At 39.5% G+C, this 144,179-nt stretch overlaps 1 protein-coding gene across 4 annotated transcripts; it reads right to left on the reverse strand.

The window, feature by feature from the left end:
* Positions 1 to 881: 881 nt before the first annotated feature.
* PKIA (cAMP-dependent protein kinase inhibitor alpha) lies at positions 882 to 79,152 on the reverse strand. 4 transcript variants are annotated; one of them, XM_066378847.1, is made up of 5 exons: positions 78,938 to 79,152; positions 24,771 to 24,900; positions 24,504 to 24,563; positions 6,357 to 6,535; positions 882 to 4,397 (listed from the first exon to the last, which is right to left on the reverse strand). In XM_066378847.1, exons 4-5 carry the CDS (start codon positions 6,505 to 6,507, stop codon positions 4,318 to 4,320), a joined length of 231 nt encoding a protein of 76 aa, XP_066234944.1. In that variant the 5' UTR covers positions 6,508 to 6,535; positions 24,504 to 24,563; positions 24,771 to 24,900; positions 78,938 to 79,152; the 3' UTR covers positions 882 to 4,317. The 4 variants fall into 4 exon arrangements, with proteins under 4 accessions (XP_066234944.1, XP_066234943.1, XP_066234946.1 ...); XM_066378846.1 differs by lacking the exon at positions 24,504 to 24,563 and having other exon boundaries at positions 78,938 to 79,132; XM_066378849.1 differs by lacking the exons at positions 24,504 to 24,563; positions 24,771 to 24,900; positions 78,938 to 79,152 and adding an exon at positions 12,085 to 12,140.
* Between the last annotated feature and the right edge of the window lie 65,027 nt (positions 79,153 to 144,179).

Here is a 144,179-nt window from a genome sequence, read left to right on the forward strand (position 1 = left end):
GTCACTAGAGGTCATGGAAACTTGCAGCACTGGCTAGCAGTTTGTCCCACATCCCTCTATAGTGCTTTATCCTGTGACTCCAGTAAGATATACAATTCTCTTCTGCCCCTTTGGCTTCAGACCTCCCTGGATTTAGGCTGAGTGCTTACTGTGTGATGCTTACTTTCTTCAGAGTCCTGCATTAGTCTCTGCTTGGTCTTTATTGCCTGTATGTAGTAAAAATATTTATAATATGATGAAAAGAGAACAACAGTACAATAAAAGAAGTTAAATTCTCTTTACTCCTCTACGCCAAAATGTTATTCCTAATATAGTAAGATCCTGGGTGTCTGTGGGCATGGCATTTTGCTATTGACTCATTTCAAAGCTTTTTGGTGGAATGAACAGGGCAGGTGCATCTGGAAAGCTTGCACTTCCAGATCTCTGGCTCTTGCATTGGTGAGAGTGACAGTAGGAGGAAATAGATCAAACTTGCCCAGGAGTGCTTTCAAGGGAAGATCATGTTTGTGAGTGAATGTATATGTGTGAGCTGGTGGAGAAGGGATGCTATAAAAACTTCTAGAAGATTCTGATAAACACCTGCCTTTCTTCTGATATTAAAACACTGTTCTGCAGATGACGTAAGGACCACAGGGGTGATTTGGGGGCTTACGATGTAAAAGCTGGACTGGGAGATGATAAAGTCCAGGACATGGACTGCCATGGTGGAATGGAGGAGGAAATAATGAAAGTACAGGCCAGGAAAAGGTGAGGCTGGAGTGCTGGGTTTGTCCACCATGGGATGGCGAGGCCTTGCTTTTTTCCTTTATCACCCACGGCACTTTCTCAAGCATCAAGTATGTAGCGTGTGTTCAAGAAATACTCTTAATAGACTGTGTGCATTTCAGAAAAAAATGTATTACTTTTAATATCAATTATGTGAGCATGCAACATCACTAAATACAATAGTCATACAAGCTCACAAATGACTTCAGACACTGCCACTCTTTTAATTCCGGAACAAGTGAGGCCTGTTGAGATACCATAAATCATAGATCCCCTCCTGTTTCCACGCAGTGATGATACATGTTCTCCCTATCACTACAGGCTGCACAGAGCATTGCTTCCTGCAGGCGGTTCCATGGCTCTACCCTTAATTGCTTCTTGGAAGAGAAACGGCAATTATCATTCATCTTCTAAACTGGTGCACTTCCACTGGGTCTGATTAGTAAGACTCCAGGGTTGGGCACTGCAGTGCACAGCTCTCAGGGCACCGCCTAAAATTGAAGACTGCCTGCTACCTATTGGGAAAAAAATTTTTCGATGAATTTGCGATAGCAATATGGTGGCATAGGAGGCTTGCAGTCGATAAAAGGTAAATTTGATAAGTTCACACTTGTTTCAAATGAGTCAAAAAACTGAAACTGTCTTATTTCTAATTAAAATGGGTAGCATGGGACATTTAAAAAAAACAACAAAACCCTGAACCATGCTAAATTTATAGACTACATGCTAGGAAAAGAACTTTTAGGAAGTTTAACACACACACAAAAAATGCTAATTGAATTTCTTTTTTAAATGAGTACACTTTCTATGATTTAGACACATCTGTGTCATTACTCACATAGGCAACCTTGAGAAAGACATACCTCCTCCCAGGAGTCAATTTCCTTTTCTAAAATATGGAGGCTGAACCCGCCCATCACTAAATGTTCCCTTCCAGAGAACATTCTCTGCTGTTGATTTTAGTTTTATGGCCTGTGCTGTAGAAAGCTCCTTGGAGACAGACAAGATAGGTTCAAACCTAATTTTGTCATTTATTAATTTTTTAAGCTTGGAAGCATTATACCTTATTCAGTCTTACTCTTCTAGCCTGTGAAATGGGATAGCATTATATCTTTAATTGAATTATTTGAGGATTAAATGGGAAACTATATGCCGAGTAATTAACATGTTGGGTTAGTTAATGGGCATTCGATGTGTATTCTCAAAGCAATGCCTTAGCTTTCTACTCTCTTTCTCCTTAAAAATTCAGTTCCTTGTATATTATTGACCTGCAAGTAAAAGGTATTACAGTAGAATTTGGAAGATACTATGAATTTTTGCTGAGCAACATTTGCAAAGTAGATGTTTTGGAAGGTAGATTTTTATCTTTTAGTTTGGGAATGTCTCTGGGTTTGAATACAGCAGACAGAGTAGCAGTAAGAGGTGAAAATAATTCAAAAACTCCATATGACTTTGCAGTTTAGCACTATTATATATTCATAGGAAAGCATGACACCACATGCATCAATTATAGTATAACACATAGAGATATCAACCCTCCACGTATACTCAGCATTGGTCCTAAACTTTACAAAACCACACGAAACCAGTGTGGAATTCCACAACTTCAAGGGTGAAGAGAACTTAACCTAGAGTCACAAGAAAGCTATGAGGATAGTGAAGATATTGACAACATGATTTTAGGGGTGGGATGTTTTTAATGGACTTCCAGGGATTGTCTAAAGTTGCCACAGCAACTTCTTTTCCCAATTGAAAATCAATTAACAGGTAGATGTGTTTGAATTTTAAGTGGACCATTTGGATGCTAACAGTTTAGATAGAAAGAAGTATTCTAAAAGTTAATTTTTCTTTTTTCTATTTTCTGATTGACTCACACTATTAACATTTTTTTCCCCTAGTAATATATGATTGAAGACCAAGTGATATCCATGCCCTTATCCCTCTCACATGAAAAGTACTGTAGTTATCATGCGAGATGAGGGCAGACTTATCTATTTGCATGTACAAAGGAGGGAAGAGGTCTTGGTATGTCTATACAGTTACCTGCTGACATGCTGCTTAGCCTGCTTCCCGTGGGCCTACACTAAGACCTCGAGGACAGTTAAGTGGGCTCTGTACTGTAAAGCATCTCCCTGGTGTCCCGTAATTCATGAGCCAATGGTATATTACTGGTTCCTTATTTATTACCACTGATAAATGAGTTCATAATACTGACCAGAGGAATTACACAGCTCACAGAAACTTTCCAAATAAGAACCACGATGTCAAAACACAGCTGAGGCCATCAACAGTACTCATGAGGATTTTGTTAGTTTCTAATGATGATGATTATTATCATATATCAGAGTGCAGTTCACACTAATTATTAGTAAAAGTTTACAAACATTAAAAAGTGCATAATAACCTTTGGAGCTGATAGGGCTGGAAAAAAAAGAGAAGAAAATCACAACATGAGGGCTTTACTTCTGTGATTGGTGTCCACGTGATTGCAAGAAGATTGCTTTCTCCATCTTTTCCACTCCCCTGGAGATAAACTTACTTCCAAATTTAAACAGTAGCATACAGCATTGTGAGAGATTTGATTCCATAAGAAGAACAGAACATTTCCAGTTTTTAGTATTCTCCTGTCTTCTCTTTCCTACCCTCCTAATTCTCCAAAAGCCTCATAATTAAATCTAAAAAATATGAGTTGGGGATAATTCTCCCCTTGGGAATAAAACAACATTTGCAGATTGAATTCTAGGTCTGTGCAGACACCAAACAAACTGAAGTCAGGCAATATTCACATTAATGGATATTTCCAAATGCCTGCATCATAAAAGGAAAGGAGTCTTGATGAACCCGACTCCCATCAGCTCATCAGCAGTGTATCAAGGGGAGAGATTAAGTTTAAAAAGTGTGTTCTATCCTGTGTACACCACTACACTATGGAGAAGAAAAGAAAAAAAAAGAAAGCCCTTTTAAAAATGAGTGGTATAAAAATTCACAGTAACATACATTATTTTTGTTTTTCATGAGCAATCAAAGGGGGCAGTGCCGAGCATCTATATATTGTACAATATACAAAAATTGTGTGAAGAACGCAGCAGGAACACATGGACACATGATGCTAAAAACAGTGCTTTCTGGATGGTTCTCTTAGTGGGTGAATACTTTCACCAGAGATACTTAAACTCTGGGGTTCAACCAACCCTTTGCACTTAGACACAATTAAATCCTCTGACATTGTGAAGGGCCAGATGCTACAGGGAGAATCATCACGTTGCTGCTACCGTCTACAAGCATTGCGTCATGTGGTCAAGTGCAAGGATCCATACAAAATGACGTCCAGACACAAGCCACATGACTTCAGCCATTGCTAATGACAGAGGTCGAGAAAAGTCTGCGTGCGGCCAGAGCCTCTGCCCCCATCTTTAACGTGACAGCGAGCAGGCTCCTGCCGTGCAGCACAGCCATTTTCCTCCTCCCCTGGTCACTCCTGGACACAAATGCATTCCAGCCGGGCCTGGAGATCGGAGGCATCGTCAGGTCAAGAAAATTCAGAGCGGGGCATTAGCTCTCAGACTTGGCCGCTTCCCCCTCAGCCTCCCCGCTCTGTTCTGTCGAGGTTCGCTGTGCATCCTCTTCGCCTTCTGTAAGAGACAACGGACAGAAGGAGAAAGCAAAATAAGAACCATGCTTCCGTGTACCCACTCTGGATATACCCATTGGAAATTTGAGAACTATGCCAGAAGCCTGAAATCCTCACGGAGGAAGTGTATTTTCTTGTTAATTACCCATCAAGAAAATAGCTTAAGTGGGCTAGCTAATTCTGGTTCTGTGAACTTGGGACAGCATGGCTTAAACACAAAATAACTATGACCGAATTTTCACAGTGTTTCACAATCATTGGTGCTTTTGATAAGTAACTGGGAAATCTCCTGCCCGGGTCATGGCACCCATTCTTAAAAGGTGGACAGGTTGAAGGAGTCTCAGGTGTCTTTAGGCCGAAATCGAAGGTGGGGAGCATGTTTCCCTTTTGATTCCTGACTTTCTTGTTTTAGGAGTTAAAAAGAAAGGCATTTTACATGATTGCTAGCATGTAACCTAGCTGATTCCTCATAAGGTTAGTTAGTTTAAATTGAAAGCAACAGTGGAAGAAGAAAGGCTGTTGTGCCAGCTATCAGGCCCTTGTCACATAGTGATGGTTTCTGGCCTGCCCTTTAAGACCATACACCTAACTCCAATAACACCACCCTCCTAACTGCACCTTGAGGAGCATTTTCAGCTGGTGACTTGGCAAACACTGACAATAAACAGCGCTTTCTGTTCAGATGAGGATACGTCACCTGAGTGCCACTGTAGGCAATCGCTGATTCACAGATTCACATATTTGCTGATGTCAGTTCATTGCTAAGCAACCAATATGGCTTCGTGGACAAAATATTTGAAGCTGTTGCAATCATGTAAATATAACAATGTGTGTTAAGAGTTTGTCACCATAATTCAAATGGTTAGAGGTAAGTAGGCTGGTCCATTCTTTAGATGGAAATGTTGAAAAGCAATTTCTCCTTTACTCTTAACAGGTACATACAGACCATCTCACCATATACCATACTTTAGGGAAATTAAAAGTAGTTCTTCTGCATTAAAAAAATTATATGTCATTTTCTTGCACTACTTTCATTATTAGAGCAATAATTAAGATTCCAAATTTTGCAGACGTCCTGAAACTAAGATGTGTAGATCAGCATGCAACAAGAACTTGACAAGTAGGAGAAACTCTCATTAACCAAATGAATGAAGTCGGATTAGGGCAGATGCAAGAGAGTATAATACTTTTTAAAAACTTATTTTTCTTTGGAAATTGAATTTAATGGGGTGACATTGATTAATTAAGAGTACATAGGTTTCAGGGGACATCTCCATAGCGTTTTAACAGTTGATTGCATTGTGTGCCTATCAGACAAAGTAAAAGCATTTTACATTACCATATATTTGTCCCTCTTTATGCCCTTGCCCGGGTGATCATTTCACTTATCTCTATATTCATGAGTCTCAGTTTTATATCCCACCTAGGTGGGATATATATATCCCTCTTTATGAAACTGCTGCATAAATACAAGAAGAAAAATTTGAATTCCATGGTTCTTGGGACTTTGTAGGTGACTCTTCTAGGGACTTTCTTGGGGGTACTTCTCAGGGTTCAGCATAATACTACGAACAGAGCTGTGGCTAACTAGGTGATTGTTAACAAGTCAAGGTAAACATGGGATAGCAATATTGTTGCATATAAACTTATAAAGAATCTGAAACACTCAGGAATTATGAAGGAAGTCCTTCACAGTCCTCATCTAGTGGTATAAATATTTTGTCTGTTATTCTATAGTTGTCATTATTGTACAGGGTTTGAGTGGGAAACCCTGTAAGTAGAAGTCACTGAAAATGGAGTGGGAGTGATTACGAGGTTAGTCCTTGACTTTTATTCTGCCTCGGACCATTGATAACTCTATAGGCTACTTGCAAAGATGGTTTGCTGTGCCTTAATTCTACTTAGTGAAATGCTGCACATTGTTCTCTGCTCATGGACAGATGTGTGTCAAACAACTCACCTGTCTTGTTGATATCAAGACCTGCTAATTTCAAGGCTAATTCATTGCTGTTGCCACTTGCAGAAGAAACCAGGATATCATGTATTGCATTTCTTCTACCTGTTCTTCCTGAAGCAATAAAATCTGCATATGTAGTTTCCACATCAGTCATTGCTAACAAAATATCCACATAGCAGGGACTGAAAGCAAAACAACAAAACAAAAATTAACAGGTAAATATAATGTTGGTCAATGGTAAAAAATTAACTAAGACACTTTTTAAAGTATTGACTTACAATACAAATGTGAATTAATTGTCTTGCTGACATGTCCACAGAGCAAGCAACACTTTGATTTTGGATTAAGGGTCAAGGAATGTTTTATGTAAAGGGCCTGACAGTAAATACTGTAGGCCTTGAGGAACATATGAGTCTCTCTTTCAACTACCCAACTCTGTGGTTGTAGTGCAAAAGCAGTCAAAGATAATATATCAAACAAATATAATAAGCAAACTGTGTTTACAAAAATAGGCAGAGGGCCAGATCAGGTCTGCAAGCCATAGTCTGTGGTTACGTAGTTTAGATCATACATTTTCCTTCTCTAACACTGATACATTCAGTTTTCGACTCCAGAGAGAATGTGAGCTCAGTTGCATACTGAGGTCGGGGCTTGGTCTATCCTAGAAGTAGGAAGTAAGCAAGTGTTTTGTCTGCAGGAAGTCTGAGAACAGTAATGAAACTGACCAAATTGAGTTTGTTTTTATCATCATCATGCACCAGCAGTTCTAAACAATGTCAGGGTTGTTAAATACTGCTCCCAGTCCAGGAGGGGAGCTCCATGTGGCCCCAGTGGTAAGCCATTGCTTGAGAGGAATAACAGTCATTCTTGATTGAATCTTTGAAATAAAATTTCAGTTTACAAAGGAGTCAAAGTGTATTTTCCCAAGCAAACTTGGTGACACACATCCTTAATTAAAGACAGAAGGAAGAAAAATATTTTCAAGGTAAAATATGAGACATATGTATTAACAAAAAGAACATCAAATGCAAATCTTTAAACTTTAAAAAAAAATTTTTTTTATTATTCATTTTTAGAGAGGAGAGAGAGAGAGAGGGAGAGAGAGAGACAGAGAGGGAGAGAGAAGAGAGAAAGACAGAGAGAGAGAAGGGGGGAGGAGCTGGAAGCATCAACTCCCATATGTGCCTTGACCAGGCAAGCCCAGGATTTCAAACCGGCGACCTCAGCATTTCCAGGTTAATGCTTTATCCACTGCGCCACCACAGGTCAGGCCAAATGCAAATCTTTATTTTCTGTTTCTATGTTTAAATTTATACCCTTCCCTGGAAGTCAAAAGTGGATGGATACCAAGTGGAATAATTCATTTCTGTTGGGTTAATTTGTTTAAACAGAGCTTTATTTTTATTTTTTTTTTTATTTTTTTTTTTATTTATTTTTTATAGGAGGAGGGGGAGCTAGAAGTAACAACTCCCATATGTGCCTTGACCAGACAAGTGCAGGGTTTTGAACTGGCTAAACAGAGCTTTAAAATAATACAATTTTCCTCCTATTTTTAAGCATTCTAGTTACATGTTACTATAGTTTAAGATTAAAAGTTTGTATATCACTAATCAAGAGCAAGGAATCTTTTTAGAACATAAGAAGTATGGAGGAAGCTAAAATAATAGAACCCATTCATCATCAGGGCACTTAAATAACTCGATGCCAGTAACAGTGTGCTTGAGTATGGCGGCTGGGAGCACACTGCCTAGGCTGAGTTTTTCTCCCAGTGTATATTGAGGAAGCTGCTGATTCAACCTGCAGAAAATGGTTTCTATTCTCTGTTTTGTAAGAGGAAGCTGAAATAGGCAAGAGGGAGGAATAGTATAGCACTAGGTATGAAACAGGTAATGTGTGTATACTGTATGCTCTACCATTACAGTACATAGATAACATCAGTTTCTATTCCTTTGCCTATTGCTACCATTCTTTTTTTTTATGGAAATATGATTTAATGATTATTATAATTTTATTTAAATTTCAAGGTGCTTCTCCGAAGATTCTTGGTTTCGTCCTCGTTTTGCCACTGAGTCATGGGGTGTCTTTTGGAAAATCACTTGACCTCCTGGTCTTCCATTTTCTAACAAGTAAAGTGGGACAGCTGGATGACATGACCCTGAATGGCACTTCACATGAAGGTGTAATAGCAACAATCATTCAAAACAATCTCATTTCTAAAATTGTGAACTTGGAAATACCCTTCTGTGGCCATAACCATCTGTTCTTTTTCTTTTCCTCTTACTCTTAATGAATCTGGTCCTATCTTTAATTCTTTTATCCATTTTTATTTTAGTTTCTTCTAGGTCCAGTGTGGATAAACAGCCCACCATTTCATGTAGCTTCTAATTAGCATCAGGAAGTCCCCCTGATCTACTGTGACCTCGACCTCCCTAAGCCTCACCTGGGAACAGAGCACAGTGCACTTTCTCTGATCTCATTACTGGATGGCTAGTGTTACCAGAAAAAGCTACAAAATTGTGCCAATTGGCTCAACTAGACATTTTTGACACTATTATTAGTATACACTCTGAGTTGTTGGGAAATTCTTTTGTTCACCTCTAGTTGACTCTTCCTTATGCTTTTTCTCTGTGGGAAGGATTCCAAACCCTTCTCTGTCTGCACAGCAAGACACTACCTGCCGTAAGAGATGACTTAAATCTTCCTTTTCTGAGAAGATATGGACATCTGTGGCAAGTCCTCTTCTTCTCTCCTACACATTTCTCTGTAAATCACTATTCTTTCTTTTCTGGATGAACTCCTCTTTCTTCGGGAAGCATGCTGCTGATTCTATTTCCTGCTAGTCCCTGTAGGACCTTACTTTGTCCAATATTTTGTTTCCTCAGTAATCTGAGTCTTTTTTTCTCCTCTGGATTGCTCCCTTCAGTTTATAAGCATGTTCAAGTCTTCTTTTACTAAAAAAATTGAACTAACCATTTAAACAAATACCCTTTCCTTAACCTGCACTCACTTTTGCACTGACTGATCCCTTTCCTTCTTTAAACTTCTCAGAAGGTTTCAACTATTCTGATTTTCACTTCATTTGAAAAAAATCTTTAGAATTTTTGTATTTCATTGGCTTTTATACAGTATATTTTGTGGTAACTACTTCCTTATAAATTCTTACTTATACATTATAACAGGGGTTGAGAACCTATGGCTTGCGAGCCAGATGTGGTTCTTTTGATGTCTTCATCTGGCTCGCAGACAAATCTTTAATAAAAAAATTATAACCTTAAAAGTATAAAACATTCTCATGTATCACAATCCATTCATTTCCTACTGCTCATGTTCATGGTTGCGGGTGGCTGGAGCCAATCACAGCTGTCCTCCGCGACAACACCAAATTTTTATTGGATAATGCATAAGGTACACAGTTGTTGTATGGCTCTCATAGAATTACATTTTAAAATATGTGGTGTTCATGGCTCTCTCAGCCAAAAAGATTCCCAACCCCTGAATTATAAGATTCCTTATTTATACATTAAGTAACAGCTTCATGTTAAAGTTTCTTATGAGTGCCCATCCTGTGTGAGCTCTCTACAATTCATGACACCACTAGCTCTATTCTCCTTGAAATGCTCCCCTAGCACCTATGGCAAGGTATAGAGGCATGTTTATTTTTATAGGAACCAGACCTATCTGTATTTGAATGTAGACTTTCCATTGACTTGTCATGTTATGTATAATCTCTTTGTATGCGGCTCATCATCTATAAATAGTGGTAAATACACTTAGTAGTCAAGGTGGCTTTGATAATTTATTTGGACAATGTATCTGAAGAGGCTAGCATGATGTTAGGCACATGGTGGTGAGCTGTTGATAAAAACAAACAAATAAACAAACAAACACAAACAAACAGAAAACCTAGCTTTCTTAGCTTCCATGATATCTTACTATCCTGGGTCCATCCTATTTGACTTTTGTGTTCTTCACAGAAACTCTTCCTAGGGTTACCTGTTGATGTAGGGGCACATTTTGTAGGAATTAAGGACCAATCCTTGACCTTCTTTATTTCCTGACTTAAATAACTCATTTAATCCCAAGGCTCTAACTCTTCACCATGGCTATTGCAGCAGCGTGCCTCTCCTGTTCAGACTGTGCTCCCAACCAAACTTCTCACACGTGAGGCAACTGCTGCTAACTAGGTATTTCTATTTGTTTTTTCACAAGTATTTCAAATTCAAAAAACAAAACACACAAGTGGAGAAAGCTGGCCTCAGGAACACATTATGCTGGAGCATAATTTTACTCATTTCTTTCACTCGATATCCATGTCTAATCACTTACCCAGCCCATATTGGTTTTTATTTAATGTTACTTATGTCTATATCTTGTGAAAGATAGGAAAAGCCCTTACCAGGATTATTGCTATCCAGAAAGAATCCACTTTTGCTTCTTTAACTTTAATTACTCAATTGGATAGAGTAAAAGATAATCATGGTGATCGTGAGAAAACATCTTCTTCCTTTAAGCATTTATGGAATATATTTGCTAGACAGATGTGCACCCCATTTTAAACCTTTAAGGGAACGTAAGTACCTTAAAGGGTCTTCATGGGCAATCAGTTATGATAGCTATTATAATAATTATTATAATAAAAGTTATTATTGTAGAAGTAGTATTTCATTTTTTATTACATTTCTTTTCTTCAGGCAATAGTTATTTTTTTTTAGTAAAAAGAACAATAAGTGACAAATAGCACATATAGAAATATGTGAATGAAGGATACAATTACATTTTTAAAACATAAATATAGATGCTGTGAACTCTCTATATTTTTTTCTCTCTCCATGATTATAGTTCTAGTGAATGCCAATATTATGTTCAAAAATAGTTGTTTTTACACACATGGCAGCTATGTTTTTTTTTTCTTCCAGTTAAACATATAAACATAGCTCTTAAATCACACCACTGTCTAATGACTTGGAGTTTTGCTTAGAAATTCTGGTGAATCTGTTCCAAACAGATGTTTTCTGACAGATATTCACCAAAAAATGACAAAAGTCACAAAAACTCTAATAAATGCCAGCAGCTGGTAGAGGTTTAATAGAGTGGTAATTAGCATACAATCTGGTTTTATAAAAATAAATGAATCAGAATAAAATATGGAAAATTTACTAAAAGTGGGCTTTAATTCTTCACTAGAGTTTCCCTGTTTATGTTGCTATAATTAGAATTTTCTAGACATGACAAAATGGTAGTATTCAATATAAACAAAATAACATGGGCTGTTATTTTTTTTGTATCCAGTTTTACAAAAGAGACAGTTAATACTAGTATTCAAAGTTTGATTAGAGAGGAGGAAAGACACTTTATTATTTAAGTACTGAATTATTTAAAGGTAGATTAAATTTTAAATCATAAATCTCAAATTATTGATATATAAAAATGCAATCAAAATTCATGACTGAGAAATAAGCTTGCTCTTTCACTTTCCCCCTTCTCAAAAATGCTACCCTTTCTTACTTACCCTTTGAGAAAAGAACCTGTATATTGGAATTCTAAAGAGTCTTCCTTTGTATAACGGCTTTCTTAAACTGAAGTTCATGATTTGTGCTGGTCTTTTCCTTGTCTTTATCTTTTAAAATACCATATACATAAATTATTTGAGAAAATAAACCATAAGATTTTGCTCTAGTAGAATTTAGAGATTTCTATAGATTGCAAGAGGTTAGAAAAAGCACATACTCACGTCTCCTATATTAAGTAAACTGGAGCGTTCCACATCGATGTATCCTAGAAGTTGGGCCTATGAATCTGCTAAAATGATTTTTATAGTGACATTGAGTCATGAGCCAAATGGTGACTGGATAACATGCTAATTTTACTCCTGTAAATGGGGACACATGAAATGAGACTCACAGGCCTGGAAGAAAGAATGGAGGGAATGCCACCAGCATGCTGAAGACTTCTTTCTAATATGAATGACATGGATTACGCTTCTTAATAGAGAAGGGAAATTCTTCCTGTCCCCATTATTACAAAAACAATTCTATAATTTCTTAACTGTTACTTTATGAAATCATGGGAAGTGTTAAAAGCCCTAGAGTAAATTACTACACACTTAGAGTTTGGGCTGCATTAGTGTTCCTGAAGTATTTTGGTTTTAGATTTTCATTACTTTTTCAAAAACTATTAAAAATGACAGTGAGCTTTTTTTTTTATGTGGTTATATCTTCCAATATTTAACATATGAGAAATTTAAACTAAAAAATATTCATTAATAGCTTAAAATATAGATAACAACCATTAAATGCTTCCATAAATGTTTTTAATGAGATGAAATATATTTTGCAAAACAGACAAACAAAAAAAGTGACAAGGGTGGCATTGTGTTACATTTTGCAATTCTCTGGCTTACATTTGCAAATGTCTGGCTTAATAAAAGACATCTGGTTTCTCATATCTGCTTCCACAAGCCATCTGTCTCAATATGTTGTTTTAGTTGAAGTATATGAAGGAAATCTGGCTTTACACAGATATTTTAGTTGGAAAAGGGAGGAGAATTTCTATAGTGTTTTGGGCTAAGTGTGGATTTAAAAAAATTTTTTGCTATGTTGAATCTAAAATCATATTAATATGCTTTACAAATTCTGTTTTATTAAAATCTTTTGCCCACCTAGCACTTTAAATGAATCTTTAGCCCATGTGGATTTTTTTTTTTTGAGTATCAGGCATTGGTCATTTAGTAAATATTGGTTTCCTGGGGTGATATGCAATGTCCAAATTCTATCATATTTCATTACACAACATCATATTTGTTAGTATAGCCACCTACCTCAATAGAACAGTCTTTACAAGTTCACATGAACAGATAATAAGTTATGAAAGTTGTGATTTTTATTTGGAGGCTCAGATTTTATCCTTGGCAACAGATATGGCTGGATTTTGCATTCCTTGAATTGACAAGTTCATTTTGTTCATTTTAAAGAAAATTTGCCAAGATTCCAAGTTTGGGAAACTGTGGTTTGCCTTTCAGTTGTTCTTTCAAGTAAAAATGGTGATTCATGAAAAAGGCTGCTCGTGCTGCGTCAGCCCAAGCCATCCCAAGTGCTTTCCTCGTGACAACTGTGCACTTTGGTACCTGACACAGGGGCCTCATGACTTCCCATTTCATCACACTGAATATAAAAAAAAACAACAACCCTGTACCCAATGGCTGAGATTTTACAAAATAATAATTTTTGTTTTTAGTGCTTCATCAAGTACATTTTAGGTAAATCTTGAATTAAAATATGTTGACTGTGGCTCTGGCTGTTGGCTCAGCGGTAGAGCGTCAGCTGATGTATGGAAATCTTGGGTTTGATTTCCAGTCAGGGCATACAGAAGAAGTGACCATCTGCTTCTCCACTCTTCCTCCCCCTTTTCCTCCCTCAGCCATGGCTTGAATGGTTTGAGCAAGTTGGCCCCAGGTGCTGAGGATGGCTCCATGGCCTCCACCTTAGGTGCTAAAATAGCTTGGATGCTGAGCAACGAAGCAGTGGCCCCAGGTGGGCAGAGCATCGTCTGGTAGGGGGCTTGCCAGGTGGATCCTTGTCAGGGTACATGCAGGAGTCTATCTCTCTGCCTCCCTGTCTCACTTAATAATAGTAATAGAGTTCCTGCTATCACAATTGCAGGGGCTTCCCTGATTCCTTGCCCTTCATGGGAAGAGCTGGCTTTCTGCTTTTCCCTTGTCTTCTTTTGTGGTTTGCCTGTCTTGGTGAGACACCAATAAATAGGATGGCCCCCCGTCAAAAAAAAAAAATAGCCTGACCAGGCGGTGGCACAGTGGATAGAGCATCAGACTGGGATGCGGAAGACCCAGGTTCAAGACCCCGAGGTTGCCAGTTTGAGCACGGGCTCATCTGGCTTGAGCAAAAAGCTTGCCAGCTTGGACCCAAGGTCGCTGGCTCGAGCAAGGGGTTATTCGGTCTGCTGAAGGCCCACGGTCAAGGTACATAAGAGAAAGCAATCAATGAACAACTAAGGTATCGCAATGCGCAACGAAAAACTAATGATTGATGCTTCTCATCTCTCCATTCCTGTCTGTCTGTCCCTGTCTATCCCTCACTCTGACTCTCTCTCTGTCTCTGTGAAAAAAATAAAAAAAAATTAATTAAAAAAATAATAGTAATAAAAAATGTTAACTGTGAGTCTGGGGTGGTGAAGAATACCAGAGTTACTAATACCATCTGGTGCCATTAAATGACCACTGTTGAGGTGCCAGCATATCCCTACCATGCTTTTGTACCATTGGTGTGAATACCAGGCAAGTAAACAAGGTATTAGGAGTATTATAAAAATTATTTTTGAACTTTTGAATCTACTGAAAGTGTCTCAGGGAATGAATGAAAGGGCTTGGGGGACATACAGGAATCTGGGGACCAACTTTGAGAACCATTGATGCACACAGTAAAAAGAAACAATCTGATAAACACTATAGATCAGAGAAGGAAGCCCTTTTCTAAAGAATTTAAGCAAATAATTAATTCCTAGAATATTCTGGAAGCATCAGCTGATACATTTCCATGCTGAGTGTTATCTATTTGTCTAATTCTATCTTAAAAACAACATTATAGCTTATTTCCAAAAACAGCCTCTTACTCTCAAAACTCAGAGGGCTGCAGAAAAAAATCAAGAACTGCAACCTTACTAATAGTAACAAGTTAATTAGAAAATCTCCACAGAAGTATCCTCTGTTAAGGAATAATTATGATTCCTATACCAGATCATGGCCTGCTCTAGAGTACTGTTTGGTACAATGGGTCATATTACCTTTCAGAAGAGTTTGGATAATGTCCTATCAAGACTGCACTTAAAAATGTTGATCTCACATAGTGAGTTGTATCACAGAGTTATGCCAGCATCTATTAACTAGCTCAAACCAAATCATTCTCTTAAAAAATTCTAAACCCAAGTCATTGACCTTTTTATCATAAAACATAAATCAGAAAAAAACAAGAACTACATGATTCAATACATTGGTGGAACATAAAAACGAGACTAAGAGACATGGACAAGAGTGTGGTGGTTACCAGGGGTGGGGGGAGGGAGGATGCAGGAGGGAGGGAGGGAGAGAGTTAGGGGGAGGGGGAGGGGCACAGAGAAAACTAGATAGAGGGTGACGGAGGACAATCTGACTCTGGGCGAGGGGTATGCAACATAATTTAATGACAAGATAACCTAGACATGTTTTCTTTGAATATATGTACCCTGATTTATTAATGTCATCCCATTAACATTAATAAAAATTTATAAAAAAATAAAATAAAATAAAAAAAATAAAGAACAAGTAAATTTAAATAAAAAAAAAAAACATTGCTAGAATAACAGTTGCCTAATATGAGAAAAACAGTAGACTGTCTTTTAATGGTTTTCACAATAAGTTTTTGACTAATACTCTTTGAGATAATATCCTATCTCCTTAGTTGGGGAAAGTTCTTCACCTCTTCCATGATTGTGACTATGTAATAAAAATTATATATATTAACTTTTGACCTGGGCACATTTTCATATAGTTTTGTAACTTCATAACCTAATCAATTGTAGCATTACTTAATTGCTTCTCAGAAACTTTCTTTAGCCAAGATTCAAATCCTGATAATGAGAAATCTAAGCCTACATGTTTTATGAGGTCAGAAGCACAAGCTGTCTGCCTTGAGGAAGTATTTTCACTGTCTACTTAGGCAACAAGTGACTGTAAAGCTACTCATAAATTTCTTTGCTCATTTCTAGCTGACCTCTTTTGTCATAGATAACAATAGCAATTTCTTTATTTTTCTGTGCTTCATCAGTATTTTTTTTCTTTCTAATTTTCAATTAGTTTACTTTCAGCATATTCTTTATCAGTTTCAGGGGTACAGCACAGTGGTTAGACAATCATATACTTTACAGAGTGGTTCCCCTGTATTTTACGTACATACCTGGCCCCATACATAGCTATCATAATATTGACTACATTCCTTATGCAGTACTTTACATCCCTATGAATATTCTGTAATTACCAATCTGTACTTCTCAATCTTTTCACCCTCTTCTGTTTTATTTATATTTTATTTTCTTACTCTTCATAGAAAATCTTGCTTACTGATTTATGAAGAAGATTAAGGTCATCCTATATGAATTTCATCAGTTCCCTTCATCATCACATCAAAAGTTGTCCTTCTCTTTGTTCAAGAGTGCTTTGCCTTGCCTGACCTGTGGTGGCGCAGTGGATAAAGCGTCGACCTGGAATGCTGAGGTCGCCGATTCAAAACCCTGGGATTACTTGGTCAAGGCACATATGGGAGTTGATGCTTCCTGCTCCTCCCCTCTTCTCTCTCTCTCTCTCTCTCTTCTCCTTCTCTCCTCTCTAAAATGAATAAATAAAGTCTTAAAAAAAAAGAAGCTCAACTCTTAGTTGCAGCATCTTTAAAAAAAAAAAAAAAAAGAGTGCTTTGACTTGAATCCTGGGTTCCACCTTCTCTCCCATTATTGGTCTTTAGTTCTGCCTTGTGCTTTTGCAGTCTCTTGTTTTCCTTACTTCTTTCTCCAATGCCTATATAATTGCTTACATCTTTTGTGTTATAAAGTACTAAGTCCTTTTTTTTTTTTTTTTTTAGCTCTGTATGGTCTTTAATATACTTACCTGTTTTATTTTCATTTACTCTCAGACTTACAGGGATAGAAGTGGATACTAATTTTTCCTGCTTCCTCTATATTCCTTTACTTTTAATTCTTTTGCCTTACATAGCTATCAATCTACTGTTACTGTTTTCTTGAAGGAAGATTGTTACAGATTAATCACAAAATTCAATAGGCTTTTCACAATAATCATTTATATCAAATTGTACATGGCATTTTATATTGTTATTCCTCTCTTCTTTAAATATCTTTCTCCCTCGGCTGCCACAAAGATGGTACCTTTGCTTCCCCCCATCATCTTCTCATAGTTCTTCTTGCTCTTTCCTCCACTGGCCTCTTAAAGAATCTTTATTCACTTTTTTTGTTCTGTATGTTCTGTTGGGCAATTACACTTACCCCAATATCCTTGAATGCTACCTGTATATATGTGACTCTCAAATCTATAAATTTGGGGCCTGATGTTTTGAGAATTTTTACTGCCTGTTGGCTATTCCACCATCAATGTTGTCTGAATACTCAAATTTATTAAGTTCAAAATGGATTTTTTGCTCCATCTTTACCTTCACCCTCAAAACTATTCTTACTCTTCATGTTGTAATGTATATTGCCACTATTTTCTCAGGAGCCTACAATAGAAATCTTAGAACTGTCTTCAGTTACTCCCTTTCACTAATTTGTCACATTCAATCATTTCATCAGCCTTGTTGTATCAATTCTATCCACTCAATGTCGCTTTATTGTTCCTCACTTCCATTCTCTTTCTGTCCATTACCTTTATCATCTCTTTCTTGACTACTGCCATTGTGGGCTAGCTACTCACTTTTCTAAATGTGTTCTTCTCCAACTTACCCTGATAATAATAATAACTTTATTACAATGTTTATTTAATTCAATACAATGCATTAATTATTTTATGTTAATTTAACAGGATATGGTTTATTTTCTTTGAAATCTTGCTCTTTGATTTTTGAGCCCCCCACAATGTTTGGCACAGGATTTTGTATGTTGTTCTTACATCTACAAAAAGCATTTTATAGATCTGTTTCTAATTATTGTACTCCATATCCTTATTAGTCAAGTACATCTGACAAGGTTATACCATTGTCAATAGTAAAAGTAGCCTGAGAAATCATGTTTCCTTATTCCTGCTCAGTTCATTTTATTGTCTCATAAGACTTTTAATTTAAGGGGATGACCTGTAATCATTTCCATGAATACACGTTTTCTTCTGTATATTCTTAGTTATAACAGAATATTTAAAAAAAATTACAGCAACTGAAAACACTCTAGAATTCCTAGTTATATATCCTATTTTCACTTTAGTGAGGGCTACCTTTTTTTAGTTTTTTACAAAACATATATGGCTAAAATAGCAAATACATGGATGGAATGATTTGTTCTGTCCTTCTCTTAGGGTTTTTTTTTACATCATTAGTTTAATATTTCAAAGGGTTTATAAATCATTTATCAGCTACTCTTTGCAGCATCCCTGCTGAGAGTCAATTAGCTGAAGAAGTAGTGAATGTTGGCGAGTGACAAGTAATACTACTTGCACATCACAGATGGAGAGACTGAAGAGAGAGAGGTTAATCGACTGAACTGTGTCTTACACAGTCAGTGGTAGGACAGATGTCAGGCCAGGGACCCGCAATTATTCACATCAAAATCGGAAAGGCACTGAGAGCCTGGGGCTGGCACTGTTCTTTGTTATAGAACACAGTGTTTCCTGGTCTTAAATTATTTTCTGGTTCCATGTGAGGAAAGACACTGTTAAAATGTATACCCTTTCATTAAATGAAGACTATTTTTTTCTACTTCAAATAAATGTTTACCTTTTCAAAGGATGTTAGATCATTGACACATTTCTTCTCGAAGTAACTCATTAGTAACATTTCTATATTTAAAATTAGAATAAAAGGTCACATCAAGCTTAGTAGACTTTTTTATTTTTATTTTTGGTTTGTTCTAAGTTGTAACAATGACCATAAGAATCACAAAAGACCTTTATCAGTAATACCAAAAATATCACATATTTGCCAGATATGATGCTAAGAAGCTTTTGTGACTAATATAAATTTCTCAACAATTCTATCAAATAGGTATTCTTATTAGCTCAGTTTTAAAGGTGAAGTAACAAAAGTGTAGAAACAGTCACGATGCTGGGAGCTGATTGAACCACTTACTAAACCAGCTGCCATTTTCAATGTTTGTTTTGCAACCTGTTCAACTTTATTTTCTGCTGATGGTTGGCCACTGATATTTCTCTCAAAATAAGTTAGCAGCTCACGTGCTGTTTTTGAGATATTACTCTGTAAGGTGATACTTTATTAACATCCCTGTAGAATCTGGCTTTTAAATGCTACCATCTAATACACATAATATTAACTGACACCACCATCTCCTCCTTAATTTCTATCTTTGTTATACAGATGCTTTACATTGCACTTCCCACATATGGTCTATTCATCCAGGTGATGGTCCTCACCTTCAGACACCTGGTGGCTAGGCTGCCTGTGGCAATGAAGGCAACCTCGCCAGGGACTGTGAGTTTCAGAAGGAGTTACAAAATTGTTTGACACCTGGAAAAATAATTCTAAAATGTGAAAAAAGAAATCTGCAAAACTGAGATAAAGACCTGTTTAAATAATATTTTATCGCTAATATTGGTACATCTGATAACTTCAATGTCACTCAGTTTTCATATAGTTAGTGATAGTTTATTGGATTTTGATTTGGGTGCATTTTAAATACATTTAATAAAACGTAGTGTGAAGCTTCCAAAAGTGCCATTGCCTAGGACTGAGGCAGGTTTAAGGATGGCCCTCCTTACAATGACTAACACGATGTCAGTGGGAGGCTGCGGCCAGAGAGTGAGGGCACAGGTGTGCACTGGAGAGAGTGGTCTGGTCAGGAGAGCCAGTGCTTGGCTACTTACTGAGAGAGCGTGAAGGTAGGGAACCTCATGATGGGAATCCTGGGATTGCTCCTAATTTCTAAACTGGGCGAATGACAGGATGGTACTCTGGTGAATGTCAGAGGAACAGCAACAGCAGCAAAGGTCTACGAATGGCACACTAACGTATCACAATGCCACGCTGAAAGTTAATATGGCCTTCATTTCCTTTTCGAATGAGTGAAAATACGTTTAATCAAATATACACATTCCCACACATGCTAACATCTGCTCTGCTGCAATCAAATGTTTTCTGCATAGTGTCTAAATATCCATTCCAACTGAAATAGTGCATAAACACTCCAATATGCCCCTTTTCAGCCAGAAAGAAAAAGCAGTTGCTATTTGAACATATTTTAAATATATGTATAATCATTGCCAATTTATCTGCTTTGCAGATACTAGTTTCTTACATAGTGTTTAATATCTCCCTTTATATTGAAAATGTCATCCCTCAGTATTATAATTAATGTTTTTCATCCTTATATCTGAGTATTAGTGTTGTTGATTAATCTCTTTATTAATGTAACAATCTTAAGCCCAAAGTTTAATAGATTCTCTGTCATCATAATACATTATTTTATATCTGAGTGTTAGAGTTGTTGATTAATCTCTTTATTAATGTAATAATCTTAAGCCCAAAGTTTAATAGATTCTCTGCCATCATAATATATTATTTAAAGCATTTCCTATACATTCAGTTTAAATGGGACTTTCAGACTTCTCAAGTATTTGAAGTCAGTAGGGTGGAGAAAAAAGGCAATGCTGAACTATACCAATATGAATTAAACAAATTAGGTAATTAAGAAAGTATTAATCCAGCCATTAAGAAATACATATTAATACATAATATATAATGGATATATTAATACATTGTTTTAAAATAAGATAATCCATTAAACAAAGTATCTTAAAATATGAATTAAAAGATGTGGCAAAATTACTCTATTAATAACGTTTAAAAATTTTTGTCAAGTGAGAGAGAGACTAAAATTAAGTACATTTTGGTCCAGGAGACAAGTTATCTGGAAACCATCATGACATTTGGTAGATTATCAAAATCACTTTACTATCAATATAGATAATCTACTACCAACTTTATTATCAGTATTGGGAATTATCATTATGACTGTATTTTATTATCAGAAACATTCCAGATACTAAAGTGCTGTACACTAGTTTTAAAAAAATACAAAAACAACTTATCTGATAAAGAAGTTACAGTGAACTCAGAAATTAAAGTATCTCCAAATAGAAACTCTTCATTGGCTGCAGTAAAAACTACTTGAGTATGAAGAGTTTTTGTTTTTCTAGTTCACGTTCCAAATTCCAGGAAAGGGTTTTATGCACATTGCAGGGTTCTATTTAACAAATAAATATTTAACAAGTCAGAGCTCCTGAATTCATTACCTTGTGATACCAATTATGATTTCTCTTATATGAACATGACTAGAAGATTTTATTTCAGCACTATGAATTATTGTCTTTATCTAATTCTCATAACATTCATATCAACCAAACTTATTTGAGTGCTAATTAGAAGATCTCATGCACTCCAGTTATCTAGACTAATTTTTGCATACCACTTCATCAATGCATGCCAACTCTGGGCATTGCTTTAGCCCAACCAAGGAGTAAAAACACACAGAACAAGCATTTGCCTGATAATAAATAAAACTGATTTCAGACATGAAATTAGGGCCATGCCTAGTTACACATGCATCTAAGCACTTCAGCTGAGAGTCCTCAGCCCTGACGCATGTATAAATCTCCCAGGGTAGCTTTTACCCATGGCTGGTCCCGCTATCATATCTTATTTTTGTCCAAGTTATAATAATAATGTTTTGATTGAGAATTTTATTTCATTGATTGCAAAGACAGTTGCACTTGATAGCAAAATGTGTGTGTGTCCCAGTATTTTATAAATTGTGAGACAGGGTTAATCAAAACTATCAAGTTGAAATGCAATTTACTTAGTTACTAAAGTTCAAGCAAGGAAGGAAAATAAAGACAGGTTTTTTTTTCATTTATTAAAAATAGTCTTGAAGAAATCTTTAGGAAATCAATATGAAATGGAAGAACACAAAAATGTTGTTTTGTTTACTCCCTGGTCTGTGGCATCGCAAACAACAAAAATCAACCTGGAATTTAAATTAAGGAAGGCTATATTCTATTAAGTATAGTCCAACATTATCTAAGCTGCTATTAATTTTTTCAAACAAAGCAAATTTGTGTCCTCTCCCCTCTCCCCTTCTTCCTTTATGTCAACTCTATTTCCCACCTTGCTGTCCCCAACACTGTCTCTTCTAGAATGCATTTCTGTGCTCATCATTATACAACAGTGCCACAGTGAAAGATCATAAATGCAGGCACAGGCATCTCAGGATGGAAGGAGAGTGCCTCTACATATTTTAAATATAGAGATAAGCATTTCAGAATGAGTTACAAAAAGCAAATTTTAAAAATTCTGATTAAAACTAAAGTTTGCAAATAATGTTATCACCCGTCATAAAGAAGTAAGAGGGATGTGCACCGTGGGGAGGTGGTGCTGTGGACAATGGAAGTCAGCAGGTACTGCAGTCTATTACATGCTACGTTCAAGGGATTCAGAAGACAGAGGATTGAGTGCCAGAATTATTCATTGTTTTTCATTTGTTGCTGGGAAAAAGAATTAACTTCATTGGGCTTTCAGTTTTCATGCCCCCAAAATGTGGGTTCCCAGAGTAAGGAAAATATTTTAAATCTTTTCAAGATCTAGGTAGTCGCTGAGCTTAGTGTTTTTATGCCCCTTTTAAAGGCCAAGTTTTCCACAAAAGATAGCATTCTTCTAAAAGCCTTTAGAGAGAGAAAAGCTATATATAGAGAGTCAGTCAGTGTCCAGGGGTGTTCTCAAGTCTGACTGCTATTTATAACCAGGTGGAGGCCAGTAGGACAGCACATTTGCTTTAACCAATAACTGCCCAGGTTTCTCGGAGTGGAAGATAAGATTTTCATTTTGCTAAGTGTTGATTTAAGAAACTGATGTAAATGAGAATTATCTTAATTTACTTATTGGACTATCCAGTTGTTATATGGCCTGGCACGGGATGTAATTTGAAAGTTTGTATTTCTGTTTGGACATGCGTGGAGTCTTCACCCTGCTGTTTGATCTTAGATTGCTTATAGGACAAACATGTGCAACCATTTTGAGCTCCGACTGAGAATTTCTCATAGATTTGTTTCTCTTATGAATTTCATGCCAATTTGTTCAAATTTCAATTCATGTAGGAATTTATAAATTTCTCTGGGAAATTATTTTCATTTCTCTGTCTCCCTTTTATTTTACTACAGAGGACGTCACCAAGTTCACAGATATTTGATAGAATAATAAGTGCAAGAAAATAAAATCATCATTAGGAAAAAACTCAAAACCTCAAATACAAAAAGAGAAAGAGAGAGAGAAAGAAAATGTGCACGTATGTTGGTTTTGTGGAAGCAGCAAATCTTACATTCCTTTCTTTAATAAGATGGATTTTGTTCCTTTTGGGAATACAGAAGCTAGCAACAGCAGATTACAGAGACAGCAGCAGTACTATGGTGCCCTACCCAACTATGGAAAAATGTAAATAATTTTAGCAGCTAATGATTTTGAAATTGCCCTTAACTTTATCATTATAAAAATGCTTTAAAATCATGTTTTGCAAATAATATATCACAAAAGGTTATCAGTGGATATTCTTTCTGTATTCAAGTCATTTCATAGTATATTTAATGTAGGTACTATGCCTAAATGTAACAGGATGAGATGTATGTGGTTAAAACTAGATGAATTCTGTCAGTGGTATCCGTAGTCTGAGATCCAGGCTTGCATCTTATGGATGCTTCTGCCCTTTGGCCAACATGGATTCTGTGTTTTATAATTATCCTGAGAATCATGGGGACTCCTCTATTCTCTCAACAAATTTTATCGCTTACCTGCCATGTGTCCGTGACAGTGCTTGGTCCTCAGAAGTAAACACATGAGGAAATACAAGGACAATGACCTTTTCTACCATTTTAACCTTTTTTCATTGTTTATCCATCTGTCGTCCAACATGTCTTCACACTGAGTACCAACTAGGGGTCAGGTGCTACCCCCAAGGATAGGACTGGGGACGAGGTGGACAGGCCCTGATTGCCATGTCACTAGTGTCTCTGGTCTTGCCACATATTGGGTTAGCTTCATTATCCCCTTTATCCCTTTCTGTTTGTTTGTTTTTTATCTCAAAACATTGCTAGAGAAGATAAAATTGTTAGTGAGGTTTTGACACACAGATAAATAAAAACAGACCCCTCTTTCCCAAGCCTGTTCTGCTCCTCTCTATGCTCCTTTTGTGCCAAGACAAACAGCAGATGTGCTCCAACAGGGACCAAGCCAGTTTCCTCACACTACTGACAGGGCTGTCCCCCGCTTAGGAGACTGGGTGCACCCATGGCCCTGAATTATGATAAGCAGCTAGACCGTGAGTGCAAGCTGTGAAAATGATTTGTCTTAGGAGAAAATACCAAAAGGGTTAATCTGCTGCTCCACATACCTAACTCCTGGGATTAAGCCGCAGGCTCCGAGATCTCTAAGTGTGCTTGGCAACAATGAGCTAAAAATGGAAAAAAGCATCATGCTGTTATTGTATCCCTTTTCCTCCAAGGTATTCTCTGGTAAACACTGCAGCCTCGCAGGGAATGAGAACAGCTTCCTCGTAGATTAGGTTATCCATCCAACTTTTCCCAAGCGGACACATCATGTCCAGCCATCAGCAGGCTGTATTTAGGGTGGTGGGATGTATGAGATCACGGGCTCCTACCTGAGTGGAAACCTTCTTGTCCTTAATTCATGGGCTCTGCTGGAGCTTTTCTTTTCTTGGCTCAGACCTTCAGACTTCCACCAGAAATCTCTCCTTTGGGGCAACCAGGCCTTCCCAGAAACTCAGGAGACTGAAATGGAGACAGCAGGAGAAAAGGAAATTAACGATACATAGAGATCTCAATTGTTTACAGTCTTAAGTAAAGCTTCAAGCACAAGTCTTCTAAACAGTTTAGTAATAACTCAAGGGCAAGCCACAGTTAGTCAGTCTGAAGACTGATCGAGTAGACACAGGACGGAAGTCCAGGTGGCAGGAGGGTCTTCTAGCTGAGTGAAGACTTCAGGAAAAGCCCAGTTCTCCTTTGTTCATTAAGACACACAGGGAGGGCAAATAAGGCAAGTTTTCCAAGTCTTTTTATTTCTTTTTAATTTATTTGTTTTAGCCTAGATTTTAGGAAATGATTAAGTTGACTACACTTAATTATTTGCCAAAATAAACAGAAATTTGCAGAAGGATATTTTACAGAGACCTTTAGTTTACACTATCCATTGCCTTTTCAAGCACTGTCGCACACAAAAGTGAGAGTGTGTGCATGCGTGTGTGTGCATGTACGTGCTTGTGTGGCTCTTTCTGCGGTGATGTGACAGGGAGATAGTGGATCTGTGACTGCTGATCAGTGCCTTAGGAAGGTAGATATCAGGGGAAAGGGAAAGGCTCGAGCAAGTGAAGCAATCAAGTCCTGTAGTTGTGCTTCCAAGATGATAATCATAGTCTTCTGAGTAACTAAAGCAGCGAGCAGTCTCCTCAGATGATACTCACACCTGCTCCAGACCATCTGCCCATAAATTTCACACATACCATCATCAATTGAAAACAAGTGGCATTATCTCCCTTTCCATTTTTCTTCTCTTCACAGTTATGCTCTTTCTTACCTGGGTAAATGCATTAGGATCTAGGAGCAGCAGCACGTAGTGTACTCTGTCTTGGCACTTGGACCAGTTGATGGCTCCTTAAGGAGCACTAGATCGTTAGGGGGCCATAAATTGTTTGGGATTACGTGCTTGTATCTTAATGAATATATAACTACTCTTTACCTTTATTAATATTGATTCTGAAGAAAAAACTAAGTAACTGAAAGGACTGTTATTTCAATAACCAATAATTCTTGGTACCACCTTTTTGGAAGAGCCCACTGAATAAATCATAGCGAGTTGTCTTTAAATGCTGAATTTATTTTCCATGACTACTCTTTTACATGACAAATGTGTACCACGGGCATGACTCCATTTTAGAGGGTAGAGATGATCATAAACATTGGAGACAATGTCTAAAGTACAGAAAAACATTATGCAGGAGTAACAACTTTGGTTAATGAGTTTTCTGTTATAAAAATGATGTATTGTTATTCTGGCCTATAAAGGCTTTATTTTCATATATTTTCTATGTGCCTTTTCCCAAAACCTCACAAGGAAATAATACTATCATTTCATTATGTTCATCTATCTATCTATCTATCTATCTATCTATCTATCTATCTATCTATCTATCTATCTATCTATGAGGAGGGGAGATAAAGAGACAGACTCCACACTTGCCTCAACCAGGATCCACTCGGCAACCCCCATCTGGGGCTGATGCTCGCAACTGAGCTGTTTTTAGTGCCTGAGGTGGAGGCTGCCCCTAAGTACAGAGAGCACGTTTGTCACCCTCACTCACAGTCTTCTCTGCCTTGAGTGTGTCTTATAGCCTCAGGCCTTCTTAAGCAGATAGTTTATGCCAGGCAGTTTTTTTCTCTTTGCATTCCCAGTCTCAGCTCAGTTCCTTCACATCCTAGTTTTTTAGCAAATATTTACAGGACTGAACTAGTTCTGAAATTTCAGCAATCTGTCCGCAGCTGTTTAGTCACTCCCTCGTCCATCACTTCTCCCACAGAAAGGGAGAATAGACAGAGGAACCCACCTATCACATTAACCCTTTTATCCTGCCCCCAGTAATAAAATAATATTCCTGAACCTCAACAGGTTTGAGAATTTTTCAAATCAGTAATTGGAAATGGTTGGGTGTCCCAAATCTAGTATGTTCCAGGACCCCAAGGTCACCAAGCACATATTCATACAGTCTAGTTGAGATTGATGAGATAACTAGTGAACCAACTATTTATGAGCTCACTGAGCTTTTGAAAAGTCATTATCCACACTTCATAGAGGCACACCTACTTTGTTTTTACAGGAGACTAAACTGTCAAGATAATCTTTACAAAGCACAGATCAGATAATATGCTTGGCCAACTTCTAACCTTCAAAGGCAATCATTCTAGTGTGAAGGCAATCAACTGTAATCCACCGAACAAGGTTTACGGGCACCAGGTGCTCTGACCACTTCCTCTGTCTTTCCCTGATTTTCATCTGGTTTTGGGTACATGAGCCTTTTCTGAGCCTTCAGATGCAGCAGGCTTGGATTGTTGCTGTCTCACAGCTTTGTATTTGCTGACCCTTAACCTACTCTGATTTATCTTTGATCATTAAGGTCTCAGTTAAAATGCCATCACAACTATCTTGATCAGAGACCTGCTCCTCAGTGCCTCTGGATCCCTTTATCCAATTGCATTCTAGTCACTCTATGAAATATGTTTACCTGTTTACACCGCCTCCCCATACCTCTGGGGCATTTGCATAAGCATAAGGACCTTGTGCTTTCTTGTTCACCACCGAAGCTTCCAGGGCTTTAAGCAGACTGCTCAGGAAATGTGTGTTGCATAAATAAGTAAATATGTGAATGGGGGAAAATGAAAAACATTAAAGCAAGATGATTTCTCTTTCAGAAGAACAGAGTAGTAAGAAATCATTCCATTTAATAGGAACTAATTATATTAGCCATTGACATGTGACTTAATTGTTCCCATTAAAAACAAAATGTTCCAGTGCTTTCTGGTACTTCACAAGGCATTAATTAAATTTTGCTAACTTAAAGCCATTAGTAAGTCATTATATAACTTGCCTGCTCTATACCAGCATTCACTCATCTGGGGCATCACCGACGACTGATACTGCAACCTTGAGGAAGTGATACTTAACCTCTCAGTGCCTCTATTTCCTCGATTGCACTATGGAATATAAGGTTTATCTCATAGGTTCATGAGGAGGATAAACTTATATTCATAAAATAGTGTCCTAGATCCGCACCTGGCATATGATAAAGAGGCACTGACTTCTGTGACAAACATTGTTATTATGAGACTGAAGTGCTGAGAATGACCCCTCATGTAGCTCTGTACACCACTGAGGATAAATGAAACCAACAGAACATTTAGAAGTCAGATTAGAGAAAGAGAACCAGTAAAACTCACTCAGGTAGATGGTTATGAGAGTGTTAAAGTATAGGTGTATGAAATAAAGTGTTTGGTTGCTCTTTTTGTTTTTTGTTTGTTTTTAAGATTTTATTTATTCATTTTAGAGAGGGGGAGGGGAGAGAGAGAGAGAAGGGAGAGAAAAGGGTGGAGGAGCAGGAAGCATCAACTCCCATATGTGCGTTGACCAGGCAAGCCCAGGGTTTCGAACCGGCAACCTCAGCGATCCAGGTTGTTGCTTTATTCACTGTGCCACCACAGGTCAGGCACACTTTTTTTTTTTAAGAAGGGAAGAGCCTGGAGGGGGGCAAGATGGCGATGGAGTAGGTGCACGTACCAATTTTCACCTCCCAGAACCAAAGTGGATTACAACTTAATTTTAAGAACCATGACATGGAAAAACCAACTTTGGACTAAACTAAGAGGACTCTTTAACCAAAGAACACTGAAAAAGCCACATTGAGACTGGTAGGAAAAGCAGAAATGCGGAGAGAGCTGCCCAGCTCCTGGGAGCTAACAGCAACCTGGAGGGACTTGTGTGGCAGAAAGTGAGTTTAGCAGAGAGGGGAGGGTCCTGGGCCTCAGGAACAAAGCCCCAGCCTGAAGCCCCAGAGCCTAAAAGAGGTGTATGTACAGTATTTAGCTGTGAAACAAGCCAGGATACTGTTTGTGAGAAAGAGACAGATTTCTCAGACCCAGGATTCCTCTTAAAGGGACTGCACAGAAAACCTCTTTCACAACCACTCACCTGGGACTCTAGGGAACAAGGAGAGCTGAGAGGACCAGAGAAGCATGAAGAGAGTGTAATTAGGAGGCACAGGGAGAAACACTTTGAGGGATGGCCACCCTAACCTCTGAGCTGAGTGACTCCCCAAATCTAAAGTGTATATTTCCCCTGGAACCTGCAATACCAGCAAAGGGAAGCAGGACACCAGCCAAACAGAAGCTCTCCTGCTGCACTCAGAGCAGAGTTGCTTAGAAGGGGGAGCCATCAAAGACACAGTATTGAGTGCTACGGTCTGAGCTGCATCACCCCACCCACACTGCTGAAGGCTTGCCAGAGGGCGAGTGGCAGCAGGACATGAAAGCATGGTACTGTCAATGGAGGTGGAAGCTGGGTCAGTTACAACTGAAGCCTGATATGAGCTCAGTCCCGCCCAGTGGGAGCAGAGGATGAGGGCGGCGTGGGGGCAGAAGGGGCACACAAATGCAGTCCGACCTGCAGATGTGGGCTGGGTGAGCAAGAGCGGTCCAGCAGTCCAGCCTTCAGTACTACCCTCAGGGGCAAGGAGAAAGCCGGGAAACTGGTGGATACCCGCAGCTGAGTAAAGGTGGCAGCCCTGCCTGCCATGCCGAGGCTTGTGCCCCAGTGAGGCACACAGGTGCAGCCCCGCCCATGAGGGTGGGGCAAAGGCCAAGCCTGGCCAGGGCTTGTAGCCTGGGCATGTAAACACAGCCCAGCTTGCAGAGGAGAGGTGGAAACCACAATGACTGCCTCAGCAGGCTGGTGCCGGTAACGTCCATACACAAATGCCTGAGGCATTGGAAGAGGGGGTGGCAGGACTGCAGACAGACCACACCTAGGAGACAGAGGCCACACCCATTGAACTCCTGTTGCCACACCTTTCTTATACACAGACAAAATGGGAAAGCAGAGAAATGCAATCCCAATGAATCAAGAGAAATCCCCAGAAAATGACTTGAATAAATCAGATATAACCAAATTAACAGGTGCAGAGTTTAAAATAATTATTGTTAGGATGCTCAAAGATATTAGAACAACAATGGATGGACATAATGAGCACCTAAATAAAGAGATAGCAAGTATAAAAAAGGACATTGAAATAACAAAAAAGAATCAGTCAAAGATGACAACTACAATATCAGAAATAAAGACCACAATGGAAGGAATTAATAGCAGGATGGATGAAGCTGAGGATCGAATCAGCAAGTTAGAGGACAAGAAAAATGAAAGCATAGAAGCAGAGCAGCAAAAAGACAAAAGACTCAATAAGTCTGATGAAACTCTAAGAGAGCTCTGTAACAACATGAAGAGAAATAGCATCCACATCATAGGGGTTCCTGAAGAAGAAGAGAAAGAACAAGGGATAAAGACCTTGCTCAATCAAATCATAGATGAAAACTTCCCTAAACTGATGCAGGAAAAAGTTACACAGGTTCAAGAATCACAGAGAATTCCATTAAAGAGAAACCCAAAGAAATCTACACCAAGACATATCATAATTAAAATACCAAAGATAAGAAATAAAGAAAGAATACTAAAAGCTGTAAGAGAAAAGTAGTCTATTACCTACAGTGGATCCCATAAGGATGACATCTGACTTCTCAAAAGACACACTTGAGGCCAGAAGGGAATGGCAAGAAATATTCAAAGTAATGCAGAACAAGAGCCTACAACCAAGATATCTTTATCCAGCAAGGCTATCGTTTAAAATTGAAGGAGAGCCCTGGCCAGTTGCCTCAGCGGTAGAGCATTGGCCTAGCGTGCGGAGGACCTGGGTTCGATTCCCGGCCAGGGCACACAGGAGAAGCGCCCATTTGCTTCTCCACCCCTCCGCCGCGCTTTCCTCTCTGTCTCTCTCTTCCCCTCCCGCAGCCAAGGCTCCATTGGAGCAAAGATGGCCCGGGTGCTGGGGATGGCTCTGTGGCCTCTGCCTCAGGCGCTAGAGTGGCTCTGGTTGCAACATGGCGATACCCAGGATGGGCAGAGCATCGCCCCCTGGTGGGCAGAGCATCGCCCCTGGTGGGCGTGCCGGGTGGATCCCGGTCGGGTGCATGCGGGAGTCTGTCTGACTGTCTCTCCCTGTTTCCAGCTTCATAAAAATGAAATAAAATAAAATAAAATAAAATTGAAGGAGAAACATAAAGCTTCCAAGACAAAAAAAGAACTCAAGGAATTCATTACAACTAAACCAATGCTGCAAGAAATTTTAAGGGGCCTGTTGTAAACAGAACAAAGGAGGAAAGGAATATAGTAAAAGAGAAACATAGCTTTAAAGAATAAAATGGCAATAAACAACTACATATCAATAATAACCTTAAATGTAAATGGATTAAATGATCCAATCAAAAGACATAAGGCAGCTGCGTGGATAAGAAAACAGGACCCATACATATGCTGTCTACAAGAGACGTACCTCAAAACAAAAGATACACATAGACTGAAAGTAAAAGACTAGAAAAAAATATTTCATGCAAATGAAAATGAAAAAAAAACCTGATGTACCAATACTTATATCTGACAAAATAGAATTTAAAACAAAGGCTATAGTAAGAGATAAAGAAGGTCACTACATAATGATAAAGGGAGCAATCCAACAGGAAGATATAACCATTATAAATATCTATGCACCTAATATAGGAGCACCTAATATATAAAGCAGACTAAGATGGATATAAAGGGTGAGATCAACAGCAATATTATAATAGTAGGAGATTTCAATACCCCACTAACATCACTAGATAGATCTTCAAGAAAGAAAATTAACAAAGAAACAGCAGACTTAAAGGACACACTAGATCAACTGGATTTAATGGGTATCTTTCGAACCTTTCACACTAAAGCAGCAGAATATACATTCTTTTCAAGTGCTCATGGTACATTCTCTTGAATAGACCACATGTTAGGGCACAAAAGGGGTCTCAACAAATTTAAGAATATTGAAATTATATCAGGCATCTTCTCTGATCACAATGGCATGAAACTAGAAATCAACCACAATAAAAAAATTGAAAAATATTCAAACACTTGAAAACTAAATAGCATGTTATTAAATAATGAATGGGTTAACAATAAGATCAAAAAAGAAATTTAAAAATTCCTAGAAATAAATGATGAGCATACATCAACTCAAAACTTATGGGACACAGCAAAAGCAGTACTGACAGGGAAGTTCATAGCAATACAGGCATACCTTAAGAAGCTAGAAAAAGCTAAAATAAACAACCTTGCATCTAAAAGAACTAGAAAAAGAACAGCAAGAAAAGCCTAGAGGTAGTAGAAGAAAGGAAATAATAAAGATCAGAGTTGAAATAAATGACATAGAGGCTAAAAAAACAATACAGAGGATCAATGAAACCTAGAGCTGGTTCTTTGAAAAGATAAACAAGATTAATGAACCTTTAACCAGACTAACCAGGAAAAAAGAGAGAGGACTCAAATAAATAAAATTAGAAATGAGAGTGGAGAAATAACAACGGACACAACAGATCTACAAAATATTGTAAGAAAATACTATGAAGAACTGTATGCCAAAAAAACTAGACAACCTAGGTGAAATGGACAAATTCCTTGAAACATATCTTTTAAAAATCAATCTGGGAGAATCAGAAAACCTAAAGAGATTGATTACAACAAATGAGATCGAAACAGTTATCAAAAAACTCCCAGCAAAGAAAAGCCCGGGGCCAGATGGCTTCACAGGTGAATTCTACCAAATATTCAAAGAAGAACTAACTCCTATCCTTCACAAGATATTTCTAAAAATTCAAGAGGAAGGAAGACTTTCAATCTCCTTTTATGAGCAAGCATAATTCTGATTCCAAAACCAGGCAAAGACAACACAAAGAAAGAAAATTATAGGCCAATATTCCTGATGAATTTAGATGCTAAAATCCTCAACAAAATATTAGCCAACTGGATCCTGCAATATATGAAAAAAAATCATACATCATGATCAAGTGGGATTTATTCTGGGGAGGCAAGGATGGTACAATATTGGCAAATCAATCAATGTGATTCATCACATAAACAAAAGGAAGGAGAAAAACTACATGATAATTTAAATAAATGCAGAAAAAGCATTTGATAAAATCCATCACCCATTTATGATCAAAACTCTCAGCAAGGTGGGAATAGAGGAAATGTACCTCAACATGATAAAGGCCATCTATAACAAACCCACAGCCAACATCATAATTAATGGGCAAAAATTAAAAGCAATTCCCTTAAGATCATGAACAAGGCAGGCGTGCCCCCTTTCACAACTCTTATTCAACATAGTTTTGGAAGTCCTAGTTGCAGCAATCAGACAAGAAGAAGAAATAAAAGGCATCCAAATTGGAAAAGAAGAAGTAAAACTATCATTATTTACAGATGATATGATACTGTATATAAAAAACCCTATAGACTCAGTCAAAAAACTACTGGACCTGATAAATGAATTCAGCAGGTGGCAGGATATAAAATCAATACTCAGAAATCAGAGGCATTAATATACAACAACAATGAACTGTCAGAAAAGGAAATTAAGGAAACAATCCCCTTCACTATTGCAACCAAAAAAAATAAAGTACCTAGGAATAAATTTAACCAAAGAGATTAAAGATTTCTACTTGGAAAACTATACAGCATTGATAAAAGAAATCAAGGAAGATACAAACAAGTGGAAGCATATACTGTGTTCATGGATAGGAGGAATAAACTTCATTAAAATGTCTTTATTACCCAAAGGAATTTATAAATTCAATGCAATATGAATTAAAATACCAATGACATACTTCAAAGATATAAAACACAGATTCCATAAATTTATATGGAACTAAAAAAGAACATGAATAGCCTCACTAATCTTGAAAATGAAGAATAAAATGGGAGGTATCACACTTCCTGATAGCACGTTATGCTACAAGGCTATTGTACTCAAAACAGCTTGGTACTGGCATAAGAACAGGCATATACAATAGATCAATGGAACAGAACAGAGAACCCAGAAATAAACCCACACCGTTATGAACAATTGATTTTTTGCAAAGGAGGTAAGAGCATACAATGGAGTAAAGATAGCCTCTTCAACAAATGGTGTTGAGAAAATTGGACAGTTACCTGCAAAAAAATAAAACTGGACCACCAACTTACACCAGTCAGAAAAATAAATTAAAAATGGATAAAAGACTTAAATGTAAGTCGTGAAACCAGAAGCATCTTAGAAGAAAACATAGACAGTAAGTTCTCCGACATCTCTTGCAGCAATATATTTGCTGATTTATCTCCAAGGGCAAGTGAAATAAAAGACAGGATAAACAATGGCACTATATCAAACTAAAAAGGTTTTGCACAGCTAAAGACAATATGAACAGAATAAAAAGGCAAACTACAAAATGGGAGAACATATTCAACAATACCTCTGATAAGGGGTTAATAACCAAAATTTATATAAAGAACTTGTAAAACTCAACACCAGGAAGATAAACAATCCAATCAAAAATGAGCAAAAGAAATGAATAGACACTTCTCTAAAGTGGACATACAGATGGCCAATAGACAGATGAAAAAATGCACTAACCATTAGAGAAATGCAAATTAAAACTACAATGCAATACCACCTCACACAAGTCAGAATGGTGCACATTAACAAAACAACACATAATAAGTGCTGGTGAAGATGTGGAGAAAAGGGAACCCTCCTGAACTGCTGGTGGGAATGCAGACTGGTGCAGCCACTCTGGAAAAAAGGTATGGAGATTCCTCAAAAAATTAGAAATGGAACTGCCTGTTGACCCAGCTATCCCACTTTTAGGAATATATCCCAAGAACACCATATCACTGATTCAAAAGGAGAAATGCACCCCCATATTTATGGCAGCACTGTTCACAATAGCGAAGATCTGGAAACAGCCCAAGTGTCCGTCAGTGGATGAGTGGATTAAAAAGCTATGGTACGCCTGACCTGTGGTGGCGCAGTGGATAAAGCGTCGACCTGGAAATGCTGAGGTCGCCGGTTTGAAACCCTGGGATTGCCTGGTCAAAGCACATATGGGAGTTGATGCTTCCAGCTCCTCCCCTTTCTCTCTATCTGTCTCTCTCTCCTCTCTCTCTCTCTCTGTCTCTCTCTCTCTCTCCTCTCTAAAAGTGAATAAATAAAATAAAAATTTTTAAAAAATGAAAAAATAGTTAAAAAAAAAAAAGCATTTTATCAAAAGCCTTTTCTGCATCTATTGATAAGATCATGTGGTTTTTGTTCTTTGTTTTGTTGATATGGTGTATTACGTTAACCGTTTTGCGTATGTTGAACCATCCTTGAGATTCTGGGATGAATCCCACTTGATCATGATGTATTATTTTTTTAATATGTTGTTGTATTCGGTTTGCCAGTATTTTGTTTAGAATTTTAGCATCTGTATTCATTAGAGATATTGGTCTGTAGTTTTCTTTCTTTGTGCCATCCTTGCCAGGTTTTGGTATGAGGGTTATGTAGGCCCATCAAAATTCCTATGAGATTTTTTAAAGAAATGGAACAAAAAATCATCAGATTTATATGGAACTATAAAAAACCCCGAATAGCCAAAACAATCCTAAGGAAAAAGAATGAAGCTGGGGGCATTACAATACCTGACTTTAAACTATATTATAGGGCCACAATAATCAAAACAGCATGGTATTGGCAGAAAAATAGACACTCAGACCAATGGAACAGAATAGAAAGCCCAGAAATAAAACCACATATATATGGTCAAATTATCTTTGATAAAGGGGCCAACAACACACAATGGAGAAAAGAAAGCCTCTTCAACAAATGGTGTTGGGAAAACTGGAAAGCCACATGCAAAAGAATGAAATTCGACTACAGCCTGTCCCCGTGTACTAAAATTAATTCAAAATGGATCAAAGACCTAAATATAAGACCTGAAACAATAAAGTACATAGAAGAAGACATAGGTACTAAACTCATGGACCTAGGTTTTAAAGAACATTTTATGAACTTGACTCCAATGGCAAGAGAAGTGAAGGCAAAGATAAATGAATGGGACTACATCAGAATAAAAAGTTTTTGCTCAGCAAGAGAAACTGATATAAAAATAAACAGACAACCAACTAAATGGGAAATGATATTTTCAAACAACAGCTCAGATAAGGGCCTAATTTCCAAAATTTACAAAGAACTCATAAAACTCAACAACAAACAAACAAACAATCCAATAAAAAAATGGGAAGAAGACATGAATAGACACTTCTCACAGGAAGAGATACAAATGGCCAACAGATATATGAAAAAATGCTCAGCTTCATTAGTTATTAGGGAAATGCAAATCAAAACTACAATGAGATACCACCTCACACCTGTTAGATTAGCTATGATCAACAAGACGGGTAATAGCAAATGTTGGAGAGGCTGTGGAGAAAAAGGAACCCTCATTCACTGTTGGTGGGACTGTAAGGTAGTACAACCATTATGGAGGAAAGTATGGTGGTTCCTCAAAAAACTGCAAATAGAACTACCTTATGACCCAGCAATCCCTCTACTGGGTATATACCCCCAAAACTCAGAAACATTGATACGTGAAGACACATGTAGCCCCATGTTCATTGCAGCACTGTTCACAGTGGCCAAGACATGGAAACAACCAAAAAGCCCTTCAATAGAAGACTGGATAAAGAAGATGTGGCACATATACACTATGGAATACTACTCAGCCATAAGAAACGATGACATCAGATCATTTACAGCAAAATGGTGGGATCTTGATAACATTATAAGGAGTGAAATAAGTAAATCAGAAAAAAACAAGAACTACATGATTCCATACATTGGTGGAACATAAAAATGAGACTAAGAGACATGGACAAGAGTGTGGTGGTTACCAGGGGTGGGGGGAGGGAGGACAGGGGGAGAGTTAGGGGGAGGGGGAGGGGCACAGAGAACTAGATAGAGGGTGGCGAAGGACAATCTGACTTTGGGCGAGGGGTATGCAACATAATTTAATGACAAAATAACCTAGACATGTTTTCTTTGAATATATGTACCCTGATTTATTAATGTCATCCCATTACCATTAATAAAAATTTATTAAAAAAAAAAAAAAAAAAAAAAAAAAAAAAAAAAAAAGCAATGGTACTTATATACAATGGAATACTATGGGGCCAGAAAAAGAAGGAAATCTTATCTTTTGCGACAACCTCAATGGACCTGGAAACTATTATGTTAAGTGAAATAAGCCAGGCAGAAAAATAAACATGTCATATGACCTCACTCATTTGAGAAATGCAATGAACAATGTGATCTGAGGAAGGGAATTGAGACAGAGGAGAGATCAAAGGGACCAGAGGAAAAGAGGACAGAGGGAAAGGGGATGATAGGATGGGATAAACCTGAAGGGAGGGGGGGGGTAGGGCGTGATGGGGCGGGGGTCAAGGGAGATGTTGAGGGGAATACAGGGGAGTAGGGGATGCATTCGGGGTGACAATAGAATCTATGTAAACACAATAAATTAAAATCAATAAATAAATTTTTAAAAAAAGAAGAGAAGAGCCTAGCTATTGGGACAAAAACCATCCACTGGCTGTGCTGACATGGAGAAGCTGGGGACCTTCATCAGGAAAATTCAGGGCAGTGGGCAAGGAGGCTGGGGCGAGAGAAGCCAGAGGGAAGTAAATTACAGACTGAACAGGACTTGACGTGGACAGGATGTATGAAGACACTTGAAAAGCTCAGCCAGGAAGTGGATGGAGATGTTCTGTAGAAGTCAAGGGAGAGTTTCATGTTGCATGTGCACTTTTACAGTGGGAGTTACTATTCCACGATGTTTGAATTCTGGTGGGAAATAATTCCTAAGGAATAGACAGGTTATAGAAAATGCAGTGCTGTGAGGTACTTGAGATGAGAGAAAATGGAATGCCTACCATATGCAATGCAAATGGCCTTTTAACTTAACTCTTGTAATAAAAGGGCATACAAAGATCAGCGCGAGTGCTTATGAGCTAAAGGGTTGGGCAGTGGGTTGTGTACTGACTTCTATTTCCCTGGTGTTCAGTGTGGAAGCGAAGTAGAGAGGACGGAGGAAAAATTGAGTAGAGTGAGAAATGCTTTTTTAAAAATAGTCATTAAGGAGAAGTAGAAGGAACTTACTGGTAAGACAGAACAGTATTTTCAGTCTTGGAAACTCATTTGAAGTTGGTAATTATTAATTTATTAGAATATCAATTTGGCCTGCCACAAGCTAGAGAGAGATGAACAGGAGAAATACAACTATATAGATATAGTATATAATGCCTTTAGCATATTTCATTTTATTATATATATATATAATATGTATGTTTGACTTCAATAGTTATAAAAATTCAAAGAAATGGAACCTAAAGTTTCAGTTTATGAACTTAGCAAAATCAAAAATGATACATATTATTTTATATCTAGAAAATTATTATATAAATAAGTGTTCAATGGCATGTCATTGCTAATAACAAAAAATTGAAAAACAAAACAAAAAAAAAGACTCTCTGATCATTACATTGTTATATTTCATACTTTCAAATAAAGTCAACAATTTCTTTATCAGAGAAAATTAGACTTATTTGACTTCCAAGTGACTTGGTTACTTGGTAGGAAGAGACCATATCAATATGTCAATATGATATTGACTTTTAATAGTCAATATCATATCCGCTTAGTAGAAAACCCATTATTCTATAAGACTATACAGCAAAATAAAATAATTCTGAATATAAAAGCTATTTTAAAATACTGTTTACCTTCTGACAACAACTACATAAATGTGTTTATTTTTTAAAAATTAAAAGAAAAATTTTAAAGTTCTGTAATAGTATAGGAATTTTCTTTTTGTTTTAAAGTGCCTTTAGCATATTTCATTTTATAATTTTTCTTTTTAAGATGATTAGCAAAAGAGTTGTTTTCTACCCTTTTTCTTAAGACTCTCTGATCAGGCCCTGGCCGGTTGGCTCAGCGGTAGAGTGTTGGCCTGGCATGCAGGAGTCCCGGGTTCGATTCCCAGCCAGGCACACAGGAGAAGCGCCCATCTGCTTCTCCACCCCTCCCCCTCTCCTTCCTCTCTGTCTCTCTCTTCCCCTCCTGCAGCCGAAGCTCCATTGGAGCAAAGATGGCCCGGGCGCTGGGGATGGCTCTGTGGCCTCTGCCTCAGGCGCTAGAATGGCTCTGGTTGCAACAGAGCGATGCCCCAGAAGGGAAGAACATCGCCCCCTGGTGGGCGTGCCGGGTGGATCCCGGTCGGGCGCATGCGGGAGTCTGTCTGACTGTCTCTCCCCGTTTCCAGCTTCGGAAAAATGAAAAAACAAACAAACAAAAAAAAGACTCTCTGATCATTACATTGTTATATTTCATACTTTCAAATAAAGTCAACAATTTCTTTATCAGAGAAAATTAGACTTATTTGACTTCCAAGTAACTTGGTTACTTGGTAGGAAGAGACCATATCCACTTGTAAGTGGTTTAAAAATAATATTTCAAGATTTTTTTTTTTTTTTTGCTTAGTCTTTCCTAGCATGAAGATTAAGCAAACTACCAAAACTGCTAGCCATCGACCTCCATTTTCTCATTTTCATTCATTTCATTTCCTTTCACAGAAAGGAAAACAAATGAATCTGTGGGTGCATCTGCCAACTTCTTCCATTCCCTAATATCCACATTACAGAATCGTGCTGGTGTGAATGCTTCCGGTATTTCAGAACTCTTGAGTTGTTGAATTCATCTCTGGCCCTCTATAATAAGTATATCATGTAAGTGTAAAATTTGGACTCAGCTTCTGGAAGCCTTTTAGCTTTCTTAGTTCAAAAGTGAAATGTCCTTAGTTCAGTTTTGTGATTAATAAACTCTCTCTCTCTCTCTCTCTCTCTCTCCTCTCTCTCTCTCCCTCTCTCTTTCTCTCTCACATACACACACACACGCGCACACACATACACGCACACACATACACACATGCACACAGAAAGAGAGAGAGAGATACACACACACTGTGCATTGTAAAGTCTAAGGTGCTAATTTTTGGGCCATTTTACTTTTGGCAAGTAACCTCATATCTTTGAGCCCGGTTATTTTCATCTGTAAAGAGGAGATGCCAGTTATATCAAACAATCTTAAAACATCACTAATGATTTTAGAGATTTTTTTTTTTACCGAGTCAGGTATAAAGCAGGCTCTCAGTATATGGCTAGTAGTTTTATTGTTTAAGTTGTGCTTTTCCCTGAGTCTGAGAGTTCCCATAATACAATGCAATTTCCATCAAATTGAGTACCTGCTGTTATCAGGAAAGATTTTAACTGACTTCATCACTTCCTATGCAACCCAGATTAGTTTTCTGCCTTTCCTGTTCGCCTTATGTGATTGTTTAATATTGATTTTGTAAATAATGAATAAATAAGTGCATGAGTGAGTGATTTAATGAACAAGCGTGAGTCAGTGGAATGGATGATGAAAGAATGCAAGGGAGAAAAATGGCCAACTCCTGTGAGTCCAGCGTCGGCCTAGGAGGAATTGCTCCGTTTAAAAAAACACGAAGGGAAATGTATTGAATAAATTATTGTAATTATTTTTAAAAGTTAAGCATAACATTCCTGGATGACTTCTATAACTGGCACCAATAAAAAATAATGTAGGATTAGAGCCATATTACAGACAGAATCTTGAATTATAATCACATTAAATAACATTGCATAGTCTAAATTCATGGAACATTTCTGGGTTGACTGATAAAAAGGAAGATGGTGAGTGACCTTTGAATAGTGAGGACAGAGAGAATGGCCTTTTTGACACTCTATTGTGCCTCTTACTGAACTGCTTGGTGATCCAGCTACAATGCTCTGTGTCACATGGCATTCAGGCCCCTCCTGTCGTAGATTTCCCCTGAGAAGATCAGATTTTGCCATGAAAAATCTTGCAAATATAACACACATGCCAGTGTCATTGGCAATCACCAATGGCAAAAAATTCCGCTTTATATGGATAAACATGGCCCTGGCCAATTGGTTCAGTGGTAGAGTGTCAACCTGGAGAGTGGAAGTCCCAGATTCAATTCCCATTCAGGGCAGACACAAGAGGCGACCATCTGCTTCTCCTCTCCTCCCCCTCCTTTCTCTCTCTCTCTCTTTCTTCTCGTCCCACAGCCATGGCTAGATTGATTTGAGTACATTGGCCCTGGGTGCTGAGAAAGAATTAGCCTGGGGCAGTGGGGATAGGCTACCAGCAAGATGTTCAGGATCAGCATTATCTTTTCTTCTTTATACTTATTAAATGATGTCTACTTTGCAATCTCAGGACGAAGTCATAGTATAATGGACAGTTTGTGGACACAGCTTGAACCCTGGCAGATGTCGAGTATACGCAGGACAACTCTGACATCTAGTTGTACTTAAATCAACTTTCATATTTTTTTTAGACTTAACGCAAAAATGGTTTTAAGGTCTGAATAATTTTAAAAAGTCCTCAGAGAAAATATTTAAAGCACACAATCTCAGAGGAAAGCAATTTCACAAAGACCTTACCAGGAGAAGCAAGTCCAGTCACACCAGTTGTTTGGTGAGATTTCTGCTTATGTATCACCGCTCATGATACTGTTTTTTGTTTTTTTTTTAAAGCATTGTTTTATAAGAAGGCTCTTTGAGTTAATCAGTTCTCAAAGACAGAAAGACTCTTAATAGTGCAGCAGAAAGAGCTTCGTTCTAGAATTAGATCAGTTTAGATTTTGCTACTTACCAGAATTTGGTAGCATTCTTAAGCTTTTTGAGCCTGTTTCTTGTGCGCAAATAGGGATAACACTATACAGAAGGACAGGGTTAAATTGAATGACACGTATAAATGCTATACCCTTCCCACAGAAATAACACGCCTAGGAAATGTTAAGTGATCTGCAAATACTGTGGAGGACAGGAAGCCTGTTCTTCTGTCCTTCACACAATTTCTTAGGCAATGGTCTACCTATCAAGGCAATATTTACTTAAAAATTATTCTTGTCCTTTCATGGTCCATTTGCATTTGCAGTATATTGTCCTTGATGAATCAAGTGTCAATATTAATAATACTTATCACTTAAGCCATTACTGTTCATATGTTTAAGATATTTCAATGTGAGATCAATCATAGACAGGGATGGTTCTGCTACTCCATCAGAGTTCAATGAGATATAAAGTACGTTCTAGTTAGAATTAACTTTCAGAAAAGAGGACAGCAATGGCTTCAGATGTCAACAAGAAGACCTTTGCTTTTGTACAGAATGTTATTTTAATTTGCTCTGGTGGGAAAAAAAAGACGGCTTATAATCAGTCTAATTTATGTCTTATGATTAATTTAAAAGGCAGTGTCACATCGATTTAGAAAGATAAATAAATCCATTTTCTTTAATCACTAATGCATATTTACAAACATCCTCTTCCGAAAGTGCCCAAGGGAAGGACTGTTTTGCTTGCGGATCCCCAGACTCTGCTCTCACTGTAAAGGCTGATAAGTGAGTCAGCGCTACACATGTGGTGACCATGAAATGATTTGTGTCCCAGCCATTTCTACTACAGGCTTGCAAACACAGTGCACAAGTGGTGAGGGTCAAGATGGTCTCAAGTGCAAGGCAAGCAGAGCATACAGAAGTGCAGAGGATCTTTGGGGGAGAATTATAATATCCCTGCAGAGAGACCGGTGTGACTTCTTTAAATAAATAGAGAACATAGGTGATCAAGGTTATTATTCTGATACCAGAATCCTACCAAAGACCTTCGTGTGATAATTCTGTGGTAGGAATGAATGCAATTGTACAGGAAGAACAAATGAAATGAATTAAGATTTCATTTATACTTTGGCATAACTATGATATATCAAGTTGGGTTTTCTTGACTATAATACTAATAACTAGAGATAAAAGGAAATAAGTTTTTGGTGTTGCTGCTGTTGTTTGTTTTTCCAGAGTGTAAAACACAAGAAAAGGGGGAACATTATCTATGAATGTGGGACAGCTGCTCCATGGACTCAGTCGTGTGATAGACATTTATTCCAGGTCTGAAAGAGAACTTGGATCAATCATTTCCACACATCTGCTAAAGAGTTATGTTCAAATATGATAATGTGAATAAATTCCAGTTTTGGGTTTTTTTTTCCCCACAAACTGCAAGAAGAAACCTCCCTTCAGTTTTCATGAGAACCTCAGTTTTTGCGTGATCACCATGCAGAGTTCTTCACCAAGCAGTACCTGCTTACGGGAGGGTGTTCTCCTACCATGAATAGTTTTCCATCTCCCCACAGAGCCCGTCCCTTCTCTCCTCAGTATCCTGGTCAGAAGTCAACCATTAGTCCAGGAAACTTACCCAGTTTCATTGCTGGCACCTGTCCATGTTATTTATCCCTTTACACATTTAAATCATCTATATCCTAGGGTAGGTTTATATATGTGGGATTGAAGCAAAAGAACGAACACCTGTAAAGTACTTCTGACTCAGCTCCCAGCACAATATGAATGTTCAGTAGCTGCCGACTAGCATTATTAGTTTTTCATTTATATTAAAACTAATCTGTACTAGTTCAGGTATTGCTTTATGAATCTACATTTCTATCACACACACTGTTCTTTGTCCCCAACTGTGGTAAAGGAATTAAAACGATGATGCATTGATTATCAGCAGTGAGAGGATGTGCAGTGTTGGAATGAGTGTGGTTCAAGGCTGAAACTGACCTGGATTTGAATTCTGTCCCTGTCACTTAGACTTGCCTCAGTTTCCTTACTGTTAATTGGACATAATAGATATTTCAGGGTCGTTGTAAGGATGGAAAATAATTATAATAGTGTTTGGATCTGGAAGAGGCATTCATTGCCTCATTTAATGTAAACTGTTAGGTAATGTGATTGAGATTTGAGGGTCTGATGACATCTAAAAATAAACAAATAAATTGTTCACAGCACTTTGCATGTAATTTCAGGCCTTGGTACTATAAAAACCAATCAAAACCTTTCATTGGCACAAACAACTCTAAAAAGTTGTTACAGAAGGAAGAATTATAGTTCTTGAAACACAGACTATCATCCTGGAGAGAAGGATAAGCAACATTGGTAAAAATTTGGGTCATAGCTGTGTTTCTGTAATGGTGTCTCCAGTAGGTCTTGATTTGACTGGGGTCGGAATTCCGGACACAACTATTCCCATCACAGTCTTGAAAACCTGGCAGATAGGAAGAGCAGCCTGTAGTTGAAGAGCCTTAGTTGCTTGTCTGTAAAATGGGTATGTTAATGCCATGTGACAGGACCATTCTGAAGACTGAGTAAGAGCACAGACAGGCTCTCCTGGCACCTGATTGTCGAGTGATTCATCTTTCAACTCTTTCATTTCTCTTTCCCCTTCTTTCTTGACTCATTTCCTTCCTTGCCCTGACTTCTTATCATTCCACATTCCACAATGAAGTCATAATGCTTTCACTAAGATAATCTCATATAACTTCTAACACATTCAACAGGGAAAGGCTAAGAAATAACTGAGGTACACAGTGCCATTATTGGTTCATTTTAATAAACTGATTTGTCCAGAAACATCACTATTGATTCTTCTTAGTTATTTATTTATTTTTTTTGTGTGACAAAGACAGAGAAAGACAGAGAGAGAGACAGATAGGGACAGACAGGCAGGAAGAGAGAGAGATGAGAAGCATCAATTCTTCGCTGCAGAACCTTAGTTGTTCTTTGATTGCTTTCCCATATTTGCCTTGACCAGAGGCCTACAGCAGACCCAGTGACCCCTTGATAAAGCCAGCAATCTTGGGCTCAAGCTGGTGAGCCTTGCTCAAACCAGATGAGACTGTGCTCAAGCCAGGAACCTCGGGGTTTCGAACATGGGTCCTCTGCGTCCCAGTCTGATGCTCTATCCACTGTGCCACCGCCTGGTCAGGCTGAGTCTTCTTAACTGCAAGTTGCTTGTTATCCATGGGCATGCATTGGGTGTGAATCAAATATATTAAATCCCTGGGAAATGATCTCTGGTGCCATTTTGGGTTCTATTTATATACTATCCCTTTCCTAAAACTAAACTATTATTATTTCTACCCTTCTTCTGTTTTAGTACCCTCAAAACTTCTAATTCATAGTTATACTAATTGACATTACATTCATTCTTCCTTGCTTTATCTCTGATTAGAACAAGTATCATTTACTCTTAAGTTAAAGAAATGGGCTTTCTGAATATGAGGAAGGTCAAGGAGGAAGACAGGGTAAGGTAGAATGAATGGAAGCTTTAGCAGTAATAAAATTAGTGACATTAGGACTCATGAAGTAGTAGCCAGGAAATTTTTGTCATGTGTTGCCATTAATTGTCCAACTTAGAATAATTAGACTCACACACAATAAAAAAGCAAAGAGCAGAAAATCTATTGTTCCTGTCAGCTTCTTCTGCTTGTTATCAGAACAATTTGCTCATTTATAAAATAATAAAAATTTAGTGGTTGAATTTAAATGTCACTGATGTAAGATATATGAAGCCTACTTACTCTTTCTTCCTAATTTTAGTGTTATAGTGTTATAAATTCCACAGTAAAAATGATTTTGGTTAAGTGTAAAATTCATGCAAAGTACAATAACTGTTTTAAACTCTGAAAAATTAGAGCAGATTGCTAACTGAATGTCGGCACACCTCTGTGGATATGCTAGAGCCAGCTTTCTTTTGATTAAGAGCTACTGTGCTACAGAGAAACCCTCTATTCATAATCAGGATCATCAAGCAAAGCAAGACGCTGACTTGCTCTGAATTAATGCCTTTTTCTTCATGTCTTAGCAAAGAACAGAACATCTATGAAAAAAATAAACCCTACTTTTGTTAAAAAAAATAGTAAATTATGGCATGTTAGAAAATTAACTGTTGACTGACTGTGAAAAATGATCAATAACTACTAAATACTGGTCCATGTATGAAATGGAATCTTGTTTTGCATTCATATTCAGGAATTATTTCAGAGCAAAAGTTTTGGTAATTGAATAACTAATGAGTAGTAAGCTCAGTTTGTCTTAATATATAACTTCTAAATATAAAATAATATTTAGATTTTTTTTTTACTTTTTCATTTTAACTTTACATGTGACACAAATAAAGTGGTACTTTCTGTCATATGTTAGTTAATTACTCAACTACTACTGTCCATATTCTTGACAGACACAGTACTTCCTGTTTATGTCTTTTTCAGAACAAATGCCTCTCAGTGCCACACAAGGAATCAGTAGCCATACGAGACCTTTCAAGGAAGTCTTACAATTGATTCATTCCTTAAATATGACCCAATGTAGCAATAAAATGACATTGAAGTTTATAGTTTTTTCTTAGTGCATTAATAACTTTGGTGGGTTTAAATGTCGTTTTTGAGATGACAGAAGTGGCTGCTATAAAAACACTCACGAACACACACATACACATACACATCTTCTCGATATCTACTTTCCATCTGAATTTTCCATGCCATTCGCCAACACTAAGTACACTTTATCCAACTCCTTTTCCTTGCTAGCTGGTTTGGGTTCAGGAAACTGGAGCAATTTTCATGTCCTCTTTAGTAAACCTATATCCAATTTAGGAACCAAGAAGAAATTATTTTAAATTCTTTTTTTCTGTTGTCTTGAGCCTTTCCTATGATGACTTCTCTCCAACTACATGGCTCGCAGGACTAGTGTTATGACTGGAGATGAAGAACAGTTCTGATGTCTAAAAATGTCTTCCCATCCTACTCACTGATGCTTGACAGTCAACTCTAATCCCTTTATCTCTGAACCTCATCCCTTTGGCTTACTTAAATCCTCCTTCCCCATTCAAATCCAAATACCATCCTACTTTAAGATCTTAGTCATTTTTCCTCAGCCTGAATGATCCCAAAGCCAGTTTTGATGATGTATAGGACAGAAGTGTGCTTGGGGCCATGAGGCCTCTGCAGAGGGTCTTAGGTAAGACAGGACAGAGGATTAAATAAGATTCACAGGGGAAAGAAGCTGAACGTGGAGGTCAGAGAAACAAGCAAACATCAGAGTTTTGCCTAAGGGCTATTCTAGTTAGAAAGGAAAGTTCTGAAGATGAGTGCTATCCCTGTGTAAAAGTTTGCATGAGAAGTGTAACTTAGGAGTGCTTAGTGCCTCCTGTCAATCACAGAATGTGTGAGGAGTCACAGCGCAGGACACACAGACCTCCACGCTTCAGCTAGGCACTGCTGCAAAGCCTGCCCACTCTGAGCATCAGAAACTGGACTGGAGAAACCTGGTTTGTCTGATTTTAAAACTCATTTCTCAAATTAGAAACAAACTTTTTAAAAACTAGGCTCTTTGAAAAGACCACAATGAGACTGTAAAATTATTCATTGCCAAGAACCTAACATTTACTATTATCGTATACTGTATGCAATTTACTGACTGTTTCTCCTAAGTAAACATTTATGTATTTCATAATCTAAAATATTTATATGACTCTGGTGTCAACCATAAAATCCTCCCTTACAAATTCAGTGAAATTCTTGGCTACAAAACTATGTTTCTGCCTTAAATCATTTTTTCCATATTAGTGGCATCCACATTCTCCAGCTCAATCATCATGCTGGCATACTGCCAGTAGGCCACTTCCTTGATTCATGGATAAAATGTACAGAGTTCAGAGAATTCTCCATTTCTGTTCATAATTTAAAAAAATTTTCACTGAGAGTGCAAAGGCTTTGTCAATGATTTCTGTAGCTTGCTCACTTCCTAAACCAACTTACTTCTATTGTCAATATTAAGTTTCTGGATTTAAATATCTGTGATTCTCCTCTCATGTGTTTTCTGTTAAAGACTTTCTCTTCCTTTAGAATTGCTAGCAGAAGTGGTTTTTCCATGGGAAGAAAAGAGCATCGTCTCTGCTCCTTCGCTGCCAGCACTTGAGGACAACATCCTCAGTTGCATAATCAAAAACCTGGCCTGATGTCAACTAGTGGGATGAAAAGCCACTATTCACTTTGTCATGATTAAAAAACATTTACATCCATTTCTCTTTGTTTAGAGATGGCATATGGAACCCTGTGTGGGCATAGCCCAAGATGCTACCTCTCTACCTTCTTTCTAAATGCACCCTCTACCCGTTCCTAGGGCCAGATGTCTGTGCTGCTGTTGGTTCTCAACAACTCACTGTTATGAAGCATGAAATTCTTTCTTTGCTATGTCTGTAATTTATTTTTCTCCCCTCTCCTCAACCCACTCTTGTATTCTGCTGCCTATTTAAATTAACATCTGTAAATAGTCCATTGGGGTTTGTTTTGTTGGCGGACTGGCTGCTGTCCAAGATTTTGTTGTTGATCTTGTCTGTTTAAGGATGACCTTTTGGTGATGCTAAAAAACTGCTCAAGAAAAGGAAAACAGATGTGCTCATGTAACCCTCTTCTAAAGATGGTGGAAAAAAAGATAGTTGTTTTAAAAACAGAGTGGGCCACAGCATATGACATCTACACCTGCATGTTTTCAGCTTCCAGAAATAAAAATCAGCTCTGCAGCATCTAATCAGACTCAAAGAAAACCAAAAAGAAGCCAGTAATGACATTTTTCTGCCAGGCTTTGAACAGTTAGTGGAAAGACCTACTACTTCTAATAATCACATAAAAGATAGTGGCCAACTAACCAATTCAACAAAACAAACAATTCTTCCATGAGAAAAAAAGAACAATGCTACTGAGAGTTGATGGACATGAACGTGGAGTATCAGACGTGGAAAGAATAATTGGAAGTCTCCTTTGAAAAAGGAGGGCTATGAGGTCTGCCCTGGTTAAGTGACTTATGAAAGCCAGAAACAGGCCTAGGATCAGAGCAGGGTTTTGGCCTCCCCATCCAGGACCTGAGCCTGTCCAGTGAATTTGTTGATTAGATATTATACTGAGAGACCACATGTACTGAACTTGTTTCCATTGTTACTCACAGGAGCAATCTAGTGCTTTAACCAGTATACAATCAGTCCACTCAGTCAAGCTAGTCAAAGATGTAGTATTCCCAAAGAGACTGAGCTTTGAAGGATTTTTTTAAAGCCTTGAAATGGGAATTAGATAGATAATGCATATATTTAAAATTCAAACATTAAGAATACAATTTTGACTTTCGAGTTTTTATTGTCTAGTTATATATGATGACATTAATGGAGAACACTTGTAGTCAGTCAGATATATTTGTAGTATTTACCTATTTTTGTAAGTATCTTTCTTTATATATCTCTAGGGTTTTAAGGATAAGTGGGCATAGAAATATGCATTTTCAAGCCAACCCTAATAAGTAATCCTTTTCAAGTGCCCTAAATTACATAAAGGCTAAAAATACCATCCCCTATCTATTGTATGGAAAGTGGTTCGTGTTTAGCAGTGAATTAGTGGCACACCATCTTCAGATACAATCCTTAGATGACGACCTCACTCTCCCATGACGTATTTATTGTCTTTTCACAAAGATTTCTCTCAGATCACTTGTTTTTTTAAGGGTTTGCTCACATTTCCCCATGGTTCCCATGCATGTCCACGTTCAGGGTGCCTGATTCTGTTGCCAGGCAACCCTGTAGTCTTGTTGGAGCATGATGATGAGCTAATGATTATTTTCAATGTGCCTGTTTGTATGTGGTCCTTTTAAAAATATCCGTGTACTTTTGTCTAAGAGACTGTATGACACGGTTCTTCGTTTCAGTTTTCAGATCTATAGGAATAAGTGGCAGAGCTGTACGTTCTGAAAGAGCTGGGAGAAAGGCAGCAGTGCACTAGGAAAGCACACGTCTGACTTCCTCCTACTATGTTTTTTTTTCTGGGAAAGGGTAAGATGTGTCAGAGGACAAGTCAAGGAATTCACCAGAGGGTTGCATAGAAATGTATAGAACATTCTTTACATAGATATTCCTTTTCTTGTCCAGGGTAATGTTTTTATTCTCACCCCAAATTCTTAAGAAAAACTGTCAGGCCATATTATTTTGAAAATAAATTTCATATAAGCTTAACAGGGGTATTTGAATTGTATCAGGCTTTCCAATAAACTAAATTGTTAAATTGATTCTCTCCACCCTGCTTGCTGGTGTTCAGACAGCCCTCCCCAGATCAGGAATGTCCTTCCTCTTTAACCAGATGCTTTCAGGGGAAGGGGCTGATGCCAGTGGTCTTCCTATCGTCTGCCCTGACCTACAGGGAAAATGAGGGTTACCAGCACATCTCTAGCACATAGAGTTAATAAATAGCATTCCCAGACTGTGTCTGATAAAACAAAAGGTTTTTGTTTTTTTTTTTGTATCAATATTTTTCTGAAGCTGGAAACGGGGAGAGACAGTCAGACAGACTCCCGCATGCGCCCGACCGGGATCCACCCGGCACGCCCTCCAGGGGCGACGCTCTGCCCACCAGGGGGCGATGCTCTGCCCCTCCGGGGCATCGCTCTTTTGCGACCAGAGTCACTCTAGCGCCTGGGGCAGAGGCCAAGGAGCCATCCCCAGCGCCCGGGCCATCTTTGCTCCAATGGAGCCTTGGCTGCGGGAGGGGAAGAGAGAGACAGAGAGGAAGGAGGGGGGTGGGTGGAGAAGCAATGGGCGCTTCTCCTATGTGCCCTGGCCGGGAATCGAACCCGGGTCCCCCGCACGCCAGGCCGACGCTCTACCGCTGAGCCAACCGGCCAGGGCCAACAAAAGGTTTTGAAGAAAACTTTTCCAGTGATAACAGAATCAAATAAATATATTCCATTACTTAAGCATCACAGAAAATGTCCTAAGTTCAGGACAAGAGCCCCGCTAATGTCATCTCAGTGTCCTCCCAGTGCATCGCTCATGGTGCTGCCAAGAGAGAGTGTCTTTGTGGTGATACCACTGCCCAAAGTTTGGGAAGGTGCCTCCAAACTTCACCTGCCTGCTTTGTAACTTTTCTTGTTTCTAGCATGGAAAGGTACATCTAATATTGGATCGATTCTATTTATATATGTTTTGAAGGTGGTCCCTTGTTAGGGGTATCATCTAATATGCAAAGTTAAAAGCTTTGATTATTTCCCCTTCCTCTAAAACTATGACAATTTAAGTTTAATGCAGCCAAGTTTAATGGCTTTATAACTGTGGACCATAAGGTGAGGGCTGAAATCCTGGCTCACTGTTTTATAGCCCTGTGGCCCCTGGGGGTGTCAGTATTCTTACTTACAGAGTAGAGCTTACAAAGCCTTCCTCACAGGTAGAGGATTCAATCTGACACACTAACGTGGTTTCTACAACATAGTGCACATTAAATGTGAGCCCCCTTCCCTGTCTTCATTGGCTGTGCCCCACTTCTAGTTTTCTAGGATTTACTAGAAAAGTTTGCACCTTCTAGGAATACTTGGCCTCACATCATATTCCCTTACAACCTTCATTTTACCCTTCAAATTAAAGGCTCTTAATCCTTTTATAATTCCCACATTCTTATTTTCCATGTCAGCTACCTTTCTCTGAGTTTTTTAGAATTCAGTTTATTTTAGCAGGCATTGATTGAGGTACTATGAGGTCAGGGGCATTGCAGTAGGACCCGAAGTTAAAAATGTAAACAAGATGGTTGTCCTCATGAAGCTTACTTACAGTCTAGAGTCAAAAAATTGCAATTTGACCTGATAAGTTCTGTAATATCGGCAAGCCTGTGCCACTGTGAAAATATGCAAATGAAATATCTAAATCAGATTTAGGAGGCTGGGAGATTGGGGGGACACTTCATGTTCTCGTAGGCTTCTCTCTAGAGTTGTCAAACATCTGTATCTGTATTCTAGGTTTGGGTTGACCAAGATGGCCTTAAACTTCAGACAAGTTTCTTCCTGACTCTAAGTCCTATACCTCCCCTTACTTAAAACATTTGCTTTAGAGAAACTTGCAAATGTAAATTCTTTCTCTGCTCCTTTGACATGTAAATCTTCTTTCTGCCTCTTGCCAGTTTTACAACCAAAGAATGTCTTTCTTAAGGACCAGGGAGCCATCTTTTTGCAATGCAATCATCAGGAAAGATAGGACCCCATTATCTGTGGGAGGGTGAGAGCCCAACATTAAGTGCCAGAGACCCTGATCACATTGACCAGTCCCCACTCCAGGACAATTCCACTAGCTCACTCTGTGCTGAAACACTCCTCCGACTTTTGTTCCAGCAGAATAGAGCCCAGGCTCTCTCTCCTGTTGTAATAGTCTTGAATAAGCTGTATCTTGCCTGCTTGTGTCTCCTCTTTGACAAGATGCCTCCAGGTTTTCTACTGTGGGGGGCTGATTTTGCCCAATGTTTTACTCATTGAGGCTTAGCACTTGGCCAATCTTTGTAATTGCTGGTTAAAATAGGCCCGTTATGTCTATGCCTAGAGGGAAATGTTTTCAATGGCTCTAAGCTTTCACCAGCAATAAATGAAACATCAGTGGTCATCTGGTGTCTTGTAATTGCAACTAGAATTATGTTTTCAAAAAATATTTCTTTACACTTATGCACTAAATGTGCCTTTCCCTCAAAGAGACTATAAGCTAAAGTGTTCACTCTTCGTAGTAACTGTAAACTCATTCTTTTGGTAACTCAGTGATTCAGGTGTTCAAAATCATGAGCGAACTTGGGAGCTGTTTATTATACCCACCATCTATAGATGACTCCAGCAGTGTGCTCCCTGCTGTAGTCCGTGAAGCTCACTCCAGTGGACTCAGGCACCCTCCTCAGAGGTGGTTTTACTAAAGAGAAGACTTAAGCTAACTGATGGTGTTAGCCAAAGTTCTGAATCCTGAAAGTGGATGAAAATTTCTAAAATAAGATTATAAGCAGGCCCTGGCCAGTTTGCTCAGTGGTAGAGCATCGGCCTGGCGTGCAGAAGTCCCGGGTTCGATTCCCGGCCAGGGCACACAGGAGAAGCACCCATCTGCTTCTCCACCCCTCCCCCTCTCCTTCCACTCTGTCTCTCTCTTCCCCTCCTGCAGCGAGGCTCCATTGAAGCAAAGATGGCCCGGTCGCTGGGGATGGCTCCTTGGCCTCTGCCCCAGGCGCTAGAGTGGCTCTGGTCACGACAGAGCGACGCCCCGGAGGGGCAAAGCATCGCCCCCTGGTGGGCAGAGCGTTGCCCCTGGTGGGCGTGCCGGGTGGATCCCGGTCGGGCGCACGCGGGAGTCTGTCTGACTGTCTCTCCCCGTTTCCAGCTTCAGAAAAATACAAAAAAAAAAAAAAAGAAAGAAAATAAGTTATAAATTACCTCCAAGAAAGATTGCAAAATAAAACTTTCTAAAGATTGCTGTAGAATTTAAGCTTAAATTCAAATTTAATGTCTAAGGTAAAAAAATAATGTTTACTTCATTTTGATGGCTTTTTTTTTTTCATTATTAAATTTATAAAACCAGAGTTTTTCTTCTAATGTGCACATCTGCTATACTGGCTTTTTTTTTTCTTTTAAAAAAAAAAAAGTTGTACTAATATAAGGACATATTATACAACATATGGCTCCTTATTTTAAAGAAATATAAAAGAGTGATTTTGATTAACTCCTCATGCAACATGGAAATTCACTACTTCAAGCTTTCCTGGATGGTTTTTAAAAGGATGTGAGTCATCTAACTCACACTGACATCCATGTACAGATATCTTTCTTCTTGGGGAGCAGACATATATTGGTGAATATAAGTGGTAAATAAAGTTAGTGTCTTAATTTTGTATAGTTATAATTTAAGATATAGTAGAAATGTGGTTTTAATATAAAAATATGTACCTTTTCCGATATACTGGTGACTCACAACCACTTCACAGTGCATATATTTGCACACTTTATGAGGTTCGGAATATACTTTACTAACTCAGTGAGTTGAGTATGATATTTCATAATTATTGCTTTTATTCTCTGTTATGGATGCAGAGTCTTTGATCAGAAACATGTCCCCTGCATTATAATAGTATCATTATTGGAATATGCAATATTCTTTTTAACATATAATTTAACTTGAAATGAGGACAGATTTTTATTGAAAGAAGAGAACTGTATGTATTTGGCTTTTGCTGGCAGGCCTATTTCTCCTTGGTAATTACTGTCTTTACATGCACATTATATCTCAGTAATCCTTAAGGAAATCCAGCTTTCTTTGCTCTTACTGTTCCTTCCCACAAAATACTTGGCAAACTCATAGCTATTAGCTCCATATGAGCTGGTCGTATGTATCAGAATTTCTTCACAAGCCCACTTAACCAAAATACCGAGTAATTTGTCCAGATCCAAACAAATCAATTGGGTAGCTAAATGTACAAAACTCCTTAAAACACACAAGATTACTATGAGCTGCAGTTTCTATTAATTTTATATCACTTAGCCAGCTCAGACGGGGGTCTCTGTGTTGAGTTTCTTTCATTGACAAATGTTTAAGGAGCATCCTTTATGTGCAGCTAACATTATGAAACTATGATGGGAAATGCAACAGAAATATCAGCAATGAAAGGAAAATTAGTCACATGTCCTGATTGTTTTCTGATGAAGACAGTGTTGCAGCTCCTTAATGAGGTTATTAATATGTGACATGTTGCTGACAGTAAATTCTTATCTTTTGACACAGAGAAAGCATTAAACATTATATCTGTGCTGTATAATCCATTCTAACTTGAGATAAACCTTTAGAAATAATCCTTTTTTACTGTGAGAAATTTTAGCTTTTATCATAGCTGTGTATCTCAGTATTCATGTGAGATAATTACGAAGGAATTTATTAATAATTTTATGAAGACATTTTAATAACAGTTTATTCTTAGAATTTTAGAAAGGAATAGACCAATTAAGATAGCTCTTCTGGTTCAAATTATATATATACTGCTCACAAAGAGTAGGGGATATTTCAATGCTTCATATTCATTTTGAAGTATCCCCTAATTTTTATGAGCAGTGTACAAATGAAAATTCTGAAGTAAATTGCACAAAATTTGTTGCTGTTTAGTAAGTTAAAGAAACTAACTTTAGATGACCGCCATTCTTTCTTCACATCGTAAGTCTAATCAGATTAATATGAACTATTTCATCAGGAGTCTTACTAATATTTAAAGGTGAAGAATTTTTTTACTGTCAGGCTGATTTTTAAAACAGTGACTCAGCAGGATATATAAACCAAATTAATGCAAACAGCATCCTGGCTAGTGCACCTTAGTTAGTCCCTCTCCTAAATTTCAAGGTTACTAATTACTCACCTTATTGTATGTCCTTCAATTTAGAAAGCCTCAAATTAACAAGTTTTCAAAGCAGTGGGCGTTTTACAGAATGATTTTCTTAGATTGATTTTTTTCCCCTCAATTGAAACATAAATGGTTAGGATTTTGTTGGGCAAATAAGTTTGTGATCTGTACTTTCTGGTTTTGCTCACTTTTATTGTTAAGGATGGTGCTGCCCACATGGGGCGGCTGATTGCCTTCATGCTTGGAAAGGGGCTTGGTTATGCTAATGTGTGCTGGAGGAGGGGGTTGTCTGAACAAAAAGTTTTAAAAGGAGGAGCTAGGAAGCCGTTTTTTTTAAGAGAAGAGCACGTTGTGAGAGAGAAGACCATGTTGTTTCAGGAGGGAGAGAACACGTGGTTGGAGGGGAGGAAGCAGCCAAAATGGAGGCATGCAGAGGGGACTGAGTGAGGCTGGTGAGGCCTTTGATTCTAGGAAAAAAAACAGAGAAAGTCAATGGCTTTGGGAGCCCTGAATGGAAAAGGAAGTGTTTTCCCACAGTGTGTATTTTCTCGCCTGCTAGTCGCGAGCAGGAATAAAGGATGGCTCACCAGTTCTTGGCTCCATTGATTCATTACCATGTGTCCAAATTAAAAGGGAACCTGCACGGGCCAGGCAGCTGTGATGATGGCTGCAACTACTGGCCGTACAGATATAGTATATTAATTGATCATAGAGAAGTCATATACTGGATGGGGCAAAAGTCAGTTCACAGTTGTGAGTATGTGAAACAGTTTGTTCTTGTATTATTATTTATTAATTATTGCATTATCTCCCATACAAACTGTAAACCTACATTTGCCCACCCTGTAGATTTCAGTGGGAAAGTCTTCCCTCCTGTGCTACCTATGGCTATTGTGTGAAAAATTTAACAAATATTGGTTCAACTATTTTTTTTTTCTGATGCAAAACTTTGGTAGGAGTGATGATTAGATGTATGACTAAGTAGACAGCTGCTCAAAGAGTTTGTAACCCATGAGTACAGTCTCTTATATGAAGCACCAGCTCAGTAAGTATTGAATGAATGAGTGGACATATCCCAGTCCCACACTACCATGACTGCAATCTTCCTTAAGAATTTGTGGGTGAATTTTATGGTCAAATGCTTAAAAATAGAACTAGAATTCAATACTTCCATTTGATGTCTAACATGACCACTGTCCCTGGAAGACAGTTAAAAAGATGAGTTTCACATGTGGCTTCAGAAAATGTATATTAAACAGGTTAGAACTAAAATAGGCTGACCTGTGGCGGTGCAGTGGATAAAACATCAACCTGGAATGCTGAGATTGCCAGTTTGAAACCCTAGGCTTGCCCGGTCAAGGCACATATGAGAACCAATCAATGAACAACTAAAGTGAAGCAACTATGATCTCACTCCTTCTCTCTCTCCTCTCTTTCTAAAATCAGTAAATAAAATCTTTTTTAAAAAAGAACCAAGATATTTAGGGTATATATATATTTAATTGGTTTGAGAACTGAGTGGACAGGTATTATTTGTAAGGACAATCCGATTCCAGCCCCAATAATATGGTCTGAACTGCATGGGTTTCAAACGTGGTCCACACTTTGTTAATTTTGGCTTATTTTATAATGCTTCTCAATGCTGCTATCCAAGTCCTAATTTTGAGGTAATAGCTGATTTGATCGTGTGTGTATGTGTTAATATTACATAGGAAACTAGAGTTAAAAGTTAGTGTATAGTATGAGTATATTGCTCAAACTGAGATATATAAATTAACATCAAACTGAAAAAAATATATACACTAATCAGAATTTTCTCCTAAATTGAAATTACTATCTCTTCCTCCTTCCATATGGTTCTTTGTCTAAGCTGCTTATGTTTGCAAAATAACAAAGTTATGACCACCAGCATATGACTTCAAAGTGGCAGATTTTACAAGTGAAGTCATGAAAACCTAATTTTAGCATAATTAAAAAATTAACAGTTTTGGTACATTAGTTACTAATGAGACAGAGCCACAGATTTTATTCACTATTCATAAAAACATCATCATATAAACAGAACCACAACATGTCCAGTGGGCCAGTCCAACTTTTACAAAACTACATCAAGCCTGGATTCATAAAATAACACTAGAGGCAATCTTGATTTAAATTAAAATAGAATGGTATGAAATATAGAAATGCTTGCAGTAAGTTTGGACACTTACCTGATTTATCACATAGGAAGGAAATTCAGCTTAACAAATGAAGCAACAAGACTTTTGGAACGTGCTCTTTTCAAGGAAGAAGTCACAATGATTTCTATTGACACTATCGGTATTTCCATAGGCCTGTATTTTTAGAAGGCCATATATAGTATCACAAAGGAACACTGCAAACACATAATTGTGTCCTTATAAAGAACCAGAAAATGTATTAAATCTCTCTTGACAAGGAGAACTGAGCTGTTTTAATTAATAACCATTCTTATCATTATAGAATTAATTTTATTACTATTAATGTTATTATTACTATTAATGTTATTATTAAATAATTTTATACACAGTGAAGACAGATTGGCATCACATCAGGGTTATGCCACTAAAAGGTAATCCATATGCAGAATGTGCTGAACCCAGACTAGGAATTCTCAATTCTGGTTTTAAGGTTATGTTACTTTATTCCAGTTTTGTTTCCTATTTTTTTTTTTAGTAAAACAGTTTATCAAACATACTGTATCTTATCCATAACTATATGAGACCTATTTGGAAAGGGATCTTGTTAGTCATCTCCATTAAAAAAGTCCAAGCTATGCCTCTTCTATGAAATCTTTGGAGGTTGCTATGACAATGGTATTTCTAGCTCAACCCACAATTCATGTTCTTTAGCTCTTACCCAGAGTAACCTGGGTCTGCTTGCTAGGTTTCATCTTCTAAAATTACAAAAGATATTCCTGAAGTTTTCTCCAGAGATTGGGATTAGAAAAAAATAGCATTATTTAATGCTGAATTTAAAAAAAAATTAGATTTATCCTATTTAAAAGTTCTATTGTAATATCAGGCATAATTCACTCACAGATATAGAAGAAACAGAGCTAACACCTTATTGCGAAGACAGACCCTTTTATTGATAATGCCAAGTCCTTTGTTTCTCGGTTGGGTGCAGGGTGTCTCTGCTGGGATGGGTCATTACCATCTTAAAATATGCTAGACTAGCCTGACCAAGTGGTGGCACAGTGGATAGAGCATCGGACTGGGATGCAGAGGACCCAGGTTCGAGACCCTGAGGTCGCCAGCTTGAGCATGTGCTCATCTGGTTTGAGCAAAAGCCCACCAGCTTGAACCTAAGGTCGCTGGCTCCAACAAGGGGCTACTCGGTCTGCTGAAGGCCTGCGGTCAAGGCACATATGAGAAAGCAATCAATGAACAACTAAGGTGTTGCAACGCGCAATGAAAAACTGATTGATGCTTCTCATCTCTCTCCGTTCCTGCCTTGTCTATCCCTCTCTCTGACTCAATCTCTGTCTCTGTGTAAAAAAAAAAAAAAAGCTAGACTAAGCCACACATACTACCATAACATCTCCAAATTTTCCCTGTTTTTCAGGCTATAAACTTTAGAACAAGCTTTGACTCTTAAGCATCTGCTTTGGTCTGAATGTTTGTACCCTCCACCCCAATTCTTATGTTGAAATCCTAATGACCAATATGATGGTATTAGTAGATGAAACCTTTGAGAGATACTTAACCCATAGAGGTAGAACCCTCATAAATGGAACCAGGGCCTTAGAGGCTCCGGAGAGGTTCCTCGACCTTCTACCATGTGAGAACAAAGGGAGAGGGACTGGCTTCTGAACCCCAAAGCAGGCCTTCAATAGAAGGCAACGATGCTGGCACCTTGACCTTGACTTCCTAGGCTCCAGAACTGTGAGCTACCCAGTTGATGGTATTTTGTTGTGCCAACAAAATTGGATTAAGCATCTCTCTCCCCGTGGGGAATAGTTTCTAGACTAATTAAATTACCTAGTAAAATTAATATATATATGATCTCAGCACACATGAAGTGTTGCTAGATAAGACAAAAGTCAAGAAACAGGTTTCCAAAGAATTTTATCCTGATGTACTACCATGTCTTTGAGAGATGCTATCCACTGTCAGCAGTACAAGGAGCAAGCGTCCCCAAACTACGGCCCGCGGGCCGCATGCAGCCCCCTGAGGCCATTTATCCAGCCTCCCACTGCACTTCTGGAAGGGCCACCTCTTTCATTGGTGGTCAGTGAGAGGAGCACTGTATGTGGCGGCCCTCCAACGGTCTGAGGGACAGTGAACTGGCCCTCTGTGTAAAAAGTTTGGGGACCTGTGAAAGGAGCTTCCTGTGGCAGTGGTTTTCTTCATGGCAGCATGGGACAACATCTCTGTTACTTACTACCATTAATGAACTTGATGCCTCACCCCTCTTCCTTGAGAAGTATTCTGGGTAGTTTTGAGACTTTAATTTGCCTGATCTTCAAAGTGGTTATTGTCATAAGTGTCTATGCTCTTGACTTTTAGGAATATTCCTATTACTCTGATATTCCCCAGGGCAATTTTAGAAGTGTAGAGCAATGAAGAGGAGCTTATCATGAGGAGAAAAAGAATGAAGAGGGTTGCTGTTCACTTATTCAACATTTATGAGTAGTTGTCACGTGCCAGGCACTACAGTGTTGTGCCTTTGATGCCAGAAATAGTGAACAGAAGACAGAACAGCATAAAGAGTGGGTTAAGTGAAATCTATCATGAAATGCTTTGGAGAACAGGATGCCTGACTTGTGTTTTGATGAAAACATAGGCGTGTGAAAGACAACAAAACATTTTTAGAAAAGAACATTCTAGGCAGAGGCATCACGAGCAGTGGTGGTTCTTAAGCACTGCTGATAGTTTAGAATGTCTAGCATATAAGATGCCAAAGTTTGCCATGGATAACCAACTGCAAGAATATACAGTGTGTCTGTAAAGTCATGGTGCACTTTTGACCAGTCACAGGAAAGCAACAAAAGACAATACAAATGTGAAATCTGCACCAAATAAAAGGAAAACTCTCCCAGTTTCATACCTATTCAATGCAGTTCGATGTGGGCTCACATACAGATTTTTTAGGGCTCCTTAGGTAGCTATCCCGTATAGCCTCTACAGACTCGTCACTGACTGATGGCCTACCAGAACGGGGTTTCTCCACCAAACTGCCAGTTTCCTTCAACTGCTTATCCCACCGAGTAATGTTATTCCTATGTGGTGGCGCTTCATTATAAACGCGCCGATATTCATGTTGCACTTTGGTCACGAATTTGAATTTAGTGAGCCACAGAACACACTGAACTTTCCTCTGTACCATCCACATCTCGACTGGCATGGCCGTGGGCTGCTCTGCTGTATACAGAGATCATCTGCACATGCTGCCACATCATCCTACAGAAACTGGGAGGGTTTTTCTTTGATTTGGTATAGATTTCACATTTCTATCGTCTTTTGTTGCTTTTCTGTGACCGGTCAAAAGTGCACCATGACTTTACGGACACACTGTATTACCTCTTTCTCTTTTGTTCTAGAAATATTTACTGAGTGACACGTATGTGCTAATGATTGTTGCAGGCTCATGCAATGAAAAAAACGAGAACCTACCGACATGGCATTTGCATTCTACCTGGGGAAGAGACAGAAAATCAACCAATACAAGATTGAATGTGGCCCCGGCCGGTTGGCTCAGTAGAGCTCCCACACGCCAGGTAGAGCATCAGCCTGGCATGCAGGAGTCCCAGGTTCGATTCCCGGCCAGGGCACACAGGAGAAGCATCCATCTGCTTCTCCACCCCTCCCCCTCTCCTTCCTCTCTGTCTCTCTCTTCCCCTCCCACAGCCAAGGCTCCATTGGAGCAAAGTTGGCCCGGGTGCTGAGGATGGCTCTGTGGCCTCTGCCTCAGGCACTAGAATGGCTCTGATTGTGGCAGAGCGATGCCCCAGATGGGCAGAGCATCGCCCCTGGTGGGCATGCCGGGTGGATCCCGGTTGGGCGCATGTGGGAGTCTGTCTGACTGCCTCCCCGTTTCCAACTTCAGAAAAAGAAAAAAAAAAAGATTGAATGTGTGTCGGACAGAGAGAAATGGAGAACAGTATATTACAGCACATGAGTGTGAATGTGTACAAGGGGAAAATTGTGCACCTGCATGTGCAACAGTTCTTGCTCATAGGATAACCAATGCCTCACCAATGAGGTGACATTTGACCACAGGCTTGAGGGGACTCTAATCCTGTCAATTATCATACCCTCTATTATAATATTCTGTTGGTATTAATATGGATTACTTTTCTAGAACATTTCTGGCAGATAAATTGTAAATGCAAGAGTCTTGGGACGGGACAGTGCTGTGTGTTGAAAGCACAGCCAGGAGGCGCTGTTGCTGGTTGTGGAAGGAGTGAGAAGGATGTTGGTTAAGTGGAGCTGGAGGTGGTGGAGGGGGTGCAGATAGTGCTTTTTGGAGAGACTCTACATACTTGTTCCGACGTGGCTCCCACCTCTAAGAGCCAGAAAAATGGGTAGCTTGAGGTGGTAAAGGACAGTTCCTTGGTGTTTTTAGCTACATAGTTAAGCTTAACATTCATGGAGAGAGAGATTTTGCTGAGTTTTTATAGCTCTTCTTTACTAGAGCAGCATAACAGATAAATACAAATAATTTTTTATGTAAGGGAAGCACCATCAAGATTTATGTGGGTTTTTTTTAACGGAGAAAAGAAATTATCATTACTATTTTGAGTCTGAGAAAGACCTAGACAGAGAAGTTAAATGTTCATTAACTGTAGGGGGGGATTAAGAGTGGGAAAAGCCGTGTCTGCCCACTGCCCCAGGCCAGTCTCTCTCTCGGAGGACCCTTAACTTTTAGTAGGCTCTCTGGGGCAGCAGTAAGCATGTTTCCAGCAGCTTAAGCAGCTTAGGCAGCTCTGCGAACAAGTCAGAGGGGCGGGCTTCAGCTCTCCATTGCTCTTCCTCCATTTTCCACATCCCCAAGTCCTTTCACTTGAGCAGTGGTTCATCAACTGTAGACCAACAGCAACAATATTTCCTAGGAGCTTGTTAAAAATGCAGATAGCTAGGTTCCTCCCAATTATTGTTTTGCCAAGCTTTCTGATTCCCACTAAAGCTTGAGATCCGCTGCTCTTCTGATGTGTGTGTGTGTGTGTGTGTGTGTGTGTGTGTGTGTGTGTGAAAGAGAGAGAATATGAATGAGACAGAATGACCAGGAAGTGATGCTGGAAAGTGAATTCACATAGCTTTTTATATTAGGTTTTCACCGGGCTGTTTTACATGATTGGAAACAACCACAGACTGAAACACTTAGCTACTGTAAGGTCTCTTTAGCAGAAAGCAATCTTACGCCGTGGCAGTTGTCCCATACTCTGTTCTATGGCTTGATAGGTCATTTCCTCATCGGGATGAATGACAGCAATTCAACAGAAGATGCTCTTTATATTTCAACAACACTTTCTGTTCCAAGATATCAAAATACTTAACAAGTAGTAGTCACTAATTTCTTTTCAACCCCGTGGCAGTAAACAGCCCACATCTACCATCTCTGCTGTCTCCTGGTGAATCCTGGCAGGGAAAGTGGGACTGCCTTGGCTATGTTTGTTGAGGGTCAATGGCTAAAGGAAAAAAATATCTTTCATTTTGGTTTCCATAGGATTGTAGTTGATTAATTACTCACTGACTTCTTTGATTCCATCTCAAGGACAGGTAATGATGCCCATCCAGAATCCCAAAGAACATTCTTGAACTTTCTGTGATAAAACTTGATTTCTGAAAAGTCATCTGGGCCAATGAACATGTAATGATGGGATTTAAACACTTGAAGCCAGAAAGAAGGTTTTAATTGCATAAGAATGTGTGAATAATCCAGAGTGAAAGTTACCTGTAAAGTACAGATGTCCTGTTAAGATACAGAACACATCTGAGATTTGGAATTACCTCCTGATTGATAACCCTGAGTTCAGAGCTGGGGTAAAGGCTCATTTGGGGCATGTTACCATTTACTGAGAGTATACTGAAGAAAGAATTTGGCGAGGGAGCACACAAGATTTTCAGGTTCCAAAAGGAGTCTGAGTCATGCATGGAAGCAGGGAACACTGGAACGGCCCTTGTTCAGATGGATTACAGCCCATCCTGGTGCCTGCAGTTGGAAGAGAGGGGTGGCTGGGTCTAGGTCCTCAGGGTCTTTATTCCTTTTATCTGCTCAACTAGGAGCAGGCAATGGGCAAGAAAGAATGCGGCCACCACTGCTACATACCTTTAAATACAATAATCCTGGGTAACAGTAACACATGGCTCCGTAAATGTTCAGTTAAACCTAACCGAGCAGAATGGTTCCTCCGTTCTTGTTGGAGTAGCTCTGAGGGAAATGGACAGAAGTGCGTGTGGGGTGGGACGGGGTACTTCCCTTCTGCTACAGACTACATTTTCTTCCAATTTTCCAGTGGTTTAAATCTTAACTTTTTTTTTTAAAGAATAGGTACTAAAATTAAATAAGTGGAGAGTGTTGAGGGTGAAAAAAATGTGGTAATCATTTTTAAAAAAGGTAGAATTATTGCTGTGAAAATGACCTGAATTCTTTTTGTTCCAAATACGAGACTGTGATAGCATTTCAATTACGAGTATACTTCAATAGAGATTCACTTGCCGTCTCCATGCGATAATATTTCCAGAGACTTTACCTGGGGGAATTTAAAATTATTTATTCTACTGAAATCTCTAGAATCCCTTAAATTGAACTCCATTGTCAGTTACAGTGCACAGTGGTGTCAACAAGCCGGCAGAGTTCTGACATCTCTCCTGTGGCCCTCTCTTCCTGCTTTTCCTCCCTCCCTCCCCTTCTCTCCACCCTCCTTCCCTTTTTCTCCCTTTCTTTCCGCAAATCAAGTAAATGTACACATAACAAACAGTATGGATCCAGACCCATCTTTTCATTGTGGGGGCGGCGAATGTCGACTCACAATAATAAATGACCTGGTTTTAAATGAGACCTGTGCCTTGCTAGCTGTGTGTGACCACAGGAAATTTACTTGTCATTCTGTGTCTAAGTTTGCCCATCTGTAAAGTAGGAGACAGTACTGCCTGCCTCTTAGGATTGTTGTGGGAAGATGCGTTTAGTTTAGAACAGCACTTAGCGCAGAATATGTACAGTTCGTATTATACAGTTCGTATTATTTTTCACTTCTCTAAATATGCAAAATGTTTTTAGTATTTGGATACATAGTCTCAAAATCTAACATTCACTGATGTGAACAGCTGATTGGCTAAATGGAGAAAAAAATTGCTGTAGTAATTATTCCATTGGTTTCTCATTTTATTTCTTTTTTCTTTTAAACTGAAAAACAGAATCACCATTTCCTGGTATTATCTCTTATCAAAGAGCCCAAACCCATACTACTATTTTGGCAAGAAAACAAATTTATTGAATATCGGGAATGAACGTGGGACCAAGAAATAGCATAAAATCAACTTTTTGATTTTACTAATCCCAAAGGAAAGGCGAAATTAATGGTGATATATGTGAAGACTGCAGAAAGTCATACAGAAAAGAGCCTCAAGTAGTTACAGCACACTTGAAATTCAAATGGCAAAAATGACTAATTCTTAAATCAAGAACTTTTCACTAAATATAAAAACGTAAATGCTTCTTTTTCTTGCTTTCTTGTAGGAGGTGAAAGAATACTTGGTAGGTGTCAGACTATTTTAAAAAGCAGGTTATAGTGATGATATTTCAAAAGCATAAAAATACTAAGGCAGATCTCACAATGACCTGTTTAAATAGTTTTATACTTAACAGAAACTTTGTAGAAATGCATTAAAACTGTCCAATGTAGTTGTAGGAGAGAATTTTTTGTAAATTTTAGCTACAACCTTTTGAAATGATTGATTTCATGGCCAGGTGCTCTAGTTTGGTTATAAATTATATAAATAAAATTGTGGTTTGCAGCAAATTTACTATTTAAGTTAGACCTGGTAAATGTGTGTGTGTGTGTGTGTGTGTGTGTGTGTGTGTGTGTAAATAAAATAAGGTAATCTCATGAATGTCAGCATTAAGTCAATGCAAATTAGATTAGTATATTATTTAATTTAGATAAGCCATTAGCATTGTCAATGTTTATGAAGCGATGGATTCCTTTAAGGAGGAGACATGGTTCTCTGGAGAAGCTGACAGACACCAGATACATAAACTAGACCATAGTGAAAAACAGACAGTCTAGGTTTTATTTTTAAACCTTGGACCATGTTTAATGTGTCCATCTCATTTAAGTGAAGAAGGTAATTAACATAGATTTTCCTGGTTCAGGCTCCAGCGAAAACCATAATAGGCAAATTTGTAACTAGAGGCAGAGACAGGCGTATATCCATTTTTGCGCTTACCTCCTACACCTGTCTAGTTCTTATAGCATAGAGCAGCAATTTTCAATTGGTGCCACAAGAATTTTTAAAACATGCACTCATGTCTGACCAGGTGGTGGCGCAGTGGATAGAGCGTTGGACTGGGATGCGGAAGGACCCAGGTTTGAGACCCCGGGGTTGCCAGCTTGAGCGCGGGCTCATCTGGCTTGAGCAAAAAGCTCACTAGCATGGACCCAAAGTCACTGGCTCGAGCGGGGGGTTACTCAGTCTGCTGAAGGCCCACGGTCATGGCACATATGAGAAAGCAATCAATGAACAACTACGGTGTCGCAACGAAAAACTGATGATTGATGCTTCTCATCTCTCTCCGTTCCTGTCTGTTCCTATCTATCCCTCTATCTGACTCTCTCTCTGTCCCTGTAAAAAATAAATAAATAAATAAATAAATAAAACATGCACTACATGACTATTTAGTCAAGGGCACTGACCTCTTTTCCTTTAGATTGTGAAATAAAAAAAATGGCAACAGCCAACACAACAATGGCCGTCCAGTGTGAATGGATAAAAATTAATACCTATTTTTTATTGTTAGATAGGCAAAAATATATTTTTTGAAGTGCTGCAGAATTTTAATCATCAGTTTATGTGTGCCATGAGATGGACAAGGTTGGAAATCCCTGACAAAGAGGAAAGCACTGAACTGGCCAGGGCACGGAACAGGTTTGAATGCTGGCCCTGTCACTTAACCACTCTGTGCTCTGCTGAAGTAGGCACACTGCTGAATTTCATGAAGTTCAAACTCTCCTCTGTGCAATGAGGGTGACTCTTGCCCTGCTAGCTTTTATGTTAGGATGGGCCAGTGAGGTGATGCATGTAAAATTGCTTTGAAAATTATATAGTGCTTTTCTCTATTAGACTCAGTATTTTTAGAGTCAGCCTTGATCTGGCAAAAATTGGCCTAGAAATCGAACAAGTTAATGGCACTTGACACTGTTTGTTTGTTTGTTTGTTTGTTTTTTACAGAGACAGAGAGAGAGTCAGAGAGAGGGATAGGCAGGGACAGACAGACAGGACAAAGAGATAAGCATCAATCATTAGTTTTTCGTTGCGCATTGAGTCACCTTAGTTGTTCATTGATTGCTTTCTCATATGTGCCTTGACCGCGGGCCTTCAGCAGACCGAGTAACCCCTTGCTCGAGCCAGCGACCTTGGGTCCAAACTGGTGAGCTTTTGCTCAAACCAGATGAGCCCACACTCAAGCTGGTGATCTCGGGATCTCGAACCTGGGTCCTCGGCATCCCAGTCTGATGCTCTATCCATTGTGCCACCGCCTCATCAGGCAGACACTGTTTGCATGTTAGAAAACACATGCCAGCAGCTACATTTCTTTTCTTTTCTTTTTTTTTTTTGGTATTTTTCTGAAGTTAGAAGCAGGGAGGCGGAGAAACAGACTCCTGCATGTGCCAGACCAGGATCCACCTGGCAAGCCCACTAGGGGGCGATGCTCTGCCCATCTGGGACATTGCTCCATTGTAACTGGAGCCATTCTAGTGCCTGAGGCATAGGCCATGGAGCCATCGTAAGGGCCTGGGTCAACATTGCTCCAGTGGAGCCTTGGCTGCGGGAGGGGAAATGAGAGATAGAGAGAAAGGAGAAGGGGAGGGGTGGAGAAGCAGATGGGTGCTTCTCCTGTGTGCCCTTTACTGTGCTTATATTTCCTAATTGAGAGGTCTGGCCTTTAAGCATTTATAATCATAGAACTAATGCTAATCAGATATAAAGCAGGAAGAAACCCAGCATTCCAATTCATGGCATTTGGTAATATCAGCCTCTGTATAAGCTAAAATGAAGCAGAACCCAAACTAGATGTCATTAATACACAAATGGCTATTTTTAGCACGCTACCTGGGCTATGGTGGTGAGGAATGCCAGACCAAGTTAGGTTTTCATACTAAAAAAATTACTGTATCTTGGGTCTATGTCCTAACTGAGGCAGGATTCTTTAAATGCTTCTCCAAGAACTTGTCTGTTTATTTTAAAGGCAAGCCAATAATAATATAATCAAATATTTAAAATAGAAGGAAAACGTTCATGAAATAGACATATATGCACATATGCATGTATATATCATACAGACAACTGGTTAAATATGAATACTATGTAATACATTATAAAACATATATGTATTTATAATACATGTATATACATGTATGTACATGCATATTTAAAACAAGTATTTGTACTGGTTGCAACATCTCATCTTAGAATCAGACTTTCCCCAAAATGTATATCTCAAGCCTTTAGTGAAAAACCAATGGATTTATGATTGAAACAGGGTTTAACAATATTGGCTTGGAAATTTAGGGCAAATCTACTCCTACTGATTTGCACTTTTTACTTAAAAGAATAAAATCAAGTATACATTAATAGACTCTACCAATTGATATAAATTACTGAAATTTGGAGGAAGTTGTTGATCACAAAATTCTCAGTTTTGAACAACTATGGCTTACATATTAGATGTAAGGCAGCTTTTGTACTAGTTTCCTTAAACCAAAGGAACCAATACCAATAATAAAAATCTGTATGAGGAAAAATGTAAAATTATATGTGCTTTTCAAGACCAACAAAATTTGTCACCATAATAATGCAAGTGTGTATGGTAACAATGCAGTTTTTATAGGCAGGTGCGTCTGGTCCTAAAGTTTTCACATTAATTGAGGCTTTAGTGTTATTTTTTATTTCAGTTTAAAGGTATTATTACTGATCAAATCAATTCAATAGCACCTAGTAATGAATGTGACCCTGACTATTATAATGCTTACATGGTCTCTCTAAAATCTCTGAGCTTCAGTAAAATTCATATACCAAAAAGAGTCCTTTGTATACGATGTACAATGGAGTTACAGGTTAATTTCTGTTGGACAACTTAATGATATTAACAATAAGAGACTTCTTCAGTCGCTACACATTCAAAAATATATTTGGCTATAAGTCACACACTTAGCAGAACAGTCAAAGTCTTTTGTTAGAGGAAGTATATGTTAACAACTTTTTATAAATATACATATAATGCTGCCTCTCCAAGAACTTCAACACTGTATTATGGAAAGAAAAAAATTGTCAACTGTTGCTCTTCAGGGAGCATTTCCATTTTATACGACACTTGCTTCTGAAATCAGCATCCTTATTCAACACCCTTAATATCATTCCTGATAATGAGTCAGAGAAAAGAGTGATTAGACAGACGGTACCATTCAGAAAGAAAATAAGATGCAGAATTAATAGCCAATTGACTTTTCCCAGGTCATCCAATCAACTACTTGCAGAGTTAAAAATAGAAGCTACATCTGATTCCTACCACTACTGCCAGATCAGAGCGTGGCAACTCTGCACGGTGGTGCCTCACTTCCCCCTCACTGTGACAACCTGCATCCAGACACCTTCCCGGAAGGTTCAGTCATTTCAAGGCTTAGTTGAACTCACATGGACAGATGTAGGAAAACATGTTCATAAACATCTTGCTAACGAGATCTGGTTGGAAACTGCCCATGACCATTAAAATGATAAAATCTGAAAACAATTACTAACCCTTACTAACTTCCAGATACACTATGTCTTCTTTTTATGTTACCTTCCTTATTGTCACAGTAATGCTGTGATTCTCCTGCTTTTAATATCAAGAGAAACTTATAGAGGTTAAGTACCTTTCCCTAAGTCACAGAATTAGAAAATGGTACAGGTGAGATTCAAACTAGGAGGGGATGTAAAACATAAATTCACTTTCTGAAAGACATAATTTAGTTATTAGTGATAGGCCAAACTCCCAAAATAAATAGAAATTAAAGAGAGGAAGGCAAGAGAAGGTCTAGTCATCAGCATAGTTTGAACTCAATGATAAGAGCTTTTAGATCTCAAAAATGACCAAAAGCTGCCTGAGAACCGTAAGAAAAAAATTATTGTCGAACTGAACAAAAACACATTGATTTTATAGTTAGACACTTTGAAATCAACCCAACTGCTTTGCTTTCATAACAATGACGTTGTACCACCATTTTATGTCATTTTCATTTTATTTATTGAGTAGAAATTTAAACATTTAAATATTTTGCCAGAACAGGATAGTGATTTCTTTCCCCTACATGATGACCAAGCTGCCAGTTTTCCCTCCCCTTACTCAATGGACTATTCAATCTGAGATCATTTAAATGTCTTGTTTAATTGTTGCGACGAAAGAGTGACCTCATGAAGCCCTGTGGTGGTAATGTCACAGACCCCCTATCTCAAACCTGCAGGTAGAAAAAGTTTTCAAACAGCCTCTAGTTTGCTTTCTCTATGATTGTATTCTTTACAATAAATGAGGTTGAAAAAGACAGGGAGAAAAGATAACCGCTGATTAATATTGTATTTTTTAAATATTATATTATTAAAATGCCTGTCTTGATTTTGAATTATCTAAAAGTCCAAATCCATTGAGGTTGAAGAAAGACCCAGTAATGTATATTTTCCTGCCCTGGGTATGCGGACTGCTTGGTTGCGTAGCGTGACCTGCCTTACTAGCCGTGTCTCCAACTTCAACATGCATTCCTTCTAATTCCCACTTAACCAAAACCTCAGCGGGGAGACAGTATGATTTGCAGGAAACAGGAGAAAGAGCAGTCTGGTCCTTAATTCATCCCCACCACAACTATGAAAATAATAAAAATAAAACTTGTGTAGAATACCAGTTATATTGTGGTGGGGGGCAGCTTTCAATACTAAATGAGATTGATTGATTTAGCTGTTAACAAATATTTTGTAAATGTCTATCATAAAGGCAAGTGCAAAATTGACCATTTGTGGTGCAGAAATATTTATGCTCTTGATAGATTACTGTTTGAAAATAAGAGTTTACATTTACTGAGTGCTTAGCATAGTTTATAATACCAACAAACCTCCTAAAAATATAAACTTTTCTAAAACATACCAAGTACCTTTCTTTACAGTCTTTGGGTGTTCTTTAATATGGAGATTGGAGATGATGCAGGAAATGTAATTTAGATTTTTCTTTGACAAGATCAACCCATGTCTCAACATACTTTTATCAATGGAGAGTCTCAGTAGGTACATGTTTATTGATTATAAAATCATTCTGTGCTGATCGTTATGTAATTCTCGTAAACGTGGGTGGCCACGGTAGTTAAGAATGTCAGCCCTATTTAATTTCAGCTCCTTCCGCTGCAGGAAAGCGCACATAGGATGATGGCTAATTTCCCCAAAACAACTCACTCCCTTTCAGTGAGAGATTAACTTGGATGAACAATGATTTGTTACAATTTATTTTTGAATATAGTGTTTGTTTGTTTTTTTAAAAAGCGCTAATGCAGCCCTTTCAGAATGAATCCTTTCAACAATGCATTATTCTCCTGAGGGCATACCTTATCATTAAAAACCCATGTGTATAATTTTGCTTCTCTAAAACTTTTTACATATTACCATGCATAATAAATATTAAAATCTTTAAGTCTTTACAATTGTTAACATTTGACAGTCTTTTCATCTGCATTTGGATTTGGTGAGTCTGGCCAATGATTGTCAGTGATCCCATTTACCCAATTGGATTCGACCACCAATTCAGATTGAACGTTATTTCTGAAACCCTAGCCAGATTACATTTGTGAATGAATAGAGGGTACTAACATCCTGCTTGCTTTTCAGTGCATTTCAATGATCAGAGAACCAAGCATGAAAGATCACAGGAAGACTGTAAGAGATGGCAAGAGAGATCTGCCTGGTCAGATTCCCAGGAGCAGAAAGAACGGAGCAGGTTATGTTGTTGCTAGACCCAAACACCTCATCTCCCCCTGGGTTCACAATTCCTGCAGTGCTCTGTTTAAAATGTGGGCTTCTTGCTGCTCATTCAGGCAAAAATCAGAATGCTTATTGGCTTTATGTCTGCTTTTTAGTGAGGGTTTGATCAAACAGCAATAAAGACAGAAGTAAATAAAAGGAGAAATGTTTACTAATAGGTTCTCCCATCTCAAACAACCAAAGAAAAGCATATCTTCAAATACTGTTGTGAGTGTATGGGGTGTATTTGGGTTCTTGCCACCTTTCAGTTGTTGGGAGCTGGCCCTGTTAAAATGTTCACATCTCATTCGTGTAAAATGTGATGCAATCCCCAGCAAGCCCCCTGTTTCTCAGCTGTGGGACAGTGCGAATCAAGACAGTTTGCATCGAGGAGGGGAGTTAATAGTCTTGTCGATTCTGTTTATACTTCAGATATTCCAATATTCTCTAATTTAGCTGACTTAAGACACTTCCATCATTGGGCTCTAATTATTCTGTTTCAGAAAAAATCAAAAAGAATACACTAAAAAGAAACTAAGGGGGGAAAAAGCAACATAAAAGGTTTACCATAATGTAGGTACATACATTTGAACTGAAAAATATACCAAATTTCAGATTAGGCTGGATGCAAATGACCCATTGCTGGAGGTTAAAAGCAAACAAAACAAAACCAGCTCTAGTTGTTTCCAGTGTCCCACGTTGTTGCTTGAAGTTTCCCCTGACACCTGCCCTACACTGTGTGACATTTTTGAAATGATGCAATGGAGGACTGAGGCTTGAAATCGTTCAGTACACATGTGTGGTATATTTCCTCCATGAACTAGAAGTGAAAAAAAATGTAAGAATATTTCCTTGATCAAATCATGTCAAATAGATTCCCTTATAGTACAGACCTTCATTTCTAAAACAGAAATGGTTACAGAAAACACAGAAATACTATCTGTTGAACATGTTTATGATTTTTATAGTCAATATATATATTCAAATTACAAATGTGTATAATCTCTGAACTAATAATACCGTTCCATTTGACTCCAAGAATTTTTCCATCAAAACTAAAAGCATCAATATGTAAAGACTTACTTGTACCTCTGTGTCCATTACCACATAACTTGAAATCATAAAACAATCTGGAACTTAGTAAATGTTTTTCAATGGATTTTGGTCGAATAAAACTAGGGTACATCCATAGTATAAATTAGGCATTTATTAAAGGTAATATGGTAGTGCTATAAGTCAGTTATCATTAATATAATAGAAAGGCAATATACTGAGAGTGTTTTGCAACAATAAATTACATGGTATATATATATGTTTATATATTTTATATATATATATATGTAAAATCTTTATTCAGTCTTAAAAAGGAATTTGATTCTGCTACATGCTACCGCATGGATGAACCTTGAGGATGTTATGCTAAGTGAAAAAAGCCAGACATAAAAGAACAAATACTATATGATTCACTTATTTGAGGTCCCTAGAATAGCAAATCCATAGACATAGAAAGAACAGAATGTAACAGAAGTGAGGGGAGGGAAGACTGAGGGGTTGCTGTTCAGTGGGTACAGAGTTCCTACTGGGGATGATGAGAAAGTTCTGAAAGGGACAGTGGTGGTGGTGCACAACACTGTGACTGTAGCAGTGAACACCAGAGAACTGCATACTGATAAATGGTAAAAATTTTATGTTACGGATAGTTTCCCACAATAAAAAAAATCGACTATCAAATGAAGTACAAAGTGCCTATTAGGCATATTCTGCCAAAGTTTCCATAAAATTGCACTAATTTTAGGAGCATCCCTGTACAGCAGCAGTTCTCAACCTGTGGGTCCTGACCCCGGCGGGGGTCAAATGACCAAAACACAGGGGTCACCTAAAGCCATCTGTGTTTTGGTCGTTCGACCCCCGCCGGGGTCACGACCCACAGGTTGAGAACTGCTGCTGTGCAGCCACTTCATAGTTTGGGAAATGTAAAGAAAGCAGCAGCTGGCGTCGTCCTCTTGAACTTTCTCTCTGCATCTCTCCACCTCTGCTCTTTCTAGATCACTGCTGTTCCTGCCACACCTCTCTGCACACCAGCGTCACCAGGAACCACGCTGGCCGGTCCCAGTTCCCTCAACTATACGCTCAGAATCTTAATGCATTTTTATGCTGGCATTTGTTTCAGAACCTGGGAGGATGGACATAGTCTGTCGTTCTTTTCTTAGGTTGGCAAAAACAAGTGTATGACTGTGGACACAGTGCCAGAAAGAAACAGTGACTCTGTCCTAAGCAAACTGAGTACATCTCAAAGTAGAATGCCCCACAACTGCTGCCAGGGCCCTTCTGCACATTTGGCAGCATTGTGCTCTACATCTGAGAACTGCTTCCCTTTTGTGAAAGTGGTTTTGGTAGGGAAAATCTGAATAAGTCACTTGGAATGTGGAACATTCTGAGTTCCTTCCGGGATTCCTTCTCCATGAATTGTGGTGCTGGGGCTCGCGGCTCTCCCTGCCTCTCAGCGGCCTTGGTGCCAGTGCCAGGGAGGCGCTCCCTGCTGGCCCTAACGCAGGCAGGGCCACCGCATGAGGGCCTCATTTCAGGTATCACAAATGTCGGGGTGACTAACAGACCCGGTCCCAGCAAAGTGAGACCAGAGTGGATGTATCAAACTACTTGCTAAAGAGGGCTTGGGACCCTCACACACCTGTCATGCCTGCAGCGTTCTGTGTGTGTGTGTATGTGTGTGCTTGGGGAGTGGGAGCAAAGTCTTTACTGAAAGGGAGGGTAAGACCCACACGGTTAAGAAGCACTGGAAAGATTAATCACCAAATAATTCTAAACTATTCTGATGGCTCTGACCTTATATTTTCATAATGTGTTCCCGCAGTATGTTACACTTAAAAGAACCATGTGGTAACATGGACGGAATCTGCCACTTAAGTGACAACTTTGCGTCTCAGTTTTCTTTATGTAAGATTATTACATGGTGGAAGGGAGAAATCAGAGATCACAGATGAAAGACCTGGCAGAGGGTCTTCACTAGAGAAGTGCTCATGTATATGAGGTGCCTCCTCCATTTACTCTTTCTCAACAGATTGCAAGTATATTGAAGGCAGGACAACGTCTTTGTTAACATTTTGTTGTTGTAGTTGTTTGGTTAAGCTTGCCATGTGTTTTAATATGTATGAGTTTTTTTCCATTTAATGCATGTGAGCTTTGTTGAATATAACTATTTGAATGTACTTTCTCTGTATTTGTTATTATATAAGGAATCTAAATAACTAAACTGGGGCTTGCACATGTATTCAGAGCCTAACTTGGCCACTGGACAAAGTAGGTAGATATATGCTCTGGGAAATGATAATCGATTTCTTCACAAAAATCAAATTGCTGTGTATCTACTATGCATATACAAGCTAGGCACAGTACTATGAGTTGCAGGCAATAAAAGTTGTCTGTCCTTCTCTCCAAGGTTATCTTAGAAGAGCAAAGCATGTTTACACGAACAGATGTATCAAGACAGAAAGCACCACAGGAATTTAAACAGAGGAGTGAACATATCTGGTTCGGGAAGGAAAGTGGGAATGGGGAACGCTGCGGGGCAGAGGTGGGGCCAGATGTGCAAGGCTTCAGTGTGCAGCAGGGTGAGCAAAAGGAACCAAGTGAGACATACCGATGTGACATCATGGGGCACAAATTGAAAATAATGACCACTTGGTTTAGATTGGTCCCGGAGGATGTTAAGGGGTTAGTAAGAAAATAGATAAAGAGGTATCACAGTACCTGATACATATGACTTAATAACTTTTAAACATAAGTATTTAAAAAATAACCTAAAAGAGAACTTAAAATATAGAAATAATGAATGGGGTGAAGTGTCACAGAAATCTGGCCATTCAGAGGCTATTGACAGCTTTCTTTTTTTCTTTTTATTAAGTGAGAGGTGGGGAGGCAGAGAGACAGACTCCCACACCTGACAAGTCCCTTACTGGGCAATGCTCTACCCATCTGGGGCTGCTGCTCCATTGCTCAGCAACCGAGCTATTTTTATAACCTAAGGCAAGGTCATGGAGCCATCCTCAGCACCCAGGAACAACCTGCTCAAGCCATCCGAACCTTGGCTACAAGAGGAGAAGAGAGAAAAAGAGAGAAATAGAGAGAGTAAGAGAGAGAGAGAAGGAGGAAGTAGAGTGGTGCAGAAGCAGATGGCCACGTCTCCTGTGTGACCTGATTGGGAATTAAACCTGGGGCTTCTACACGTTGGGCTGACACTCTAATGCTGAGCCGACTGGCCAGGGCTAACAGCTTTCAAAATAGTACTTTTTTCTACCCGTTCTCAGTAGAGGTACAGTTTGAAAAGAAATGACATTTCTTCTTCAGCCTTATTATTCCTACTTTTTTTTCCCCTCTTTACCATTGCCAAAATCTCAAGATAAAGCCATCTGATTATAGCTTATGGTGGTCATGCAGCACCAGAAAATGCCATTGTTGTGAAAGAGAACTCTTAAGTCCTAAATTTGTACTCTCTACAGCAGTGGTCCCCAACTCCCGGGCCGCGGACTGGTACCGGTCCGTGGACCATTTGGTACCGGTCCGCAGAGAAAGAATAAATAACTTACATTATTTATTTTATTTATATTTAACTCTGAACGATGTTTTATTTTTTAAAAATGACTAGATTCCTCTGTTACATCCGTCTAAGACTCACTCTTGACACTGGTCTCAGTCATGTGATACATTTATCCGTCCCACCCTAAAGGCCGGTCCGTGAAAATATTTTCTGACATTAAACCGGTCCGTGGCCCAAAAAAGGTTGGGGACCACTGCTCTACATAACTGACAACACTGACCGCCACCAGACTGACTATTTTTTGCGTGACTGGAAAGTAGTAGACTGACTTCAATTCCATCATGTCAGACCTACAAAAATATCCAGTTCATTTAGCATCTAATCATGCACATCACTCTACTATTATTTCTCCATCTCTGAACACCAGGCAATTAATGCCTCCCTTCCCTGGGAGATGGTTAAAGACAAGGAAACAAAGTCAGCCATCAGTTTCAGTTCAGGAAGTCGTATGGAGATTTCTCATTAAGGGCTCTGAATTTAGGAACTTTCAGCAGTGGTTTAAATATAACAAAATGTAAATACAGTAATCCCTTAAATTTAATGATCTTCTTCAGCTGCACTGTACTGAAAAATTGACATTTCCAACTTGTTTTCTTCCCAAAAAGCCTTCCCCAGTCCAAACTTCTCCAGTTCACAACTTAGCAGTCCGACCTCACCTGTGGCATCCCTGGCAGAAATGAGCCCAGCCTTGGCAGCACCGGTCCATGACTGCTGCCCCATTTCTTGGCACATATTTCAGTTTCTTCGGAAACCGAGTAACAGACACTTTCGTTTTTTCCCCATCATTAGGATGTTCTCATGCACTATTCTTCACCAGAAGGATGCCTCGCACAAGCATAGGAGTTTGTATTGTGGTTAATATCAGAAGCACTAATATGTCTGTCTTGAACCTTGGGCTAATTTCTTCAAAATGAATTATTCTATTAATATCAGTTACCACTTAATATTCAGAATAATTATTTATTTTATTTTTTTAAATTTCTTTTTTTTTAGATTTTATTTATTCATTATAGAGAGGAGAGAGAGAGAGAGAAGGGGGGAGGAGCAGGAAGCATCAACTCCCATATGCGCCTTGACCAGGCAAGCCCAGGGTTTCGAACCGGCAACCTCAGTGTTTCCAGGTTGACGCTTTATCCACTGCGCCACCACAGGTCAGGCCAGAATAATTATTTATAGAGCTAAGTAATTTAAGTTTAGGAAAGAAAGGTGATAGAATAAAGGGTTTTGTTGTTCTTATTCTTTGCCCCTCTTCTAGCATGAGTCAAAATTTCAGCATCTGAAAATTTTGTATTACAAACCCAAACCACATTCAATGCATGGCAACAGCAACAACAGGCCCCAAGTGAAATGGGCCCTGAGCCGTTCAGGACCCCAGGGAATGGTTCTGGAGGGGCCACTCGCTGTGGGGTTTGCCCACCCCCTCCGCTCCCTTTGCCTCGTCTGCTGAAGGTGGAGACAAAGAAACCAAGCCAAATTTTATTTTGTAAAAGGGGAATGTGTCATCTGAAAAGCAATAATAATATAGAATAGAATTAATGTGACTTTTTTAGAACCAGTATTTCTGTCTAAAAGTGACATTTGAAAAGAAAGGTAAGTGGGGGGAGAATTTAAGCTGTAAATCCTACCCCTTTTTCATTGATCTCTGGTTCTAATTTGCAAAATGAAATTATATTGCCACTGAGTCAGAATGTCTCTCTAATTTCACGTTGAAAGATAACAGATCTCCTTTTAAATGGACTATTGGCAGGCACACACCCTACAGTCTGGCTCATGGCAACTGTTGTTAGGTGAAGTGGCACCTCGGAATCCCCATCACAGCCATCTTATCCACTTCGCAGCATATTATTTCAATGTGCATCCCCAGGTGGCAACGGGAGTGGGCACTGGGGCTCAGCAACAGGCTTTGTGAGGAAGCCTAGCAAGTGGTCAGCATGCCTCCACAGGAAGGCTGACACGAAGCTCCAACAACCTGCGGCTTAGACTGGCCAGCTGCACTGGCTTTCCGAGCGCCTGAGGGGAGCCTCTATGGAAACTCTTTTGAGGTTGCTGGGAAATCCTAGCGGTGCTGGATGCACTGCTTGCTTTGGGGGGAGGGCTTTCCTAAACCTGACCCAGCTAGAGGTCTCACAACCCAGCTCCCTAAAAAAGCTTCAAGAGTAACTGGACAGACAGGCATTCACACTTCTGTTTCCGCCTGATCTGTGCACAGGGGCCGACTGTGTAGGTATGGCCTCCGGCACCCCACAGGTCCTGCGGTCCTAGAACCCTTTCTGGTGGCACAGTGGCTACAGTGAAAGGATTATCGCAAACAATGTTGGTGTAGGGCTAAAAGCAGAATTTTCAATGTTACATAGTTGGGGTTAGGGGGAGTGACACAGGTAACAGTATATAAAGAGAATACCTAAACCCACACAGGGCACTGTCCTTGCTGGGTCCTTGACCAAATCAGTCATGGAATACAGGTGGTGGATAAGAGCTGACAAGGGCTGGCCAGTGAAAGGGCACAGGATCCCGCCTCCCCCCTCAAAAAAAAAAAAAAATTAATGGAATACTGGCAGAGAAGATGTAAATGAAAGAAGAGGCGCAGACAGGTGCTGCCCAAGGAAGCTGAACCGCAGGAGGTGAGAAGTTCCACCTCTGATGTGAGATTTCCTAAGGGTACTGGTTGGAAGCTAGTGCTGGGCGCTGACATCTGCACAGACCCATTCTCACGGCTGGGAAGCGAGAGGCCGAGGCAGGCAGAAGGAGAAAATTACTGATTGCTTCCCCAGGCTGCTGCCAAGGACCTGATGCTTCCAAGCCAGAAAACACCCAAATGAAGGCTGGAGGCAGGAAGGTGAAAGCACAACTTCAATGATTGTGCCTTTGAAGCCCCGTCCGTGTCTAAGGAGCCTGGCACCGACGCCGGAGATTAGCATACAGAGGCTGCCGGCCCTCTTTGTCTGCCCAGTAACACTGCTGATCCAATCTCAGAGACCGGGTTGATGAACATTGTAATTCCAGTTGTTACTCCTTTTCCCCTGCGTAGTGCCGCAGAGACAGTCCCCTGGTCTGGCGTTCAAACCCCATTAGTAGCCGAGCGGAAAGCACCGCGCCGCGTGGCCAAGGCTAATAATAGCCAGACTGCTTACCTTCTCGGGATCCAGTCCGCGCTGGTCCCCGGCGCCCGCAGCCCGGCCGCAGAGCTTCGGCCAGCCGTGTGCGCGGTCAGCGCAGCCCCCACCCCACCTGCCGGCTGCAGCAGCTGCTCTGCCGCCCAGACCAACCGCATGAAGTCATCCCTGCCCCGAGCCGGATCGCCACATTCCGCGCAAGCGCGGGGGGAGAGGCTCTCTGCTGGCCTCAGGGAAGGGTGCCTGGAAACGGCGGCCCCCGACCGCTGCCCCTACAGAGTTTAGGTTTATTTTCTATTAATGCTTCTACGGAGAAAGCGTCGCCAGATGGTGGCCGGAGAAAGGAGAGTCGGAGTGACTCCCTCTGCCCAGCGCCTCTCCTGCAAGCGCGCCCCTGCCACTTGGGCGGCATGGACAGTTCCATTCCTCCGAGTGGGTTTCCCACCCTGTTCATGCTCCTGATCGGTATTGTTCATTTTGTTGAATTTGAGACTGGGTTTGTCTTTTCAGCTAAAAATTCAGATGATCCGGGATGTTATAAATTGGCCATCCATTTCTCTATGGATAGCCATTCCTAGTGGCACGCTCCACCCTCTTCAAACACACACACACACACACACACACAGCCAAGGCGCTCACAATGTGAAAGCTGGGACCTCTCGCCCTCTCCCTACGTCATGGAAGGGAAACTCCCAAAGCAGTGGAGAGGCAAGACCGACCATCGGAAGCGCTCAAGGAACCAGAGAGGGGTCACCGAGGATTTGCTGCTGTTTAATTGGGCACTGAATGGACAGGTGTTCCCTTTGACATACCCCTCCCCCACCCCACCCCCACACACTGCCAGGGCTGGCTGCTCTGCTGACAGCTGACATTTAGAAACCAAGAAGCAGAATCCACATTAACAGATGGCTTTATCTCGGTTTTTTTCCGGAAAGATTTACTAGAATTGGCCTTAGGAACAAGATGAGCATATAAGCCCCCTCTTTAAATAGCCACCAACTATTAACAGGCCTGCCTCTGTGTTTTCTCTCTGTCCCAGCCCCCAATCTTGTCTCCCTCCCTCCTCCCTCTGTGTCCTCTGCTGACCAGATCAGCAGTTGGGGGTTTCAGTAAGAAGAAGAAGAAGAGAAGGAGGAGGAGGAGGAAGGGGAGGGGGAGGGGAAGAAAGCCAAGGATTTGCTGTCTTTACAGCCAAGACAGTGCTCTTTCCTGTTGCGGAGCCACTCCCGGGTAGAGAGGGTCGTTGACACCAGGGTTCTGTGTGACTGTGTGGCCCTCATTCAGCTTGCCTTACTTTTGGAATTGCCCGTCACCAGAGTCAAGCTGGCCTTACAGAGTGGACTTGACCAGCATGGGAATAGTGCATATATAGCACATGTCCAGGGGAGCACCGTGCTCAATGAAGTGTTCCCAGCCCTCTGCTTACCAGTCCCCAAAGTGGGAGGTACTGGGGTTCCAACAAAACTCAGTAAGAATTCTTAGCCCTAGAATGTGTGTTTTTTGAAAGCTGGAACAACCTAATTCATCTCTCTGAGCCTCACTTTCATAAAATTAGGCCATAATATCAACATTGCATAGGGGTTTCCTAAACTATGTGTGTGTATCTAGGGGTATGTGAGATCTAGGTGGAAATATGACATCTTTAGTTTCACTAGCCTCACACTGAAAGTTAGCATTTAGCATTTCCTGTAAATATACATACAAACAACAGACCACAATATTAGGAGTACTTGTGACTTTTTCACCAGTGAAAGTCACAGATCATTTTCTATTGCAGTTTCTATAGACACCTCAAAGTATCATTACTCTGATGTTCAAATCAAATCATCAGCACCTTTTTTGTTTTATTTAGTAAGTTATACTTTTAGAATGGTTTTAGAATTTAATACAGAAAAGTTATGGAGTTCCCATATCCCATTCCCACTCTCCTCTTTTATTGATAGCTTACATTAGGACGGTACTTTTGTTACAATTAATAAACTAATACTGAGGCATTAATGTTAACCCAAGTCTGTACTTTACTCAGGTTTTCTAGGATTTTACTAATATTCTTCATTCTGTTCCAGGCTCCCATTCAGGACACCCCATCACATTTGTCATGACTTCTTACGCTTCTCCGGGCAGTAGTAGTTTCTCAGACTTTTCATGTTTTTGGTGAACTTGACAGTTTTAAGGAATATTGGTCAAGTATTTTGTAGTGTGCCTCATTATTGTAGTCTCTGCCTGCTGCTTTTCGCTCCATCAGACTGGGATTATGGTTTATTGGGAGAGCAACCACAGAGATAAAGCACCATTTCATAACATCATATCAAAAGTACATACTATCAACATGATTTCTGACTGTTGATGTTGACCTTGATGCACCTGGCTGAAATAGTACCCCAGATTTCTCCCCTGGGAAGTTACTCCTTCACTCCTTCAATCTCATTGGAAGGAAGTCACTATGCGGAGCCCACACCTAAGGAGTGATGAGTTCTATTCGCCTCCTTGAGGGTAGAGTACGAACATAAAGTGCTTGACATTCTTCTCACGGGAGATTTGCCTGTTCCCCACCCCACAAAATTAATTTATTCAATTACTTACTTCTCACAGAAATTAGGGGATCAGGAACCGTACAGAGGCTCCAGTACTTTCAGCATTTTGTATAGTGCATTTTCACCAATGAAATAAAAGTTGGTTTTGCATCTCATTTGCATAATCAAACAACTTTCTTTGACTTGTCCTTTGCTTTTCTGATGTTCTTGTTTAATTAAAAAAAAATCAAATGCTTCTTTTTTTACTGCTTCATATTCATTTTGGAATATCCCCTAATTTTTGTGAGCAGTATATTTATATCAGTATAGACTCATGGATATTTATATATATCCATGGGTTTTATATATCCACTTATATATTCATTTTATATATCCAATTATATATCCATTGGGTTTTAATCCAATACTACTTTGTTTTGTTGTTCTAATTGTTCCAGCTTTAGCTATTGGGAGCTCTTTCTGTTGGCTCCTATGGTCCTTTGACAGACTCCCTTTGGTGTGTGTGTGAGGGGGGAGCACTTTCTTACTTTCTGGCACTAAAAGATGCTCCAGGCTTATCTTGTATTATTTCCTGCCACACTTCTAGACTCAGCCTTTTCTCCAAGGAAAAATGTTCATAGAAACCAAGATCTGGGCTTTAGGTGTGCTTATTGCTAAAGGGGCATCATTTGTTTAGGCTGTCTTACTGAAAGAGCAAAGAAATACTATGTATACTAACCCATGCATGTACACACTTCTATCAATGTTTTGATATGTACCGTAACTACTTATATATGTATATTGAGCCAAATGAGTGCATATTGACTTCTTTAACTCTAATCCATTAACACACAGATCATTTTAGCTTTCTCCCTGTGCTTGTCAGTTAATTCCTTCTCCAATAGCAATAAATGTATATAGCAAAATCAAAATTGTTAACCTATTTCTCCAATATTACTATATTTAAGTATAGTAGTTAATAGAGCAACTGTTACAGCTTGTTATTTAATAAGTTTGAATGTTTCATTTCACTCATTTATTTCATTCTATACATTTGTATATCACAAATTTGGTTTTTTAAATATTGTAAAAACTGCATTTTAAATTGGTAATTAGTTTCCTTTGTTATTCTCTATATTATATTTTATGAATTTAAAGGTGTTATTTTAAGAAATGTTATGGAGTCTACCCCAGATTGTCAAAGGGATCCATGGTAAATTAAAAGGTTAGAATCCTAACATTGTGAGGTTCGTGAGATGATGTGAAATTACCCGGTGCAGACAGTAGGGGGAGCTCCTGCTTGATAAGTGTTATCCTTGCCCACTTGGGCAGGCTTCCATCTTAGCCTGGCCTCTGCTCGTGCAGTGGATAGGGTATCTGTCCACCTGGAATGCTAAGGTTGCCAGTTCAAAACCCTGGATTTGCCGGGTCAAGGCATATAGGAGAAGCAATCAATGAACAGCTAAGTGAGCAGCTATGGGTTGATACTTTTCGCCTTTCATCCCTCTCCTTTCTCTGTGAAATCAATAAATAAAATCTTTTTAAAAAGTTCTAAATATCTTGGAAGAAAGAAAGAACATGCTAAACCTTATAGATATGCTAAACCCTATAGATAGTTAATAACATAATTTTTAGTTGATGAATTTGTGAGGTATCAGTTGTTGAAGGTAAGGGTTCATATAAAGTAAGGGGAGGGGCTGTGGGGGGTGAAGGGAACCGGAAGTTGGAGGTGATTGAGTTCAGGGCTTTTGTAGTGGAACAACCTACGCTTGGGTCCCTCCATTCCCAGACTGACTTTGTGTCTTTTTTGAAATAAGGACAACAATGGCTATTACAAACCGTTGTCTTTAAGAATGAAAGTAGATGTTTTAGCTTTTTCTTTAATTAGTCTGGGGCAATGGGGATTGTGTGTGGTGACTTGGGGCAGCCCCAGACAGATCTTTGGGTCCCTCCTGGTGCAGTTTCCATTCTGTGAGGCCAGACTCGCTGGAGATATAAAGAGTTTCTCAGTATAATTTTGGCTCCTTCATCTGTCAGACTACTCTTACCCAGGGCTTTTTGCTCTTGGAAAAGAATTGATAGTGATGGTGCTAAGAAAAAAAACAGAAATGAAAGACATTAAATGGCAGGAATTAACCTCTTAGCATCTCTGAGCAGATACAGTGTCTGCTTCAGGCGCCATACCACGACAGAAGGCATAGGGAAGCTAGAAAGGAAATGATGGAGAAATGAGAGCTGTCTTATGTCAATACATAGGGTTTGAATCTGTCTTCTTGGGACCCTACATACCCCAGGATGCTGGCTACTATAATCAGCAGAGGCTGGTGTGAGGTAAAAGAGGGCAATTGCTTACTTTATGACTTCTCATTGCACAATCCTTATAAAGAAAGTGATCTTTTGATCATGACTCTGAGGGTTGTAAAGCTTCTTTCTGATATTCTAGAATGAGGGATCCAATGGCCCAAAGAGAGTTAGCAAGGGAGCTTGTGGAAACAGAGCCAGAGGCCTGTGTGCCTCAAGCTATCAGCCAGCTTTAGGACCTCTCTCTGGGTTAGGGAGTCTTTCCAGAAGAGGCTCATTTAAATGCAAATACACTATCAGGAGGGGCAACCAAGTATTGAGTATCTCATTAGCAGCCATTAACAATTTAGCAGAGATTAGTTTCTGAGATCAATTATGGGGAGGAGTTGTCAGGGTGATTTGGAACCAGCATCTGTCACCCACTGGCTGCCAGGTCTCCTGTTCTCATCACTCCGTAGGACTCTGCTTAAAGCTGGGAACTTGTCTCACTAGGAATGTTGAGCATTAGTATACAACATTTGATACTGCTTTATATAATTTTGACTTACAGGAAAGGGTAGGAGGAGAAATTCTGTAATAATAGTACGTGTGTGTGTGTGTGTGTGTGTGTGTGTGTGTGTTGGCTGGTTGGCTTTAATTGATTCATTATGCTGTACAGAAATCTTACAATTTATTTCATTTTATTTTATTTATTTTATTTTTTTAGATTCAATATACTCTAACTCTTGGGAAGAGTTGTAGACATTTTTAAAAATTTTTTATTAATTGTAATTTATTGTGTTAGCATGAATTCAAGTGTCCCACTCAATACAACCCCCTCACTTCCACCTCCTTATCCCTCATAAATCCCTCATTCCCCCTGGGACTTGCTGTCCTGTTATCTGTATCTATGTGTTATGTATATAATTTCACTAATCTCTTCCCCTTCTCTGATCTCATCCCCTCATCCTCCTTCTCTCTGACTGCTGTCCCTCTGGTCCTTGTGACCCCACCTCTGCTTTTATTCTGTTTCTCAGTTCACTTTGTTCACTAGATTCCACATATAAGTGAGATCATATAATATTTTTCTTTCTCTGCCTGACTTATTTCACTTAGCATAATGAGCTCCAGGTCCATCCATGCCATCGCAAAAGGTAAGATTTCCTTCTTTTTCACAGCCAAGTAGTATTCCATTGTGTATATGTAACACAGGTTTTTAATCCACTTGTCCACTAACAGACACTTGGGCTGTTTCCAGATCTTAGCTATTGTAAACAATGCTTCAATAAACATGGGAATGCATATCTTCTTTTGAATCAGTTATTTGGTATTCTTAGGATATATTCCTAAGAGTGGGATAGCTGTGTTAAAAGGCAGTTCCATTTTTTATTTTTTGAGGAAACTACTTACTGTTCTTCCCCCCAGCAGTGCAGGAGGGTTCCCTTGTCTCCACACCCTCGCAGCACTTATTATGTGTTGATTTGTTAATAAGCACCATTCTGAAAGGTGTGAGGTGGTATCTCGTTGTGGTTTGAATTTGCATTTTTCTGATGATTAATGACATTGAACATTTTTTTATATGCCTATTGGCCATTTGTATGTCCTCTTTGGAGAAGCATCTATTCAGTTCTTTACCCCATTTTTAATTGTATTGTTTAGCTTTCTGGTGTTGAGTTTTAGAAGTTCTTTATAAATTTTGGTTATTAACCCCTATCAGATGTATTGACGAATATGTTCTCCCATTGTGTGGGTTGTCTTTTAATTTTGTTCATGGTGTCTTTTGCTGTGCAAAAGCTTTTTAGTTTGATATAGTCTCATTTTTTTTATTTTGTCCTTTATTTCACTTTCCTGTGGAGATAAACTGGCAAAAATATTGCTACAAGAGATATCAGAGGGTTTACTGCCTATGTTTTCTTCCAAGATGTTTAGAGTTTCATGACTTATATTTATGTCTTTTATCCACTTTGAGTTTATTTTTGTGAGTGGTCTAAGATGGTGGTCTAGTTTTATTTTTTTGCATGTACCAGTCCAATTTTTCCAACACCATTTATTAAAGAAACTGTCTTTACTCCACTGTATACTCTTACCTCTTTTGTTATATATCAATTGACCACAGAAATGTTGGTCTATTTCTGGGTTCTCTGCTCTGTTTCATTGATCTATATGCCTGTTCTTATGGCAGTACTAAGTTGTTTTTGAGTACAGTGGCCTTGTAGTATAATTTGATATCAGGAAGTGTGATACCTCCCACTCTATTCTTCATTTTCAAGATTGCTGAAGCTATTTGTGTTCTTTTTTGGTTGCATGTAAATTTTTGGAATATTTGCTCTATGTCTTTGAAGTATGCCATTGGTATTCAAATAAGAATTGCATTGAATCTATAGATTGTTTTGGGTAATATAGACATTTTAGTGATGTTTATTTCTTCCTAACCATGAACATGGTATATACTTCCACTTGTTTGTATCTTTCTTGCTTTCTTTTTTCAATGTCTTATAATTTTCTGAGTACAAGACTTTTACCTCCTTGGCGGAATTTACTCCTAGGTGCTTTTTTTGTTGTTGTTGCAATAGTGAAGGGGATTGTTTCCTTAATTTCTCTTTCAGACACTTTATTGTTGGTGCATAAAAATGCCACTGATTTCTGAATATTAATTTTATATCCTGCCACCTTGCCAAATTCACTTATCAGGTCTAGTAGTTTTTCAACTGAGACCTTAGGGTTTTCTATGTACAGTGTCATGTCATCAGCAAATAATGATAGTTTTACTTCTTCGTTTCCAATTTGGATGCCTTTTATTTCTTCTTCTTGTTTGATTGCTGTGGCTTCCAGAACTATGTTGAATTAAAGTGGTGAAAGGGGGCACCCCTGCCTTATTCCTGATCTCAAGGGGATTGCGTTTAAATTTTGTCCATTGAGTATGATGTTGGCTGTGGGTTTGTCATAGATGGCCTTTATTATGTTGAGATATGTTCCCTGTATTCCCACTTTGCTGAGAGTTTTGATCATAAATGGATGCTGGATTTTATCAAATGTTTTTTCTGCATCTCTGCTATAATCTTGTGGTTATTATCCTTCCTTTTATTTATGGGATGAGTCACATTGATTGATTTGCAAATACTGTACCAGCCTTGCCTCTCTGGAATAAATTCCACTTGATCATGATGTATGACTTTTTTAATGTATTGCTGGATTCAGTTTGCTAATATTTTGTTGAAAATTTCAGCATCTATGTATATAAGTGATATTGGCTTATAGTTTTCTTTATGTGTAATGTCTTTACCTCATTTTGGAATGAGGATAATGCTGCCTCATAAAAGGAGATTGGAAGTCTTTCCTCCTCTTGAATTTTTTGAAATAGCTTGAGAAGGATAGGTGTTAGATCTTCTTTGAATATTTAGTAAAATTCACCTGTGAAGCCATCTGGTCCAGGACTTTTGTTTGTTGAGAGTTTTTTGATAACTCTTTCAATTTCATTTGTTGTAATTGGTCTGTTTAGGTTTTCTGATTCTTCCAGACTGAGTCTTGGAAGATAGTATGTTTCTAAGAATATATTCATTTCACCTAAGTTGTCTAATTTTTTGGTATATAGGTCTTCATAATATTTTCTCTTGCAATCCTTTGTATTTTTGTGATGTAGTTGCTACTTTTCCACTTTTATTTCTAATTTTATTTATTTGCGTCCTCTCTCTTTTTTTCTTGATGAGTCCGGTTAAAGGTTTGTCAATCTTGTTTATCTTTTCAAAGAACCAGCTCTTGGTTTCTTTGATCTTTTGTATTTTTTTTTTTTTTTTTAGCCTCTGTGTCATTTATTTCTGCTCTGATCTTTATTATTTCCTTTCTTCTACTTCCTCTGGGCTTTATTTGTTGTTCTTTTTTTAGTTCTTTTAGATGCAAATTTAAGTTCTTTATTTGACCTTCTTTTTGCTTTTTAAGGAATGCCTGTAATGCTATGAACTTCCCTCTCAGGACTGCTTTTGCTGTGTCCCATAAATTTTGAGTTGCTGTATGTTCTTTTTCACTTGTTTCAAAGAAATTTTTTATTTCTTCTTTGGTCTCATTGTTAACCCATTTGTCATTTAATAACATGCTTTTTAGCCTCCAAGTGTTTGAATGTTTTCCAGTTTTTCTATTGTAGTTGATTTCTAGTTTCATGCCATTGTGATCAGAGAAGATGCTTGATATGATTTCAATCTTCTTAAACATATTGTTTTGTGTCCTAACATGTGGTCTATTCTAGAGAATGTACCATAAGCACTTGAAAATAATGTATAATCTGATGCTTTGGGGTGAAAGGTTCTGAAGATATCTATGAAATCCAGTTGGTCTAGTGTGTCATTTAAGGTGGCTTTTCTTTGTTAATTTTCTGCCTGGAGAATTTTTCCATTGATGTTAGTGGAGTATTAAAATCCCCTACTATTATTGTATTGCTGTTGATCTCGCCCTTTATATCCATCAAAGTCTGCTTTATATATTTAAGTGATCCTATATTAGGTGCATAGATATTTATAATGGTTAAATCTTCCTGTTGGATTGCTCCCTTTATCATTATGTAGTGACCTTCTTTATTTCTTACTATAACCTTTTTTAAAGTCTATTTTGTCTGATTTAAGTATTGCTAGTACAGCTTTTTTTTTTTTTTTCATTTTCAGTTGCATAAAATACTTTTTCCATCCCTTTACTTTCAGTCTGTGTGTATCTTTTTTTCTGAGGTGGGTCTCTTGTTGGCAGCATATGTATGGGTCCTGTTTTGTTATCCATGCAGCTACCTTATGTCTTTTGATTGGAGCATTTAATCCATTTACATTTAAGATTATTATTGACTGGTACTTATTTATTGCCATTTTATTCTTTAAATCTACAATCCTTTTTTTCTAGATATTTTTTTTCTTTGCTCTTTTTATACCAGGCCCCTTAACATTTCTTTCAGTACTGGTTTGGTTGTAATGAATGCCTTGAGGATTTTTTTTTGTTTGTTTCGGCTGGGAAGCTTTTTATTTATCCTTCAATTTTAAATGATAGCCTTGCTGCATAAAGAAGTCTTGCTTTTAGGTTTTTATCTTGCATCACTTTGAATATTTCTTGCCAATCCTTTCTGGCCTCCAATGTTTCTGTTGAGAATTTGGATGTCATCTTTATGGGGGCTCCCCTGTAGGTAATTAACTTCTTTTCTCTTACAGCTTTTAGTATTCTTTCTTTATTTCTTAACTTTTTCAACTTAATTATGATGTGTTTTGGTGTAGGCCTCTTTGAGTTTCTCTTTAATGGAACTCTCTATGCTTCTTGAACTTGTGCGACTTTTTTCTTCATCAGTTTAGGGAAGTTTTCAGCTATGATTTCTTCAAACAGATTCTTTATCCCTTGTTCTTTCTCTTCTCCTTCAGGAACCCCTATGGTGTGAGTGTTGTTTCTCTTCATGTTGTCAAAGAGCTCTTTTAGAATTTTCTCAGTCTTTTTGAGACTCTTTTCTTTTTGCTGCTCTGTTCTGTGCTTTCATTTATCTTGTCCTCTAAATTGCTGATTTGATCCTCTGCTTCATTCAGCCTGCTATTGATTTCTTCTAGTGCAGTCTGACTAGTTTTTTTTTTTATGATTTTGATGTCCTTTTGATACTTGCTATCTCTTTATTTAGGTGCTCATTATGTCCATTTATTGTTGCTCTAAGATCCTTCAGCATCCTAAAAACCTTTATTTTAAACTCTGCATCTGGTAGTTTAGTTCTTCCTTCTCATTCAGTTGTTTTTCTGAAGATTTCTCTTGTTGATTCATTTGGGGTACATTTCTCTGTCTTCCCATTTTATTTGTATGTTAAATAGCACTGTGTGACTTTGAAATTTGTGTAGTGTCTTTATGGAGAAGATGGGCTCAGGGGTACTGACCTCCAGACCACCTATTTTTGTTGTTCTAGGAATGCTTCTTGAGGGTATTATTTTCCCTTTTATTGTATGTGAGTATTACATGCAATTGGTCCTTTTGTGGGTATGGTTATCCCTTCAGGCTGGCTGGCTTTAAGGGTCAACCTTGATCATGTGTAGTACACACTGTGAAATGTCTGTCCTTTGGGCATTCTCCACAGTGTCTGGATCCTGCTAGACTCCACCTTTGGGTGTGCTGCTTGTTTAGGTATCTGAGTCTAGGGTTGGTGCTGTCTGCCACCTAGTACCAGTTGTGTTGGCTCTAGATCTTCTTGGGTTGGTGTCAGCTGTTGTTTGTAACATGCTGTGGGCTACCTGTCTGCAGCTATTGCAGTTTTCTCTGTTTGTGTGTGCTTTCTGTTTCTGAGTAGTGTGGGAGGGGCCAATCTTTGTATAAGGATCAGCTTCCTCCTGCTTAGAGATGACAGCAGCTCCGTAAAAGTCTCAAGCTCTGTAAGATTTGTCTTCACTTTTCAGCTGCCCCTCCTCTTCTTGCAGCTGCCTGGTCTTCCCACAGAGTCTTCTGTAGTAAGACTGTAGTGTGGGCTCAGATTAGCCTCACCCAACCAACCCCTCTACAGGTTGCACGCTTGGTGGGATAGAGCAGCTAAGGCTATGAATACAACATTAGGGGGACCCCCCTATGTCAGGGCTCTCTTGGTCAGGAGGTTAATATGGGGAATGTGGTCCCTACTCTAGAGCTTAATTCCTCAGCCACTGCTGGATACTCAAATTTTATTTCTTCCCAACAAGGTGAAGAACAGGTTCAGACTGAGTGTGGCTAACAGTCCCCTCTGCAGAAGTTCTTTCAGCTGATGAGACCCTGGTCTCAGGGAGGAAGACTGAGAGAGTCCTCTCCTGCGGCTGACTGTGCCCCCCTCCAAAGGTGGTAAGACCCTCAACCAGATCCAACAATAGACTCACAGGGACTCACAAGTAAAATATCCATACTCCAAACCTCTCTCTCTTCCCCCTGTGGAATATAGCCCAGCAGGGAAGGATATCTAGCCCCCAGGCTGGCTGACTGTGAAGCTCCACCATATCTAATGCACATGAGCTGCTGTGCAGGTGCTGATCACAGAGAGTAGATCTTGCCTCAGCTGGGCCAGGTGTGAGGAGCTTTTCCTTAGGATACCACTCTAGCAAGGATTGTTAGGTCCTGAACTGATGCTCTCCATAGCTGGCCCCTGGATGTGCCAGCCCTGGGCTTCTCTGGCAGCAACCTGGTACAGACCAGTGGGAGACACTGCCCATGACTGGCCCTCAGCAACCTTCTTGGAGCTACAAGCAATCCAGAGTTTGTGGCTGCCTCTGCTAGACCCAGGTATACATGAAAATACCAAGTTGCACTCCTAGGCTGGCTTTTACCCACATTGGGCCTGGGGCAAGTTCCGCTTAAAAGGCCAAGTTTCCCTGAGTTCTTCCTCCTGTAGCCTCTGTGTACTGGCTGCTTGTTGGGCTTAGCCACTGAAAAAAACTCTGCTAGAGTCTAGCATCTGTAGCAGCTCAGGATTAGGAAGGGTGATGGGTGTGGCTCCGCCCCTCGGCCCCATGTATCAGTTTGTCCAGCCTTTTTTCACAGACTGCAGTAAGATGTGACCCCAGGAGTCCAGTGGGTTTGGCCTCTGAGACTCAGAGGTGTGGTCTGGTCTACCCACTCTCCAGACAGTTTCCACTGAGTCTTCCATGAGGTGGAAGCACCAGTCACAGACTCGATAGCATGTTGGGGAACGCTCTGGTCTCAACCAGAAAACTGAGTCACTGATGCACCCCTTGCTTCCTGCCCTCTCTGAATGACCTGTCACTATGACTGGGGCAGGAGAGACCCCCAAGGGCAGGACAGTTGATTTTCCCTAGGCTGGTGCCACACAGAGGGAACACTCCGCCCAAGATAGATGACGACTGCAGTATTGAAGTATTACTCAGCATAGGGGTTCTGGTGGCCATCCCCATCCCCCACAGTGTCCTTCCCTGGGCCTCCAACTTTACACTTTCCTCATGCAACTCCAGTCCTTTCAGCTCTCCTTCCACCAGAGTCCCAGGTAAATGGCTGTGACCGAGATTTTCTGCGTGGGCCCTTTAATACGGAATCTGCATCCCAGAAAGCTCAGTCTCTTTTTCAAAGACTGAAACCCTGCTCTTTTCACTGCCAAATGCTGCCTGGGAGCTTCTTCTAGGCTCTGAGGCTCTAGGATGGCACTCTAGGCCTAAGCCTTAGGTCCCTCACCTCTCAGGGAGACCCTCCACACAGTGAGCGTCCCTTTGTACCCTCAGCCACTGCTTGCTCCTGGGAGTGGGGCAGCCCTTTCTACATCTTCGCCCTTCCTACCTGTCTCAGTGTGGCTTTTTCTGTGATCCTTGTTAAGAAAATATAAAGACTTGTTTATAGACTCCTCTTCCTTTAGTCCAAAGTTGGTTTTTCAAGGTGATTGTTCTTAAATTAAGTTGTAATCCATTTTGGTTCTTGGAGGTGGCTGTTGGAATGTCCACTTACTCCATTGCCATCTTGTACTCTTGCAGAAATCTTACAGTTTTATGACAAATGTTTGCTTTTCCACTTAGGTCAGAAAGTATATCATGTAATTTATATACAAATATAATTTAGGGATAGCAAAACTATGCTAATAGAAATAGCATTGCATTAATGTAATTACAGATAGGCTAAGACTTTTCTGCATTAATATGAAAGCACTGATATAAGAAAACACTCATTCATATAAAGATTGGTATAGGTTTTGAATAGTATCAGCAAATGTGACAGATAGGATAATGAAAGATAGGGGAGGTGACTACAAAAAATAAAAACTGTTTCTGTAGGCATCACTGATAATACACCTTGTTTTGGTGAGGAGTTGATGTATAATACCAGATCTATATAATGCAGGTACTATTCTATAATTGGAACTCCCTTTTTCATGGTGAAATGTATATTCACTTATGTGAAATGTTTAATAAATAGCATATAATTCATTGAATAGTGTGGTATGATTCTCAAAAAAACTTTTTAATCATCATTGTAGTCATGAAGAAAAACAATCTATTTAGACAATATTCCTTATACTTTCTTAACCTCCAGTCTTAGAGAACTTGACAAAACCAATACATCTTTTCTGCAGAAAAGTACCATTTGATGAAAACTTTTCTATTGCAATAAATTGTTTATTAAATAGTATTTATAAAGAATTGTACCTTTATAAGTTCATTTTTAATGAAAAGGAATATTCAATTTCTCAAATCAAACTTAGGCTAATAAAACAAAGGACATTTAAATTTGATTAAAAAGTAAGTTTCAGTGAATTGTGCTTAGCTGATATTTATTCATTCAACAGATACTGAATGAATCCTGAAGATACAGGAGTGAACAAGTAAATCTCTTCCTCATGACTCACATTCCAGTAGAAGGATACGGGCATAATAGTTTAATATTGCATGGTAGTTGGTGGAAAGGGCTGTTACAGGAGCAGTGTTGTAATGCAGGCTAGGGGGGAATTATATAGGGTGGTCAAGGGCCATCTGAGCAGAAATGTGAGAGGACTGTGGGAGGAAACCATGGGAATACACTGAGAAAGAGGTTTGGCATATTCAGGTAAGTGGTCTTATATTTTATGTGTGTCTAGAGACTGGAAGGTTTGTTTGTAGTGAAATGATCAAAGAGGGAAATTGTTAGAAGATGAGGTTAGACAGGTAACTGCATGGAAAATCATTTAGGGACTTGTAGGTATTGGTCAACAGAGAGCTTTAAGCAATTAGGAATTTTTTTTTGGACATGCTAAGATTGTAATCCTTGTCAGGTCTTAGTGGAGATGTGAAGCAGACAATTGGTATACAAATTTGAAATCCAGGAGAGAGAGATGTCATGGCTATAGATGAAATTTGTGAATCATCATGGTATTTTTAGTCTTATACCAGATGAAGTCACTTTGGAAGTCAGCGTAGGCAGAGAATAGATGATGTTGGAGGACAGAGCCGTGGGACACTCTGGTGTCTAGAGGATCTGGCAGAGTGTATATGAAGAAGTGAGTGGGGAGATGAGAAGAGTTGTGTCTGAAGCTAAGTGGAAAGGTGGTAGAAGAAAGAGGGAGAGAGTATTAGTTCTAAACTTCCAGTAGATTAAGATGAAAATTGATCATTGAAGTGTAGGATTTGTGACCATAGAGATAACTAATCACCTTGAATAGCTTCTGTGTGGCGGAGAGGACTGAAAGGGGTAAGTGGGAGGAAATAAGTGAAAGCACTAAGTAGAGTTACCTTTTTGGAGTAGTTTTTCTCAAAGAAAGAGGAGCAGAGCAATGGGACAGCAATTAGAATAGGCTATGAGAGCAAAGAAAAGGTTTCTTTTTCTCTTTATATTGGGAGGTGTAATATCTTTGCATGCTGATGGAAACATCGAGCACAAGGTAAATAATAGATGATGCAGGAAAGAGGAGACACAAGAGAAGAGAAATTCGTGATTTGGCAAGAGGGGAGAAACTGCTGCAGAGCAGAGGGTTGGCTCTTAGATCAGAGGATGAACATTTCTTCTGCCAGAGGAGGCCACAGGGCATGTGGTTTCAGGTGCACCCAGGTCAGGTGGTAGACTTGATGTTGGGAGGTCAGGAGATTGTATTCTAATTCCACCTGTATTTTCATGGAAATGAGAACGACTGAGAATTGAGGGAGAGAAAGTTGTCTGAGAGGTAAGGAAAAAGAAGTTGTTACATTGTTGCCTAGGACAGAGGGAAAGAAAATTCAGTTAGTTGTCTAGTAAGTACTAAGAGTTGGTATAGGGTTAATGATTATGAATTTAAATGAGACCAGTTAGGAAGATCAGTCGTTTTTCCCCTGTTATGTTTAGCTGCTTGGTGCAGGTGCTGAGTTGGCATGAGGTTCTCTTTCATTAGGGTGGGCATTTTTCACAACCGGTACAACTGAGAGTGGGGCCAAGGGACTTCACAGAATCTATACGAAGGAGTGAGTCTCATGATGGACCATGGTGTTAATCAGGGTGAGCAGGGGCCTGAGGAATTAGAGCTTGATCCCACTAAGGGAAAATCCTGACTCACGATGGTAGTTAAGAGCAAGCACAACTAGAACCCCCATAGTTCACTCTGTTCTGCAGAATTCTTTGATTCTTTCAGCTGAATTCCTACCTGTAATTCTTGACTCTTAAGTCAGTGATGTCATCTGAGGAGTCTTGGCAAAGTCTTTCAGAAATTTATTTTGCACAACTACTTTTTAATTTCGAGGTCGTTAAAATTAAGTGTGACAGAGCTTGCAGCATGCTTTCAAGTGCTTTGCTTATCTCTAAAGAGGCATTTGCCTGACTGTTACACCTGTCTCTCTCTTTCAGATGTACTTTCCTGGCATTGAACATAAAAATAAAAGGCAAAACGGAACAAATATATATCTTCAGAGAGCTACGTAGCACTGCTTTTCCCCCTAATACGGGCAAAGTCCCTCTATTGATTCCATTTCCATTTTTTTCCCTCCAATGTCTACCTGGTTTATTACTGCTGATTTTTCCTTCATTGTGTCTGTGAGGCATGGTTGCCCCCTCGTGGGTAATTCTGGAACTGTCAGCATGAACTGACTCGTTTTTAGTATAAAATAAAAGACTGAAAAATGGAGGTATTGTGGTCAATAGGCATTATTTTTAAGAAATGTTGAGACTGACCAGAAGAGGTCGAAATTACTAGATATTTAACCCTCTTATATTGGTTTCAAAATCTGAAACTGTCAGTATGAACCTACTCATTTTTAGTATGAAAAAAAAAATACTGAAAATGGAGGTATTGTGGTCATTGGGCATTATTTTTAAAGAAACATTGAGACTGACCAAAAGAGGATAAAATTACTAGATATTTAACTCTCTTATATTTGTTTCAAAATTTGAGATTTTGGAATCTGAAAGACAAGCATCAAAGAAGTTAAAATTTTTATATTCTTCTTAATATGAAGGTACAGAAGTATAAAAGAAAACTAGTCTCATTCTTATTTAAATAGTAAAACCCTAATGTTCATAAGTTAAGAAGAGGGATATGGCTTTTCTTATATTAGTTTAAGATTGCATAGGTATAAATAAAGCCAGCCATTGATTCATCTTTACTTGCTACCTGTGGTATTTTACAAGTTATGTGGAAGTCCAGCCTTAATACTGTGTACTCATCCATGAGGCTGACCTTTATTTAGGAGTTTTCTATAACATAACCAGAAAAAAAAATAACTTCATTGTGCTTAACAAAACATTTATAACTTGGCTACTAGGGAGGAAAGAGTATCTCACAAAAATCATTCCATTCTTTATTCATGAATTTGTTTAATAAACAACAACAACAAGAACTAGTAGGCACTTACTATGTGCTAAGCACAGGTTTAAGTTGTGGGAATAACACTCAGTTTTTTCCCTCAAAAGCATTGCAATCTGATATAGAAACAAAAGTTGCAATAAAGTGCTATAAATTTCTCTGCAGAAGTTTGTGCATAACAATGCAAAAAGTGCATGGGTTCATTTTAGAGGAGCAGTTGAGAAAAGCTTCCTAGAAGAGGTCCTAGTTGTTCGGGGAGTCTATAACCAGGAGAGAAGTAGGAGCTGGGGTGAGAAGGGAAAGCAGTCTAGCCTTAGAAAGCACAGACATGATCTCATGGCTTAGTCACCCATTCTTGGAGGCCTAATGACACCAGCTGATATCATCATCATCATTATTGTCACATCGTGTTAACTGTAAACAAACAAATGCTATTGCCAGGTAGTAAATAAATGTTTTCTACCATACACCTAATGCATTCAATATTATAATTGTTCTCATTGGATACATACAAAAATGGAGGTTCAGAGAGATTAAGTAATTTGCTATCATTTAGGTGTGTAGATTTCCACCTCCATGCTCTGCACCCCTGCACTTTACTGGCTGAAACAGTTTGCCCATACCAAGAGCTCAAATACTGGTTAACTATACTAATTTCACAAAAGGTGAAGTGAAGTAGGCTACTTTGATGTTTATGGTGCAGTTTGGGCACTTACATTAAATGCCCGTCGATGAATAATAAAACTATGAAATACTCAAGGAATAGAGAACAAAAATGTGGGTTATGTGTGTCTACTGGGGACAAAGACTCCTTTAGAATGTCTGACTTCTAACTGCATGGCAGGGTGTCACGTGCACGTGTCATCGTCAGGCAGCGGCAGTGGAGCTCCGTAGGGGCGGAGCACCGTAGGGGCTGTGCAGTGGGGCGATGTTGCTGGGACACAGGACAGAGGAGTCCGTGCTGTGATCACTCTTTCAGGATGACACAGTTGGGCATTTTAATTTTACTCATCAACTTGTGTATGTGAGTCACATGAGTCAGGTGGGGAATTATTGGTTGATAGGAAATTTTATGTTTGCATTTTTTACAGATCACAATGAGCAACTCCTTTCAGGTTTAAAATACCACCTTCAGCAAGTGAGTTATTATGCTGCAGACAGTGCATGCTGCAGTTGAGCATTTGGAATCGAAAAATAAATAACTGAAGGAGCAGGGAATAGAGATGAGACGAGATAAGACTAGAAGGAATGTGATGATGTCTGCTAAAATACAGTGAATCTTAAGATACTTGGTGGACTCACTACAAAAGGAAAGTGATAACTGCAGTGGAGACTTGACTTCCCATGGATTTGCTAGTTGTACAAATCTATACTCGGACCTTGCCTTTTTTTGTACATTGTATTTTTCAGTTCATAAACACACACACACAATCATACACATAGAGAATTGGTATTATTCATTTAGTCTTTGTTTTCCCTCCTATCCTAGCATGAGAAAATAAGGAACAAAGTCAAATAAAGAAAATGAAGCTTTATAAATGAATTTGGCTGGTATTCTTTCCCTCTAGAATATTCCTCTACAGTAGTAGTATTATTAATGGCAGTACCGGCCACATTGTTTCCCTTGGACAAGAAGGCACGGTGAATAATGTCATGGAAACTGGAGTAAGTATGTCCAGTTTCACCTCTGACCCTCCGTGGTATACTTGGTGACTAAGGCATGGGAAAGAGACTCAGAGACCCGAGCTCAGTTTAAACTTGTTCCCCTCGAGATGGGTACCGTTCGCAAGTCACTTATCTCCTTAGATCTCAATATCTTTCAGTTATATATGAAGAAGTTAAAAGTGTTGTCATTCAGGTTTAATTAAAAAAAATGCACATAAGTACTTCACTGGGCACTTTAAAAAGTGACCAGTTAACATTGTCTCTGCATATAAGCACTTTTTGTTGATACTCTAATTATAAAGTATAAAAGTACATTTTTATCTTAAAGATGAGCTCTAAGGTTAATTGTCTAATATTAATAAGGCAACTTAAAATATGTCTGAATATCATTTCATTGCCTAGCACAAATATATGCCTTGTAGTCACTATCATGAATAAAAAGTCTTTTAGTAAAGATGTCAAATGAGTCATCAAAGCATTTTTGTTTACCGCCTTTCTTTGAACCCTAAGTCGTTGTAAGAAGGCTTTTGATGCAGTGATGGATCAAAATGCTGTCCATTTTTATATTTAAAGTGTAAGTGTTTCTATTTGCTTCCTAATGTACAATTTCTGAAAGGTCTGGAATGAGACAAATTATCAGCCCTGGCTGGTTGGCTCAGCGGTAGAGCGTCGGCCTGGCGTGCGGGGCACCCGGGTTTGGTTCCGGCCAGGGCACATAGGAGAAGCGCCCATTTGCCTCTCCACCCCCCACCCCCTCCTTCCTCTCTGTCTCTCTATTCCCCTCGGGCAGCCAGGGCTCCATTGGAGCAAAGATGGCCCAGGTGCTGGGGATGGCTCCTTGGCCTCTGCCCCAGGTGCTAGAGTGGTTCTGGTCGCGGCAGAGCGACGCCCAGGAGGGGCAGAGCATCGCCCCCTGGTGGGCAGAGCGTTGCCCCTGGTGGGCGTGCCGGGTGGATCCCGGTCGGGCGCATGCGGGAGTCTGACTGTCTCTCCCTGTTTCCAGCTTCAGAAAAATACAAAAAAAAAAAAAAAAAAAAAAAGGAAAAGAAAAAGAGACAAATTATCCTCTGGCCTGAAAAAAGGATACAGAGGCTCAATGCTGATGAAGGGGGAAGACAAAGAAGAACAGGGAAAGCTAGTCTCCTTGCTCTTTGAAAAGAGGGGCAGGACCTGAGAGCTTTCTGTGGAGAAGCTAAGACTGGGAAGAAAAAGGTGCCCTGTATTTAAATATCCAAAGCGTGTCTTTCATTCAAAAAATGAGCTAATCATCTAAGGAGGAAGAAGAGAATAAACTAGCTTGTGAACCAGTTCTTTTTGTCATGTTAAATGAAACTAATTCAAATAACTGTCAGGTGCCTAATGACTTTCGGAATGCCCCTTGGATAAACTGGTCTGTCTCTTACAGAAAAAGAGTGGAGTCCACGTGAGTTATTTCCATGGAGTAGGGCAGCTCTGCTAACTGCCTGAATTATATTCATTTATAGTCCTGGCCAATGTCTGTCATAATTTTGATTATATATGTACTTATACAAATGTAATATATAGTTATATATGTATATAACATTGACAAGAAATCCAATCTATAAATTTTTAAAATTTTCATTTTATTGGGGTGACACTGGCAAACATAATTATTCAGGTTTCAGGTACCCAATTCTACAGCACATGTCTGCGCACTATATTGTGTGTTTACCCCCCAACTCAAGTCTTTGTCCATCACCTTTTACCCCTATACTCTCCCCTGCCCCGGGCCAACACCACTATCTCCAGTTTTTTGGTTAGGCTCCCTGTGGTACAACACTGGCCCTTCTTTGCCCAGCTGTTGAGTGGTGGTAGTTATTTTTAATTGAAAAAAAATTGATTGTGACTATCATAATACTGTTGAGGTGCTTAGATGAATATTAAAAAATCAAAATTAAGATTATGATTAGTTATTACCAAAACCCATATTTTCTAAGTATTGACTGGGTTCCTATGACATTTAGCTAGATCATATTAACAATTTGATAATTTTAAGAATTAGAAGTTGATGCTGTTTCCCATTATTGGCAATATTTATTTTTAAAAATGTTCTAATAAAAATAGTTTTTTAGAGGGAGAAGAGAGAAGTGAGAGGGGGCAGGGAGCAGGAAGCATCACCTCATAGTAGTTACTTCTCATATGTGCCTTGACCAGGGCAAGCCTGGTTTTTTCAAACCAGCAACCTCAGCATTCCAGGTTGACACTCTATCCATTAAACCATCACAGGACAGGTGTTTTATTTTAAATACATGGGACTTTTGAAATTATGCTTTGAATAAGTGCTGTAAAGCCAGAAGCCACGGCCAGGGCCACTATCACAGCAGCCTTCTGGCCCATGCAGGTTTGCCTTGGATTCGAACAGTCGGTAAAGAAACAATGGAGCCACCTGACCTGTGGTGGCGCAGTGGATAAAGCGTCGACCTGGAAATGCTGAGGTCGCCGGTTCGAAACCCTGGGCTTGCCTGGTCAAGGCACATATGAGAGTTGATGCTTCCAGCTCCTCCCCCCTTCTCTCTCTCTGTCTCTCTCTCCTCTCTCTCCCTCTCTGTCTCTCTCTCCTCTCTAAAAATGAATAAATAAAATTAAAAAAAAAAAAAAAAGAAACAATGGAGCCAAAAACTGGTGGGCCATAGTCTTTAATCCTAGCTTGCACCCGGTGGGCAAGTAAAAATACACACTGGGCTCCAAAACCCAATCACATGCAGTGCTCACAAAGCCTCCGACTTATCCGAGTTTCCTAGAATCAAAGGTTTCTAGCTCACCAGCCTTATTCTCCTCAGTTCCCCATCTCCTTCCTTATCCCAGATACAAACTCAGCACAAACTGGCATCTCACTCAGCACTCCGCCATCTTGGCTGCTTCTCCTGGCCACATGGCCTCTTTCTGCTCTCTGCTCTGCTCCCTCTGCTCTCTCATGCTAATCATCCCAGGAACCAAGAGCGCAAGCTCCCGCTCCGACCCCATTTTATAGTGTAGAAATCCAAACCCTTAATCCAATATACAAAATAGGGAAGTCTAATACAAAGTCACTTCTCTGAGGCATGATTGGATTGTACCACCCCACATCAAAAAGGGTGGGAAAGGCTTAATCCCAAAACCAAGCCTCAGGCTACAATGATCCTGCCTGCCCCCAACACACATTAATATCACCTGGGTGATGGCCTCACGTGGGCAGCGTCATCTTTAACAAAGTGAGCATAATATATTTTATCTGCCCAACAAGTGCCATTAGGTTTGAGGATTGGCCTATTTGTCACCAATTTTGTTAGGGCTGTTTGTGCCAAATCATCCCCATTATGCTAAAATGCATGGACTCTGTTTCCTATGTTTAAGGAGTGTAGAAAGTGTCTGTGGGTTGATGTGTAAGAATGAGACAGCACTCGAACACCAGGTGTGCAGGCTTTATTATAGAAGAAAGACCTGCTGGGGCACTTCTCCAAAAGAAGGGCACCAGTACAAGCTAGGGGGACTAATTTATAGGGTAAAAGGAGAGTCTCCAGCAAGTGGGTGTTGAATCAAAAGTCCTGGTATGTCCGGAATGCTTCTGCTAGGGGCGGCTTGCCAGCTTCTTGGAATTCCTCTGACTCAGGGGTGATAGCCCAGTAAGGGTGAGGTCTGACAGATAAGCGGAACATCAAGAGGGCAGTTTGGAATTCACGTATTTATCATTGCTCAACTCTGTGGTTACATATAAAAGAAAGGCAGTTATTAATTTTATAATATACGATGAGGGGTGGTGAGGAGAAAGAAGAGAAAAAATTGGAAAATTATTGTTTATTTTGGAGAGGACTCAAGAAAAGAACCTTGCCAAGCCAAGTCCCCCATCCAGTTAAGGAGGTCGTCAATTTCCGTGCTGTGAGGTCTGAACCAGGCGATGTCTTCGAAAACCTGAGTGAGGAAGTAAAAAAAATCTTGCGAGGTAATGATTGTTAGTTGCTTGCTGCGAGTGCTGATTGAACAGGGTGACATGGTGATACATGGTCTCCTGGATGAGCCTCATGAGACGTGCTGGTCTGGTTCCTCTCGAATGGGAGGACATGTGGAGATTTTTAGAGACAGGGAACCTGTTGGTGTAAGTTTTTAGAAGGACTGAGTATGTGTGGTTTAAAAGGAAGGGGGTTTGGAGAATATTCAGGAGGGAACTTCTCGGGCTGAGGGGCGGCTTCTTCCTGCTGTCATCCCTACCTTATTTGATATTTCTCTCATGAAGTTCTCCTTGGAGTATTGGGTATAGGAGTGTAGGAGCATTTGATTGTAGGTAATCATAGAGATTTCTCTCATCCAGGCCTGTAGGAACTTGATAAAGGAGGGGGCAAATACTTGGAGATCAGGAATGCAGAGATAAGGAGGGTTGTATAGCAGGGGGTGAAAGTTCTTCCATGGTAAAGTTAGAGATATTCTTTCCTGGCAGCCCTGGAGAGAGCAGTTAGCTTAAAATTAAGCTAAAAGAAATATTTCATGTTCATTTGTAGGCTCTTCCTCAGCCAAGAAGACCCAGCGATCTTGTCCCCTTACTATGTGAAGGGTAAAAAGACTGAGAAGTGATAAGAGGTGAATACTATTTATTCTCCTAGTTCTTCAGGGTTATGGGAGAACTTTAGGGTTAGGGGACCTGTAGGGGTTGAAAGATAGGATTTAGGAGGTTTACTGATATAGGGTTTCAGATTTTTCTGTTTCACGAGGGCAGGTTTCAGGGATGGTGTGTAGAGTTAATGTTGGGTAGATAAAATATATTTATATTATGCTCACTTTGTTAAAGATGGTGCTGCCCATGTAGAAGCCTGTCACCCAGGTGATATTAATGTGTGTTGGGGGTGGGCTGTGGGCAGGTAGGATCCTTGTAGCCTGGGGCTTGGTTTTGGGAGTAGGCCTTTCACACTCTTTTTGATGTGGGGTAGTGTAATCCCATCATGCCTCAGATAAGTGACTTTGTATTAGAGACTTCCCTATTTTGTATATTGGATTAAAGGTTTTGATTTGTGCACTATAAAGTGAGGCAGACCAGGAGCTTGCTCTCTTGGTTCCTGAGATTAGCATTAGAAGAGAGAGAAGAGAGCAGAGAAAGCCACGTGGAGGAGGCCAGGAAAGGCAGCCAAGATGGCGGAGTGTTAAAGGAGAAGCCAGTTTGTGCAGAGAGGAGATGGGGATCAGAGGTGAATAAGTCTGGTGAACTAGAAACCTTTGATTCTAGGAAACTCGGATAAAGTCAGTAGCTTTGTGAGCACTGAATGAGTGGGTTTTGGAGCCCAGTGTGTGTTTTTACTTGCCTGCTGGGTGCAAGCTAGGATGAAAGCTAATGGCCCACCAGTTCTTGGCTCCATTGTTTCATTACCATCTGTCCGAATCTAATGTGAACCTGTGTGGGCCAGGCTGCTGTAGTGGTGGCCGTGGATACTGGCTTTACATTTAGGTAGATTTTTTCAGTTTTCTGGTTGGCAAAGGTCTGCATGCGGTTCTGTAAGAAACTAGTGAACAAACATAAGAGGCAGGGTCCAAAAGTTAGAAAAATAAATAGGAGAGTGAGTGGACCAATGAAAGGCACTAGTCAAGACACCCAGTTTGTGTGAAACCACTGATTCCATGACTCAGTTTGTTTTTTATAAATTCGCTGGGCTTCAGAGATAGAGAGAGTAGGAATAAGACAGGGAAATAGCGAGTCCCCCTGCCCCTAGACCTATTGTTGTAGAGATTTCTAAAGCAACAAGAAGAGGGATTACCTGTACAGCTTGTTTGGTTCTTAGATTGACAGGTAATGTACTAAGAATTAAAAGAGGCTCATGGGGTGGGATTAGGTTGATACTTGGGGTGAGATAGATTAGGGTACAGGTTTCTGTCTAATTAGTAGGGAGACACATATAGGTGTTGGTTCCACATGAGTAGAAAGCCCCTGATTGGGTGAGGCAGGTTGAGAGGTGAATAGAGAATAGAAGGACAAGGTGTCAATTTTGTTTCTCTGTTTCTGAGCTCCAGATGGTCAGGGAGGAAAAAAGAGTTACCTTTAGCAGCAGTGGGAGCTGTCAGGATTACGATGTGTGGACCTGTCCACGCGAAAGTCAGTCCTTGGGTGATGTAATGCTGGAAGCGCCTCTTGGACAGTCTTTGAACAGTTTGCTGAGTAAACTGTAAATCCTGCAAGTACTTAGGGAAAAGGTGATTACATTTCTACACTTTGCAGTTAGAGTTTAAGTCCTAGTAACTACTGCTTCTAGCTGGAATTAGCAGCAGGTCCCAGCCTACAATAGGCATGGGGCATTGAGACAAGAGGAATAAAGGAGTAAATAAAGCAACAAAGTCAGACTGTCAATACCCACAGTAGAGATCTTCAAGGGATAAATAAAATTCAAATATTCAGGCAAGGCATAGTAGATGGCCCTTGTGTTTATAAGAAATGAGATTAGTTTATCTGCTACTTGGAAGAAATACCTTAGGCTTGTGAATGATGTCCTTGGGCCTTCAGTGGCAATTCCCAGCATGCTGGGCAAGGTCAGGTCACAGGTAGCTGGAGCAGGGCTAGAAGAGACTGAACCCTCCCTCCATGGAGCAAGGGGCAGCTTACCTTCTCATGTCTCTCTTTCCACAGCAATGATGTGTCCCTTGATGGGGCTGGAAAGCCCGGCAGACTTCAGTTCAATGACCTTTCTTTCCATTCTGGAGCAGGGCCCTGATGGAATTCTATGAAGCCCTTTAGGGTGCTGGAGCCTTTAAGAGTGTATGCCAAAACTGGTATTTTCTGACTTCCTTTGGGCCTTATTTACCTTTTCTGTTACTTTCTTGGCTGTTATAGGCCTTAAAAGCCATCCTCAGAAGATCTCATTGAAGGGCTTGACTAAGAGAGTAAAATTGGGAATCCAGTGTCTAAAGAAGCCTACTAGACCAAGGAAAGAAAAGATTTAATCTGCGGTGGTAGGTGGTTGGAGACTGTGGAGGGTCTGAGTTCGATTTAGGGTGAGACTTCAGGTGGTGGGTGTTAAGGCAATGCCTAGATAGACTACGGACTAAGAGTGAAGTTGAGCCTTAGTAGAGAAGACACAATATCCCTTCATGGTGAGGAAGTTAAGAAGGGTGGCACTGTGTCTCCTTGAGGCAGGCAGGCAGGGAGGGGCTGCAGAGGAGTAGGTTATTTACATATTGTAAGGGAGTACTAGTTTTGAGATTGCATGCTGCTGAATTCTGAGCTAGTGCCTGCCCAAACAGGTGTGGGTTGTTTCTGATCCCCTGGGGTAAGACAGTCCACATAAATTGCCGGGCTGCATTACTGTCTGGGTAAAGGCAAACAGAAAGTAAGAGTCAGGGTGTAGAGGAATGGTAAATAAGGCATTCTTGAGGTTTAGGATTGTGAAGTGAGTGGTGTTTGAGGGAATGTGTGACGGTAACTTGTAGAAATTAGGGACTACTGGATGGAGGGGAATTATCGCCTCATTGATCAGGTGCAAGTCTTGTATGAGGTGATAAGCCCCTGAAGATTTTTGAACAGGAAGGTTGGGGGTATTGCAGGGAGAGTCCATGGGGATGGGTAAGCCTTGATTTAAGAGGTGGGTAATTATTGGTTTAAGGCCTTAAAAACAGACACAGTTACACATTAAACATAGACTTCATATACAAATTATAAAGTAAGAGAATTAAATGAGCGCACTTTACTTGTTTCAATTAAAATTATACTAGAGATATTTTCTGACAAATAAAGAGACAAGACGGATTACTTACTCACATAGCTTAATATACAATTCTGCTTTTTTAAGTTTTTCAAGATGGCAGGGAGTTGCCAGCATAGAGGGGAGAAAGAGAGAAAGCAGATGGTTGGGCAGTGTGAGTAGCTGGATGGAAAGAAGGAGGGTCAGAATCTGCAGCAGGAGGAGGTGGAGGAGGAGGGGATTAAAGCAGCATGTGGTCAGAGGAGTCAGAAAGGATTTAAAGCTCTGAGGGGAGGGAAGGGGGCAAGGAGGAAAGAGGCACAGTCACAGATTATAAGGAAGGAGGAGGGGTGGGAGAAGAGACAGACAAACTGCAGTTTGTAAGGAGGGAGGAGGGGTCAGAGAAGAGACAGGCACTGCAGCTGGAGCCACAGCTTCTAAGGAGGGGGAGGGGACAAAGAACACAGTGAAGAAGGGAGGGGCCCCTGGCCAGCAGGGGAGGAGAAAGAGAGACTGGTATTTTCAAGTGAATAAGAAAGAAGATTCAGCGAATAGAGGGGAGAGGGTTTTCTGGAGGGAAGAGACTGGAGCAAAAAATATTCGCAGAGGTACTAGAGAGGGGTCCTGAGAAAGGGGTGCCCCCAGGGGGTCAGGCAGGAGGGGGAGAGAGTTGGGAGTCTGTAGAGAAGGAAAGATTAGGAGCGGAGATTTTAGGTGAGGTTTCTCTGGCCAAAAATTGCCTGCATGTAGAAGAAGAGGCACAGAAATTAAGGACAGGAGAGAAGGGAGAAGAAAGGATGTAAGGAATCTCTGATGCCCTCCCCATCTCTCGCAAAAATTGTCAAGATCTCTTAGGATATTATAAGGGTAGTAGAAAGCAACCTGGCTAGGTGCCTAGACTTTCAAGGAAGTCTGTAGAAGCAGGCTGCTCAGAGTAGAAACCTCTCAAACTGTGAACCCCAGAGAGTAGAGTGAGCATCCTGAAGGAGTAGTCCCAAAGGAGTAGAGGAGTAGTCTCTGAGGCCTGAGATTGGGAGGAGCCCATGTTCCGAGGGGAGTCTGGCTGGACGGTTTGGACTGGGAGGTGCCCACAGTAGAGGAGACTGGTGAGAGAAGGGGGCATCCCCTCCTTCAGTCACAGTTCCGAGAGGAGAAAATCTCCATAGAAAGAGAGTCTCAGACAGGATGTCATCACTCCAAGGCTGAGATCCCGGGACGTAGGAGAGGGGCCTGGCTAGGCGTGCCTAGACTTTCATAGAAATCCATAAAAGAGTAGAGGCAGACCACCCGTAAGTATGGGGTCTGAAGTCAAAACCGTCTGACCAGGAAGAGGTGGTTTTAGAGAGAAATTTGGAGGCCAACTGAGGAAGGGGAAGGGAGAAACTCCTTACCTTTATGGTCCAGCAGGGGTTCAGGACAGGGTTAGACTGCTGGCCAATCAACCTACAATTACACGTCCAAACAGAATCAGGGAGTAAGCCCGGGACAAGCTGCCGCTGCCCATTGCTTCCCTGGTTGTAAGTTTGGACAGCAAAGAGGGATCGTCCAGGCAGTTAGTACCCTGTCCCAGGTTTTGGCACTAAATGTAAGAATGAGACAGCACTCGAACACCAGGTGTGCAGGCTTTATTATAGAAGAAAGACCTGCTGGGGCACTTCTCCAAAAGAAGGGCATCAGTACAAGCTAGGACGACTAATTTATAGGGTAAAAGGAGAGTCTCAAGGAAGTGGGTGTTGAATCAAAAGTCCTGGTATGTCTGGAATGCTTCTGCTAGGGGCGGCTTGCCAGCTTCTTGGAATTCCTCTGACTCAGGGGTGATAGCCCAGTAAGGGTGAGGTCTGACAGATAAGCGGAACATCAAGAGGGCAGTTTGGAATTCACGTATCTATCATGATGGGCATTTTCTGGAAAACAAGGAGCCTAGGGACCTACTTTGATGAGAAGCATTTCTCATCACTGCCGCTTATGGTCGGTTTCTCCTCCCTGAGACACTATCTGTGGTTTCCATGCCACACCCTTTTCTCAATTTTCTCTGAACCATTGATTGACTCCCTTGGTCTTCTGGGTTGGACACCCCCTTATTCTAGACACAGACTTCTCTTCACCCCGAGGCCCTGCTCTGTGTAACCCCTGCAGCTTTTTAGACCTAAGCTGACCTAGACCATATGTTGCACAATGCCAGAACCACTTACTGGGCTTGAAAGGTCGACATTGAAATGCTTAAGTTAGTAATAATAATAATTAAAAAGTTTGTCTTTAGAGACAATACTATTTGGGTTTGTTACACATAGCCTGATTTTCTAACACAGTTGATGACTCTGAGCTGCCCAGTGTGGCATGAGGCACTATCTAAAGTGTGTTTTCTGGGGAAAGAGGCTTTGCTGCCAACAGAGAGCTGCAGGGAGAGCTGTTGGAGGAAAGCCAAAGCACCTAGTGACTTTCTGTTCCCATCCTGAGAAAGTGAAGGTTGAGACCAAGCATACGTGACTGAAAGCAGTTGCATCCAGGAAAGGCCCAAGGACGTAGATGCTTGGCCCTGATGGAGCTTTCTGCAGGTCAGGAATCAGACAGCAGATGGTGTGGTGTTATGTTTCAGAAAGGGAAAGAGAAATCTAATCAGTTTTGCAAAACTAAATAATAAAATTGGACACTGTATCCTGCTTGTTAGTTTCTTATGCAAGATGACATATTTCTGCTTAATAAATTGGATAACTGATCTCTTTAAGGCACCCCAATCCTGGAGAGATTGGGGTTCTCTCCAGTATTGCTGCTGCCTCATTTCTTTGCAGCTCTTCTTCATGAAACCCTGAATATTAACAACAAGTGGCGCCTGAAAAGGGGACGTGAGGAGGAAATGAATCTTCAAGACTGCTTTTGATTTTCAGCCCAAAGGAACCAGAGGGATTCATGCATATGAGTAAGTCCCTACTCTGGGATAATGGAGCAATGGAGGATTCCCCATCAAGTGACTATGAAGCCTATTCCCAGTTGCTTAAGACATTGTTACATAGTTCCGAAGTCAAAGTTAAGAAAGTTTAGACAAACTATGGTATTTAGTTGGAAGGCATTGTTATTGGTTTACCCCCAAAGGAAAAAATTTACTTTTTACGACAGTGGAGATTAGTAATGAAGTCTCTCTGGAGAGCTCATCAGAGTGGAGAAATCATTCCTTTAAAAGGCTGGTCCAAGTGCAGTGGCGTCAATAATTAATTAATCACAGCCAGTTCCTAAAGCTCCAGACTTCTTCCCATGCTGTAGGAAAGGGAAACACAGGGCAAATGAATGTAGATCTAAGTATATTGCTGAAGGGAAGGTTATTCAGGGAAATGGACAACAGGGCCTTCCCCAACCCCGTCAACTTAGTTCACCACTCAGCTGGAACTGGGGTGGAGGAGAGGTCTCAGCGTGGTCAACCTGAACTGCCAGTTGTAGCAGCTATGGAATTTGAGAATGGATAGGAGACTCAGGTATTATAAAAGTTACAGCTTTTCCTGTTATGGTCTGATTTTCTTTAACGTTTTAGCTACAATCCTCTGAGCTATCATTTTGTTTTTTTCTTATTCTTTGCCTGAAAATTTAGATGGGGGACTCCTGATGTATCTGATTACAAAATCTTCCAGCAGCTGCCGAGTTTGTTTTTTTTTTCCTTGGGGAGATTTTGCTTAGTCCCATCCATTGTTAGTCTCTCTGTCAGAAAATGCCTTGACTGAGAGCAGGCAGGCATCTTTCTAGTCTGATTGTGCTCTGAAATCCTGGGTTTCTCTCTGGTTTGTCTGATTCTAGTCTCTGTTTAGTTTTTGCTTGATGTTCTCTAAAATGTGATTTTTTTAAGGCCTGAATTAAGTTCTTGCATGCAAAAATTGGATATGCTGGCTCTTATATTGAAAAAATAGTTTTATCCCTACATTTTTTGCTTTAAAAATAGAACTGGTAAGGAGCACTCATTTAAATTTAAATGAATAGAATGTGGATTCTTAGCACTTGCTAATTTGGTTGGTGCATTGTAAGGTGTATTCAGAGTTAGAAGTCAAGTAGTAATTCAAGTTTTAGGATTAATCCAAGTTATGTGTTATACTTGTGTTTCTGTGCTGTAAATTGTCTTGTTTGTTTGTAAAGATGTGCTCAGGTCTGTGAAACAAAGAAATTAAACAAAATTAAGCAGGGCCCTGATAAGTCATTTCAAGAATTTGTCTCAAGCTGCTTCAGGCAGTTGGCTGCTTGTCAGGCCACATCCTGCAAAAGGGGCCCCAAAGAAATTGGGAATTTGGCTTCTCTGATGCCCTGAAATAGACTTAACAATACAAAAGACTCTTAGATATAGAAGTTGATGCATCTGTTATTGCTAAGCAACATTGGTTTTCTTCCTGACCCACTTATGCAGTGGTCAATGAGCTGCAAGGTTTAGGGAAAAGTAAATTTTTCTAACAAAGCTCTAAGTTTTTTTTTTTTTTTTTTACAATGAAAAGATAATGAAGGTCATTTGGCCTCTGATGAAAAAGAACATTTATCTTCTAAACAATTAAAGGAGTGACTTTTTGAATTACAGTCTAAACTTTCCAACATGAAGGTTCAACATAATATTAACCCTTACAAAACTGACCAAAATAATTGGCCTTCATCTCCTCCTTTTGTTGTTGGGAGATGTTAGCTCAGACTGTTCTTGTTCTTTCAAAAGCAGAATATTTACAATTTATGACTTAGCAGGAGGATCAGGCTTGTATTCAAGCTAATTAGAAGGCTAATGCTAACCCTCCTGTTAATATTACACAAGATGAGCTTTTTGGACGGGGATGGTTTGCTGATTTACAACAGCAATGTGGGATGAGTGATCGTGTTGTGGAACAAGTTAAATTATGTTGTAAAAATGCTTGGCAGATGTGGGGGACAGGCTGTGGGCTGGCAAGGTCATTGTAGTCTGGGGCTTGGTTTGAGACTGGGTCTTTCCCACTCTTTTATTACTAAGATCTCTTAACACTAAGATCTCTTAATCTAAGATCTTTTAATACTAAGATCTTTCAACACTAAACTTTTCCCCATACCCTTGACTGTTGCATGATTTGGGGTGGTGCACTCTTATGAGGAATCCAATTTATGCCTCAGATGAGTGGCTTTGTTTCAGAGACTTTCCTATTTGTATGTTAGCTTAAAGGCTTTGATTGTCTATGCTATATAATAAGGCAAAGACCAGGGGCTCTTGCTCTCTGATCTTGCCATCAGCATTGCAGAGGCCTCCTGATCCCATCCTCTTTTCTTGGTAAGTCTATTTTCTTAATTCTACACTGTTCTCCCTCAGAACCTGGAATTACTAGCTGTGCTGGTTCGTGGCAAGTGGCACCCAAACAGGGACCCGGGTACAAGAAAACTAAACTAAAGGCAGGTGATGGAACTCTCCTAGTGTGCACAGTGAGTAAAGAAAGTTTTTGGGGAAAGTATAGTCGGGAGTAATAAATTATGGAACAATTAGGGTCAGAAGTAGGGGACCTTTTTGTAAGAAGAGTTATGCAGCTAGAATGCTTTTTACAATATATTCAAGATGTATGCCCCTAGTTTCTGAAGGAAGAAATGGTTAGTTCTGCTACAGGGGAACAAGTAGGTAAAGTTCTGAAAAGACAGTGGTGTGAGGAGACTATGGCAGGTGGTCCTGTACTTTGTGGCCTGGGGGGCTAAGAAACATGGGACAGTGTGGCTGCTTCTAGTTCTCTCCAGGTGCTTGATCTGCCACTCAGATAAAATGGAGGTAGAAGAGAAGTCTTGTCATGGTTTTTCTGAACTGCCAGTTACAGCAACTATGGAATTTGAGAATGGTTAGGAGACTCAGCTATTAAAGTTTAGCTTTTCCTGTTATTGTCTGATTTTCTTTAATGTGTTAGCAACAATCTTCTGAACTATTATTTTGTTTCTTTCCTAATCTTTGCCTTGAGATTTAGGGAGGGGACTCCTGGTGGATTTGACTTCAAAATTTCTCATGCATCAGCCGAGAGCAAATTTTCTCAGGGAGAATTTGTTTAGTCCCATCCTTCAGTCCTTTTTTCAGAAAATGCCCTGACTAAAATCAGGCAGGCATCTCTCTAAACTGGTTGTGCTCTGAAATCCAAGGTTTCTCTCTGGTTTGTCTAATTCTTGTTTCTGTTTAGTCTTTGTTTAATGTTGTCCTAAATGTGTCTGTTTTTAAGGCCTGAATTAAGTTTTTGCATGCAAAAATTGGAAATGCTGGCTTTAATATTGAAAAAATAAAATGATTTTAGAACTTATAAGGAGTGCTCATTTAAATTTAAATAGAATAGAATGTGGATCCTTAAGACTTACTAATTTGGTTAGTGCATTGTGAGGTGTGTTCAGAATTAGGAGGCAAATAGCAATTCAAGTATTAGGATTAATCAAAATTATAAATTATACTTGTGTTTTTGTGCATAAATTGTCTTGTTTGTTTGCAAGGCTATACTCAGTTAGGTAAAACAAAGGAACTGAACAAAATTAAGCAGGGCCCTAATAAGTCATTTCAAGAATTTGTCTCTAGCTCCTTCAGGCAGTTAGAAGAATAGTATAAGGATGCTAATTCAGGCCTCACCCTGCAAAAGAAGCCCTGAATAAATCAGGAATTTGGATCCTCTGATTTTGCTTATTGAAATCAAAAGATAGGTCAGGAACACCCTGTAATAGAGCTAACAATACAAAGGCGTAAGTTCACAAGACTCTTAGATACAGGAGCTAATGTATCTGTTATTGCTCAGCAACATTAGCATTCTTCCTAGCCCACTTATAAAGCAGTCTCTGAGCTGTGAGGCATAGGACATAGTAAGGCCCCCAAACAAAGCTCTAGTTTTTGCACTGGGAAGATAAAGAAGGTCATATTGGACTTTTTCAGCCTTATGTGATCCCTGATTGCCAGTTAATTTGTGGGGTAAAGATGTTTTGAAAAATATGGGAGCGTTGCTTGTCAGTCCTAATAGTCAGTACTCAATAGTCAGTACTCAAATGCTTGATCAGGGATTTTTTTTCCCACTAAGGGATTAGGGAAAGAACAGTGGGGAATTCTCACCCCCATAGACATGGCACTGAATACCAAAAGGCGTGGATTAGGATATCAAAATTTAGCATAGGGGCCTTGGTAGCTCCTGCTACCCCAATAATGCATTATGCAGACCCAACTACTTGGAAATCAGATAATTCTGTATGGGTAGACCAATGACCCCTTTCTCAGGAGAAACTTAGGGCAGCTGCTCAGTTGGCACAAGAGCAGTTATAGCTTAGGCACATTGAACCTTCTAATAGCCCATAGAATATGCCTATATTTGTTATTAGAAAGAAATCAGGAAACTGGAGGCAATATAAGATATGAGAGCAATAAATAAGACTATAGAAATTATAGGTCCTCTCCAGCCGGCATGCCCCTCTCCTACTGCCATTCCATGGGATTTTCACCTTATTATTATTGATTTGAAGGATTACTTTTTTACTATTTCTTTAAGCCCTCATAATTGCAAGCATTTTGCATTCAATGTTCCTTCACTTAATTTTCAGGCTCCTATGGAGCAATACCAGTGGATAGTTTTGCCTCAAGGTATGGCTAACAGTCCTACCTGTGCCAAAAATATGTTGCTTAAGGAAGCTATCTCTCCAGTACAAGGCAGCACCCTAAGGCATACATAATTCATTATATGAATGATATTCTTATCACTCATCTAGATAAAGACACTGCTGACCATTTTAAAACAATTAGAATATTCTTTGAAAGAATCAGGACTTTATATAGCTCTTGAAAAGGTACAGCAATCTTTGCCTTTCTCTTATTTAGGACAAATTATTGAGGGACAATAAATTTGTCCACAAAAACTAAAAATCAGGAAGAATCATTTGCAAACTTTAAATGATTTTCAGAAATTAAGAGACAATAATTGGCTTACACCTTCCTTGAAATTAACTACTGGGGAACTGAAGCCATTTTTTATATTCTTAGAGGCTCAGCTGAACCAGCTTCTCCTCAGCTACTTACAGCTGTGGGAAAGCAAGTTTTACAGCTTATAGAAAAGGCTTTACAGCAAGCACAACTAAAACGCATAAATCCTGAAAAAGCAATTGCTTTACCATTGTGGCAAGCTTTAGGTCCTATTAAATGGATTCATTTAGCTGTTACTCCTAAGAAAGTTTTAGCTCTGTATTTTGATCTTGTTGCCTCCTTTATTATCAAGGGGCATAGGTGACTTTTACAGTTTATAGATTTTGAGCCTCAAATTATTGTTGTTCCTTTTTCAAAAGATCAACAATGGCTCTGGGAAACTTCCACAAAATGGCAAATTGCTTTTGCAAAGTTTACAGGCCAAATTGATTCTCACTACCCAGCTGATAAAATAGTTCAATTTTCATTAATTACTACATTTGTCTTTCCTAAGACAATTGTTAATGAGCCCATTTCTGAAGCACCTACAGTCTTTACTGATAGGTCCAGCTCAGGAATAACAGGCTTAATAATTGATGGACAAGTTTATACCGAAACAGTCACCTTAAAATCAGCTCAAAGAGTAGAATTACATGCCATTATCATGGCTTTTCAGCATTTGCCATGTTCCTCCTTTAATCTGTATGCAAACAGCAAATATTTACTTATGGTTGTTTCCACTATAGAGACTGCTGTCTTAGGGACAACTGCTGATGAACTATTTCAGCAGTTCCTCCTTCTTCGAAGACTTGTACGTCAACATGAGCTCCATGTTTTATAGGACATATTAGAGCTCACTCCATGCTCCCTGGAGCTTTAGCACAAGGGAATGCCCTGGTTGATCAAGCTGCCCAAAAGAAAATTATTGGAGAAACCATGACAGATCGGGCAATTCAGTCTGATTCTATTCATCACCACAACACTGCAGCCCTGCATAAGCAGTTTTAACTTTCTCAGGAAGAAGCATGTTAAATCCTGTTTAAGGTGTACTATACTACAATCTGTCCCTTCATTTGGAGTTAACCCTCGAAGACTCCTACCAAGACAATATTGGCAAATAGATGTTACTCATATACCTTCATTTGACAAACAGTCCTTTGTCTACATAGTAGTGGATACTTATTCTGAATTTATAGTAGCCTCTGCCAGAACAGAAGAGGCTGCTAAGCATGTTATAGCTCATTGTTTGTATGCATTTTCTATTATTGGACTTCCTAAACTGATTAAAACTGACAATGCCCCTGCATATGTAGAAAAAGCATTTACTACATTTTGTCAGACTTTTGAACTTGGCCAAAAGATGGAATTCCTTGCAATGCCCAGGGTCAAGGCATTGTAGACCATACACATCAAATGCTTAAAAATCAATTAGAAAAAATAAAAAAAGGGGAATTATACCCTCGAACTCCTGCAAATCTTCTTTGTCATGTTCTTTTTACTTTAAAATTTTTGAATACTGATGTACAGGGTCATTCAGCAGCTGAGAGACTCTGGAATCCAACAAAGAAAGCCTTCCCTGATGCAATGGAAGGACCTGCTTATAGGAATCTGGCAAGTGCCAGACCCTGTTCTCCTATGAGGCCGAGGATATGTTTGTGTTTTTTATAGGTCTGCTGAGGCTCCTTGGTGGATTCCTGAACAATTGGTGAGACAGCATGATTCTGGATGAGAGACTCACTTCACAAGAGCAATTTTATAAGACTTATTTTACTATACTCTCTGCCCTTTCTCTGTCAAACTTGTTATCCTGCTAATAACACTGTTTTGTCTCTTTCCACATAGCTCCAGATATACGGAAAAAGTTTATATAGGCAGATGAGGACCCTCAAAACCCTCAGTGAGATCTTATGAGCATGGCTTTTAAGGTCTATAATGACAAAGAGGTACAGAAAAGGCAGACAAAACCCAAAAAGAGATCAGGCAAAATAGCAGCTCCTGGCATATGCCCTTAAAAGGACCTCATAGGACTCCATCAGGGCCCTGCTTCCAAAGTGGAAAGGAAGGTCATTGAGCTAAAGCCTGCCAGGCTTCTCAGCCCTTACCAGGGTCATACCTTTGCTGTGGGAAAAAGAGACACTGGAAGGTAAGCTGCCCCCTCGCTCCTTTAAGGGAGGGTTCAGTCTCTTCTAGCCCTACTCCAGCCACCTGTGACCTAACCTTGCCCTGCATGCTGGGACTTGCCACTGAAGGCTAAAGGTGCCGAGGGCTGTTGGTCCCATCTCACGTCACTGTGGCTGAGCCTAGGGTATTTCATTGAAGTAGTAGGTAAATTGATCTCATTTCTTTTTTCTTTTTCTTTTTTTTTTTTTAGAGACAGAGAGAGAGAGAGTCAGAGAGAGGGATAGACAGGGACAGACAGACGGGAATGGAGAGATGAGAAGCATCAATCATTAGTTTTTCGTTGCGCTTTGCAACACCTTAGTTGTTCATTGATTGCTTTCTCATATGTGCCTTGACCAGGGCCTTCAGCAGACCAAGTAACACCTTGCTTGAGCCAGCAACCTTGGGTCCAAGCTGGTGAGCTTTTGCTCAAACCAGATGGGCCCGTGCTCAAGCTGGCAACCTCGGGGTCTCCAACCCGGGTCCTCTGCATCCCAGTCCGACGCTCTATCCACTGCGCCACTGCCTGGTCAGGCCTCATCTCATTTCTTATGGACAGAGGGACCCCTTACTCTGCCTTGCCCGAGTATTTGGGTCCTGCTCATCCCTTGAGGATCTCTGTTGTGGGTGTTGATAGTCTTATTTTCCTCCTTGTTTGCCACAGATCTACTGCCTTATCTAATACATGGTGTCTCTTTTGCACATGCTTCTTCTCCTCCTGCCTTGGAATATGTGTTCTATATCTTTGAAGTAAGTCATTGGTATTTTAATCAATATTGTATTGAATTTATAAATTGCTTTGGGTAATATAGACATTTTAGTGATATTTATTCTTCCTAACCATGAGGACAGTATATGCTTCCACTTGTTTGTATCTTCCGTGATTTCTTTTATCAATGTATTATAATTTTCTCAGTACAAGTCTTTAATCTCCCTGGTTAAATTTATTCCTAGGTAGTTCATTTTTTTGGTTGCAATGGTAAAGGGGATTGATTCCTTAATTTCTCTTTCTGAAAGTTCATTGTTAGTGTATAAAAATGCCTCTGATTTCTGAGTATAAATTTTATATCCTGCCACCTTGCTGAATTCATTTATCAGGTTTAGTGGTTTTTTGACTGTGACTTTAGGGTTTTCTATATACAATGTCATATCATCTGCAAATAATAATAGTTTTACTTCTTCTTTTCCAACTTGGATGCCTTTTATTTCTTCTTGTCTGATTGCTGTGGCTAGGACTTCCAGAACTATGTTGCATAAGAGTGGTGAAAGGGGGCACCTCTGCCACGTTCCTGCTCTTAAGGGGATTGCTTTTAATTTTTGCCCATTGAGTATGATGTTGGCTGTGGCTTGTCATACATGGCCTTTATCATGTTGAGGTATGTTCCCTGTATTCCCACTTTGCTGAGAGTTTTGATCATGAATGGGTGCTGGATTTTATCAAATGCTTTTTCTGCATCTATTGAAATTTTCATGTGGTTTTTCTCCTTCCTTTTGTTTATGTGATGAATTACATTGGTTGATTTGTGAATATTGTACCAGCCTTGCCTCCCAAGAATAAATCCTACTTGATCATGGTGTATGATTTTTTTCATATATTGCTGGATCCAGTTTGCTAATATTTTGTTGAGGATTTTAGCATCTAAATTCATCAGGGATATTGGCCTATAATTTTCTTTCTTTGTGTTGTTTTGGCCTGGTTTTGGAATCAGAATTATACTCTCCTCATAAAAGGAGCTTGGAAGTCATCCTTCCTCTTGAATTTTTTGAAATAGCTTGAGAAGTATAGGAATTCTTTTTTAAATAATTGGTTGAATTCACTTGTGAAGTCATCAGGCCCAGGACTTTTCTTTTTTTGTGAGTTTTTTGATAACTGTTTCAATCTCATTTGTTGTAATAGGTCTGTTTAGGTTTTCTGATTCTTCCAGATTGGTTTTTGGAAGATTATATGTTTCAAGGAATTTGTCCATTTTATCTAGGTTGTCTAGTTTTTTGGTGTACAGTTCTTCATAGTATTTTTTTTACAATATTTTCTAGTTCTGTTGTGTCAGTTGTTATTTCTCCACTCTCGTTTCTAATTTTATTTATTTGAGTCCTCTCTCTTTTTTTCTTGGTGAGTCTGGTTAAAGGTTCATCGATCTTGTTTACCTTTTCAAAGAACCAGCTCCTGGTTTCATTGATCCTCTGTATTGTTTCTTTAGCCTCTATGTCATTTATTTCTGCTCTGATCTTTACTATTTCCTTCCTTTTACTAGCTCTGGGCTTTACTTGCTGTTTTTTTTTCTAGTTCTTTTAGATGCAGGGTCAAGGTGTTCATTTGAGCTTTTTCTAGCTTCCTGAGGTATGCCTGTAATGCTATGAACTTCCTTCTCAGGACTGCTTTTGCTGTGTCCCATAAATTTTGAGTTGATGTATACTTGTTATTGTTCGTTTATAGGTATTTTTAAATTTCTTCTTTGATCTTATTGTTAACCCATTCATTATTTAATAACATACTAATTAGTTTCCAAGTATTTGAGTATTTTTCAGTTTTTTTGTTGTGGTTGATTTCTAGTTTCATGCCATTGTGATCAGAGAAAGTGCTCAATATGATTTCAATCTTCTTAAATTTGTTGAGACTGTGTTTGTGCCCTAACATGTGGTCTATCCTAGAGAATATACCATGAGCACTTGAAAAGAATGTGTATTCTGCTGCTTTAGGGTGAAATGTTCTGAAAATATCTATTAAATCCAGTTGATCTAGTATGTCCTTTAAGTCTGCTGTTTCTTTGTTAATTTTCTTTCTTGAGGATCTATCTAGTGATGTTAGTGGGGTATTGATATCCCTTACCATTATAGTATTGCTGTTGATCTCATTCTTTAAATTTATCAGTCTGCTTTATATATTTAGGTGCTCCTATATTGGGTGCGTAGATATTTATAATGGTTATATCTTCCTATTGGAATGCTTCCTTTATCATTATGTAGTGACCTTCTTTATCTCTTACTATAGTCTTTGTTATAAAGTCCATTTTGTCTGATATAAGTATTGCTACCCCAGCTTTTTTTTTATTTCCTTTTGTGTGAAATATTTTTTTCCATCCTTTTATCTTCAGTCTATGTGCATCTTTTGTTTTAAGGTGTGTCTCTTGTAGACAGCATATGTATGGGTCCTGTTTTCTCATCCATTCAGCTACCCTATGTCTTTTGATTGGATCATTTAATCCATTTACATTTAAGGTTATTGATATGTAATTGTTTATTGCCATTTTATTCTTTAAAACTGTATTCCTCTTTTGCTATATTCTTTTTCTCCTTTGATCTGTTTACAACAGGCCCCTTAGCATTTTTTGCAGCCTTGGTTTGGTTGTAGTGAATTTCTTGAGTTTTTTTTTTTTTTTGTCTGGAAAGCTTTTTATTTTTCCTTTCATTTTAAATGATAGAGTTGCTGGATAAAGTAGTCTTGGTTTTAGGCTCTTGTTCTGTATTACTTTGAATATTTCTTGGCATTGCCTTTTGGCCTCAAGTGTTTCTGTTGAGAAGTCGGAAGTCATCCTTATGGGGGCTTCTTTGTAGATAATAGTCTTTTTTTCTCTAGCACCTTTTAATATTTTCTCTTTATCACTTAGCTTTGGTATTTTAATTATGATGTGTCTTGGTGTAGGTTTTTTTGGGTTTTTCTTTAATGAAGTTCTCTGTGCTTATTGAACTTGTGAGATGTTTTCCTGCCTTAATTGAGGGAAGTTTTCAGCTATGATATGTTTTACAAAGTCTCTATCCCTTGTTCTTTCTCTTCTTCTTCAGGAATTCCTATGATGCGGATGTTATTTCTCTTCATGTTGTCACAGAGCTCTCTTAGAGTTTCCTCAGACTTTTTGAGTCTCTTTTTTTTTCTGCTCTCCTTCCATGCCTTTATTTATCTTGTCCTCTAACTCACTGATTTGATTCTCAGCTTCATCCATCCTGCTTTTAATTCCTTCCATTGTGTTCTTCATTTCTGATATTGTATTTGTCATTTCTGACTGATTCTTTTTTATTATTTCAATGTCCTTTTTTATATTTGCTATCTCTTTATTTAGGTGTTTGTAATGACCATCTATTGTTCTAATATCTTTGAGCATCCTAACAATCGTTATTTTAAACTTTGCATCTGGTAATTTGGTTATATCTGACTCATTTAGGTCCTTTTCTGGGGATTTCTCTTGATTCATTTGTGTTGCATTTCTCTGCCTTCTCATTTTGTCTGTGTAAAAGAAGGTTTTTGCCACTAGCATCCACTGGGTGTGGCCTCTGTGTTCCCTAGGTGTGGTCTGTCTGCAGGCCCACCACCCCCTCTGCTGTTGCTGCCTAGGTCATTTGGGTATGGGCGTTGCCGATGCCTGCCCACTGGAGCTGTTGCTGTGGTTTCTGCCTCTCCTTCATGGGAGTGGCTGTGATCACGTGCTTGGGTATATAAGCCTCGGTGTTCTCAGCCTTAGCCCCACCCCCGTGGGTGGCGTTATGCTCGGCCCTGAGGGCAGGGGTGAGCACCTTTGCTCAGCTTGATTCTCTGCCTGATTTTGGGCTTTTGCCCTGCCCTTGCTGGAGGAGCCTGCTCATGGGACAGCTGCAAGCCTTGGCTCCACAGGCTGGGTGGGACTGCATGCCCACACTCAGTAGTGGGACTCCACCTGTTCTGGGATTTTGGCTCTACCTCCACAGGAGGAGCCGGCTCCCAAGTCAGGCCACAAGCCTCGGTTCCCTGGGCCCTTGCTCAAGGGCAGGTCTCCGCCCCTTCCAGGGCTCCTGCCTTTCCCCCGCAGGCTGGATTGCAGGCGGCCCACAGCTGGGCTTGACCACTTTTGCACGCCCCCGCTTCCCAGCTGGGCAAGACTGAGCTCACACTTGGGCCTCAGTGGTGGCTAGCTGGCTTCCGCCCTTGCCGACAGAACCACGCTTCCGCGTCTTGCTGCTGCCTGCCGTCCCGTGAACCCTCAGCTGTGTGGGTGGGGGTGCTGCAGCTCAGACCCTAAGACTCACTACTGTAGTCTTGGAAGCTCCCTCCTTCTAAACAACTCTGCTCTGAGTGCCACGGGAGAGCTTGTTTGGCTAGGTATCCTGCTTCCCTTTTTTGGTATTGCTGTTTCCAGGGGAAATATTCACTTCAGATTTGGGGAGTGACTTGTCCCAGAGGTTAGGGTGGCTATCTCTCAAAATATTTCTCCCTGTGCCTCCTAGATTACACTCTTTTCCTGCTACTCCAGTCCTCTCCTCTCTCCCTGTACCCCGGAGCTCCAGGTAAGTGGTTATGAGAGAGGTTTTCTGCGTGGTCCCTTTAAGAAGAATCCTGGGTCTGAGAAATCAATCTCTTTCTCACAAACAGTATCCTGTCTTGTTTCCAGCTAAATACTGTCCATATGCCTCTTCTAGGCTCTGGGTTTGCAGGCTGGGGCTTTGTTCTGGGACTCAGGACCCTCCCCTCTCTGCTAAACTTACTTCCCACCACACGAGTCTCTCCCGGATGCCGTTCGCTCCGGGGAGCTGGGCAGCCCTCTCCGCGTTTCTGCTTTTCCTACCAGTCTCGGTGTGCCTTCTTCAGTGCTCCTTGTTTGAAGAGTCCTCTTAGTTTAGTCCAAAGTTTGTTTTTCCAGATGATAGTTCTTAAAATTAGTTTGTAATCCACTTTGGTTCTGGGAGGTGGAAGTTGGTACGTACGCCTACTCCAGCACCATCTTATCTTCTCCCATAATTCACATTCTTGAGAGAGAAACCTGTTAGACTTAGCTCAGTCTATGGACTTGCTCCCCACCCTGTCTTACTCCAACCCAGAATCACATGTCCATGTCATATAATTGTTATTATATGCTTTAACTTGCTATAACTCTGCTTTATAAATTTTATAAAGTAAAGTTACTTTCCTATTTTATAAATCACTATTACTGTGGCAGTTAGAAAATTTTACTACTAACAGAGATACAAAAGTGGGTGGTAGGTATAAAAAGGTTGACTTCCCCTGCTGTATAATAAAGCAAAGACTGGGCACTCTCACTCTCTGATCTTGCCATCAGCATTGCAGAGGCCTCCCGATCCCATCCTCTTTTCTCAGTGAGTCTATTTTCCTAATGCCACACCGTTCTCCCTCAGGACCTGGAATTGATAGCTGCTCTGGTTTGCAGTAGGCAGAATATAGCTATCCCAGGGGAGGTGACACCTTCATTTGTTAATGTTAAACAAGGAGTCTCTGAGCCTTATGTTGATTTTCTTGCTAGACTCTGTAATATGTTAGCTAAAATGATCCTACAAGTGAGACTCAGAGGCATGTTACTTCCAGTAGTTGCTTTTGACAATGCTAATGCTGAATCTCAGAGAGCCTTACATCCCATTCGTGCCAATGGTGGTAATATAGCAGACTATGTTAAGGCTTGTGCTGATATTGGCACTGCTTTTTATAACATGAATCTTTTGGCCGGAGCAATTAAGGGAATTAGTCCCTATGAATCAAAGACTAAGTTAAGATGGCTTTTGAACAGAACCTTCAATAGCAATTAGGTGTTTCTGATATAGTGGAACAAATTGACAATCATTATCCCAAATCTAAACTCATTGATTTTCTTAAAAGAACTGCTTTTATTCTACAAAAATTGTTAAAGATTCTCCAGTTCAAAGTGACACTTATTTCACTGATGCTAATCAGACTGGCTTTTCAGCTTATTTTGGCCCACAACAGTGACGTTGTTTATCAGGTTATAAATCTGTCCAGAAGGCTGAATTGTTTGCCATCTTTATCTTATTATCAGATGTAGCAGATCCTATTAATATAGTTTCTGATTCTCAGTACTCTGCCAATACTGTTCGATATCTTGAAACTGTTACCCTAGAGTCTAGACCCTCTGTTGATGATACACGTTTTTCTCTTTTCTCTGATTTACAAAATATTATTTGCACTAGTTCTAATCCTCTATATATTGTTCATATTCATTCTCATTCTAATTTACCAGGTCCTTTAGCTGCAGGTAATCACATTGTTAATCAATTGCTTCTAGGTAATGTCTCGTCAGCTACAGATTTCCATGTACTTACTCATCTTAATTCTGCTGGCCTTCGCAGAAGGTTTTCTCTTACTAGACAACAGGCTCAAAAGATTGTGAGCTATTACCCCATCTGTAGTGGGGTAGTCCTTTACCATTATACCCTTTTCAGGAGGAGTTAATTCTCCATGCTTGCATCCTAATCAGGTTTGGCAAACAGATGTGACCCATATTCCTTCATTTGGAAAACTCTCCTATGTTCATGTTTCCATTGACACTATCTTAGAATTTTTATGGGCTACACCTGCTACTGGAGAACAAACACATCATGTTATCCAACACTTTTTAGAAACATTTGATGTCATGGGCATCCCTTTGAGCATTAAAACTGACAATGGTCCTGCATGCACTTCCTCTACGTTTCTTCAGTTTTATTAACAATGACAAATTAAATGTACAGTGGGCATCCCTTATAACCCTCAAGGGAAAGCCATTATTTAAAGAGTTCATAGTACATTGAAAGCCATGTTACTTAAACAGAGAAGGGGAAATAAGGGAGAAACCCCCAGGGTACAATTAGCCGGAGCTCTTTTTACTTTAAATTTTTTAGACATCAGAAATGATGCCACTAATACAGCTGCTGAAAGACACCACCTGAATCAGCCTTTAACTATTATATCACAACCCATTTATTGGGAAGATAATAATGAGCAATGGAAAAAGGAATTAGACAAAATATGGGGGCAAGGATTTGCTCTTATCTCCTCAGATACAGGAGACCAGTGGATACCTTCCAGGAATTGAAGCCTCAGCATGAGTTGGAAGTGGAAGACAGGGATATTTGACATCTTTGAGCCACCAGAAGAAGAAATGGAGAGACTAAGCCTAGAGCCAAAGGTTATCAGAGAAGTGAAGGTGAAGATAACTGCAACACAAAAAGCTGAATCACTTACTTGAGGGCAACTGAAAAAACTTACCCAGGAGGCAGAAAATGTTTTAATTGGGACTAAGACTCCAAAAACATCCTTGACTCTCTTTCTGGCAATGTTGGCTATTGCATCTGTAATAGTAAGTGAAACTAACTATTCTTACTGGGCTTGTATTCCTAATGCTCCTTCATATAGATCTGTTAATTGGAAAGACACCCCTTTTTCTGGTTATATTAATGATTCTGTTTGGCTTCCAGGACCATTTGACAACCATGGACCCATAATGCCTGAAGAAGAAGGACAAGTTATATCAAATTCTACTGTGGGCTCAGATGGATTACTCATTTGTATAGGTGAAGATCATTACTTAAAGATAAAATCACAGGGTTGGTTATCTACTATACAAAATGGGTCACATCACCTTATTCTATATATATTACAAGAGTGGACCTTTCAGAATGAGTCATCTAATGGCACCACTGATAGTGCCCCCAATCTTCCTAATTGCCAACAAAGGTGTACTAATGGTATAGATAGTTGAATAATGTGGGAAACATGCAAAGGAGAAATTGGAAGAGAACTTCTGAATACTTCCTATGGAAGTGTCATTGATTGGGCCCCAGTTGGCTCTGCTCGAACCAAATATTCTTTACATACGTTCACCTAGAAAAGAGGGAATAACACCATATTTACCAATAATACTGGAGAGCCTATTGTATGGCATGGTAGAGGAATGTCTCCCCCTGGCTCCTCACTTTATAGGAGGACCTACACATACCGATTTATGTAAAATTGGAATAGGTTTACATCATATGAGTGCATGGAAAGGTTCATATATTTATCAATTAGGAACCTATTTGTTGACATTTATATGCAATGAATTTCATAGTATACAGGCTTGTGTACATCTACCTTATATGCTCATGATTGGTCCTGTCTTCTGGAATGAATCAATCTTATTACCTGTATGAATTGTTCTTTTTACACGTCTCAATTCCTCGATTAATTATAATCAATCTGTTGCCTCTGTGTATATACTTAAAGCCATAACAAGAGTCTGGATCACTGTTCAGATGCATAGACAAACAACAATTGCAACAAGATATATATGATACTTTCAGAGAAAAATTGAAATTGCTTTCTAGAACACCTTTATTTCGTAGTATTGCTGATGGATTATCTGAACTAAACCCTGTTAAACATTTGCATTATTAGGAGCTTCTACAATAAGCGCATTTATTGCCATTGCTGTTTTATGTTTTTGTATTTGCTTAGTCTGAAGAAAGAGCAGAAGCAACTTGTGTCATTCCAAGGATGAGCCTCTCTGTACATCATAATGTTGCAGAATGAGTTAAACAGAAAAGGGGGAGATGTTGGAGGAAAGCCAAAACACCGAGTGACTTTCTGTTCCCATCCTGAGGAAGTGAAGGTCAAGACCAAGCATACGTGACTGAAAGCAGTTGTGTCCAGGGAAGGCCTAAGGACATGGGTGCTTGGCCCAACTGGAACTTTCTGCAGGACAGGAATCAGACGGCAGATGGTGTGGTGTTATGTCTCAGAAAGGGAAAGAGAAATCTAATCAGTTTTGCAAAACTAAATAGTAAAATTGGACACTGTATTCTGCTTGTTAGTTTCTTACACAAGATGACATATTTCTGCTTAATAAATTGGATAGCTGATCTCTCTAAGGCAATCTCTCCTAGAGAGATTGAGGTCCTCCACTTGCAGTATTGTTGCTGCCTCATTCCTTTGAAGCTCCTCTTTATGATACCCTGAACATTAACAACAGAGAGTCACCTTTCCCCTTGAACACTGTTGTATCTGGACTGATGCCTGGAACTGCTGCTGCCATCTTGCGCCATACTAAGGACAAAGTCGTTGTTGAAGTTGACTGTGCTAGTCAGCGTTCATCCAGGCCAATGGTAGCAACCCTAGTTTCAGAGAGAGGAGAGTTCAATACAGGGCTTGATTACAAAGTCATTGTGGGATAAAAGAAAGAAAGAGGCCAGGCTGGGGGAGTAACGGGCAGAAGAGAGTGTGAGCACCTATCAGAAGGCTCTCCCACCCTTGGGCTGAAGCCCATGATCCTGACCTTGCCAGCCATTTGCTGAAAGCTATACTGGCACCACAAAGCAAACTCAAGAGCCTGCACTACCTACCTAATGCCACTGATGGTTCCAAAAATGCCAACAATACTTGACATTTTCTGCACGGGCTGCGGTCTTCCAGTGCTCCCCACTGATGTTGCTGCAGCAGAAAGCATCCTCTAGAAAAACAGAAACCTTTCTTTCCCTTACCGCCTTCCAACTTCTCACCAGGGTCTCCATTGACATGGGTATGTGGAGATGGAGTTTGAAGTTTTGAGCTCTTGTGACACAGGACAATGCAGAGGTGAGGATGGAACTGAGAGTCAACAGACCACGGTCTGAATGTCAGGTTGGAAAATGGGAGGAACTACATTCTTTGATCCCATTGCTCACCCAATATGTTCATCAAATCAGAAGCCTGCCATATTTTTAGATTTCTTCTCAGGTCAAATAATTTCTTTGTTATTTAAGATAATTTCAGTTGAGGTTTCTGTAATTTGTGGCTAAAATTATACTGAATTTAATATAGAGATATATTAAAATGTGTGAGGTTATATTGTTTACATAGTTTCCATAATATCTTCAGCTGATGCTGTGCATTTTCTGTACCATTAATATTATCTGTATTGTTTTATTGTATCTTGAGGAGTTTAGATATCCTTTGGAGGCAAATATTTTTAAAAAACACATTATATAATTTTATTTATCACAATCCTATACCCCTTTGAGGAATGTTATTATCTTGTCCCTCCTTTTGTCTAGGTCTAGATGAGTACTGCAGTATGATTTTTGGGCAAGTTCAGCAAGTATCAACAAATCTTATATTAAATGCATTTCTACACAGCAGTTTCTACAGTATCTTTAACAGGACTTGATACATCAGGCACTCTGCAAACACCTGTGATTTAATAAGTAAGTATATGAATGACTGAATGATAAATACAATGAGGGACTGTGAATGCATGAGAGAAGGGTTCTCTATTTTAAACTATTTGAGTTATTCTTTGTCCTCATTAATGGAACAAAAACATGAACTCCTGTTGGTTGATGATGATCAGTCATGGGCTTTACACACATCATATATTTTAACCACCGATCTTTTTTTTTTTTTACTCCCCCTAGTTTTGGGTTTTTGTTTTTTATTTTTATTTTTATTTATTCGTTTTAGAGAGAGGAGAGAGAGAGAGAAGGGGGGTAGGAGCAGGAAGCATCAACTCCCATATGTGTCTTGACCAGGCAAATCTGGGGTTTTGAACAGGCAACCTCAGCGTTCCAGGTTGACGCTCTACCCACTGCACCACCACAGGTCAGGCAACCACTGATCTTTTAAGGTTGGAATGATTGTAACCATTGTATAGATGATGACAATGAAGTTAAGACAAGTTTATCACCTTTCCCCCAGTGAATGACAACATGAACATGATGGCTTGAAATGAACATTTATTCAATTTCCAATAATCTTTAACTTTATATCTAGAAAACACTACATGATTATTTTTGAACAGTGGAAATTTATATGATATTTATATTATACTTTGTATTATGATTTACATTTTTATTACTTATATTATCACACTGGGGTTTTATATTAGAATTGTCTCCTTACATTGACTTACTTTTTAGCAAACACTAGAACATGTTCCTGTTCAAGGTGAAACTAGTAAAAGAAAATAAATCACACAGTATTATTCTAGACAAATAATCTTTACCCTCTTTCATCTATCTTTTATTTATTTATTTATTTATTTATTTTTTACAGAGACAGAGAGATAGAGAGAGGGATAGATAGGGACAGACAGATAGGAACGGAGAGAGATGAAAAGCATCAATCATTAGTTTTTTTTTGTGACACCTTCGTTGTTCATTGATTGCTTTCTCATATGTGCCTTGCTACAGCAGACTGAGTGACCCCTTGCTCAAGCCAGTGGCCTTGGGTCCAAGCTGGTGAACTTTGCTCAAACCAGATGAGCCCGTGCTCAAGCTGGTGACCTCGGGGTCTCAAACCTGGGTCCTCCGCATCCCAGTTTGATGTTCTATCCACTGCGCCACCACCTGGTCAGGCTATTTTTCCTTTATTATGCTGTTTCTATATATGCTTATCTATATAAATATAGATTTGATTTAATTATGAAGATCTGAATATGACATTATATTTCTATATATTCTAATGGGCAGCCACGATCTTGTTTAAATGGTTATGTTTCCTTACCTTAAATGCATTGAAAATAAATTTAAATTTAACCTAATATAACTTATTTTTCTTTGTCAAATCAAAATATAAATTTTAGAGACCAATCGTTACTTTATGCTTAAAAGCTTGTCAATAGAGCAGAAAAGCATAAATGCATTTGTCAATGAGTCCTTCACAGAACACATGCTTTATGTCCTGAAGCAATAAGGGAACTCATTACTGTCTTGTAAAATAGATAAATAAAATCTCTTGTTTATTGTGTCTCTGCAAGTTCACTGGACCAGCAAAGTTAAACTATACCAAACAATTGCACAAATCTTGCTTGATTCAAAGGCAAATAGAGTTTACAATTTGTATTAAAATTCTTATTATGCCCTTTGGTTGTCAATAGTTTTATCATAACTTAAATAGTTCTTGATGGCTTTGTGAAATAGATTTGTGAAAATTTTTTGATGCTATTAAAATAAAAGTCTTTTAAAGACACATAGAGGAAAGTAATATGTTCACAAAGATTAAGATATTTAGTAATAGTAGGATTTTGCAGACATTGATTTTCCTCAAATATGTTATAGTTTAAAGATACATTGTATTTAATATTTTGGTACAAGTTTGTTCCAAGTCTAATATTTAAAATGTATATATTTCACAAATACATTAAATATATTACTAGGATTAAAAAGAGAAAGACAATGGAAAGAATTAAGTAGACATAGACATTGAAAATTTTTTTAAATTACATTTTAAATGTTAGTATATAGATAACACATTGTTATCTATATATATAATTTATTATAAAAGAATAAATATTAGCCTATATTTATGAATTTCTTCTGAGTTCCATTTTATGGGGAAAATTTGGCCAAGCATAATTTTGGAGGTGTTTGAGAAATTAATCTCTCTTTTTTTATTCAGTGAGAGGAGGGGAAGCAGAAGACAAACTCCTGCATGTGCCCCAACCAGGATCTACCAGGCAAGCCCACTAGGGGGTGATGCTCTGCCCATTGGGGTGTTACTCTATTGCTCAGCAATCAAGCTCTTCTTAGCATCTGAGGTAGAGGCCATGGAGCCATCCTTAGTGCCCAGGCTCCAATTGAGCCATGGCTGCAGAAAGGGGACAGAGCGAGAGAGAGAGAGAGAGAGAGAGACAGAGACAGAGACAGAGACAGAGAGACAGAGAGACAGAGAGACAGAGAAGTGAGAGGGGAAGGGGTAGAGAAGAGGATGGGTGCTTCTCCTATGTGCCCTGACTGAGATTCAAATCGGGGACATCCACATGCCAGGCCAATGCTCTATCACTGAGCCAACTGGCCAGGGTGGGATTAATCTAATTATAGTTTTTACAATATTATTTCAAAATGAATTTATGGCTATTGATGCATTTTTTAAAAAGGAAGAACAATACTGAGCATGGAATAATTGCTTTCATTGTCCTGAGAACTTTAAGACTTTATTATTGTTAAAGTTCTCAGAAATCAGGATCCCTTCCAGCTGTGAGGCTGTCAACTCCATTGGATAGGCAGCTCTGTTTGTTCTGCTTTTTGCAATCGTTCAGGTATTTATATGCGATGGTTAACTTGACTGGTCTAGGGATGACCATGTAGCTGGTAAACCATCATTTCTGGGTATGCCTGTGAGGTTGTTTCCAAAGGAGATCATCTTTTACATTGGTGGACAGTGAGGAAATTGCCCTCACCATTACAAGTGGGCATGATCCAGTCCATTCAGGCCTGAATAGAACAAAAGTGCAGGGAAACTACAAATGTGCTCTCTTCTTGAGTTGGGACATTCATCTTCCCTGGCCTTCAGGCATTTGTTTTACTGGTTCTTGTGCCTTTGGGTTTGGATTGGTGCTACCCCCCTTTCCCCAAGCTTTCCTGGGCCTCCAACTGCAGACTGCAGATCCTGGGCCCTCTCAGCCTTCATGATCACGTGAGCCCATTCATTATAATGAGTCTCCTTATATAGATCCCAACCAATGTCCCATTGGTTCTGTTCCCCAGGGAACCCTGACACTGATTTTGGTACCAAGGGTGGTTCTAGGGGAACATAATTTTAAGGATGAATTTTCTTAATTGGCTCTGGAGTTTCTGGAATTGGCTCTCTAATCTGATTAGAGTTAAAGAGCCTAATGCTCTGTCCCCAGTAGTAAAGAGAGCCCCTGTAGTCCATGGTCGGAACTGTACATAGAAATATCCAAAATATCTGCATTGGTTACTCCTCATCAACACTCAGCGAGGAGCTAAGTAACTCCATGTCTGACATGTTTGAACATTTGGAAAGCTAGGAAATATACTGACATTGGTTTATGGCCCCTAAGGCCCCTGCACAAGTGAAAGGAAAGGATGAGCTCAGGTGTTTGAATCCCGAGGCCAAGTCACAGAGAGGACCCAGGAGCTTCCCTGTAAGCTCTGAGTGAGATCCTCTTCTCCTGTCCCCACAGGGCTGACACTGCAGGAAATCTGGTGCAGGATCTCATCCTGTGATTGGCTGAGTTACAGGTTGTGCTCCCCACTTCTGAGGGTGTCTGTGTTGGTAAAACAGCTGTGTTAGGCTTGCTCGCTGGTTCACTGGCTGCAAGGACTTTGATAGTGTGCAAGGCTATGGATGCTTGCATTCAGTGTGGATTGCAGAGGGTAAATGGCAGATTGCCTGCCCGCCATTGTTAGGGGTCATTTTGCTGTTTGTTTGCTTGCTATGGTGAGAAGTGGGTTTCCCCTGCCTGTTTGCTCATCCGCTGTTGCCAGAATCTATTAAACAGGCATGGCTCAATGCTTTCCGGCTCCGCAATTTCTGTACCATCTGCCCGAATCCAATGTGGACCTGCCTGACTTTGGCCACCGGCATTATACTATGTCAAAGTGAGGGCACTGATAGGGAAAACACGGGATGCTTTAAGCTGCATGGGGTTGTGTGGGAGAACCCTGCTGATGCTGGGGCCATGGAGCCCTCCACCACAATGAGTCTTCTTTGCCAGGAAAGACGTCTCCCCATCTGTTTCTGTCTGAGTGGCTTGCTCCTCACTGCCAGGGGAAACAGTGCTGGCCCCTCCCAGGCAGCTGCTCAGGGAGCAGTGAGGTTGCTCCTCAGAGCCCACCTCCTCCAGCCTTCTTGATTTCTAGACCGTCACTAGACTCCAGTCCTACAGGACCCTAAAGGTGAGGAACAATGTGTGACCCACAGACAAGTGAGCAGCACTCCAAAAGAACTACTTTTCTGATTTATACGAACTGTACTCTGGGGAGCAGGTGTGGGAACTTTGTAAGGGCAGGAGCCATGTCTGTCTTGCTTCCTGTCTAATGGCCAGTGCTGTCTCTAAGACACAGAAAGTACTTCAGTATTCTGGAATAATTGAGTGAGTGCTAAAATTAAAGTTCATTTTTTCTTGTTTACATTCTCACATATATACTAAATATGGATATGGATATATATATATATATGTGTCTGTGTGTGTCTGTGTGTGTGTGTGTGTGTGTGTGTATATATCTTCTTTATTATATGTGGCTTAAGTGTCTGTTTGTCGCCGATAGCTTATTGGTTGCTTGCGTAACTGTACTAGCCAATGGGGTGAAGTTGCCACGGCATTCAAATAGTCCCGTCTTCTGGCATGCCACCTCACAAATTGAGGTTAAAGATTGGAGCAATTATTATGCTGTTAAGAAATCTTAACACCAGAAGGGGTCTTTGCAATGGTACAAGACTAGAGGTTCTCCAATTGAAAAATAATGTCATAATAACTAAGTCTTTGACTGGCTCCTCTAAAGGTGAAATACATGTCATTCCAAGAATTGATTTGGCTCCATCTCAAACAGGGTTGCCGTTTCAATTGAGACGTAGACAATTTCCTGTAAAACTTGCCTTTGCTATTACCATCAATAAGTCTCAGGGCCAAACGCTTAAGCGTGTTGGCATTTTTTTTACCTGAGCCTGCATTTGGACACGGTTAACTTTATGTTGCCTGTTCAAGAGTTTGTGAAAGAACGGACGTAAAATGAAAACTAATTGATGGTCCTCTGCAAGGCGAGCTTAAAAATGATGGAAAGATCTACACAAGAAATGTTGTGTACAAAGAGATCTTTGACATGTGAATTAACATTTTATTCTTTAAATCACCTTTATTTATTGAGCTAGTGGTGGCTCTTAAGAAATGTACCACCAGTGGTTTCCTTCATTGCACTCTACTTTAAGCAATTAAACAAGTAGAAGGGGGAAACCCCGTGGGGCAGTAAGCAAAGGGGTGTCCTTGCCGCCTGCCCTGGGTAATTCAGTTTGAATTAGTATACACCTTTGCACAAATCATTTTAATCACAATTTATAATATCTAGAACAGCGGTCATTTAGTATGACCACCGGGCTTTCTAGTGTACATATATATATGTATATATCTGGTTTCTTACCTGCTTGCCCAGAAGTGGGGCATAAAGGAAAGAGAAAGTGGTGAGTCTTGGAAGTTTTCAGCAATCAAAATGCAGTCAGACATTTTTTTGTTTGTTTGTTTTTGTATTTTTCTGAAGCTGGAAATGGGGAGGCAGTCAGACAGACTCCCACATGCGCCCGACCAGGATCCATCCGGCATGCCCACCAGGGGGTGATGCTCTGCCCATCTGGGGCATTGCTCTGTTGCATCCAGAGCCATTCTAGCACCTGAGGCAGAGGCCACAGAGCCATCCTCAGCGCCTGGGCCAACTTTGCTCCAATAGAGCCTTGGCTGTGGTAGGGGAAGAGAGAGACTGAGAGGAAGGAGAGGGGGAGGGGTGGAGAAGCAGATGGGTGCCTCTCCTGTGTGCCCTGGCCAGGAATCGAACCTGGGACTCCTGCATGCCAGGCTGACACTCTACCACTGAGCCAACCGGCCAGGGCCTGCAGTCAGACTTTTTATTACATGTATTTATTTTTATTATACTTATTTTAGAGTCTGTTTCCCTCACTTGCCCTACAGCACTACAACAGCACCGCTGCTTGTGTCTGAAGATCAAGCACCCAGTGTTGTGTGTAGCATGGAATAGGTCCTGGATAATGTCAGATAGGTGAAGAGAACAACTAGTTTGTAGTCTGACGTATACACATTGTAGTAGCAGGAATGTCTCTAAAGAAATTTTAGTTATTTGACGGATAACAAATTAAATAATTCCATGGCAAGTGAATCTTTTTATTATCAAAGAGGATTCTGTTGTGAATGCTTGAAAAATGTAACTACCAGCCAAGAACACACACACACACACACACACACACACACACACACACACACTGTCAAAGAGGCTTTTGTGAAGAGAGAGTCCAGAGAAGTAAAACATGCTGCTTTGAAAATTGAGAGACATAGGACCTGATTCCATTTCTGTCACTAATAATTTAGCAGAACTAACCCAGTCACTTAATTTCTTAGTTACAGTCCATTTATTGATGAAAGGGCTGGAGCACATGATTGCTAAAATGTGTTGGAATTCTCAATTCCTATGAATTTGTCTGATCTTGAGATTCCCCCTCACTTTGGAAATAGAAAGACTTTGAGCTATTTGGGGCCAGAAAAGAGGTTTTTACTGCTTTCAGATGTAAATGATTCTTATCACTGGTCCATATTGAGGCTGCCTCATGGGGCAGAGAGGCTGTGATGGTTTATGAATTTATCCTGTCTGGGCAGATTTATTACTGTGTATTTTCTTGATTTTTTAACTCAGTAAACCCAATAAACTCAGTTATTGCCCACTCAGAATTGGATAAACTAAAAAAAAATCACAGGTTGAAAAGAGACTAAAAATAATACAAATTTAAGTGAATAAGTCAAAATGTAATGGAAAAGAGACAAGCTTGATTTTTAAAAACCAAAAAGCAAGTGCTTCCTTCAAAATTCTTGTCACAGTAAAAAAAAATTAAAATTGAATAAATATATGTATATACATATAAGCTCATCCACATATACATATACACACAAATTATAAAGTACAGCTCAATATCATCAGAATATTATCAGGACCCTAGAAACTTCTGCTATATTCCCTTAAAGCCACTTTTCTCTAAATCATAACTAATGTCTTCCCCAGGGCATCTATATTGAAGATCAATTTACCTCCATTAACATAGCTTTGAATTATTCATTTTTCTAAAAATAATGGCGTGCTTAGTAGGTCCCAACACAACTTTTCATTTGCTGAAGTGGGAATCCAGTCCCCAGAGTTACCTTATTGAGCTTGTGTTTTATTCGTTTCAGCCACACAATTGTGTAACATGACTTGTACAAATGTTACTACTGGTTTCCCGCTCCCATCTCCAGCATAGTGGGAGTTATATAATTTCAGAATCAATAAGAAAAAGGCAACTTTCTAGCCTCTGTTTCTGGATCCCAGTACCAAAGACAATCCTCTCTTCTCCATCTGATATAATTCCTTAGTGACAGCAATAGGGCACTTTAAATTTCTAGATAGGTGACTGGGTTATTTTTTTTAAAGACCTACTTTTAAAATGAAAACCTAATTTGGGAAGACAATACAGTAAACTGTAGGTAAGCTTGATTTAATTGGTCTAATTTATTTGACTTGTTTTATTTAGAGGCACAACCAGTATTTTTTGGTAAGTTTTTTTATGTTACACACCTATTGCCAAATCTTAGATCACGGTTCTGCTGCTGGCCACAGGCAAAGGCTCAACGTTGTGCCATGTGCAGGTGAGGGCCCTCTAACACAGTGACACACAGAAGGAAGGACAATGCTTAGTTGGCAGTATGCAGTTCCAAAAATTGTAATGCAGATAAAATAGATTGAAAAAGCAAGAAAAAGAAAGGTGGTGTCTGGTTCAGTTTCTCCATGCTCAATCACAGCATGTAGTGACCTTCCCACTCAATGTTAGAAACAATAGATTTATAGAGACAGTCCCCTGCAGAGTCCGATCAAAGCAGGGGCTCAGTAAACAAGTCACCACCACAGGCATTTTCTTTGTTCATTTAAGGTTTGCTGCTGTCCTGGTGGCTGGGATCCATGCTGTTACTGATATCCTGGGAACACAGAAAACATGCGTCTGGAATGTGAAGGAAAAGCAGAAACAATGAGGAACAGAAAGTGAGGGGATGAGATTTGGTGCTTGTGGTAATGGATCAGTAGGAAAACAAGAAAATACGCCCAGAAGGCTGAATGACTCAGGTTGTGTTGTGAGAAAATGTGCACACACAGAAAGGTCTTTGTGGGTTCTTTGCATTTCCAGGAGAAGGAAGCGCTGAAGTTTGGTTAGGCTGGGGGAAGTAGCCTGCATCCTAGCTGTCACCCTAGCTCTCAGCTTTAGGGATGAGGACTGTCCAGAAGTGTGGACTGAAAACTGGAGGATTGGAATTTCTATGGCTTGCTCCAGTGCACTGCCACCTGCCCCCAACCTTCCACCAGAAATATCTATGTGAATAACTATCTGCTCAGGAAAATACCTTCACATACACCAGGACTCCAGGTGAGTTATTCCGGCACCTGGGTGAACACTGAAATGAGGAAAGATGCATTGAGGGAGAGGCCCATTCATACCACACACCCCATCCCCCTCTCCCAGCCCCAGAAGCCCAGGGAGAGACAGATACAGTCCCTTGGGAGGAGAGTAAAGTACGTGTCAACCACACCAGGGACCCCAGAGCCAGCCTTTCTAGCACCAGGCTGACTCCTGCTGGGGATCCATCAATCCCACTCTGAGCATTTATCTGAAGGAAATGAAAACACTATCTTGAAGAAACATTTGCATCTGGATGTTCACTGCAGCAACATTCACAATAGCCAAGCCATAGAGACTACCTAAGTGTCTACCAATGATGAATGGATTAAAAAAATATGTACATATATAATATATATTTGCTCACAAAAATTAGGGGATATTTTAAGCTTTATATTCATTTTGAAATATCCTCTAATTTTTGTGAGCAATATATATTTCAATGGAATATTTTTAGGTCTAAAAAGAGGGAAATCCTGCCTTTTGCAAAAACATGGATGGCCTTGAGAATATTATGTAAAGTGAAATGGGTCAGAGAAAGACAAATAAGATTATACATGTAAAGGCACTGGAAGAATGATCAGTGTAAGTGTTCAAAATTATTAAAGCCATGATAATGATGATGAGTTAGTATTACTATCTTCCTCTCACAAATAACTTAATCTAGGAATGTGAGTCATCTAAAATCACATATTTCTGAAATAGTAGGATTGAGATTTGAACCCCAGCCTAGCTAACTCAAGTCTTGGCTTATTCCAGCACTGCAGACTACCTCTCCAGTTCAGTTCCCGAACTGGTCCATAAATAACCCAGTAAAGCCTTGAAGGGTTACCTTTACCAATAGCTGGGGGTTGGTATATGGGTGCAGGACAGGGTGATAATTAGGGCAGCGGGAAACCTGTGTGGACGCAATTGAAGTCATGATTCTAGCACGTATGGAGGACTTTCAGTAGCTGGGTTTTCCAAAAAGTAAACTCTTTCTATTAATTTAACAAATATTTTATCTCTACTAGATGTTTGCTTTACCTCTGTTTGCTCAGGGGAATATAAAAAAGTTGAATGAGGCTGACAAGGTGGTAGCACAGTGGATAGAAGGTTGGACTGGGATGCAGAGGACTCAGGTTTGAGACCCCGAGGTCGCCAGCTTGAGCATGGGTTCATCTGGTTTGAGCAAAAGCTCACCAGCTTGGACTCAATGTCTCTGGCTCGAGCAAGGGGTTATTCGGTCTGCTGAAGGCCCGCAGTCAAGGCACATATGAGAAAGCAATCAATGAACAACTAAGGTGCTGCAACGAGGAGTTGATGCTTCTCATCTCTTTCCCTTCCTGTCTGTCTGTCCCTATCTGTCCCTCTCTCTGTCTCTGTCACGAATAAAAAAAATAGTTGAATGACTGTCTTCCTCTTCGCTAAAGAAATATGTCTTATTAGATAGTAATGGGAGAAAGAGTAAGTGCTATAGAGTTCATAATTAGGGTTAAAATGGGAGGATAAAAGTTAATATAGGAGGTAATATGGAAGGAGGAAAAATGACTTAGTTAAATAAAATTGGTTTATTGGATTAAAACTCAATGGAGATGGTGGTGTTTACTCAGGACAGGAAGGACAAAGGCTCCTTCGACGCCACCTTTAAGAAATTACATTGGATGAAACGGATTCCTGTTACTCGAGCCCTCAAAGAGAGTAGGATTGTAAGAAATGGCTTTAAATAGCACGTGGTTGTAGCTGACTTACTGGTTTTTGAAGAGGCTATGCAGAGGAGACGTACTCAGGTAAGACCTCTGGATGCTACAAGTGCCCTTCCTTAGAGTGTGGAGGGAATTCCAGCACCCAGTCTGGCTGCATCAAGGGCCTCGTGGCAGGGATGCTGGATGAGGCTGAAAGAAGGAGGGATAAAGAACTCACTTATTGAGGGCCACTCCATTGAAGGTGCACATAGGGCTAAACTGAACAAGCATCTTGTTCTATTTTTCACTAATGATAGAGATAAACATTGCTCTTTAAAAAATTATACATATTTTTAATAAAGTATAGTTTCTTGGTTTTAAGGTCTCTGATAAAAATCATTTAATTTAAAAATGATCATCGGTATCTTTTTTTTTTTTTTTAAATAATTTTATTTTTTTAATGGGGTGACATCAATAAATCAGGATACATATATTCAAAGATAACAAGTCCAGGTTATCTTGTCGTTCAGTTATGTTGCATACCCATCACCCAAAGTCAGATTGTCCTCTGTCACCTTCTATCTAGTTTTCTTTGTGCCCCTCCCCCTCCCCATTTCCCTCTCCCTTTCCCCCCTCCCCCCCGTAACCACCACACTCTTATCAATGTCTCTTAGTTTCACTTTTATGTCCCACCTACGTATGGAATAATGCAGTTCCTGTTTTTTTCTGATTTACCTATTTCGCTTCATATCATGTTATCAAGATCCCACCATTTTGCTGTAAATGATCCAATGTCATCATTTCTTATGGCTGAGTAGTATTCCATAGTGTATATGTGCCACATCTTCTTTATCCAGTCATCTATTGACGGGCTTTTTAGTTGTTTCCATGTCCTGGCCACTGTGAACAATGCTGCAATAAACATGGGGCTGCATGTGTCTTTACGTATCAATGTTTCTGAGTTTTGGGGGTATATACTCCTCAGGTATCTTTTATGCTATTTATAATTTGAAAAAGAATATGTGAATTTTGGCCTAGTAAACCATACTAAATACTTTGTTATTTTCATTTTTTTTTAATTGAGAGGAATGGAGTTAGACAGATCCCACAAAATCAATTAGTTAGCATAGGATACTCTCTGTCTTTCTGGGTGTCTCAGCCTTTCTGTCCCCTTCCCACCCTTCATTTCTGCCTGATTCTGTTTTTCCTGGTGGTTCTACTCAAAACCTTCTGATGTTTTATCATTTCTTCTCTGAGCTTCCTTTTTCTAAGTTTGCAAGAGTTGGAATTTGACAAAAGTAGCTTATCCTGTAAATAAGTTAGTTTTGGGGGGTGGACGTTATTTAGGTGGTCTCTTCCCTCATTGGTTCTGATTTGGAGATGAGGTCTTAGTAATGTCTAATGAATGCGTACATTGACTGGGTCAAGCTCCCTCACTATTCATGAACTGTCACAAGTTGGAAACAAAGCTGTCATGCACTTGATCTTCACATGATTAGGTCCATCATTTATCCCGCACTTGCATGAAAGCACGTTCTGTTTATATTTTGTTAACAAAGGGTTTTGGAGACTCACTGTTCTTTTATCATTCTCTGACAATGTATGTATTGTTCTTGCTACAGTCATGCTGCTACAATGCACACACTGTAATCATCCTGCATTTCTGCATATTTATTGTTTAGAGTTTCTTCTTTGACACTAACTTACATTGCAAGTTGAACAATAATTTTAGCAGTTTCAGTATAGAAGGTTAATATGTAAGCAATGTGTAATTGGACATTAAGTGCAGCATCACTTGAAATAGCATAATAAATAGGGAATTTTTAGGGATACATGTGGCAAATTATGTGTAAGGATCATATGCTAAAAACTATAAAATATGTTCGAGGTAAATGGAAGATGACAAATAAATGGAGAGATGCATCATATTAATGGTAGGGTGATACCAATATAGTTAATTTGTCAATTCTACCAAAATTGATCTATAGAATTCAACTCATTTCAGATCGAAATACCAGCATACATTAATTATTTCCCTTAGAAATTGACAAGCAGATTCTAAATGCATATAAAATTGCTGAAGATCTAGAATTGCAAAAGAAACTTTGTAAAAGAACAAGGTTGATGTGCTTCTATAACCTGATTTCAAGATTTATTAAGTTACAACAAACAAGACAAAATAGTATTAACATTGTTAGATGAATAAACTAGTGGAACAGAATAGAGTGTCGAGAAATAGACCCGAATATAGATTGCCAAATGATGTGTGACTGAGTTTCAAAGGCAATATTGTAGAGAAAGGATATTCTTATCCAAAATGATTCAGCAAATGTATATCCATATGCAATGAACTTGATTGATACCTTGAACTGTTTGTAAAAATTTACTCCAGGTGGAGCATAGACCCAAATGTAAAACTAAAACTTATAAAACTTCTGGAACTAACTACAGGAGAACATGACCTTAGGTTAGTCAAAACTTTCTTAAATAAGACACCAAAAACATGGTGCATAAAAGAATAATAGGTAAGTTAGACTTCATAGAAATTAAGACATTTTGTTATTTGAAAGATACTGTTAAGAATGTAGAAGGATAACCACAGCCTGGACGAAAATATCTGAAATAATATCTATTATAAAAAAATTATCATATATGTGACCTCATTATTTATGGTAGTTAAAGTCTGTAATGTTATGTTGTTGGAAGCACTAAATTAGTGAATTCTGAGTCATGGCTCCTGGGAGAAATACAGGGTTAGTTTCCCAGGAGTCTCTAGTCATATCATATATACTGCTCACAAAAATTAGGGGACATTTCAAAATAAATATGAAGCCACAAAATATCCCTTAATTTTTCTGAGCAGTATATATTCATCAGCTGAAATATACAAACCTTGTTTTGAGTGTGTTTCTGTTAAAGACATCTATCTATCTATCATCTATCTATCTATCTATCTATCTATCTATCTATCTATCTATCTATCTATCTATCTATCTATCTATCTATCATGTATCTATATTAGTATTGAACTCATGGCCAAATGGAGCTTACCTAACATACTGTAGGCACATCACAGCCTTCTTGCACAGAGAAAACTAGTCTGTTAGCTTTTGTTTGTTTGTCTTGTGTGTATATTTGTTGTTTTCAGTTTATAAACCACATATGAATGAAATCATATGGTTCTTGACTTATTTCTGTGGTGCATATATAGAAAGGAATACTACTCAGCCATGAGAAAATATGAAATACTATCATTTGCGATACCATGGAAGGATCTTGAAAATATCATGCTAAGTGAAACATTTTTATTCAATAGACATTAATAAGCAACTGCCAAGCTGAGTCCCTGAAATATTCTTCTAGATTTCTATTGTTCATTTTTTTTGCAGTCCTGGCATGTCTTAGAGTTTCTCCTCCTCCTCCTCCTCCTCCTCCTCCTCCTCCTCCTCCTCCTCCTCCTCCTCCTCCTCCTCCTTCTCCTCCTCCTCCTTCTCTTTTTCTCTCTCTCTCTTACACTTCTTATTTTTCTCCTCCTTCTACCTTTTTAAAACCATTAACACTCCTTTTCCTCTGTGAGCCCGCTGTCATGGGAAATATTTTTGAGAAGTTCTTTTCCACTCCATCACCAGAGCCCACTATTTGAAGTCTATCTAAGTGTCACTGAGGGTACACCCGAGTTCCAGGTCCTATCCAGAGGTTTCCACTAGGTGTCACAGCACAGGCTTAAATACTGAGTGAGCCCCACTTCTACACATGTTTCTCTGCTCATCTGGAGGTTAGAGTAATTAAAGGCAGTGCCTTCTAGGTTTGTGGCTTCCAATTTCAGACTAGTCTTCCCTTAGAGTGAGTTCTTCAAAGACTTCTGTATGTTCTTGGCATGCTCTTTCAATTTGAAATGAGTTGCATGGTATTCAGCAGCAATTATTTATAGATAATACTATAGGGTTAATGCTATCTTTTAGTTTTATTGAAAAAGAAGGATGTCCTGTATTTTTTCATTTTTAGCATTTTTAATTGGCACATATTAAGAGAACAAAGACATCTTTCTTTAGACTTTTCTGTATGGAAACCCCAAGATTTCAATAATCATTTTATTAATGAAAACAAATATATGATATATATTTTGTATATTTATTTGAAGTAGGGGGGTGTATTATCCTTGTATTTAGATGTATTGTCTGTTTTACATTAACATATAATTTTCTTTTCATTGCAATAAATAGAATGCTTTAGCTTTAAAACTAAATTTGCTTTACCTCTATTAGATTTTGGATTTGAGAGTGAACTGGCATCAATATATCTATATTGATATAAATGACTTAAATGAGGGTTTTTATTTGTCTTTTATTGAAATGTGGTTTTAGGCCCTGGCTGGTTGACTTAGTGGTAGAGAGCATCGGCTCAGTATGTGGATGTCCTGGGTTCAATTCCCAGTCAGGGCACACAGGGAAGTGACCATCTGCTTCTCCATCCTTCCTCCTTTCCTTTCTCTCTATCTCTTTCTTCCTCTCCTGCAGCCATGGCTCAGTTGGAGCAAGTTGGCTCCAAGTGCTGAGGATGGCTCCATGGCCTTGCCTCAGGCACTAAAATAGCTTGGTTGCTGAGCAACAGAGCAACAGCCCCAGATGGGCAGAGCATCGCCCTATAGGGGGGTTGTCAGGTGGATCCTGGTCAGGGCACATGCGGGAGTCTGTCTCTCTGCCTCCCTACTTCTCATTTAAGAAGAAAAAAAAACATGGTTTTAAACCTATTCAGTCAAGTTCAAATTCCTTCTGTAGAAATTCAAAGCAAAGTTATTTTGTTAGTTGTAACTTGAAGTTTTTAGTTACATTAGGAATAAGATTGTGAATACTCTTTGGATGAATTATGCTTGAATTTGTTCTTCAGAGAAGCTTGCAAGTTGGCTCTGATGTTTCAAATCCTAAATAGAATTATATTGTAACTTCAGATAAAGAGTTGTGTAATTATTGGTATTCTAACAAGTAAAACACCTTGTTTATTCATGTTTGTGTATGAAAATTTTAGATTTTTTCTGGTATTAAGCTTTGCCCTCCAACAATTATAAACAAATTATTATATTTGTTTCTAAAATCTTTGCCTGACTTTCAGAGTATTTTGCCAGATGTATCCCTACCAAAACAATAAAGAGAAACATTACCTTGTTGCTACTGTTCAAGCTCCTCTCTTGTTAAATGCTAAAATCTCTATTTATTCTGTGTACCAAACTGATTGAGTATAAGCTTTACTGTGTACTGTATAGGCCTTTGGTCTTGCACCTAATCATTTCACTTTATTTGGTAAATACTAACAATATGCTAACGGGGAACATTCTATTAGAAGAGGAAGCATGGTGTAGCAAGCTTCATAGAAAGAATAAACCACCCTCTTGGAGTCCACATAGCTGCAACTGGGCAAATCAATCATTCAAATGTTCTCAACCTCAGTTTTGTAATCGATAAAACCGGGAGATTGGATAATCTCCAATATCCACTGGAGCTCTACCATCTATTCTTCTATAGTCATTTTCATGGTCTATTCTTGTTGCATTCTTACCTAAAAGCAAGTGAAGATTATTTATGATCTTGTGAGTAAGGAACAGAGGGTTGAATAGGAAATCATTCTCCTTTAGAAGAATCCTTAGTGTCTCTATTTTCACCTTACACCTCCTGTGTAAATGAGATCCATTACTTACACTCACACCTGCAGAGGCCATCTGGCATTTAAGTGCTGTTTCTGCTTCACCAAATATTGATAAATTGTGCAGCTCCATGCTTCCAGATACATAGGCCTTTTTGTCATGGCTTCATACCAATTTCAAAATCAATATTGAGTATAATTATTTAGGGATGAAAGAGTAATTAATAATAAAGCCATATGTTTACTATTAAAACATTTTATTTTATAACTCTTAGTAGCATATTTTCAAATCTTGGTCTTCTTGTAATACTGGAAGGGTCTCACTTTCATTTGATTCCCCAACTATAACTTTTAGTCAATAAGCCCATCTACATTAATGGTCCACACTGAACTAAGCTTGATTAATATTTGAAATTGATTCTGTCCAGAAACCAGATTGCCCATATTAATATTTTATTTGTCACTTTCAAAAGAAAAATATTGGTTTCTCAGTGGGAATGAGCAGACTGGAGATGATGACTGTTCTTCCCCAGGATTATGGGTAGATGTTGTCAGTGCCGGCATGGACAGTCCCAATAGAACTCACAGTTACCGTATTTCCCCATGTATAAGACGCACCTTAATGTTAGGGCCCAAAATTAGAAAAAAAATGTATTACATAAAGTTATAGAACTTAATTAAGTTCTATTCATCATAAAATTCATACAATTTGTCATCCACACAAAAAAGTGGGAAATCCAAGTAAAAAAATATATCCAACCACCGTATAAGATGCACCCAGTTTTTAGACCCCAAATTTTTCAAAAAATGGCGCATCTTATACATGGGAACATATGGTAACTTCCTGACTCTGCTCCATCTATTAACTAATCAGATTTTTCTCTCAGTACCCTACCTCTCTTTAGATTTTACCTTTCTGCCCTGGACAGTGGGCTCAACAGTAGAGCATCAGCCTGGCATGTGGAAGTTCCCAGTTCGTTTCCCAGTCAGGGCACACAGGAGAAGTGACCATCTGCTTCTCCACCCCCTTTTACCCCCTTTTACCCCCTTCACTCTCTCTTTCCCTCCCACAACCATAGCTCAGATGGTTCGAGCGAGTTAGCCACGACTGCTGATGACGGCTCTATGGCCTAGCCTCAGGTGCTAAAATAGCTTGGTTGCCAAGCAACAGAACAGCAGCCCCAGATGGGCAAAGCAGCACTAGGGTAGGGGCTTGCTAGGTGGATATCAGTGGGGCACAGGTAGGAGTCTGTCTCATTGCCTTCCCACTTCTCACTTAATAAAAAAACAAATGAATAAATAAATAAAAAATAAATTTTATCTTTTACTCCTAACACTTTTAAAAGTCTGATCTCCCAACTACAGTACTGCAGCAAGTTCAGGTGGCATGCTCTGACCTCTGGCATCACGCTGTGAATGTGTTAATACACTGGGTTTTGGAGAAAGCAGTGAACACAGCCTGTTTTTTATTGGCTAAAGTGGAGGATTTATAAAATGAAGGGTAAGGGTAAGATGGGGACAATAATGACAAGTTTTTGAAGGTAAGCTGAGGGATCTGGACTTTTTTTAAAATGTAAGAAATCACAATTCTGCAAAAATTGTCCACAGGAGAGTGGGTGAGAAGAGCTACAATGGAGTGGAGAGATATCTTTCTTGAGCCAGGTGGGAGATAATAAGGATTTCTGTCTGGTAGGGGTGGGCAAAGTGGGAGAAGGGATGGGGAAGACTCTTGGAGATAAGAATTCACAGCAGACATGATGTAGCTGATGAGCGGCTGCTCTGCTTTTCACCACCCAATCCAACCAAAAAACGGGGCTCTAAGGCTAGATTGGCGCACCCCTGCCCCCTAACCTCCTGAAGGCATTTTGAAGCAGTGTGGAAAACTCTTCCCAATGAAAGTTGAAACGAAGAGGCAATTATTTTTCTTTCAAACCTAGAGAAAAATATGCAAGTGGGAGCAGAGAACTGG

Source organism: Saccopteryx leptura, chromosome 3, assembly GCF_036850995.1.
Source record: "Saccopteryx leptura isolate mSacLep1 chromosome 3, mSacLep1_pri_phased_curated, whole genome shotgun sequence".
Classification (NCBI taxonomy): domain Eukaryota; kingdom Metazoa; phylum Chordata; class Mammalia; order Chiroptera; family Emballonuridae; genus Saccopteryx; species Saccopteryx leptura.

Coding starts and splice junctions, on each gene's coding strand:
- PKIA (XM_066378847.1), bottom strand. CDS start 6,507: ATGACTGATGTGGAAACTACATATGCAGATTTTATTGCTTCAGGAAGA. Junction 4,398..6,356: donor TCTTGATATCAACAAGACAG/GTGAGTTGTTTG, acceptor TGTCTCTTACAG/AAGGCGAAGAGGATGCACAG.